Raw genomic sequence first — 144179 nt, 5'->3', positions numbered from 1 at the left:
ATTCAAATAGGATTGAGGCTTGAAAGTATGCTCCACTTAGGTGGGGGTGAAGGGAATTTACTGCCTCTATGTTGTATTTCACAGTACAATTTTATTAGCACCCTTGTAGGTTGGTGATTGCTTTCTTATCACCTCCGTATTTCAGGAGACACACCCAAAGCTCCCTCCCTCCATTCCCAGAGCAACTATTTTCATCTATAGATGTGAACATTGATTGCCACTGCTGTCCTATTCAAATTTCACCAGTTGTTCTGCCTATGTTTATGTGGTTATGTGTAAGAGGAAACCCATAGCTAAAGTCCAACAGCATTTGGTGGGGCTGCCCCCAGCAAGCAGGGTCCACTTGCCCCCAGTGTAGGTTGGTCCTAAACTATGGCAGGGCATGTGTAGGCAGGAGTGGTAAGAAGAGACACTGTACATACAGTGCATAAAATCTTATACACAGTGTACATACAGTGCAATACAAACTTATCTCTTTTAGGAACTTCATCTTTTCCTTTCAGAGACCCATAAAAAACTGGATCGAATAAGAATTCATCTTTATGGAGCTAGATGTGTACAAATGCCCATCTAACAATCTAAAAAGGAACAAAGAACTATGTCCATTTGGAGTAATTTAACTGACTTTGCAAAAGTAAGTCTTCTGAGAGCTCTCCCAGCCAATGGAACTCTGTTGTTCTTATTGTGCATACATAGCTTTCTTTTTTTTTTATTAAACATTTGTTAATTTATTTATTTTTAGTTTTCAGCATTCACTTCCACAAGATTTTGAGTTCCAAATTTTCTCCCCATCTCACCTCTCCCCCACCCAAAGACGGCATGCATTCCGAATACCCCTTCCCCTAATCTGCCATCCCTTCTATCACCCCCCTTCTTTTATCCCCTTTCCCTTCTATTTTCCTGTAGGGTAGGATAGATTTCTATGCCCCATTGCCCATTTATCTTATTTCTCAGTTGCATGTGAAAACTATTTTTGACACTTGTTTTTAATACTTTGGGTTCCAAATTTTCTCCCATCCTCCCTCCCCACCCACCCTCATTGAGGAATCAAGCAACTCAATACAGGTTATACATGTGTAGTCATGCAAAACATCTCCATAGTAGTCATGTTGTGAAAAACTAACTATATTTCCCTTCATCTATCCCACCCCCCATTTATTCTATTCTTTCCTTTAACCCTGTCCCTTCTCAGAAGAGTTTGCTTCTGGTTACCCCCTGCCCTAATATGCCCTCCCTTCTATCATCCCCACTCTCTTATCCCCTTCCCCCTATTTTCCTGTAGGATAAGATAGATTTCCATACCCAATTGAGTGTGTATGTTATTTCCTCCTTCAGCCAATTCTGATGAGAGTAAGATTCACTCATTCCCTCTCACCTTCCTCCACTTCCCCTCCACTGTAAAAGCTTTTTCTTGTCTGTTTTATGTGAGATAATTTACCCCATTTTATCTCTCTGTTTCTCCTTCTCCCAGTACAACCCTCTCTCACCCCTTAATTTTATTTTTTAGATATCACCCCTTCATCTTCAATTCACCCTGTGCCCTATATTTACCTATCTATCTATCTATCTATCTGTCTATCTATCTATCTATCTATCTGTCTGTCTGTCTGTCTGTCTGTCTGTCTGTCTATCTATCTATCTATCTATCTATCTACATGTATATATATATATATATGTATGTGTGTGTGTATTTTCCCTTCCAATACTATATTTTCCCTACCCTAATACTAGCAAAGGTCTCATGAGTTACAAATATCATCTTTCTATGTAGGAATGTAAACAATTCAACTTTAATAAGTCACTTATGATTTCTCTTTCCTGTTTACCTTTTCATGCTTCTCTTGAAAGTCAAATTTCTATTCAACTCTGGTGTTTTCATCAAGAATGCTTGAAAGTCCTTTGTGTCATTGAATATCCATTTTTTCCCCTGAAGGATTATACTCAGTTTTTCTGGGTAGGTGATTCTTGGCTGTTATCCTTGCTCCTTTGACCTCTGGAATATCATATTTCAAGCCCTCAAATCCCTTCATGTAGAAGCTGTTAAATCTTGTGTTATCTTGATTGTGTTTCCACAATACTTGAAATGTTTCTTTCTGGCTGCTTGCACTATTTTCTCCTTGACCTGGGGACTCTGGAATTTGGCTATAATATTCCTAGGAGTTTTCCTTTGGATATCTCTTTCAGGAGATGATTGGTGGATTCTTTCCATTTCTATTTTACCCTCTGGTTCTAGAATATCAGGAAAGTTTTCCTTGATAATTTCTTGAAAGAAATGCCTAGGTTCTTTTTTTTGATCATGGCTTTCAGGTAGTCCAATAATTTTTAAATTATCTCTCCTGGATCTATTTTCCAGGTCAATTGTTTTTCCAATGAGATTTTTCACAGCCTTCTATTTTTTCATTCTTTTGGTTTTGTTTTACAATTTCTTGATTTCTCATGAAGTCATGAGCTTCCATTTGCTCCCATCTGAATTTTAAGGAAGTGTTTTCTTCAGTGAGCTTTTGGACTTTCTTTTCCATTTGGCCAATTTTGCTTTTTAGGGCATTCTTCTCCTCATTGGCTTTTTGGACCTCTTTTGCCATTTGGGTTAGTCTATTTTTTAAGGTGTTATTTTCTTCAGTATTTTTTTGGATCTCCTTTAGCAAACTGTTGACTTGTTTTTCATGATTTTCTTGCATCACTCTCATTTCTCTTCCCGTTTTTTCCTTTACTTCTCTTACTTGCTTCTCAAAATCCTTTTTGAGCTCTTCTGTGGCCTAGGACTGATTCATATTTTTCTTGGAAGCTTTGGATGTAGGAGCTTTGACTTTGTTGTCTTTTTTGGTTCTATCAAAAGATTTTCTTCGTCACCAAAGTAATATTCTGTGGTCTGAGTTTTTTTTTTTTTTGCACTGTTTACTCATGATTCCAGCCAATTACTTGAGTTTTAAATTCTTTTCAGAGATACTCCTAGGGACCTGTAAATTTTTAGTTCTTCCAAGGTGGTATTTACTCCTTTCCAAGCCTGTGCTCTGATTGATGAGTGACCACAAGCACTCTTTTCTGCCTTGGAACTGTGAGGAGGATTCCCTTTCCACCACCACCACAAGCTCCACCACACTAGCACTCCTCCTCGCCCCAGGACCACCACCCAAACTGTGACCCAGATCCAAGCAAGGACAAAGCAAGAGAATCCTGCCTCAGTACCAACAGAGATCCCTGTGATCCTCCTCTGATCAGCCACTAGATTCCCCCATCATCTATGGGCCTGGAGCTCTGGAAACAGCCGCCACTCCGGAGTTGCACCAGGACTGGGGTCAGACTGAACTCCTGTCTCACCACAGTCAAACAGACCTTTCCTACTGACCTTCTAAGTTGTCTTTGGTGTTTGTGGTTGAGAAGTCTGGAAACCACCACAGCTCCCCTTGATTCAATCCCCTGAGGACTGCTCCAGGTTTGCTGAGGCCCAGTCTTTGCTGCCATGACCCATACTGAACTGCTGCACTCCTCTCCCAACCCAGTGCAATAAACCTTTCCAATCAACCATCCAGGTTGTCTTGAACTGGAAATGTGTTTCACTATTTCTTTTTGTGGGTTCTGCTGCTCTAGAATTTGTTTAGAGCCATTTTTTTTTTTTACAGATATTTGGAGGGGTTTAAGGGAGAGCTCAGGAAAGTCACTGCTTTAATCTGCCATCTTGCCTCTGCCCCCCTATACATAGCTTTCTTTAGATGACCTTTAGTAGCCAATGCTCTAGAAATGCATCAGATTTTCTGTTTAAACTTCTACAATCAATCAACCTAGTTCCTTGGTGGTGAAAGCCAATATACCATCAGCCCCCTTTGTGAAGGAAATCATACTATGGAAGATAATAAGATTTTGGTTTTCCTATCATCAATTCTCAAGGTTCCTCTGTAAACTCATTCTTAATCTCTTATCTTAATGCTCTGGTCTCAGTGGAAAGTGGTACATCTTCCAGCAAATCCTCTGGGTCAGAGACCTGTCATCTATGATTCTTATCTGTTCCACCTTCATCAGAACCACCCTATTCACTTGTGCTGTTACCATATTTGTCAGCTAACCCCTCAGTTTCTATTTGCTCATCCTAAAATGAAAGTTCTCTCTTCAGTTGCTGAATGTGCCAGACCAGTTTTCTTCAAGAATTCTTATGCTGGCATAACCCACGGTATAACTCTGGGTATCTTTACCCCAACTTCTACCTTCACTAATTAGTCAGGAGCCCAAAATTAGACTCTATTTCCTCTTGAGGACTGCTTCATTATGTCAGACAATTGTAAAGGAGGTGATAATGGCAGAAGACATTTTGGGGTGTGTGAGATGAAGAAGAATAGAGAAAAGGGAGCTCTCAGCAAATGACCTAAATTTTTTCATTAAATTATGAGACCAGGTTCTTAGCTGAGAGAGTGGGAGGAAAAAGAGCTATGAGAGGTTTGAGGAGCTATGAAAAGGTTTAGCCAAGCCACTCTGGCAAGTAGGAGAGTGAGTTAATTAAGGAGATGTAAGAAGCTTGCCTTTCAGAAGTGAAGGCCCAGTTGAGGTTATATAATGTGGACTTGGTCACCATAGTGCCATTATTTTCTCCAGCATCATTCATCACCACATGTATAAATAGTAAAGGCAGAAAATGGTGGGAGTGATCTAAAGGCCAGGAAAAGAGGCAAGGAACTTGAGAGAAGAGGACAACATAGAACTGAACTGGTTCACCAAGAAGTCAATTTGGGCAAGTCAGGAAGGTATAGCTAGTGCAGGGTAATGGCCTAAGAAAGAACTGAGGAGTCTAGGGATTAGAAGTCACATTATGGATGAAGAACAGGGTTTGGGGTTGCAAGGCAGAGGGAAAAGTAGAATAACAATGATTGTGATCAGATAAGGGAATTTCAGAGTTCATGAATATGAAAACAGATCACTTGTGGGTGATAGTAAAATCAGTGATATGGCCATCTCTGTATGTGGCTTAATTGGAGTTGAAGAACTACAAGGTCTAGGTATCCGAGGGAGTATCAATATATATGTTGAAGTCTGAGGGCAGAAGTTGAGGAGGAGAGAAAGACTATGAGCAGGGCATCAAATTCATTGAGGAAAGATGGGGAATGTCCTGGAGGTTGATTAACAATAGCAACTAGAGTTTTGATTGGGTAATAAATGTGGATTGAGTAAATCTCCAAAGTTACTGAGTGATAGTGATAGAGGGAGAACTTGCAGGTAGCAATGGGGAACAAGGAGTATTCCAATGCCCCCACCATGACCACAGACTTGGGGAGAAGGAGGAAGGATGATAAAAGTGAAAGTACAACAAAAGTTAGAAAGGGTGGCCCCTAGGGAGGATGGTCATTCAGAGGGAGCCAGGTTTCAGTGAAAAATAGATGAAAGGATGGAAAAAGGAAATTATTTAAGATGAAAGCAAGTTTGTTACTTATGGAGCAGACATTCATCAAAATGGAAAGGGTGGATAACTTTAGAATGGAATATTGGTGGGGGGGAATTGGAATTAGGGAATGGTAAGTGATTGGGCAGTGACGAACAGAGAATGTGGTTTGAATGATCACATCCTGGAGTTCAGAACCATTGGAATGGGGAGGGAACAACTAGAGGGAATTTGTTTACCATTGTGCAATTTTGAGTTCATGTAAGTTTCCACTGACCATGAGGAGTTTGGCCTCAGGGTCAAATTCTTTCAGGACCTTAGGCAGTTCAGGGAACAAGTTTTGAGAGTTGAAGGAATGGTGTTACTTTATTTCCTCCCAATGCAGGAAACCAGGCTGGAGATGTGACAGAATGGCATTTCTCCTCTTTCCTGGAAAGGACAAGTCTAATCCTTAATAGAATGAATGGGTGTTTCTTCTCTTACACCCTGAGGTAAGAAACTTGTTGTGATGGAATGGCAATTTTTTTCCCTTTCCTCACAGGCAGGAGATTGGTGAATAATAATAATAATGGTAATAATAATGATAGTAATAATAATAACAATATCTAGCATTTGTATAGTGTTTAAGTTTTACAAAATGCTTTGCAAAATATTATCTCATTTGATCCTCAAAATAACCCTTAAAGGTAGGTGCTATTATTATATCCACTTTGCAGATGAGGCTACTGAGGCAAACAGAGTTTAAGTAATATACTCAGGTTATATTATTCAGCTAGTAAGTTTCTGAAACTGGATTTGAACTCAAGTCTTTCTGATTCCAGGCCCTGCATTCTATCTATTTCACCATGAGAACTAACAGCTTGGCACAAAAGGAACAAAACTTTGCCCAAGCAACAAATTCTCTAAAAATAGAATAGACCATACTGAAGCCAGTAATTTTATGAGTCAACAAAAAATATTAAAACAAAGATGAAAGACTTTTAAAAAGATGAAAATGTAAGGTGTCTCATAGCAAAAGCAACTGACCTAGAAAACAGAGCTAAGGAGAAAAAATTTAAGAATTGTTGGAATACCTGAAAGCCATGACTAGAAAAAGACCCTAACCATCTATTTAAAGAAAAATGCCTAGCTCTCTTAGAACCAGTGGGCAAAGTGGAAATAGAATTCACCAGTCATCTCCTGAAGACAATCCCAAAATGAAAATTCCTAGCAACATCACAACAAATTCAGAGATTCCGGGTCAAAGAAAATAATACTTTAAGCAACCAAAAGAAAGAATTCAAGTAGCACACAACCATAGTCAGGATCACACATGATTAGCAACTACCACTATTAAGGAGTGAAGAACCTGTAGTATGATATTCCAGAAGGCAAGAATATAGGCTTACAGCCAAGAATAACTTGCCCAGTAAAACTGAGTAGAATGTTGTAGGGGGAGAAATGAATCTTTAATGAAATAGAAGACTTATAAGTATACTTGATGCAAAGACCAGAACTGTATAGAAATGTTGAAGTTCAAATACAGAAGTGAAGAGAAACACAAAAAGAAACTTGAATGAACAATGATAAAGGACTAAATTACATTCTAATATGGGGAAATGATATTTGTGTCCTTACTGAACTCTATCATCATCAAGGGTCAGAAAGGTAGTCTAAACAGACAAGGCCTGGGAGTGTTTCTGTTATGTGTTGATGATTTTAAGAGAAGGATGGAAAGGGAAAAAGAGGAATACCCTGGGGCGAAGGGAAGGGAAAAGAACATTAGTCAAAATTATCTCACATAATCAGAATGTTCAAGAACACATCTATACAAACAAGGAGGAAGGGATGGAAGGAGCAGTTGACATTTCAACCTCACTCTTTGGCCAGTGGAAGGAAGAATACACACAGCACCACAGAGTTGGGTACAGATACATTTAACTCCACAGGGGAAAAGAAGGTAAAAGGAGAAGGTAGAGAAGGGGATTTAGAGGGAAGGGAAATCAAGAGAGAGAATAGTCCTAAGAAAAACAAATTCTAACTAAAGACATAGAAGATTATCAATAACTCTTTTTGAGAGAGCAAAGAATGGGTATCTGAGGAAGTCCTCATTAACTGGAGAATGGCTAAACAAATTATTTTATAGGAATATTATAAAATACTATTGTGTTATAATAAATGATGATGGGGGTGCTTTCAGAGAAACCTGTATGAACTAATCTGAGTGAAATGAAAAGCACCAGAAGAACAGTTTATAAAATGACAACAATATTGTAAAGACAAGGTGTTAGAAGAATTAGGAACTCTGATCACTATAATGATCAACCAAAATTCCAGAGGACTAATGATAAAACATTTTACCCATCTTATAATAGAGAGGTGGAAGGCGCAGAGTATGTAATGGCACACACACAAGCACACACATATGTGTATTCTTTAAGGAACCAAAAGAAAGAATTCAAGTACCAGGGAACCACAGTCAAGATCACACATGCTACCACTATTAAGGAGTGGATATATATATGTGTGTGTGTGTGTATGTGTGTGTGTGTGTGTGTGTGTATAAGCATATGTGTGTTTGTGTTTGCGTGTGTGTGTGTGTGTGTGTGTGTGTGTGTGTGTGTGTATTTTGCATATACATATACATGCATTTTTTTTCTTTCGGACACATTCTTTTGGACATGGCCAAAGCAAAAATTTGTTTTGCTTGACTATACATGTTTGTAACAGTGGTTTTGCTTTTCTTTTGTTCTTAATTGGCGAGCAGGTGGAAGCAAGAGAAGGCAGATTTTTGTTAATAAAAAAATAATTAAAAAGAAAAATATTTAAAAGGAAAATTATATTATCCTTTGATCATCTAATAGTTCTCAACCTTATACCTTTGAATCAGTCCCTTATATTTTGAATATAAAACTTTTATCAGAGAAACTTGCTTCAGAGGCTTTTCCCTAGCTATTATAAAAGAATTTCAAAAAGCCTCTAATATAGTAAATCTGATAAGTCTGCATCTTTCCAATGATTTTATGTTAAAAAGAGTAATTCCTGAAGTTCCAAGTAAAATAGGATGTTTTAAACCATAAAATGTCAAACTTCATAAAGTTTTATCTTTTGTGAAGGTAGCATTGATTGGGGTTAGAAAATATAGGGAGAGTGAATTAAACTGTAAAAAAGGTGTAGTTTTAATGGGAGTTGGTGATGAAAGTCAGTTGTGAAGTCAGGAGATTAGACAAGGGTTAAAAACCATTTTCAACCAATTTTGGTATTGGAACTTGTCCTCAGTTCTTACCCCTAACTATTTTTTCCAATGTTACCTGAGTCCCAAAGTCCTTTAGTATGGATTTCTCTCTTCATTGGTGGAGGGCAATGCCCTGCACCTGTGTGAGGGGTAAAGTGGAGTTAGGGAGAGAGCAAGAGAGAGAAGTTCATTTTCTTTAAGCTCAAGAGTCTCTTTGTGCTCTGCACAAATTTCTTTATTTCCTTTTTCTTTCTTTCTTTCTTTCTTTTTTTTTTTGGTGAGGCAATTGGGATTAAGTGACTTGCCCAGGATCATACAGCTAGTGAGTGTCAAGGGTCTGGTCTAAGATCACATTTGAACTCAGGTCCTCCTGACTCCAGGGCCAGTACACTATCCACGGCACCACCTAGCTGCCCTTAAGATCTTCATTTCTTTAAGGAACACTTTGTAATTGAATCTATACAATGCTTTAGCAAGTTGAACTTCATGCATTTTGTAGTTCTTTGGAATAGGATTTCCCTTGCTATTATTGCTTCTTTAATTTTGTTATTATTATATAGTTATGCAATTTATTTTTGAGGGTTTATTTTGCAGCCTGCAACTTTGCTGAAGCTATTAATCGTCTTGATTAATATCTTTGCTGATTCTCTTGAATTTTCCAAGTATACCATCATACTATCAGCAAATAAGGATAATTACTTATCTTTATGCCTTTAATCTCTTTTTCTTGTCTTATTGCTGTTGCTAGCACTCCAGAATGGTTTCAGATAATAGTGGGTAGAGTGGACGTCTTTGCTATACTATATTAGAAAAGGTTCTAATGTATGTCAATTGCCTATGATGCATATATTTTTGTTTTATGTACTTTTATGATACATATCCTGTTATGCCTATGCTTTGTAGAGTTTTTATGAAAAATGAGTGTTATGCTTTGACAAAAGTTTTTTCTGTGTCTAGTCCTGGGCCCTTTTCTCTTCTCCCTCTATACCACTTCACTTGGTGATTTCATCAGATCCCATGGACTTAATTACCATCATTATGTTGATGATTCTCAAATCTATATTTCCTGCCCCAATCTCTTTTCTGACCCACAGTTTCACATCTCTAACTGATTTTTCAGACATCTTGAACTGGATGTCCAGTAGACATCTTAAACTTAATATGTCCAAAACAGAACTCATTATCCTTCCCCCTTAAACCCTTCCATCCTCCTACCTTCCCTATTACTATAGATAGCAACATCATTCTCCCAGTCACTCAGGCTGACAACCTAGGAGTCATTCTGAACTCCTCACTTTCTCTCACCATCCATATCAGATCTGATGTCAAGGCCCTACCAGCTTCACCTTTGCAACATCTCTCTGATACACCACCTTCTCTCCTCTGACACTGCCACTATTCTAGTGCAGGTCCTCATCACCTCACACCTTGATTATTGCAACAGTCTGCTGCTAGGTCTGCCTGCCTCAATTCTCTCCCCACTCTAATCCATCCTCCATTAAGCCACTAAAGTGATTTTCCTAAAATGAAGGTCTAATTATGTCACTTCCACCCCCCCACCCCAACACACACTCAATAGACTCTAGTGTCTTCCTATTGCCTCCACGAGCAAATAAAAAGTTTTCCATTTGGTATTTAAAGCCCTTCATAATGCAGCCCCCTCCTACCTTTCCAGTCTTCTTATACCTTACTCCCTGACAAGTAGCGTTTGATCCAGTGTAACTGGCTTCCTTCTCTAGGCTCTGGGCATTGTCTCTGGCTGTCCCTCATGCCTGGAATGCTCTCCTTCCTCCTCCCTGACTACTGGGCTCCATGGCTTCCCTTACTCCCAACTAAAATCCCACCTTCTACAGGAAACATTCCCAAACCCCTCTTAATTCCAGTGCCTTTTCTCAGCTGATTACTTCCTCCTTATTCTGTATATAGCTTGCTTTGTATATATTTGTTTGCATGTTGTCTAGCCCATTAGATTATAAACTCCTCGAGAGCAGAAACTGTCTTTTGCCTATTTTTACATCTTCTAGCACTTAGCATAGTTACTGAGCAAATTTGGGGGCTTAGAATTTAAATCTCAAAGGCACTGGAAGGAAGTGTGTATGTGTGTGTGTGTGTGTGTGTGTGTATATGTGTGTGTGGGGGGGACTGGATTGGATGGTGAGTTGTAAATCCATGTAAGAGCTACCTAACAAGCCAACAAGCCTATGCAGCCTTGCTGAAGGGAGTATGGTAAACAGTGGGGTGCTGAATGAGCACTTGTTAATGGGGTTAGAGAATACTGGCCTTCTCTGCTATTATTAAGTTTTTACTCTCTTTGGTTTCTTGGTGTCCCAGGCCATTGAGATGGATGAAATTGCTTTATCTGTGATACAAGATTACTATTTTCAAGAAGTTTGAGAGGTTATGAAAATCAGAAAAAATGTCTAGTCTTCCATTTTGTTGGTCATATGACCCAGAAGTTAGGTTTTTGTTTTATTTTGTTTTGTTTTGTGAGGCAATCGGAGTTAAGTGACTTGTCCAGGGTTACGCAGTTAGTAAATGTCAAGTGTCTGAGGCTGGATTTGAACAGAAATTAGTTTTTTAAAAGTGGCGTATGTATACTATACTTGTGTTTAGGATTATATTGTGTCAAAATGAAAGTTAATTAAATTGAAAGTTGGGCCTGTCAACTATTAGGGGGAAAAAAGGACCAGTAGGACTGTAAGCTAATGAGAAAATTCATTATTTCTTTGAATTCGGACATTTAGACAATTAAACAATTAGACAATAAAAAGGTATCACCTTCCTGATGTCATGGCCCTCTTCAAGAATGAAGGACAAACAACAACCTGTGAATAGTACGAGCTGCACCTCTGGGGATCAACTGACCAGTTCCACTTGGGCAATGCAGCTCCTTCCTCCTCTCCCTCTCCCTCTCCCTCTCCTTCTGCCTTTTCCAGTTCTCAGTTTGACTGAGGCAATTCTCATTCAGTGATTAAGACTAGGTGAGAAATGAAGAAAAGATCTGCTTTACCTAGTCAAAAAAAAAAAAAATCCGTCCAGGTTTTTGGCCAGAACAGAAACAGTTGCTATTTACATTCACTCTGAGCCATCAGGGCCCAAACAATGACCAATTGGGGCTTGGACTGGGACCTATTGTGGGCCAATCAATGAGAACCAGAGTGATTTGGGATTAAGGCATGGTCCTTAAGAAAGAAATTTAGCCTGTAAACTCCAAGATGTCTTGCAAGGTTTCAGTGATCAAAATTTACATTCCTTAGGGCAGGTAAGGGTAAGGGATGCAGGGACACTAAATTGGGGCAATCTCCCAGTTGTCCTGATCTGTATCTTGCCACTGGGCCCTTATGGTTCTGGAGAAGAAAGTGAGACTGGTGACTATGCACAGCCCTCCCTCACTTATATCCAATTTATTTGCATGTCATGTCATCATCTTCCTGATGTCATGGTCCTCTTCAAGAACAAAGGACAAACAACAAACAAAATAGGCAAACATTTTTTGGCTGCTATATTTAATTCTAATTAAAGGGTAGACAACACATAAAAGGGTGGTGACTAGAAAGATGTGTTTTGGTTTGGAAACTTACCCGGGGGTATACTAGAACCAGCCCCCACTGGCTCTGAGTCAATTGTTAAATACTCTGGGTGAGCATTTAAACCTCTAAAATTGACAATCAGGGATTGATTTTTTGTTTTGTTGATTGTCTAAACTTTCTAAAATAACATAGAAAATAATAATGTAGATTAAACTTTAAATGCCATGCATTTTCCGAGAGTCAGTTGTTAAACATTTACCAGCAAATTACTGTTTATAGGGATAGTGAGTCACAGGGGAGAAGAATGCTACACATGATTCAGCAACAGTGTTTTTTATTGTATTTGTATATTATTGATTTGACCATACTTCTAGACTTGGAGAAGACAGGAAGGGTGTTTAAAGAGGAAGAATAAATGAAAAAATAGGAGTTTGAAGATGAGATAATGGGGACAACAAAGTCAGAAGGTATTGGGAGAAAGATTTTCCTGAATTTTTGTCATTCTAAGATGTCTCCTGTGTTTGTTGATTTGAGGTAGGAGTTAGGGGTAGATCAGTGGAATGAGATAGTAGAGTCAAGGGAGAAATTTTTTTCTGAAGATACATTTCTCATATGATACTTTTTAAAAATCACTCTTCTATTCTTTGGTGCAACATTTTTGAACTCCTTGCTTGGAATATCTCAAAGTGTTCTTACCAACTACCACAGAGAGAGAGAGAAAGAGCCAGGTAGCCATCACTCTATAAGCCTTAGTTTTGGGAGCTCTCAAGCCAGAGACAGTAAGGGGATTGGTCAACTGGTCATAAAGAGATTACATAACACCCTTGTCCTAGCACTAGGTGTAGGATAGAGTACTATTTGGCAAATCTATTGTGCATATTGACTTCTGGGTCACAGTTCCAAGGCAGAGAGGAGAGCTTTCAGTTACAAGAGTGGCTGCAAATGATTAGGTAAGGGCTTTGGGTAAGGACTAAAGCTCAGTCCAGAACAGCAGTGACCACATCTTTTCCCAATTCAAAATACCTTGGAAGCACCAAGAACTTCCAATCCCCCAAAATTAGCTCTGAAAACAGCAATACAAAAAAACCCCTGAAACTCAGGACAGTGCTTAAGCCCCCACTCCCACCCCAGTTGAGCAGTGCCCAACTGTTAACATAAAGTAAAAAGTCAAGAAATAGGCTGGGAAAATGAGCAAACGATAAAAAAAAAAAAGCCTGATCCACAAAGCAACTATGGTGACAGGGAAGATCAAGACACAAACTCAGAAGACAATGATGTCAAAATAGTTACAAGTAAAACTTCAAAGAAAAATGCAAATTTGCCATAAGGCTAACAAGAATTCCTGGAAGAGCTAAAAATTATTTTCAAAATCAAATAAGACTGGTAGAGGAAAATTGGGAGCGGGGAATGAGAGTAATGCAAGAATATTATAAAAGACAACTTAGAGGAGCAAAGAAAGAGGACCAAAAAAAAAACATTGAGGAAAATCAAAACCTTAAAAACAAAATTGGTCAAATAGTAAAAGAGGTACCAAATCTCACTGAAGAAAAAAAAATCCTTTCAAAAACAGAATTGAACAAATGGTAAAAGAGGTATAAAATTTCACTGATGAAAATAACTTCTTAAACAGCAGAATTGGTCAAATGGGAAAAGCTCACTTAAGAAAATAATTCCTTAAAAAATTAGAATTGGGCAAGTAGAAGCTAATGACTCCTTAAGATATTCTCCCTGCCCCCCCCCAAAAGTTGAAAGAATGAAAAAATAGAAGAAAATATAAATATCTCATTGGAATAACAACCAACCTAGAATATAGATCGAAGAGAGATAATTTCAGAATTATTTGACTACCTTTAAGCCATGATCAAAGAAAGAGCCTAGAAACCATATTTCAAGAAATTGCAAAGGAAAACTGCCCTGATATCTTGGAACCAGAGGGTAAAATAGAAATGGAAAGAATCCACCTCCTGGAAGAGATTCCTAAAGGAAAACTCCTGGTAGCTCCCAAGTCAAGGAGAAAATACTACAAGCAACAAGAAAGAAATCATTTAAATGTTGTGGAGGCAGTCAGGATCACACAAGATTTAGCCATTACCACATTAATGGAGCAGAATATGGCTTGGAGACTTGGAATGATTGTTGTCCTTCATACTCAAAGAGGACCAAAATAACATCACTATGTTGGGGTCAAGGTGCAGTGTGTCTAACTGTGACTGATCAGACCAATACAAGCTTGGAAAGTTCTGCCACAGATTGGGCACAAATAGTCCATATGAATATTTGGAGTGAAGATGTCTCTAAATGTATGGGTTAGAATATGACATTCTGGAAGGCAAAGGAGCTAAGATTACAGCCAAGAATAACCTACCCAGCAATCCTTCAGGGGAAAAAATAGATATTTAATGAAATAGAGGACTTTCAAGTATTTCTGATAAAAAGACCAGAGCTGAATAGAAAATTTGACATTCAAACACAAGACTTTTAGAAGTATAAAAAGATAAACATGAAAGAGAAATCACAAGAGACATGATAAAGTTAAATTATTTACATTCCTATATGGTAAAATGATATATGTAGCTCCTAAAAATTTTATCATTATTAAGACAATTAGAAAGAATCATAGAGGGCATGGATGTGAGTTGAGTATGTTGGGATGATCTCCAAAAGATAAAATGGATATGTAAGAAAGAGGAATGGACTGGGAGAAGACGGAAAAGAGAAGAATGGGGAAAATTTGGAGTTTGGAGCAGAATCTATTATGCTTCAGCTGAAGTAAAAAAAAATGCAAGAGCAGCAATTATGATCTCAAATAAAGCAAAAACAAAAATAGACCTAATTAAAGAGATAATGAAGGAAATTATATATTCCTAAAAGATACCATAGACACTGAAGTAATATCAATATTAAACATATACACACCACATGGCATAACATCCAGATTATTAAAGGAAAGATTACATGAATTAGAGGAGGAAATAGATAGTGGGGGCCTCAATTTGCCCATCTCAGAACTAGATAAATCGAGCTATAAAATAAATTAGAAAGAAGTTAAGGAATTCAATAGAATTTTTGAAAAGCTAGATATGATAGATTGCTGGAGAAAAATGAATGGGAATAGAAAGGAGTAAACCTTTTTACTCCTTCACATCTTCATAACAACAAAGCATGTCTTAGGGCATTTAAACTTCACAAACACATACAGAAAAGCAGTAATATTATATGTATCTTTTTTGGACAATAATGGAATAAAAATTACATTCAATAAGGGGCCTTAGAAGCATAGATTAAAAATGAATTGGAAACTAAATAATCCAATCTTAAAGAATGAGTGGGTCAAAGAACAACTACTAGAAACTATTTTATTAAAGGTAATGACAACAATGAGATAATATACCAAAATTTGTGGAATGCAGCCAAAGTAGTACTTACGGGAAATTTTATATCTAAATGCTTACATGAATAAAATAGAGAAAAAGCAGATCAAACAAATCAACTAAAATGAGAAAAAAAATTAAGAATTCCCAATTAAATGTCAAAATGGAAATCCTGAAAATAAAAGGAAAGATTAATAAAATTCAAAGTAAAAAAAACAAAACACTGAATTAACAAAAACAACCTAGGAGGTAAAAAAGGAATAAAATATATTAAAGTTGATTAGTTTGATTTTAAAAAAGAAAGGAGAAAATCTAATCATTATCAAAAACAAAAAGTGTGAATGCATCACCAATGAAGATCAAATCAAAATAATTATTTGGGATTATTTTGCCCATTTATATGCCAGTAAAACTAACAATATAAGGGAAATGGATGAATATTTACAAAAATACAAATTGCACAGATTGAAAAGAGGAAATGAAACACTTAAATAACTGATTAAACAAGCCATCAGTGAGTAATAAGAAAAAAATCCCCCAGACCAACATGGATTCACAAGTAAATTTTACAAAACTTTTAAAAAACAGTGAATTCCAATATTATGTAAACTATCTGAAAAAATAGGTAAAGAGTCCTACCAAATTCCTTTTATGACATAACTATATGAACTGATGCAAAGTGAAGTGAGTAGAACCAAAAGAATATTGACCATAGTAACAGCAATATTATAACAATAATCAACTGTGAAAGACAGTTACTCTAATCAATAAAATGATCCAAGATAATTTCAAAGGAACCATCATGGAAAATGTTATCCACCTCTAGAGGGAGAATCGATGAACTCTTGAGTGCTGTTTGAATAGTACTTTTGTTCATTTATTTATTTATTTTGTAACAGCTTATGTGGAAATGTGTTTTGCATGACTTCACATGTATGATTGATATCATATTGCTTGCCTTCTCAACATGTGAGGAAGGGGATGAAGGGTGGAAGAGGATTTGGAACTGCAAATGTAAAAAAAAGAAGAATGTTAAAAATAAATAGATAAAATTTTCAAAAAAGATGGGGGAAAGAGGAGAGCATGGCTAGGACAGGGAAGGTGACCTGGGAGACAACTAAAGTGTCAAGGTATTGGAGGTCAGGCTGTGTAAGTTTTGGTAAAAGAAAGTAGAGGGAAAAGTGGGAATCCAATACATTATGGTCAGGTAAGGGGATTCTGGAATTAAATTTTATAGGCAGTGCATTTGTGGGCATTAAGGGTATGACCATCTGTATGTAGCTGACCATCTGTATGTAGCTGAGATGAGCTGGAGGAGTAGGTCATGGGAAGTGAGTAGGCTGAGAAAATGCAAGGTTAGGGTTTTTGTGGGAGTGTCAATATGTATTGTGAAGTCCCCTAGTATGAAGGGAGGAGTTGGGGAGGAGATGAAAATTGTCAGCCATGTATTGAACTCATTGAGGAAGAAAGAGGAGTAACTTAGAGCTCTTTAGATGTTTATTAGGATTTTGACTAAGTGGTAGAGATAAATTGCATGGGCCTCAAAAGAGGAGAGTTATTGAGGAATGAAGTTAGGAAGAGAACCAGGAAGTGGCAATGGGGAGCAAGTAGTATTCCATCTCCCCTTCCTTAACTGGCGATCAAGGGGAATGAATAAAGGTGCAGCCCATACTGGAAAAGGTAACCAGGAATGACGTATCATCAGTGGGGAGTCAGATTTCATTAAGAGCTACTAGATAGAACGAATGGAAGAAAAGATTTAAGATGAGGGGAATTTGTTGCCTACGGGGCAGGCATTGGAGAGGGCAGAGTGCAAAGGAGAAAAGGATGAGTTGGGGCTTCTTAGTGGGGAGGTTGAGGGGGATTGCAAATAAGTCAGGAAATGGGGGATAGGGAATTGGGTTTGGATGATAACCTATGGGGGTTCAGAACCACTGGGATGTGTAGGATATGACCAGGTTTAAGAATGTTCATCACTGAGTTGAAGATGCTACTCAGGCAGGTGAAGTATGGGATGGAAGGTCAGACAGTCAGAGGAGGGAGGAGGAGAGTGGAAACAGGAAGGAGAAAAAGGAGAGGAGGGGAAGAGAAGGGTAAGAGGAGAGGAAAAGACAGGGAGGAGGAAGAGGGGAACAAAAAGTGATGGAGGAGGGGGAGGAGAGTGAGAGGAAAGGGAAGAGGAAAAAAAGGAAAGGGTAGTCAGATGAGAGGAGATAGAAGCTGAACCTGAGCATCAGGAAATGGAAATCCCACTCCCCACTGACCTTTCTTTTCCTTCTCCCTCAGGGAATAGGCTCTGTAGGAGATGGAAGGCCAGAGACTGAAGGAAAGTTCACTCTTCTTCATACTAGAGGCTCCCACATTACAGGCAGGAAATCAGTCTGGCAGCAGAAGGGGGAAGTTGCCTTGAGCTGGCACAGATGGAAATCTGGCCCTGAAGCAAGGGTCTCAAGAAACACTCAAAGGAGGAACTATGTGTGGTCAGCAGAAGTTCTGGCTCCTCTTCTCACCAAAGGCTGGAAATCAGGATGGTGTATCAGGAGGTAGGGGTCTCATGAAGGGCCTTGGAGAAGATGGAAGTCAGTCTACTTTCTTAACAGTCTTTCCTCAGGGGACATGTGCAGCAAGAGACAGAAGGTATCCAAGATCAGAGGAAGGTCTTGCTCCTGTCTGCAGTAATTTGAGGAACGGCTATTTGAAGGAGTGTCCGTTTGTATGTTGAAGTCCTCTAGTATGAAGGCAGGAGTTGAAGAGGAGAGAAGGACTGACCTAGGAACTGAACTCATTGAGTAAGGAGGGGCAATGTCCTAGAGGTCTATAGGCAAAAGCTATTAAAGATAAGCATACAGTTTTAAAAGTTACATGTTGATTATTATCATGTATACTTATGATAAAAATGCTAAAAATATTTATATCATATTGTAGTTCAATCATTTCAGTCCAACTCTTCATGACCCCATCTGGGCTTTTCTTGGTCAAGATTCTGGAGTGGTTTTCCATTTCCTTCTCTGGTTTATTTTACAGATGAGGAAACTGAGGCAAATAGGATTAGGTGACTTGCCCAGGGTTACAAGCTAGTAAGTGTCTAAGGCTAGATTTGAACTCAGGGAGATGTCTTCCTGACTTCAGGTCTAGCACTTTATCCACTGCACCACCTAGCTACCCCTATGATATATTGTATCTTATGAATATGTGTGGGTGGGTGGGTGTGTACTTTAAAGAAAAGCAAGTTCTATGAACGGAGATTCACAGTTTCATATACAGTGTTCTCCTGTTCCACATTGTCTATGGAAATACTCATTTTATGTGGTGTTTAAGTTCAGAAGAAAAAATAAAATGAAAAAATGGTATTGAAGTAGAACTGTACATAATATCAATAATTGGAACTGTGAGAGATAAATATTAATCTTACCTTTGATTTCTACTATGATAATTTTAAAACGTAATTAATGTTTATGCTGCATTGATTTTTAGAATTAGTAGTATCTGCCTGAACAAACCTCCCTCAAAAATTTGATCTGTGCTAGTCTGAATTGGTTTAAAGGAATAGCTCATATTCCAACTCCATCCTATCCCCCATTTGCTTGCTAACCAGTTTAACTTAGGACTCATTTGTTGATTATAAACTAGCAACTAGTTTAGGCTGGATGCACCTACCCAAAACAGTTCTTCAGTCTTTGCCTGTCATTATAAAAAAACACCCTTGGGATGGTTTGATCTTCCCCAAAATTACTAGAGGCGAACAACTTGTAAACTTCTTCAAGCCACAAATAGGTTAGACTAAAGGCAGACTGAGGATGGTTGGTTGCCTTGAATCACGTGACAAACAGGAGAGTGTGCAGTGGCAAACCTGTTTTTTCACAAGCCCCCCCCTGAAATCCTTTGATGGGCTGCAAGGGGCCTACGTGCTATATGTTGTTCAAGCCTAACTTAGGTTCACCACAATGAACCATGGGAGGTGACATTTGTAGAGGAACAGCACTGAAGCAAATATAGGATCACTATTAAGAGAGACCTTCCTTAATAATTAAAGATAGAACAATGAGAGAGGCTATCTCCCTACATATTTAATTTCTTTTCATTGGAGCTCTTCAAGGTAATAGTGGATGACCATATGTCAGATATCATAAAAATCATTCCTGGTTCAGATCAGGGATATAATAGATGAACTCCAAGAAGCCTTCCAATTTAGAGATTCCATGACTGAAGTGTTAAAGTGGGACAAAGGAGAGGAAAATTCTCCTTTTTCCATGGGTGTTTCTTTTGCAATTAACAAGCTTATCAGGAGCTGTCTTTCTGAGGACAGAGTAAGCCTTTTAGTTCTCATTTCTACAGAGGCAGCATTAGAAAGAGCAGGTAGTTAGAAAAAGCCAATTTGCAATCAGTAGAACAGGATTTGAATTTCAAGCACTGACAAACTAACTGTGTATGCCTTGGAAAAGTCTGTAAAATGGTGCAGTGTAGATAGATAAGCCTTAGACTCAGGATGACCTAGGTTAAAGTCCTCTGACATACATTGACTCTTTGACTCTGGGCAAGTCCCTAATCTCTCTGTGGCTCAGGCTATCCTCAAAGATAAATAGTTGCAGAATAATTGTAGGTCTATTTTGGTAAGGTTTCCTTACCAGAGTTCCCTACACTGATGAAATCATAGGTGCAGAGCCCTCTGTCCCTAAAATACTTTCACTATTTCTGTCTCAGGGTTGTTAGTGAAAATGCTTGTGTAAACCTTTAAAACTAATGTAAGTGTGAGTTAATATTACCTTTTCCCTCTAAGTGAGCAGAATAAGGAGCTTTAGCCAAAAAGCTGCTACTCTAAACTTTTCCCTGTAGGTGGCTGGAAAGCCACAGGGTCCTCTTAAGTCTTAGAAAGAGCATTGGCTCAGTAGGAGCCTGGTATGATGTCAATGTTTGTAGTGGGTGAAGTGTAGGAAGCAAAAATAGATATTTAGACATTTTTCTACCTCTGCTTATTTCTAAACAGAATATCCACAGTTCTGATGGTGAACAGGCTGCCTTTGTGCAACTATCATTTCTGTCCTTTGCCATGCGTTTTGTCTGTGGCTGATTATATTTCTCAAGCTAGACAGTCTCAGTTTACTTTGACATCTCAGTCAGCAGGATCTAGATCCTCAATGAAATCATCTTAGACTTCTGTTTCAAGCCTGTTTCTATACTTTTGTAGTCACAGAATTGACTTTAATCCCAAATCAATATCAATATGGCCTGAGTGGTGTGTGTATGGAGATGGGGGGGGTAGAGTGGGAGCCGGGGTTGTGTAATGGGATCAATTTGCCCTTGTTTGAAATCATACCCTTCTGCTATAGTGTTCATTTCCCAATCTGATGGACAATCTAGGTCTAAGGACATAAAGTAGGAATAACCAAAAGTTATTTAAAATTATATTTATTTAAATAAATAAAATAAATATATAAATTTATAAAATAAATAAAATTACATTTATTTAAAATGTAATTAATGTTTATGCTGCATTGATTTTTAGAAGTTTAGTACTTTACAGACCAAAAAATACAGTATGAGTCAATAAGAGACATTAACTATCATTCAAAGTATTTGCTTATATAGTATTTTCTGGCAACAAAACGTCATTGTTCCCTCAGGGTTGAAATGGATCCCAAAAGAGTTCCCATTCTAATTACTCTAATTATGGAAAGGCATGGGCAAGAATTATACAGGATAAAAAATCAGGCTAAGAAAGTATGGGTAGGTATCACTATATATAATGTAATTTTGTGGTAGCTAGATGGTGCAGTGGATAGAGCACTGGCCCTGGAGTTAGGAGGACCTGAGTTCAAATCTGGCCTTGTACATATAACACTCACTAGCTGGGCAAGTCACTTAACCCCAATTGCCTTACCACAACAACAACAACAAAAATAATAATAATATAACGTAATTTCAAATTCAGTCCTTCATAAAACATTTTTTTCTTTTTTAAAAACCTTATTTAATATTTTATTTTTCCCTAATTACATGTAAAAACAATTTTAACATTCTTTTTTTCCCAAAATTTTGAGTTCCAAATTCTCTCTCCCTCCCCTCCCCCACTTTGAGAAAACAAACAATTTGACATAGATTATACAGGTGTAGTCATGCAAAACACATTTCCTTGTGTCATTCTGTGAACGGAAATAGTTACAAAATAAAGAAAAAGTATTTTTGATATGCATTCAGGCTCTACCACTTCTTTCTCTGGAGATGGACAGCACCTTTCATCATAAATCCTACAGATTTGTCTTGGATCATTGCATTGTTGACAATAGCTAAATTATGCATAGTAGATCATCATACAATATTGCTGTTACCATATATAATGTTTGTCTGGTTCTGTTTATTTCACTTTGCTTCAGTTCATATAAGTCTTTCCGACTCATAAACATTTATGGGAAATATTTACTGAGTACCTATTACCTGCTTACTATCAGAGAAGGAGACTTCATACATACATAAGTAATTATGAAGAATGAATGAAAAAAAATTAAGCAGTTATTATGTGTAAAACACTGTGTTAAGCCCTGGAGATACAAATAGAAAAACAAGATTGTTTCTGCTTTCAAGAAGCTCACATTCAAAGATCCATATGAGATTATTCAGCTCCAGGTAACATGGAAAGGCCCTGTGGATCTTAGGGTGCAACTGTATGGCAGATAGAAATGTCTACACACCGATAAAACTATATCCATTTCTGATATAGGACCATTTCAATGCCATGAAATTTAGTGGTGAGAGCAACTAAAGATATCTTTGAATTCATATCTTTGTGTAAGGTTATTGTATAAGATGAGAAGATTTTCCTCCACTGCATCTTCCTCTTCCTTCTCTCTTCTCCCAGTACATCCCTTTTACACAGCTTTTCATTCTTCTTTTAAGATCATTCCAATACAATAGATTCACACCCATGCCCTCTGACTAAGTAGTCTCCTTCTAACTGTTCTAATGATGATGTTTTTAGGAGTTAGTTGAATCATTTTCCCATACAAGAATGTAAACAGTTTAACCTTGTTAAATCCCTTATGATTTCTCTTTCATGTTCACCCTTTTATCCTTTTCTTGAGTCTTGCATTTGAATGTCCAATTTTCTATTCAGTTCTAGTCTTTTCATCAGGAATATTTGATAGTCCTTTAGTTCATTAAATATACATTTCTTCCTCTGAAAATACTCAGTTTTCATGAGTAGATTATTTTTGCTTGCATAGGTTATTTTTGGTTATAATCCTAGTTCCTTTGCCATATGGAATACCATATTCTAACCCCTCTTTTCTTTTAACATGGTTGCTGCTAAATCTTTTGTGATCTTGACTGTGGCTCCATGGTATTTGAATTGTTTCTTTCTGGCATCTTTCAGTATTTTCTCCTTGATCTGGGAGGTCTGGTTTTTGAATATGATGTTCCTGTGGGTTCTCACTTTGGAATCTCTTTCAGGAGGTGACTGGTGGATCCCTTCCATTCTACTTTGCCATCTAGCTCTAAGATATCCTTTACAATTTCTTGAAATTGGCTTTTAGGTAATCCAATAATTCTTAAGTGATCGCTCCTTTATCTATTTTTCCGGTCATCTGATTTTCCTATATTTCATATTTTCTTCTATTTTTTTCATTCTTTACAACTTTGTTTTATTGTTTCTTGATGTCTCATAAAGTCAAACTTCCACTTGGCCAATTCTAATTTTTAAGGAGTTATTTTCTTCAGTGAGGTTTTTATACTGCTTTTATCATTTAACCAATTCTCATTTTTAAGGAGTCATTTCTTTGGTAGTTTCTTGTGCCCCTGAATAGTTCTTTTATAGCTCTCATTTCTTTTACCAAATTTTCCTCTACCACTCTTACTTGATTTTTAAGATTTTTTTTTTGGCGACTTTTAAAAGTCTCTTTCCTCACAATTACCCTGTACAAGAGTTATCATTCCTTTTTTTCAGATGAAGACACTAAAGAAGCATTACCATCAATTATTTTCTCAATTAGCTCTTGGAGGTACTCTAGCTGCATTTCCTTGCATGGGTCAATGGAAAGGACGTAGTTTTCCATTGCTAGGGTAAATAAAATCCTTGCTGTTTGTCTTGTCCCTTATGTTTCTTAAAGATGTTAATCATGAATCTACTTGAAAGAGTGAAAAGGAAGGGACTAGTGTGGTTGCAGAAGTGGAATGACAAGACTCTTTTGGTTAAAAAAAATGTGCCCTGGTACACACACACACACACACACACTGTCCTAGCAGCTGTGAGAACATAACTCTTCTCAGCCATGACACATACAAATAAAGAGACGATCCATCCTGAAAACTTCCACTAGGCTTCCCCAGGGAAGCACATAATAGCCCAAATGTCAACTTTTCAGTTACAGTGAGCCTTATGGGTCAGAGAACAAGCTCTCAGTATTGTTAGCCTTCTGAATTCTTAGAATGGTTAAGGCTCTCTGTGGGAAGGATATGTCATGCTACTGGGAAGCCTTATTTTGGCTCCTGAATGAGTTGTTGGCTGAAATGTGAGTGAGGTGGTGTCTTTTCAGTTATACAAAAAGAATGAAACTTGACATCTCAATTCCAAAACCAGGTACCCTATGCATGTTGCACATTTTAGGTGAAAATGAACTTGTACCTGTATAACCTCCTGATGCTGAAGCTATATTTGGAAATGAGAAATTCAAAATGTTTTTGTGAATAGCAAGTGATTCCCTGCAGATGGAAAGAGTTCCAGATTTGGAATCAGAAGGCCTGGATTTTCGTTCTGGATACATAACATGTGTGACCTTGGGCAAATCATTTCACCTCTCTGGGCTCCAGCTTCCTCATCTATAAATAAGACTTTGGCTAAACATTTCCACCTTGTCACCTCCTCCAAAAATTTTCTCCTTTAACCACTGCTTCTCAACTTTTCCCTATTCTCTCAGACATGCTTATGCCAGCATTAATGGGATCTTAATTCCTGCAAAACTCAAGTTCGCAGACTGTGTTTAATTTTGTCTGAAATGCCAAAACAGTATTATCAATACTGAGGCATCACATAGATCCAAATCCAATATTCCTAACCTAACTAGATGTGTTGGGAATATCAAGGTAAATTGTGGTCCTGTGAAGTATTCAGTCTTATTTTGTAAACATATAGTCAATTAATCCGGATGGGGGTGAGGGAAGTTTCTATATCACTATATAAAAATTTTCCAGAACTTACTTAAGGAGGAGGAAAACATTTTTTTTTTCACAATTAAGAATCTTCTAGGTCAGAGAGATGTTTTAGAAGAATATACCATTAGAAGGTTAGGAAAGATCCCAGTTATATCAAGGCCATCCCGTGAACCACCTATGAGACAATTCATGTGGACATATTGTTTAGTCATTTTTTTCAGTTGTATCAGACTCTCTGTAACCTCATTTGGGGTTTTCTTGGCAAAGATACTGGAGTGGTTTGCCATTTCTCCAGCTCATTTTACAGATGAGGGAACTGAGGCAAAGTTAAGTTACTTGCTCAGGGTCACACAGCTTGTATGTGTCTGAGGCCAGATTTGAACTCAGGTCTTCCTGACTCAGGGCCCAGCGCTCTATCCACTGCACCATTTAGCTGCTCCTTCCTACATAAAGAGTAGATTTAATAATAAAATTTACCTCAAAGAACAAGGAATAACTAGGAAGCTGTTAAACAATTCACAGTCACAAAGTATAATTGAGGGAAGCTATGTAGAAAGAGGACTATATAATTGGAACCAGGAGAAATGGGTTCAAACCCCAACTCTGTGGTTTACTACCTACATGGCCCTAGGCAAGTCTTTTTCATTCCATCCTTAGCATCTTCATTTACAAAACAAAAGGGCTGAAACAAATTACTTTTAAGGTCTCTTCAACCTCTAAAACCTGTATGACATAAAGCCCCAGCCCATTTCACTAGGGATCAGGGATTGGAGATGAAGAAAAAGTGGGGAGGCTTTATAGAATTGTTTTTGATGAGATAAAAGAGAAATGAAGACTGTTGAGAGAAGAAAGGGTATGGAGTTTTAGGAATCTGTGTAATCCTCAGCTCCAAGAGCCTTGGAAAGTCTATATTTGATTACCTGAATTTCTGCCAGACACATGCCTCTGTATATTGACAGCACCAGGGGAAAGCTCCACCCACCATTCTAGGCATGGATTCTGTCTGGAGCATTCTTCCCTGGAAGTTTGTCACTGTCACCCACATTCAGCTACCTCAAAGGATAGATGTCATACTGGCAACCCACTGGAGCTATTTGTCAGCTAAAAGCACCCAGAAAACTGGTGGCTGCATAAAAAGTCTTCTGTTTAGCATAGGCTGTGACAATGGCTGCTACTGCCTACACTTTCATTATGGAGATATTTTCCCTCTACTTGTTGCCCTAGAATAAAAGCATAGAGGTACATTTTCTGCTAAACACATAGCTTAGTGGGTTATTACATTTTGTTGCCTTTTTTTTAGAGGGGAGATTCACTTTACAAAGGTATATTTCAGTATTGGATTGCATTTAGTAGCATTTTGAGCAGTTGAAATGAGAAAAGTAGTTTGGCAAAATACTGGAGAAGTATAGAGACCTAGATTCTAGTCCCAAGTCTCCCATCTGTCATACCTTGAGCAGGTTACTACTTCTCTTTGGGTTTCAGTTTCCATATTTTCAGATTGCTTGGGAGAAAAGCAAGGCTTGACTAGACAATTTATAAGGCCCTATCTAACTAATACTAGAATCTATCTATCTAGCATGGTCACAATGGGAACTAGAACAAGTTAAGTGTATATGGTTTCACTCACCCAATCTCTATTATTAGAAGAAACAATTCAAGTAACATCATCTTTGTAGATGGACAATGCATCTACAGATGGATTTTTCTCTTTATTTTTTCATAAGCCAACTACCAGTTACACTCATTAAGGGTTATGTTCTCAATGGAAATTGATGGACACCAAGCTCTACTACTTAGCTTCAGTGAGGAAGCGTTTGGAAGGAAGCCCAGAGAAGCTTCTTGCCGTCTCTGAGGAACAACAACCTGGCTAGCATAAAAACAGCACAATAGAGCAGGGAAGCAGCTCTGCTAACTTCTAAGAAATCAATATTGGTGTAAGGGAGCAAACGCATTAATTGACCCTTCCAGAAAACTCTTTCAGAAAATCCTTTAAAAAAAAAAAAAGGAAGAGATCCTTTAAGTGCTAAAAAAAATTTTAAATTCGTTTGGCCTTGAACTGTTTATGGATCTCAACACTAAAGATTTAAGAACAGACCAGGCAATGAAACAAAAAAATTGCACATTGAGCTCTTTTTTCCTTTGGTATCCAAGAAAAGAAAGTTCTCCTAGAAAAAGAGCCCTCTTCACCCCTTTCTGGTATATCCAGACTGAGGTTTCTGTGATGTACTTAGAGAGCAGAGAAATAATTGTGAGAAATTAGGCAACAATTGAAATAGTCGAAAATATAAGATGAGGTGATGAGTTGTCACAGTTACAACCAAGAAGATTCACACACACACAAACACACCATTGTAGGCAATTCCCTGAAGGTATTAGCACAAAGTGGTGTATAACTTCAGCTGGGCCTTTACAACTACTTTCTGTTCTATTTTATTCAAAATATTTTATCTTTCTTTAGAAATGCTAATTTAGAGTCAGAAAGACTTAAATTCAAATCTTGTTTGTTTTGGGGCAATGGGGTTAAGTGACTTGCCCAGGGTCACACAGCTAGTAAGTGTCAAGTGTCTGAGTTCACATTTGAACTCAGGTCCTCCTGACTCCAGGGCCATTGCTCTATCTAGTGTGCCACCTACCTGCCCCTTAAATTCATATCTGGACCCAGATATTTAGTACTTGTGTGGCCCTGAGTGAGTCACAACCACTGTGCCTCAGTATTCTTATCTGTAATATGGGCATAATAGTACCCATATTCCAGGGTTGTTGTGAAGCTAATATGAGAAATAATATTTTAAAACACTTTTCAAATCTTAAAGTACTATAAAAATGATTTTTAAATAGCCCTATTTAAATGTACCCTCTGAATTTAGAAACAGAGAACTTAAACCTTATACTACATAGAAAAGATTGAGACCATCTAGAATGAGTGTCCTTACTTTTCTCCTCTATTCCTCAAAACTTCTTGTCATCATTTCCCAAATCTACCTCACAAAGGCTAATTATTTAACTTGTATCCTATTTATTCTACCACCTTGCTCTAACAATCTTATTTCCTCTCTTTTGTGAGTTTTTAATCTCTTAGTATCATATGATCCTAGTCCTAAAACTGAAAAGAATCTTAGCATTCATCTAGTCATCCCCATTTTACAGATTAAAAAAAAAAAACTGAGGCCCAGAGATACTAAATGATTTTCCTAATCACACACTGGGAGAGTCAAAGTTAGGATTTGGATCAGATCAATTAACCAATCAAGACACAGTATAAACCAACATTCAACTACTAGTTGTTTAGGGCTAAGCACTGAAGATACAAGTACAGAGAATAAAATAATTCCTACTCATAAAAAGTTTACATTCTAATGCAGGAGACAAGAAGTAAATACAAAAATGTACACAGCAGGACTTCCAGACCTGTAATCAACAATATAGAAGTACTAGATGTTTTCTCCAGTTTCCTTTAACTCCGAAAAAAATAAAAATAATTATTCACCAGATGTAGAATAATTATGGCTATGCAAACAGACCAAGAAACCTAAGAAGGTTTTGAATTAACATTACAAATTAATAGTGGAGAAATCTAATTCCTAAAATGCTCACTCAGTAAATCTCCCACCAACACCACCCTAACTTCCAAGCTCCAAAAGAGTATACTACCCATCCCACAAGCATGTGCACTGGACAAACTCAGGAATTTCCATGTTGGTGTTACAGTCTCTGCTGGTTCACCCTGCCTTTGCCCTTACTCCTGTATTTGTTGCAAAATACAATGGACCTCAACCTTGCCCAGCCAGTGCCATAAGAGGGGAGAGATATTGAAGATATTGGGATATTGACATGGACCATAGGACTAAATCAATCAGCCAGATAACTAAAGTACTGAGTGATGATTATATCCACAGATATAGAAATAGCTTTTGACAAGATATAACACCCATCCTTTTTAAAACATTAGAAAACATAAGACTGAATGGACTTATGCCTAATATATTAATTGTGTCTATCTAACACCAAGAGCCAGCATTATATGTAGTGAGAATAAACTATAGTCCTTTCCATTAAGGTAAGGGGTAAAGCAAGGATGTCCACTATCACCACTACTATTTTTCAATTAAGAAAGTAAGCATAAGCAAAAAGGAAACAGAATTAGTGCTTTTCTGAGATGATATGATGCTGTGCCCCAGAAAGCCAACTAAAATTAATTGAAACAATAACTAGCAAAATTGCAAGATGTAAAATAAATCCCCAGCATTTCAGTATATTGCCAATAAAACATAACAAGAATAGATAGGAGAAATTTCATTTAGAATAACTACAGAATGTTTAAAATGCTTGAGAGTCTACCTACCAAAACACATACAGGAAATATATGAATAAAATTACAAAATATCTATTAGCTAAATTAATTTACTTATTTTCTGCCATACCAATCAACCAATCAAATGATTTTTTTTAGCTCTATAGAACTGGAAAAAATAGCAAAATTAATCTGGAGTAATAAAAGACAAGTATTTCAGGGGAAATAATTTTTTAAAAGTGGAAAGGAAGGGGGCCTAGTAGAACCACATTTCAAACTACATTACAAAGCATTAATTGCCATTAAAATGATTTAGTACTTATTAAGAAATAGAAAGGTCAATCAGTGGAACACATTAGGTACACAGTGTCACAAATGTACACAAGTCAACAAATACAATGGTCTAATGTTTGATAAATTCAAAGACTCCAGCTACTGGGGTAATAACTTTGACAAAAACCAGAAAAATTGGAAAGCAATATGACAAAAATTACATACAGACCAATATCTCTCACACATGTACTAAGATAAGCTTCAAATGGGTACCTGACTTAAAGATGAAGGGTAGCATAATAAATAAATAAATAAAAGGAGCAAAGAAAACAATTACCTTTCAGTTTTATGGGTAGAAGACTCCAAGACCAAATAAGGAATAGACAGAAAAACAGAAGATAAAATTGGACAGTTTCATGACAAAATTTTAAAAGGTTTTATACAGAACCAATGCAACTAGTATTAGAAGGGGAACAGATAACTTGGGGAAAACCTTTCCAGCAGATTTTTCTGATAAGGGTCTCATTTCCAAGCCCCAAAGTAATTGATTCAAATGAAAAGAACAAGAGCCATTCAATATGAATAGGCCATTTCCAAAGAAAGCAATGCAAGCTTATATATGTATGTATGTATATGAAAATATATGAAAAAAAGTGCTTTAAATCACTAGTAATTGGAAAAATGTAAATTAAAGCAACCAGTTTCTATTTCACACTCATCAGATTGGCAAAGTTGACAAAAAGGAAAATTTTAAATGTTAGAGGGGCTATAGGAAAATAGGTACGTTTGGTACACATTGAAATTTCAATAGTTCATTAAACTGAATTTTGATTCAATGATATCATTACTAGGCCCATATCTCAAAGACATCAAAAGGGCGGAGCCAAGATGGCAGAGTAAAAGCAGTGACTTGCTTGAGCTCTCCCAAACCCCTCCAAATACCTGTAAAAAATGGCTCTAAACAAATTCGAAAGCAGCAGAACCCACAAAAAGACAGAGTGAAACAAATTTACAGCCCAAGACAGCCTGGATGGTTGATCGGAAAGGTATATTGTGCTATGCGGGAAGAGGAGCATAGTTCGGCGTGGGCACGCAGGCAAAACAGGCCTCAGCGAACGTAGAGGCCTGCCTCAGAGGACTGAATCGCAGGCAGCTGTGGCGGTTTTCAGACTTCATAACCCACAAATGCCAAAGACAACTTGGAAGGTCAGTGGGAAAAGTCTGTGGTGAGAGAAGCGCAGTCCCAGCCCCAGTCCCTGAACTTGGCCCAGGGACAGCAGCTGCTTCCAGAGCTTCCAGCCCACAGACTGAGGGGGAATTGAGTGGCTGATGGGGAGGGGGTTAGGGGGTGGATTGCAGGGATCTCTCTGCTGGTGCAGGATTCTCTTACTTTGCCTGTGCTTGGAGCTGGGTCATAGTTCTAGGTGGCCGTCCTGGAGTGAGGAGGAGTGCTGGTATGGTGGAGCTTGTAGTGGTGGTGGAGAGGAAATCCTCCTCACAGTTCCAAGGCAGAAAACAGTGCTTGTGGTCACTCATAGATCAGAGCACAGTCCTGGAAAGGAGTAAACACTTCGCCCCTTATCATACCACCTTGGAAGAACTGAAAATTTACAGGTCCCTAAAAGTATCTCTGAAAACAGCTGCATAGAACCCCTGAAACTTGGGACAGTACATTCTCCACAGTGGAAGCAGACCCCTACCTTAACAAAGAGTTTAAAACTCAGGTAATTGGCTGGAATCATGAACAAAGATCCAAAAAAAAGTCAGACCATAGAATCTCACATTGGTAACAAAGAAGATCAAAACATACAACCAGAGGAAGACAACAAAGTCAAAGCTCATACACCCAAAGCCTCCAAGAAAAATATGAATCAGTCCCAGGCCATGGAAGATTTCAAAAAGAACTTTGAGAAACCAGTAACAGAAGTAGAGGAAAAACTGGGAAGAGAAATGAGAGTGATGCAAGAAAATCATGAAAAACAAGTCAACAGCTAGCTAAAGAAGACCCAAAAAAATACTGAAGAAATTAACACCTTAAAAAATAGCCTAACCCAGATGGCAAAAGAGGTCAAAAAAACCAATGAGGAGAATAATGCCTTCAAAAGCAGAATTGGCCAAATGGAAAAGGAAGTCCAAAAGCTTACTGAAGAAAATACTTCCTTAAAAATTAGAATGAAGCAATTGGAAGCTGGTGACTTTATGAGAAATCAAGACACTGTAAAACAAATCCAAAATAATGGTAAAATAGAAAACAATGTGAAATATCTCATTGGAAAAACAACTGACCTGGAAAATAGATCCAGGAGAAAGAATTTAAAAATTATTGGACTATCTGAAAGCTATTATCAAAAAAAGAGCCTAGACATCATCTTTCAAGAAATTATCAAGGAAAACTGCCCTGATATTTTAGAACAAGAGGGCAAAATAGAAATTGAAAAAATCCACCAATCACCTTCTGAAAGAGATCCCCAAAGGAAAACTCCTAGGAATATTGTAGCCAAATTCCAGAGTTCTCAGGTCAAGTAGAAAATATTGCAAGCAGCCAGAAAGAAAGAGTAGAATAAATGGGGGGCAGGATAGGGTGAAGGGAAATACACTTAGTTTTTCACAACATGACTACTGTGGAAGTGTTTTGCATGACTACACATGTATAACTTGCATCAAGTTGCTTGCCTTTTCAATGAGGGTGGGTGGGGAGGGAGGAAGGGAGAAAATTTGGAACACAAAGTTTTAAAAACACACGTTAAAAAAAATTGTTTTCACATGCAACTGGGAAATAAGAAATATGGGAAACAGGGCATAGAAATCTATCCTGCCCTACAGGAAAATAGAAGAGGAAGGGAATCAGAGAAGGGGGGAAGAGATAGAAGGGAGGGCAGATTAGAGGAAGGGGTATTCAGAATGCATCCCACCTTGGGGTGGGGGGAGGGGCAAGATGGGGTGAGAAAGTTAAACTTCAATTCATACTTAAAAGTTCATTAGTTCTTTCTCTGGAGGTGGATAGCATTTTTCATCATGAGTCCTTTGGAATTATTTTGGATCATTATATTGATCAGAGTAGCTAAATTTTTCACAGTTGATCATCATTACAATATTGTTGTCACAGTGTACAATGATCTCCTGGTTCTACCCACTTCACTTTACATCAGATCATATAGGTCTTGCCATGTTTTTTTCAGAAACTGTCCCCCTCATCATTTCTTACAATGCAATAGTACTCCACCACAATCACATATCACAGCTTGTTTAGCCATTCCCAAATGGATGGGCATCCTTTCAATTTCCAATTATTTGCCACCACAAAAAGAGTTGCTATGAATATTTTTGTACATGAAGGTTCTTTTCTTTTTCCTTTGATCTCTTTGGAGTATAGACCTAATAATGGGGTCAATGGGGATGGGTCAAAGGGGATGCACAATTTTATAGCCCTTTGAGCATAGTGTCAAATTGTTCCTCAGAATGATTGGACCAGTTCACAACTCCACTAACAATTCACCAGTGTACCTATTTCCCCTAATCCCTTCTAGCATTTGGCATTTCTGATAGATATGAGGTTGTGCCTCAGAGTTGTTTTAATTTGCATTTCTCTCATCAATAGTGATTTAAAGCATTGTTTTTATGTGACTGTGGATTGCTTTGATTTCTTCTTAAAACTGCACATTCATATCTCTTGACAATGTATCAATTGAGAAATGGCTCTTATTTTTATAAATTTGACTTAGTTCCTTATTTATTTGAGAAAAGAGGCCTTTAACAGAGAAACTTGCTATAAAAATGTTTGATATTACTTCATTGTCTGTGGTACCTTTTATCAAAATGTAGTTTCCCTGATTATCTCTTTTAATTAGGTCTGTTTCGGCTTTTGCTTTATCATGATTGCTACTCCTGCTTTTTTTAAAATTTCAGCTGAAGCATAATAGATTCTGCTCCAAACTCTTATCTTAATTCTGTGTGTATACAGGTGTGCATGTGTTTCTGTTTCAAATGTGTCTCTTATGTCTCCAACAATGTATTGTTAGATTCTGGTTTCTAATCCATTCTGTGATCTGCTTCCATTTTATGAGTGAGCTCATCCCGTTCACATTCACAATTATGATCACTAACTGTGTATTTCCCTCTATCCTATTTTCCTCTCTTTCTCTCTCTCTCTCTCTTTCTATCCTGTCTCTCTTCAAAAGTTTGTTTTACTTCTGACCACTGCCTCCCTTAATCTGCCCTCCCTTTTATCATCTATTCCTTTTCATTTCTCTCCTTTTCCTCCTATTTCCTTGTTGGGTAAAATAGATTTCTATACCCAACTGAGTGCGTGTATGTATGTGTGTGTCTGCCTATTCTCCCCTCTTGAACCAGCTCTTACGAGTGAGATTTAAGCATTGTCTGCCATCACCCCCATTTGCCCTCCACTGTAAAAGCTCTTCCTTGCATGCCTCTTTTATGTGAGATAATTTCCCTCATTCTACTCCTTTCTTCCTCCTTCTGCCAGTACATCCCTCTTTCTGACTCCATTAAAAAAAAAAATAATCCCAACTCAGACCTGCCCTCTGTCTATGTAGACTGCTTCTAACTGCTCTCATAATGATAAAGTTCTTAGAAATTACATGTAGCATCTTCTCATGTAGGAACGTAAAAGGTTTAACTTTTATCACTTATGATTACTCTTTCATGTTTACCTTTTTATGCTTCTCTTGAGTCTTCTGTTTGAATGTCAAATTTCCTATTCAGCTCTGGTCTTATCATCAGGAATGCTTGAAAGAACTCTATTTCATCAAATATCACTTTTTTTCCCCTAAAAGATTATAATCGGTTTTGTTGAGTAGATTATTCTTGATTGTAATCCTATCTCTTTGCCTTTGAGAATATCATATTCTAAGTTTTCCACTTGAGAGCAGTGACTGCTTTTACCTTTCTTTGCATCCCTAGCTCTTTGCACAGTCCCCAGTACGTGGTATCTGTTGTTGAGGCTGATCCATTCAGTTGTGTCTGACTCTGTATCATGGGATTTTCTTGGCAAAGATACTGGAGTGGTTGCCATTTCCTTCTCAAATACTCAGCAACAGCTTAATAAATGTTCATTGACTAGCCTACTGGATCCATCAGGATCAAGAGGTTTATTTTTCCCTTTTGGTAGTTTCTTTACAGATAATTCTATTTCCTTTAAGAAACTGGATTATTAAGATTATTTAAGATTTATTTTGTCTTCTATTTGGGTTTTCCTATTTTGAAGGTATTTCTCTATTTCCTTTGTATTCTCAGTTTTGTTAGCATATAACTGTGCGCAGTAGGTGCTGATAATTCCTTTATTGTGATTTTGTTGTAATATTACCTTGTTCATTTGTTACTTTGCTGGTTTTTCTGCCCTCTTCTTAATTTCAAAGAACCATCTTTTAGATTTATCATTTTGTGTATGTTTCTTTTATTTCCAGTTTATCTACTTCTTTTCTAATGTTTAATAAATCATCTTTTGTGCTTATTTTATTTGTGGGTTTTCTAAATTTTTTTTTGTTTTTTTGGTGAGGCAATTGGGGTTAAGTGACTTGCCCAGAGTCACACAGTTAGTGAGTGTTATATGTCTGAGGCCAGATTTGAACTCAGGTCCTCCTGACTCCAGGGCTGGTCCTTTATCCACTGTACCACCTAGCTGCCCCTCTAAAATTTTTAAATCAGTTCTTTAATTCCATCTTTCTCTATTTTGTTATTTGTTTTTAGGGATTTTTTTCTGCTAAGAATTGCTTTAGCTATATCCTTATATTTTGGCATGTTGTTCACCATTATCATCTTCATTCTCATATTCATTGTCTCTATATTTTCTTCTTTGTCTCTCATTATTTAGTATTTTGTTGTTGAATCTCCACTTGGGTATATGTCTTTTGTGCTCCCTGCACTGATAATTATTTTTATTGTTATGGTCTATTGTTTACTATTTCTGCCTTTTTACATTTATTTTCAATATCTCTATTCCCTAATAGATAGTCAACTTTTGTAAAACTTCCATGTAATGCTAAGAAATGTGTTTATTCTTTAGTAATCCCATTTAGAAGATGGCTCAGCTCTAGTTTCTCCAGTAGTTTATTCAATTCTATATTTTCCCTTCTATTTTTCTTTCTGTTAGATTTGGTTTAAGCTGAGAAAAAAGATATTGAAGTCACATGTTATTATTGTGTTATTATGTCTTCTTGCAATTTTGCACTCATTAATTTAGATGCTAAGGTATTTGGAGAAAATTTTAATATTGATATTGGTTTGTTTTCTATAGTTCCTTTTTAGTATAATGTAGTTTCTTTGTTTATCTCTTTTTATATCATGAATATTTACTTTTGCTTTGTCTGATATCATGCTTATAACTCCTGATTTTTCAAATTCACTTAACAAATAGCAAATTTTGCTACATTTTCTCATTTTTATTCTCTGTCATTGCTTTTTAGACTATTTTCTTATAAGTAACAGATTGTAGAGCTTTGTTTTCTTAATCTATCTATCACTCTTACATTTTATTGGATTTTTAAAATCCCATTTCAAGCTTGAGAGATAGGTTTATCTTTTCCTCTGCATGTCTGTAATATGTCTTCCCCACCCCTGAATTGTGATTATTATTCATCTTTTTCTATAATGATATAATGACTTGTTCAGTTATTTTTGTTTTATGGGAGACCTACTCCCCCTACTCCTTTTTGTTACTTCTTAGTTTTATGTAACTTTTAAATTTAATATCTTTTATATCTTCATCTTCTCTGCACAAGATGGAAGAAAGGCAAAGGTGATATCTTTTGTTTGTTGCAACAGAATGGTAGGGTTACAGCATCAGCAAGGAAATTTCTGTCAGTTAGTCAATAAACATTTAAAAGTGCCAACTTCGTGTCAGTGTCTGTGCTAAGTTTTGGGGGTTAAAAAAAAAGAGGAGAGAAGATATTCTCTGACCTCAAGGAGCTCAGGGAGACAACAAACAAAAAATATGTACAAACAAGCTATATACAGGATAAACAGGAAATAATTAAGAGAGAGAAGGCACTAGAATTAAGAGGGGTTGAGAAAGACTTCCTATAGAAAATATGATTTCGGTTGGGACTTGAAGAAAGACAGTAAAGCCAGTAGGCAGAGATGAGGAGAGAGAACATTCTAGGCATGAGAAACAGCCAGTGATAGTACCTGGAACCAAGTGATAGAATGGCTCATTCAAGGAATAGCAAAGAGGCTAGTGTCACTGGATCAGAGAGTACATTGCAGGGAGTAGGGTGCAAGAAGATTGAAAGGAAGGTGGGCTAGGTAATGTTGGACTTTGAATGCCAAACAGGGCATTTTGTCTTTGATCCCAGAGGAAATAGAGAGCCATTCAAGTTTGAGTAGAGAGGTGACATGATAGGATTTTGGTTTCAGAAAATTACTTTGATGCCTGAATGGAGGATGGATTGGAGTGGAAAGAGACTTGAAGCAGGCAGACCCACTAGCAGACTATTGCAACCGTCCAAGTGTGAGGTGATGAGGGCCTGCACCAGGTCACCCTGGTACTATTGGAAGAGAGAAGGGGGCTTATTCAAGAGATATTACAAAGGTGAAATCTACAGGCTTTGGCAATAGATTGGATATGGGAGCATGGACGTTAGTGAGTTGTTGAGAACAACACCCAGGCTGCAAACCTGAGGGCCTTGGAAGATAGTATTACCCTTGATGATATTGGTAACTTTGAAGAAAGCAGTTTCAGTTGAATGATTAATTTAAAAGCTAGATGCGAAAGGAAAGGAAATGGAGACACTGATTATAGATGGACATACTTCTCAAAGAGTTTAACTATGAAAGGAAGAAAGGATAAAGGATACTAGATAGTGGGGAATGAATGAATCAAGTATGGGTTTTTGGAGAATGAGGCTGACATGGACATGTTATATTTGTAGACAGTAGAGAATCAGCCAATTGTTAGAGAGTGAGAAAGATAGAGGATGTAATCTAGTAGAAAAAAAAATGGGATGGAATAAGATCATTTGCATGTGTAAAGGGTTTGCCTTCACAAGGAGAAAGGTCACCTCTTCATGTGAGACATATTAAGGAAGAAATAGTAGAAGAAGGCATCTGAATGATTTGAGATGAAGAGGAAGGGAGAATAAGGAGTTCTTGACAAATAGCCTCACTTTTCTCAGTGAAATATGAGGCAAGGTTCTCATATTTCAAGGTGATAGAATGGGTGAAGAAGAAGCCAAGAAAGATTTGAGCAGGGGGAAAAAGGTTTAGAAGAGCTAGTGTTGTGAGTTTAGTAACTTTTCTCAAGTAATTCTAAACTGTTTTCCAGTATAATTAGACTTGTTTGCCTGCCTTTCCACACTTTTCCAACATTGATTATTTCCATCTTTGTCAGTTTGATGGGTGTGGAGTAGTATGTGGTTTTAAATTTTTTTTCATTTATTTTAGAAGCTTTGAGCATTTTTCATATAAATCAATCAACAAGTACTTATTAAGGATTTACTATGTGCTAGGCACTGTGCTAGGCACTGGGGATACAAATTTAAGGAATAAAACAATCCCTACTACTCACAAAATGGTTGCTTTATAATGGAGGAGAAAATAAATACATGTAAAACATAAACAGAATAAAGTTCATAAATACAAATATAGTAGTTAAATACAAGATAGTTTGAAAAGGACACACCTAGTACTTGAGACATTTAAGAAATGCTTCATGCAGAACACAGTGCTTTATCTGCATCTTAAAGTAATAGAGGAACTCTGTGAGGCAGAAGTATGGAGGGAATGTGCTCCAGCATGTGGGAGGCCATGCCAGTACACAGACATGGAAGATCAAGTGTCAGATGTGAGGAACAGAGAGAAGGCCAGTTTTGCTGACTCACAGAGAAGAGGAAAGGGATTAATGTCTGAAGAGGCAGGAAAGATATGTTGAGGATGAGTAGGGCTTTGAAAGCTTGACAGAGGAGTTTATATTTTATCATAGTAGCAATAGGAAACCAATGGAGGTGATTGACTGGGCAAGTCCCATGATCTAGGTTTAAGTAAAATTAAAATTGGCAGCAGTATGTAGGATGTACTGGAGTTAGGAGAAACAAGGCAAGGAGACCAATTTTAAGAGGAACTTTTGTAATAATCTAGGTGATAGGCTATGAGACTCTTTAATTAAGGTGATAGCTGTATGAGTGGAAAGAAGGAAATAAATCTGAGAGATATGAAAGTAGAAATGTTAAAATATTGGACATGGGTTTAAATACTGCCTCTGTTGTTAATTACTTGTGGGGTCTTGGATAAGTCACTTCACTTCCCTAGGCCTTGGTTTCTCCATCTATAAAAAGTGGGATTTGGACCAGATGACATTCATTAAACATGGCAGACTCTCAAATATTTGTAAATGAATGATTTTCAAACTAAGTTTCAGAGAAGGCCAAATGAGTGTAGAGAGAAGTATATTAAGGTTTCAAGTCCATTAGTGACTCTATCCTGCTGTTACCTTGATCTTTGGTAGTAAAAATTCCTGATGTAGACTTGATCTTTAGCAGCAAAGATTTATATTCAAATGACCTTCCACACAAATTAGGGAATGACTAATTTTTTTTCTCCACCAAAACCTGGAGCTTGAAATGAGGAACACCTATATGTATTAAGGGAATTAAGGGCCATTAATCCACATGAAAACAAAAATCATTAAATGGTTCAAATAGTAGATAGAGAGCTGTCCTTAGTCAGAAAGACCTAATTCTGACCCATACTAGCTGTGTGACCCCAAGCAACTCCAAGTGCTTCAAGCAAATATCTAAGACTATGAAGAGTAGGTACATTGATATGCATGGCTGAGGGAGCTTTCCTCATCAGGGAATTACCTATACCAAAGAAATCATAAATTCAGTCCAAAAAAGTTTTTTGTTTAAATAAGGAAGACATGTTAACATAACTACAAAGTATATAAAATACCTGGGAGTTGACTTACCAAGATAACATGCAGAACTTAGAAGTATGGGTGTAAAACAATGTTTTTTAGAAATAAAAAATTAAATAATTGAGGAGATAATCATTGTTCATAGTAAGGTCATAACAATATAATTAAAATGATACTAACTATATTAACCTACATATTTAGCATTATACCAATGAAACTCCTAGGAAATACTTTTCATAACTAAACAAAATGATTACAAAATTCATTTAAGACGCACAAGGTCAAGAATTTCAAGGAAAATAATGAAAAAAAGCAGCATCTGTAGATCATCATCCAAACCCCACTCCATCCAATTCCTCATTCCCATCCCTCTCAACCATCCCACCTCAAAGTTTCATCCTAACTCTACCCAGTCCTTCCACTGTGCCCTTTGGAATGCCTGTTTTGTGGGCAAGAAACTTCCCTTCATCTTAAATCTATCTCTCTCCCATTTCTTTCATCTACTCTTTCTTATTGTAACCTGGATTCTCCCAATGACACAGTCTCCCTGGTTTCCCTTTCCATTACTGGCTTCATCTTCACTCATTCTCCTCAGCTCACTTCTCAAGGAAGAATTGGAATACTCATTGCATTCCATTGCCACTTCCAAGTTCTCCCCCTTCTTCCTTCCCTCAGTAATCTCTCTTCTTTCAAGATTCATGCCAATAATAAATAAAAATCCTGGTAGCTATTGTCTATATGTCCCCAGATCCCTTTCCTCACTCAATGAATTTGATACCTAGCTTACAATTTTTCTCTCCTCCCCAACTCCTGCCCTCATTCTAGGGTGTGCTGGTCGCGCCTTGCACTCTCCTTCTAACAGGAGCAGGCTGCCAAGGTCATACTTACCAGTCTTCGGAGCCCACCCGGATAAACACAGAGACGAGCCGATCAGGAGGTGCAAACACTCGAACTTTATTCAGAGGCCATCACAGCAAGGCCAAGCAGGAAAGCAAGAGCAAGAGAGAGCGAGCTCCGACCCCTACCGCCCCTATATACCTTCCTAGCCCCTCCTCCTCAGCCCGCCTACCAGTGAATGATTGTAGGATCAGATACTGGAAGGGGATGTCTGGGGTTAGCGCTGCACCTAGGGAGAGGACTAGACAAAGGGAGCTTGTTCTCTGCCGTCCCACTCCCACGTGGCACAGCCCCCTGCCTCAGGAGCACATGCTCTGGCTACTTCCCCATATCCTGTTCCTACCCCAGTTCACCACAACTCCACATGGCACAGCCCCCTGCCTCGGGAGCGTGAGCTCCGGTTACTTCCTAATATCTTGTCCCTGCCCCATCTTGCCACAACTCTCACGTGGCACGTAGCCAACATCAGACAATCCCTCACACTAGGGGACTTCAACATACTTTCAAATTGATTTTCCTTCAAATACCCTACCCACTTAGTTCTTTAATCTATTCACCTCCCATTAACTACTCTTCTACCCCACTTTAGCCACACGCAAAAATGGCCATACTTTTAATCTTGCCATCATCCACAAATGTACCACCTCCATTTTCAAGAATTCTGAAATCCCTTTATACAACCATAATCTATTGACTTTTCACCTCTCCCTCTGCCTTCCCCTACATAACCCCACTCTTCATCCTTGCCATGACCTGAATCCCTTGACCTCTCAATTCTCTCCCAGGCCATTTCCCCTGCACTAGCCACTCTCTCCTCTTCTCCCCAACTTGACTCCTTGGTGAACCAATTCAATTATATATTGTCCTCCTCTCTTGAATTTCTAGTTCCATTATCTTATACCCATTACGCTCAGCCAAGCAGTTTTGGATCATTCCCACCATTTGTTGCCTTCACATCTACACATGTGCTGCTAAACAAAGGTTGAGAAAAACATGCAACTATTGTGATTAGGTCCGCTACAGATTTATGTTACATAACCTCAACTGGGTCCTCATTGTTGCTGGGCAATCCTATTACACAGCCTTTATCAACTCACTATCCCACTCTCCACAACAGCTTATCCAAACCTTTTTGTCTCTCCTCAAACTTTCCATCATTCCCTCTTCCCCCACCCACTAACTTGAGAAAAAGTTGAGGCCATTTACAATGAACTCCCTCTTCTCCCCTCTTCCCCATCTCTTATCACTTTGGTGCCTTCTGCCACTTTCTCCTCCTTCACCCCTGTTTCATATGATGAAGTGGCCTTACTCCTTTCCAAGGTTAACCCCTCTACTTGTTGATGTGATCCTATTTCATCCCATCTCCTCCAACAGATTGTTTCTTCTGTTGTTTCCATTCTTTCACATATTTTCAATCTCTCTCTCTCTACTAGCTCATTTGCTACTGCCTACAAATATGCCCATGTCTCCCCTATCCTAAAACAAACAAACAAACAAAAAAAAAGCCCCTCACTTGACCCTTCCATCCCTGTCAGCCTATTTCTTTTCTGCCCTTTGTAGCTAAATTCCTAGAAAAGACTGACAATAGATGTCTCCACTTTCTGTCCTTTTACTCTTTTCTTAACTCCTTACAATCTGGCTTCTAATCTTATCATTCCACCAAAACTTCTGTCTCCAAAGTTACTAATGATCTCCTAGTTGCCAAATTCAATGGCCTTTCCTTAATCTTCATTCACCCTGACCTTTCTTCAGCCTTTGACACTGTTAATCACTCTCTCCTCCTCCATACTCTCTCTTCTCTCTAGGTCTTTGAGACACTATTGTCTACTGGTTTTCCTCCTTACCTATCTGATTGTCCCTTTTCTGACTCCTTTGCTGGATCGTCCTCCAGATCACGCCTTCAGGATTCTGTCCTGGGTCCTCTTCTCTTCTCCCTCTGTACTACTTCTCATGGTAATCTCATCAGCTCCTAGGGATTTCATTACCATCTCTATGCTGATGATTCTCAAATCTACCTTTCCTGTCCTAGGCTCTCTATTAACCTCCAATCTCATATCTCTAATTGCTTTTCAGACATCTCAAACTGGATATTAAGTTGACATCTTAAATTTAATATGTCCAAAACAGAACTCATTATCTTTCCCCCTAAACTCTCCATCCCTCCTACCCTCCCTAATCTTAAGAGAGCAGCACCACCTTCTCAGTCTCTCAGGCTCACAACCTAGGAGTCATCCTGGATTCCTCACTGTCTCTCACCCCATCACAACTCCATCCAAGCTATTGCCAAGGCCTGTCTCAAATATGTCCACTTCTCTCCTCTGACACTGCAATACTCTAGTACAGGTGCTCATCATCTCATGCCTTGATTATTGCAATAGTGTACGGGTACTGTGCCTGTCTCTTCATTTTAATCCATTCTCCATTTAGCCACTAATGTAATTTTCCTAAAACACAGGTCTGATCATGTGCCCCCTCCCCCCCATACACACATACACACTCAATAAATCCCAGTGGCTTCCTATTGCCTACAAGAGCAAATACAAAATGTTCCATTTGGCATTCAAAACCCTTCATAATCTAGTTACCTCCTATCTTTCCAGTCTGCTTACACCTTACTGTCTGACACATACTCTTTGACCCAGTGATACTGGCCTTCTGGCTATTCCATGAACAGGACACTTCATTCTTCTGTTCCAGGTATTTTTTCTGGCTGTCCTCCATGCGTGGAATGCACTCCCTCCTTTACTCAGATCACTGGCCTCCTTGCCTTTCTTTAAATCTCAACTAAAATCTCACCTTCAACAGGAAGCCTTTCCCAATCTCTTTTCCCCTCTTTTAATTATGTTTTATTCATCTTGCAAATAGCTTGAGATATATATAGTGTGCATGTGTACATGTGTGTGTGTGTATGTGTGTGTGTATATATATATATTTGTTTGCATGTTGTTTCTGTCTTTGAGGAAAGCAACAAAGTTTTTTGCTTATTTGTTTGTTTTGGCTTTTTGCCTCTTTTTGTATTCCCAGCCCTCAGCACATAGAAGGCATTTTAAAAAAACATTTATTGAATGAGTAAATAGTACAAAGAGTTATAACTGCCAGATCTCATATTATAAAATGATAATTATCAAAACTATTTGGTACTAGGTGTTTTTTAACATAAAATAAGTGGAATAGGTTTAAATGTAAGATCTCAATGTAAATGAGTACAGAAGCTTACTGTAGAGGAAATTAATATCTTTCACATCTGTGGTTAGTAGAAAATTTTATAATGAAACAAAAGACAAGATATTATACAAGACATAAAAGCTTTTGCTCAAATAAAAATCAATAATCAATATAGTGCAATAATCAATAAAAATCAAAATAGTGAAAATAGTGCAAATAAGGAAAAAAAGATTGCCAAAAAAACTTTATATCTAAATAATTATTTTTAAAAGTCTTACTTCTAACCTCTATCTATGATTTGACACAAATTTATAAATATAACAGTCATCCACCAATTAAAAAATGATGAAAAGAAATTAAAACTATGTGAAGCTATATGACTAGGTAAAGCACAAATTCATGCTATCCAACCTCAATTGGGTCCTCACTGTAGCAAGGTAGTCCCCTTATTCTTACCTAATTAATTCCTTATCCACAAGTTATTCCCAACCTTCTTTTCCCTCTCAACCCTCCCACACCCATTCTTCTCTTACTTCTCTCACAACTGTGGTCATAGCTGTAGATTGAGAAAAATGTGACCATTTGAGGTAAGCTTCCTCTTTCTCCTTTTCTCTTCATCTCAAAACCACTTGACATCATCTTCTAATCTCTTCCTTTCCTCCAGCCTCTGACAGATTAAATCTACTGTTTAAGCCACTATTCTGCATTCACAAGGAGTTTACAATATAATATGAGAAATAAGACACGCACAAAAAGAACAAGGAAACATATGATAATTACTGTAAGTTGTATTAACAATATTCTATAGAGATTCTATAGAGAGAAAGATCATTTCCAGCTTCATAGAAGAAGTGGCATTTAAGATGGGTCTTAAAGGATTTCAATCCATTAAGAGCATTCCAGGTGGAGAATGCAATGTGAACAAAGGCACAAAGCTATGAAGATTCAAAGTATATTTAGGGAATGAACAATGAGCAGTCTAGAATGGATAGGTTTAAGGGTTAGGTTGAGAAGGCAGGTTAGAATAAGATTGTATGGTTTTTAATGCCAGGCTAAGAAGTTTCAACCATAAAAGTCATGTCCCAGATAAATCCCACCCCACCCTAAGCAATCCTTTATTTCAGTGGTCTCCAAAGTTGGGGTTGCTCACCCTAAGGAGCATGTAAGATGATCACTGGGGGGTGAAGGAAGAAAATACAGCAGTGTGTGTGGAATAGTGAGATAGCCAGTTTGAATCACAGAAAGCAGCAGATTTCAGTGTCCTTAACTCTATAAGTAACTTTTACTCACAGTTTCATTTTAAAGATGGGTGGGAAATGGGATGCTGGAGCTTCATTCAGCCTAAAAAGATCTCAGGCTTCTATGTAGACTATTAGCCATCATCATCACCATCATTATCATCATCATCATCTTAGCTGATAAGCAGGCTTGCAAAGCACTTTACATATGTTACTCCAGTTAATCTTCACAATACTCCTATCAGGTAGCTGTGCTATTATCTCCATTTTAGAAATGAGGAAATTGAGACTGGAAGAGATTAAATGACTTGCCCAGGGTCAAGTATGTTAGTAAGTATGTTTTTAAGGCAGGTTTCAAACTCAGGTCTTTCTTACTCTGTTCTTTAACTCTGAGTCCTTGGTCTGAGCCCTTTAAGAACTACCTCTGTCATTTCAGTGAAACGTGTCTACTGAAATTGTAGTTATCACCTCTCTAAAACTTCCATAAATGAAATCAAAGAAAATGGAAGGTGGCAAGGGCTGGGTATGCAGACACTGATGAGATCTCTGATGCTGCCAGTTTTTCAGCGTCCACAGGTAACAATCAACTCTGGCTATATACTTCATAGAATTTTCAGAAAATTATTCCCTCATTGTAGCTAGTGGTGGACTGGTTATATGAAGAATTGTATCCACTGATACACACACACACATACATATAGATATACACATAATATACAAATATATTTACACATGAACATATGTATAATGTACATATGAATATGTACATATGCATATATTATATACTTCTATATATATTTAGCAGCAGAACAAATATATGAATATATATAATTGTTATATATGTATTATAATATGTGTATGTATGTATAGGTACACACACATGCACACATATATACATACATATATGCATATATACACACATATATATATTATATATATGTATATAATTACATCTAAAACAGCTGGCACAAGTCAGGACCCAAATCCAAGGAAGACTCTTTTTGTTTTTCTTTTAGTGTCCCTAAATGACTGTTCCTACAAGAGAAAAGTGAGATTGAGCTGCTGCAACACCATTTACCTAGGGCGATATCAAATCCTTATGGATAAATCCTTGGAAAGTAATACCTTTTTGAAGAAGACATTTTTTTATGCCTCTCTGCAGAAATCATAATTGTGAATTCCTGGCATAGTTTGACCACAGAAAGAAACATCTAGGACATCTATAGTCAATTATCTTCCCTGTGTAGTAACACCCACCGCCTGAAATTTTCTATGGGAGTATTTTGACAAAGACCATTCTGTGACAGTCCTGAGCTCAAGCACTGGCTCTGCTGGAATGCACAAATTACAGCTGGAACAAAAAATCCCCTTATATTTTCCCTAGGCCACATTGCATTGATTCTTTACAGATTCACTATCAAAACTGCCAGTGTTTCTCCTAGTAAATTCTGCATCTGGGAAAAGATGTCAATTTCTATTTTCTAGTCCTTGGGCACCGTTTGCAGGATTTGTGCTTTTGATATGCAAAAACAATACCTTCTTTCTTTACCTAGAAACTTTTGGGGAAAAGCACAGTAAGTTTGATCAAAGTAAGATGTCTCATATGTGAAAACCTGCATATAAATAAATAAATAAATATATTCCACTGGGAATAACTGGGTTGATTCTGATTGTCTAAAAAACCATTAGGGATAATGAAAAACTATTAGAACATTAGAGCTTGAGCTTAAAAGAATTAACCTACTTTCTGCCCAAATGGAAAATGATTTTAGCAATCTCTCCAGCAAAATCACCAGAGGCAAGTTCTCTAAGACTACACCTCCTTGTAAAATGTTCATCGTTGTGTTTATGCTACTTCATTCAAGTTGGAGGCACTTTAATTACTATTTCAAAGAACAATTAGAGAGCTGGCCTCAAAGCCAAGTAGACATGAGTTCACGTTCCATTCTGGCACATTCTGTCTGTGTAACCTTGGATAAATCCTCAAGATAACTCTCTAAGATTAAAAGTTGCAGAAAGGTACTGAGTTGAATTGATATACCAATGAAATCATAGGTGCAGTTGCTAACCCTGTTTCAAAGGGTGACAGTTTAGTTTGTTTTGAATTACCCTAAATAATTATCCGAACTTTGGCAGAACTGATCTGGCACAGTTATTTGCAAATGGAGAAACCTGTGCATAGGGGCTTGACATATTTTTCTCACATTGCTATGTATGATCCTAATTCCTGGAGGCAATGTGGTACAGTGAAAAAAGTATAGAATACGGAGTAAAAGGATCAGGGTTCAAATATTAACTTGGCTATTTACCACCTATGTAAATTTAGGCAAGTCATTTCACCTCTCTGAGTTTCAACTTCCTTTAAAATACTGGAATTCCAGCTCTAAATCTATGATTCTAATATTGACTTGAACTTCTTGCTATCTGGAGTTCACTTACCCCAATCTACTCTCACAATGGCAGTTCTGAGTTTCCCAGAAAAGGACCACCACCAAGTAGCTATAACTCAAACTCTTTCAGAGTCCTCAGGGTAACTTCGTTGGATGTGTGAGGGAGGTAGGAGTAAAGTGGATACATTCCTACCACCTGCCATGTAGCTCATAAGCCCTACTTGGGTGTTTTCCATTTACACAAAATCAGTCACTATTGACATTTTTAGCTTTAAAACAAAGTATTTAACAAATGATAAGGCAAAAGCAAGGATAATTATAACATTGTATTTATTCAATATAAATATATTCAGTAATACTAAAGGGGAGAGCAGAAAATTCCCCAAACCTCCCTTTATAGAGGGCTCAGAATTTCCATCCAACTATTTATCTCCCAACAGCTCATTGGTTTTGACTCCATCAGCATCATGTTTCCTCTAGGATACACTCATCACCAAGAAACTCATAATCCTGAAGATTGTTTCAGCTTTGCTAATTACACCTTATTAATATCCTTAATTCTTCGGCCTTGGCTGTAGGGCAGAGCAAAAAATCCCTCCCCAAACTTCCATTTATAGAGGTTTCAGAATTTCCAAACAGCTCTTCATCTTCCACAAGCTACTCTGCTTGGTTTTCACTCTACCAACATCATGCCCCTGCACTAGGTACCCTCTGGCAGTCTCCCTTATCCCCCCTCCCATTCTCATCTAGCTTTTGTATATTGTCTTTTCCCATTAGATTAGTAAGCTCCTTGAGGGCAGAGACTTTCTTTTTCTTATATGCATCCTTAGTGCTAAGCGCAGTTCACCATACATAGGAGGCACTTAATAAATGTTTGTTGTATTGTATATTCAGTAACTCATAGTATATACACAAACTTGGGTCTCACTTTCCTACTAATACATGTGTTTGTCTAACACAATCTCACTAACCTAGAAAGGAGTCACATGAGTAAGGAAAATCCATGTGCCCAGGGCAACTCACAACTTTGGACTACGGATTTTGATATTTTAATCTACTCAAGAAAAATCTACCCCCACGTGAAGCCACTTCTTTGTTAGTTCCTCCTTTTTTGTTCCTCACTGTTCTCATACTAGGTAAATCTCCCCCCTCCCCCAATCTACTCTCAAACTCACAAGTTCTTTTTACACACAATCACCCTTAAAAGGGCTCTGAACAAGTACTATAACATCATAGTGACAAGCAATTTCCTTAAGCCAGAGAAACTTCAAAACTTTACAAGCTGGCTCTCTGGGCAATACAGACAAACCCAGAGAACTCCTCACTCACTCATTTGAATTATATATCAGCTTAGTGTCCTGTTACAGCAAAACTGAGTTCACAGTAAAACTCCTAAATCAGCTCTCAGTCTATATAACTAATAGCAAAACTGCTGCAGAACTTTTCTTCCTCTTCTATTTTTCCTTCTCAAATAAGAGGAACACAACAGAGAGCAGTCATCTCTGAGAAGATTTTGTTGCTGTTTTCAGTCATGTCCAACTCTTCATGCCCTCATCTAGGGTTTTCTTGGCAAAGATACTGGAATGGATTGCCATGCAGATGAGAAAATTGAGATAAACAGGGTTAAGCGACTTGTCCACGGTCATACAGCTAGTAAGTATCTGAGGCCAAATTTGAACTCAAATCTTCCTAACTCCAGGCCTGGCACTCTATCCATTGTATTACCTACCTGCCCTCTTTCAATCTACAGATAGTGTTGAAAAGCAGTAACTGCAACAACAACAAAGCTCATCTCTCCTACACCAGCAGGCTTCCAGGTTTTTCTATAGCCACTCTGCAAAGCAATATTTCTTTTCTTATCAGCTGACTCCTAAATATAGCACTGAAGCTTTACTGTCACCTGAAAGCATCTACTGGCATCTCTATACTTTCTTTCCTTCTATATTCTTAATGCTTCTGCTCTTGCTAGGTTTTTCTCTCTATCTAATGACTTATCTATGGGTGGTGAGTGACATATCTTTCCCTTATAAGCAAAACTCATGAAATCCAGCCCATTAAACTGTGAGCTCTTCTTAGTCTATTCATCTGTGGGGATAGTTCTCTCTCAGGTTCTACTCATAAGGTTCTCTTCATATCTTAGTGAAAAACATGTATTTTTTCACCCATGAATTTTATTAGTTTTTCATTTCTTTTTCTCCCCTCAACCAGTAAGCCAATTCATATGTCAAAGGAGCAGAACTTTATATCCTTCACACATTGATTTAATCCTTTTTCTTTATACAAAAGTTTTTCTTCTCTTTCAAAAACCAAATTACTCACATATGAATAATATGAGTAATTACTTACTTTCTATGTAAGCCATCTTACACTGGTGAATTCTATACATATTCTCATCCCTTTTCTTGAATTGGATTGTTGATAATGAAATTCTTGCTTCACTCCCAATCTTGTTATTGATATAACCTATTATGTTGTTTTCCTAATATTGAACCAAACTAAAACCACTGATATAAATTCTTTGCTAGTATTTTTGTAATAAGGATTTGAGAACTGACTAACATTTTGGGATTTGGAATTCAGAGTTACAAGCATTCCCATTCAGCTTTGAGAGTGGTTTGGATTACCATGATCTTTAAGGCAAAAGGTGGATTGGATTTATGCCTAGTACTTTTGAAAAAGATTCAGTCTTTGAGAGAACAGCTGAATGGAAAAGCTGGAGCTACATGAGTTGAACAGCAGTGGCCTCAAACCCCTTGGTCAGTTGGGGGTGTCTATCCCAAGCATGTGAGTGGATGAGAACAATTTGTTCCAACCACCTTTTGAAGCTGGCACTGTGGAGCACTTAGAGCTTAGTCAGACATTGAAGACACCAAGGTCATCCACTGCATTTTGGGCCAGTGCCAATCAGCCTGCCACTGGACTTCAGTGACTCTGGAAGACAGAATGAGGCTGATAACTTTGTGCAACTCTACCTCACTTAAATCCAATTCACAGGAATCAAGACATCATTCTGTGGTGTCACTGGTCCTCTTCGAAAATGAAGGATAAACAATAACAATAACGTTTTGTCTGATATAAACCCCATAAAATACCAGAGACAAGCACCACATGGACCTGAGGCTCCTTATATCATCCCCAGGCTAGAAGTGAGCTAATTATTGTTTAGCCTTTTACCTAAAAAAAGGAAGGGCAGGGACCAAAGAAGTCATACCCTAAATAGTGATTTCCCCAGGGAAGAGATTAACAAGGCCTGCTGAAAATTTAGTTCTTCCCTGTTTTAGGAGGAACAAAGTAATAGAAAGGATTGAGTGCTATGTGGTTAACTATGCCTCCACTGTGATGCCTACTACTATTGCATTTTAGTAAGTAATTTTGAGTAAATATCCATTAGGAATAGTGGTCTGTAGTTTTCTTTATTTTATCTCTCCCTCATTTAGATATAAAAACCATATTTTTTCTCATAGAAAGAATTTGATGTGATTCCTTTTATGATTTTTGCAAATAACTTATTTAATATTAGAAATGATTATTCTTTCAATGTTTGACAGAATTCACTTGTATAGATAGAATTCACTATATGATTTGATTTTTTTTTCCCCCTTTGGAATTTCCTTTACAGCTTGATTAGCATTTTTTCTGAAATAGGATTATTTAAATTTATTCCTCCCTATCCCTACTTATTTCCCTGTCAAAATCAATGTAGACGGCAGCTAGGTGGTGCAATGGATAGAGCACCTGAGTTCAAATCCGGCCTCAGACACGTAATACCCACTAGCTGTGTGACTCTGGGCAAGTCACTTAATCCCAATTTCCTCACCAAAAACAAAAAATCCAATGCAATTTTCTTTTCCTTGTTCTCTTAATCTGGATGTCTCATTTTTTGCAACCATCATTTAATTTAAGCTATCATTTTGTTGGCATTTAATTAGATAAAATCCTTTCTAATATCCCCTTAATTTTCTTTTCATTTATTGAGTTCCTTTTTTCAGTTTTGATATAGGTAATTTGATTTTCTTTTCTCTTCTTAAATCATCTTAATTAATATTTCATTTTGTTAGTTTTTCCACCCAAACTCAGTTCCTAGTTTTATTTAAATCAGTTTTTTCTTTGAGTTTTGTTCATCTCTTCTTTGATTTTCAAAGTATCTATTTTGTTTTTAGTTAGGTTTAGTTTATATATAGTTTAGTTAGGACTTTTTATTTATTATCTTTCTAGATTTTTTTTTTTGTTTAATGCCCAATTTATTATTGTTCTTTCTTTTGTTAATGAAATTGTTTAGTGAATAGTTTAGTGAACTCTCCTCTCCGGAGTTTTTGTTTTATGAGGAGGGAGAAAGCATTAACCACCCTGGGCACCACGGGAATATTCCTACAGAAAGTAGTACCTGAGCTGAGCCCTGAAAGAAACTAAAAGTTCTAAGAGGAAGAAGTGCTTTCCAGGTACTGAGAAACATCCTATCTCAAGGCGTGGAGATTGGAAATGGAAGGCTAAACTGGGGAACATCAAGTAATTACAAAAGTAACATTTTGGCTGGAAGTATGCTGTGGCTATACTCTGAAGGGTTTTATATCCTATTCTAGAGAAGGGAAGTGACATTGTAATCAGACTATATTTTAAGAAGAAATTTGGGCATTTATATGGAAGACAGATGGAAAAAAAAGACTGAACGGGGTGGGGGTAGGGAGTGGTATATTATAATAATCCAGATGAGAGGACTTGAACTGAGGAAATGACTGAGTGGAGCAGAAGACTGATACGAGGGATGTTGTTGTGAAGATACAAATAATAAAACCCATTAGTTCAGATATAACAGTTCCTAGAAAAGATTGTGTTGTTGTAATGGTGGCTAGAGGAAACTAAACTCATTTACATCCTCATTTACATCCTTATTGATCCCATTACTTTTCGGCGTACTTCTCAACGGGGGGCTTCCTTTGCTACCACGGCAATTTTCCTAGCCCAGAATTTTCGCCCCGCCCTCTCCGCCCTCCTTTCTCACTTGACCAATCAGCCCCATTCGAGCGCTGCGCGTGACAGGCAGTGAATGCCCCGCAGAGCCTGAGGTCACAAAGGAGGAGACTGGGCGAAGTAGGTGCGTCCCAGCTCAAGGGAGTGGGGAGGCATCCCTGAGAAAGGGCGTTGTGATCCCCGGTATAGGGGGGTGGGTGACTGTGTCTTTTTCCTTTTCTTGGTCACACCTCATAGGTGAAACTACTGATAGGTGAGTGACCCCAAATGACACCAGCTCCCCGCAGACCCTCCACAGTTACCTTCCCGGGACCAGGAGTGTCAGGAATCACATTACACGGCTCTCCTGGAAGACCTGGTAGAGCAGCTCCTTACGTTCTAAATTCGTGGCAAAGGGCAGTGCATTCCTTTCCCCCATAGCCCCAACCCACACAGACTTGACCCCGCCTTGGACAGAGCCAGAATTGTACATGAAAAACACAACAAAAGCGACTTGATGTTTGGATTTGGAGTCAGGGATCTTAGATTTTAGAAGGGACGTCGGCGGCTAGTGGTGGACTAGATAGGCCACCCTCCTCATTTTGCAGATGAAGAAACTGAGGCATAGAGAGGTTCAGTGACAAGTGCCCAGTCACCTAACTAATAAGGTCTGAAGGGGGTTTGAATTCAGGTCTTCTTCCTTCCAGGTCCAGTGTTCCATCCATGCCATTTCTCAAAACTGGGCCTTAGCTCGGCCACTGACTGCCTATGGAATCTTGGGCATTATTTCATCATTGGTTTCAGTTTCTTCATCTGTAAAATGATCTAACTGAATCTCCTGATAATCTATGATACCGTTTTCCTCCCTTCCCCCCACCCAAAGTCTTCCTCTTTCCTTTGCCAAACAAAAACTAGTAGGGTCCAGGAAACCAGGCCCCTTACTTTAAATCCAGTGCTTTTTCTGTTACCTCACTGTTCCTATTTGAAATTTGTATACAACATACTTTGATAAGAGGTTTTCCAGTCATCGATTATTTATTTTTTAAACAAACAAGGAGAGTAAATCAGAGAATGATATCTTTTAGCCTCCAACTCAGCATGTTTCAAAAAAACAACTAGCAGCATTAGTTTTCTTTTCCCCTATTGGTTATGATGGAAAGGGATGGGATGTAATGTCTATATGTTCCGCAGTTTTCCTTTTCCTAATGTCATTGTATGTTGGCAGTTGGGATTGCTGAAAGAAAGATTGAAGGACAGTGAGACGTGATTCCTCCTCCCTGCCCCCAAATAGCTGGGGGTTTTTTGGCAACTGTTTATTTGCTATCTGCGCCTTTAAAATGTCTTTTGTCCCCAGGTAAAGATAAACCCACATTTATTGCATCCCAAATGTGTATTTTCTATAGAGGAGTGGGTAAGAAGGGGAAATGAGGAGGTGGGAGTAAGGGGAATTTTCTTATTTTCATTATTCTCTGTATAGGGAGAAGGAGGATAAAAGTGGACCCATGAGACCAATTCCTCTGGACTTTAAACAAACAAAAAAAATCTATATTAAGCTTTCTGTAGGATACAGGAAGGGAGAGGTTAATAACTAAATTATATATAGTATATCATAGGGATATACTGAGGTAATCAAAGTGTTATATGCATTTTAAAATAAAATTTCTTTTGAAATGTTATCTCAGAGCTATTCATACAAACACATTGTTCTTGTTTATACATGAAACCTTCCTGGGGGTGGGAGTGGGGGTAGTGAAGGGAAGGAAAGGGGGGGAGGGCGACAGACAAAAGAAGTAGAGACAGAGACAGAGACAGACAGACAAGAGAAAGGGAAGGAGAGAGAGAGGAAAAGGACTTCAGTGTAGGTGACATCTCGTGTTATTGCTCTAAGCCTAAGGCATTAGTGCCAAACTCAAATAGAAAGTGGGGCCACTAAAGCATACTTCAGGATCCTTGCTGCCACTAATTGGTTAAGTAGAAAACCACATGACATTATGAATATTCTCTTATATTTTTATTTACTTTGTTAATTATTTCCCAATTACATTTTCCCATACCTATCGTCTCTTTGTCCTCCATACTGTGTTCCATTCCTTTATAGCAAACACTTGCTCAGTATAGCTTATATTTATCTGGAGACAAACCCATTATGAAAGTGCAGATAGCAAATAACAAAATGCTAGAGAACAGGAAACTCTCTAGGATACACAGTTCCAGTTTGTCAGTCCAGTTTGTAAGACGGAAGAATAGGGAGGAATAATCAGATCCCGATGGGGAAGCAAATTCTATCCAAGTAGAGCACAGGTTCCAGATTGCTTATGATTATGTTCAATTCAGGTTAGCAGTGTCATGTCCTTGCAAAGGAGATAGGAGCTGCTGGTTCCAGGTTTCTGCCCTCTGTGATCTTTAGTTCTTCCATCTTGGGAAAAAAAACTACACTTCTCATCAGCCACCTCACAGATAAAAGGATACATAAATAATTATTTTAATAAATTTTGGCAAAATATGTCATAAATTTTGATCTTTCAAATAAAATTTCCTTTCTTTTTACATTTCTTTCCCAACTAAAGCAAAGAGAAGGGCTACACTACTATATGACAATTAAGATGTTAAGATAGCCTATCCAGATATTTCAGGTAAAAACTTTTTTTTAATGTAGCAGTCTTATTTCCACATTTGTTTTAGCAGCATAGACCAAGCCTATCTCTACTTTATCTTTAAGTGATTGTAGATTTTTAAATAAGTAATTTAGCAGTAGTTAATGTAATTTTTTTTTCTTTTAAGAAAGCATATAATTTTCTGAAGAGGCAAGGTTTCTGCCAATACCTTTAATTTTCATTTAGTATGCAAATAGTAGAGCAGCTTTGAATGCTAGCATTTTAAAGATATAATAAGGAAGGAAAATACCATTTATCAAGCACGTACTATATGCCAGGGACTTTGTTAAACACTTTACAAATATTATCTCATTTTATTCTCACAACAACCCTGGGAGGAAGGTGCTATTATTATCTCCATTTTACAGTTAAGGAAACTGAGGCAGACAGAGGTTAAATTACCAACCCCAGGTCTCACAGCTACTAAGTGTCTGAGGCCATACTTGAACTCAGATCTTCTTGACTCCAAGGACCAGTTCTCTATCCACTGCACCATCAGCCTGAGGACTAAGGCAAGGCCTAGGAGTAACTATTGCTGTACAGTAGGATTTGAACAAGTGACTTAACTTTTCTGTATTTATCTTCTTTTTGAGGAAGTGTTAATCCATGGCTTTTATCAATTGAAAAATTGGTGGTCAGAATGAGAATTGCCAAAATATTTTTGTTAAACTTAAGATTCCTTTTTACGGTTGTATGTACAATTCGACCTTTCTGTTGACTTCGTAGGACTTATAAAGATTATGTGTAACTTTTTATTATGATAATTATTTTTTATTAGAAAAAATTTATTAGAATGAATAGAATGTAAATTCCTTGAGGGCAGAGACCTTTAGAAATCATCTAGCCCACTCCATTTTGCATGATGTAACTGACCTACAGTGGTAAAAGTGACTTTTCCTAGGTCAAAGCTGGAATTAGGATCTACTTTTCCTAACTCCTAAATATGGTAGTTATCTTCAAATATTTGACAGCTTATTGTATTCGAAAGTTGTTACATGAGTGGTATAGTATGGCATAGTGGATGGAGAGCTGATTCCAAAACCAAGATCTAGGTTTAAGTCCTGTGTCTGATACTGCTGATTGTGTCACCCTCAGCAAGTCACTTAACCTCTTAGTGCTCATGGCAACTCTCTAAAACTACAGATTGCAAAGAAGGTATTGACTTACATTGGTAAAAAGAGTTACCTCACCTGCAAGTTTGCCTATATCACTGACACCACAGGGTCCAGTATTGTCATTATTATATTGCCACAGCCCAACTATGGACACTGAACATTTTCCAGTTATTTTAGTTGTTCTTTATTTCTTTGAGGAACACTTTGTAATTAAATCTATACAGGTATGTTGTGTGCTTTGGTAGACTGATCCCCAAATAACTGACTCATTTTACAGAGATTTGGAATATAATTTCCCCTTCTATTATTGCTTTGATTTTGGTATTGATATACAGAAATGCTTTTGATTTTCAGTAGTTTATTTTGAAGCCTAAAACTTATTAAAGCTATTAATTATCTTAATTAGTATTCTCGCTGACTCCCTAGGATTTTCCAAGTAAGCCATCATATCATCAGCAAATATAGTTTTACCTCCTGTTTACCTAACTTTTACATCTTTAGTTTCTTTCTCTTGTCTTATCCCTAATTGCTAACATTTCCAGAACAATATCAAATCATAGTGGGAAAAGTGGATGTCCTTTCTTTACTCTTCAACATTTATTGGGAAAGGAAGTGTATCTCCCATCCTGTAGAAAGTGAGATTTAAGCTGAGTCCTGGAGAAAGCCAGGGAAGCAGATTCAAAGGTGAGGAGGGATAGAGTTCTAGGTATGAGGGATAGCCAGTGCAAATACACAGAGGTGGGAGATGGAGTGTTATATATAAGGAACAGCAAGTAGGCCAGTGTAGCTAAATTATAAAATGTGTAAAGGGAGCAAAATGTAAGAAATTGACCCACCTTTAAGTTTTTGAATTGTCAAGGTTGTACTGAACATTCTATATTTTTACTCAGTTTACCCAATTATTAAAATAAGTTTACCTAATTATTAAAAGGGATTAATAATGACCAAAGATTAATGGCTGCAAAGTAAAGGTCAGAATTAAGGTTTCAGTATGGAAGTTTTTTGTTTTGTTTTGACACTCACTTTTCTGTAAAGGGATCAGTCAACCCTGTGATTATGACCTTATTAAGACTGTAATCTAATCATCTGAGCCAATGAAACTACTACACTATGATTATAACTTAGGTGTTTTGAAAAAAATTTACTAACTCCTTGACCTTGAGCTATACTTGCCTTCTTTGCCATCTCATGCCACCCCTTTCTTCCTTCTCAGCTTAATTTGACTTTCTCTTTGCTAACTCACAGAATCAGAGAATTTGAGAGTTAGAAGGGATCTCAGCCACCATCTAGTATAACCTACTTAGTTATTCATCCTCTACTTGAAGACTTCCAAGGAGGGAAAACCCACCACCTTTTGAGGCAGCCCACTTCATTTTGTGAGAGCTTTGATTGTTAGGACTAACCAACTATAAGTTGTTGAGATAGCATTTGTATTAGCAGTAGCCTGAGATTGCTCAATGGAAAGAAGTCTTTTTTTTTTTTTTCTGGCCCTATCATCATGTTTGAATCTCACAAACTGTCAGAGTGGGAAGACACCTCAGTGACTGTCTAGTCTACTTCATGTACAACTTGACCCAATTCAACTCCAGGTTCCCTTTTGGATAATGATTGGATTTTCCCCTTAGATTTAAAGTGAAGTTGGACATTGATTATATCAGGGCTTCAAGTGACTTTTAGTCATTTGACACAAAGCTGGATGACAGTCAAGACCCAGAAATATCAATATTAGTCTGAATTTAATTAGAGTGAACTTAATAGGGCTAAATTTAAAGTGCTATACTTGGGTTAAAGAAAGGGTTTTTTTCAAGAACAAGGTAGGGAGGCATGGCTAGATTGCAGTTTGGAAAAGATATAAGGGTTTTTAGTAGCCCATACTAAATGAGTCAACTAAATATGAGTCAACACTGTTATAGAAAAGCCCCAAAGGTTAATTATAATTTTTGATTGCCTTAAGAGAGGTTAGTATCCAAAGCTAAGAAGGTGATAGTGGGAGGAGGGAGGAGAAAAGAAAGGGAGAAGGGGGAGGAAGGAGGGAGAAGGGAAATAGAGATAGAGACACAGAGAAAGAGAGAGACAGAGACAGAGAAACAGAGAAACCTTTATTAAATGCCTACTATGAACCTGGCACATATACAAGTAAGATAGTCCCGTTCCTTAGGAGTTTACATTTTAATAGGAGCATGAAAGGGAGCTGGAAAGGGGTGTGTGTGTATGTGATTCTCTGCAAGATAAGGTGAAATCTCACCCATTTATAATAGCGTGAGGCGGGGAGGGAGAGGCACAGAGTGTGCGGCATTTCAGAGTTCAAGGTTTCTGTGAGAAGGTAGGGATAAAGGATCATTAGAACAGGGCTTCTTGAACTTTTTCACTCATGACCCCTTTTCACCTGAGAAATTTTTACATGACCCCAAGTATATAGGTATAATCAAACATTTACTGATAATAAATCATAAATTTATTTTAAAACAATTCTTTGGTATACATATAATTTTACCACTTATTAAAGACAAAAGCAAATTTGCATACTAATTAGATGGATGTGCTTGTTAATTTTTACATAAAGAATTAAATCTTGGCAGAATATTTGATACTGTAGGATGTAGAGAATCTTCAACATTTTTCAGAGTTGATTGATATTTCACTTTTATAATCGTCAATGCTGAGAACGCCACTCTACATAAATTCGTAGTACAAAATGGCAGAAGTATGTTTAGGGCCATTTCAGAAATTGTTGGAAATTTTGTCCTAATCCCAAGCCAAAATTCATTTAATGATTTTGTACATACAGTAAAAACACTGCAATTCGTGACATAAAATAGTCTCAAATCGGCCAAGGTGTTTCTGGCAGTGTTGGAGTTGCATGGCAGGAGGGCATGCGCAGTGTAAAGTGTTCAGAACCAAGGCCGCAGTGAAGTTGCCCGATGCAACACAGGCAAGCACTGCCAAAACACCTCGGATTCATTATGTGTTCGATTTTGAATTAATTTTTGGTCTTTGCACATTCAGAAACCTTTTACTGTTGCCAAATTTTTCTCAACTCCCACACTGAGTTATGTGACCCACAGTTTAAGGAGCACTGTACTAGAGTGCAGGCTTCGTGGTTTGGAGTTATTGTTCTCTACTCAGGTCAGACCTCATCTGAGTATTGTGTTCAATTCTGAGTGCTTCGTTTTGAGGAAAATGTCAATAAACTAGAGAGCACGTAGAAGAGAATAACTAAGATGTTGGAGAGCCCAAAGATCATGACAAACAAGGATAGGTTGAAGGAACTGAGGATATTTAGGTGTCTGAGGGCTGTTATATGAGAGAGTAATTAAACATCTTTATCTCAGCTTGACCCAGAGGACAGACCTTGGAAAATGCATGGAGGTTATAGACAGGCAGATTGGTAAGGGAAAACTTCATAACAATTAGAAATATCCAAAAGTGGAATTGGGCTCCCTTTGTAGAGGTCTTTAACTCTGGTTAACCTATCCTCAGAGATGGTGGTTCTTGTTCAAATAGCGTTGGTCTAGATAATTCCTAAGTTCTTTCCCAGGCTCTGAAATTTTGTGATCTCTGGTACAAAAGCTAATGATTCAATCTTAAATTTCTGAAATAAAGTTGACTGGTTTAGAGAGGCACTTTAGCCATCGACACAATTCAAAACTTGTCAAAATAGAGGATGTCTTGTAGTTTCTTGAGGGCAAGGACTGTTGTAAATTTTTGTCTTTGTATCTCATAGTGCCTTACACATAGTAGGGAGTTAATTACTATTTTTAAAATTAAACTGAAGAAAGTATTTAGGGTCATCAAATCAGGGAAGGACTAGTGGAACATGACACTAGTAAAAGTAGTACAGTACTTTTGTTTCCTATATTCTGCATGACTTTTGGTTAAAGCACATTTCAAGAGTATTATTGTAAATGTGGTTTAAATATTGTTTATGGTCTTCATCTTTCACCAAATAAATGGAATTATTCTTATCAGGTTGTAGGATTGGACATTATATTTAAGTAACTAACCACAGTTATTATTATTACAGAAATAAAGTATTAACATATGCTGTAAAGAAAATAAAAGCATATGATATACTTATGTTTAATTCAATAGAATATTTTTTCTAATGATGCTGGAAAGTAAATGTTATTTTCATATTTGAGGTATATAAAAATTCAAAGTTTACATTTAACACCTGGTTACAAATGAGCTGTCAGGAAGAAAACTTCTTTTTCTAACCTAGATTTAGCTTTATATAACCTCTATAATAGTAATAATAATAATAATAATAATGATAGGAATTACATGCATCATAAAGATAAATATGTTAGTTTTTAACCAGAGGTTATTGTTACTTAAGTAATATTCTTTCTGTTTTGATTTATACAGGATAGACTTAAGTATCTATTTTTCCGGCATGGAGCTTTTAGGATCTACCTTAACAGCAACTTATGCCCATCCTAGCCCCATGCCTCCCAATTTTCTACCAGCTATCAGTACCATGGCATCAAGTTATAAGAATCGATTTCCTCACTACTCCTTGACTCATAGCTTGAGCCTTCCATGGAGACCAAGCACATATTATAAAGTAGCTTCCTATTCACCTACCTTAGCTCCATTATCCAGAGGAACTGAGGGACCATGTGGGAACAGGATGCTTCCCTTTATTTCTAATAGAACAACACTTTTCACAAGATATACACCAGATGATTGGTATAGATCCAACCTAACAAATTACAAAGAGTCTGAAAGTTCCAGACATAATGCAGAAAAACTAAGAGTAGATACATCTCGGATGATTCAAGACAAAGATCAACAAACAAGAAATACCCAATCAGATACCACCAAAAACTTAGGAGAAAGAGTCAATGACATTGGATTTTGGAAATCAGAACTCATTCATGAGTTGGATGAGATGATTGGAGAAACAAATGCTCTTACAGATGTTAAGAAAAGGTTGGAGAGAGCTTTGGCTGAAACAGAAGCACCTCTTCAGGTAAATATTACCTCTTGTGGTGAAACTTACTCTGTTATGTACTATAATCTAGTAGACACCTTCTTGTAGCTATTGAAATACTTCAACTAAACATATGTGATAGCATATATCTTTTATAAATAAATTTTAATCATAACTTACCATAATTAAAAATTACTGTCATCTAATGAATTTTATATAGTATACATTTTGTAGATTAGGATACAGAAGAATTACTCAAATGGGGGTTTGAGTGTGGAGAAAAGACTAAGATTCATTGTTGCATCATACAATGAGGCAAAATTAGCACAATCCTACTAACAGGATATGGAAGAAAAATATAATCTGCTTCATGAGATGTATATGCACACTATGTATTGATGTCCTATTGTAGCACACTATAAAAACATTAGGTAATCAAATCAAATCCCATCTAAAAAATGAACAATTTAAGTAGACGTAAAACCACTTGCTACAGTTACCAGGGAATCAAGTCAATAAGTGTTCTCAGTCTTAAGTATTCATTCTTTCTCTTGTGCTCAGGTCAATTTTAATTTGTGTCTTCATTATTGATCAAATTATATGTATGATTTTAAGGATCATTCCTATTGCTTGGTGCTAGATGATAAAAATCTCACAAATATAAGCCAGAATTCAAGGAAAGATCTCTCTCTCTCTCTCTCTCTCTCTCTCTCTCTCTCTCTCCCCCCCTCCCCCTCTCTGTATATATGTGTGTGTGTATGTGTGTGTGTGTGTGTGTGTGCATATATATGTATACACATATGTATATACACATATTTTTGGAGAACAGGATATTCCTATTTTTGAAAAATTTAAAGTTAGAATATAATTTAGATACAGGGTATATTTTTTGCAAGAAACATACTCATCAATTATTTTTGTTTATTTACTTAATATCTACTTGAAACCATGAATATATACATATATTTATGCAGTATAGTTTTAAAATAAAACCAGAAGAGACCTCCAGAGCTTTTCAAGGCATTTAAGTGATTTAAGCATCATTTCTATTAAACCACCTATCCTACTCTCTATTGCTTGCCACCAGACAATAAAAATCCCATTAAATACAAGCAGAATTCTAAGAAAGAATGATGTTCCTTTTGCTGGAACAAAAATACCTTTTAAAAATTATTAAATACCGTGCATTACTAATATATGTTGCTATAGACAACTAGTGTAGTCTTCCAGCCTCATATTGAGAACCATTGACCTAGTGCATCTTCACAATCTGCCAGAGGATTTATTGACCAAAAAAAAAAAGTTCCAGAAAGATAGCCTGCTCTGGCATTTACTTGCTGTGTAACCATTGACAAATCCCATAATGAAATGCCTTTTTTTACTTTATTTCCAGAGAAGTATACTCAATATTTTCCTTTAGTAACTTTTATCAGTGTCAAATATTTCTTATTGGTTCTCATAGTCAGCTTGGTGATATAGTGCAGTGGTGTCAAACACCAATAGAAACCAGAGCCCCTAATCCTCATATAAAGATTGCTAGAGACTGCATATTTACTTAGTTTTAAAATGTAACATTGTCTGTGTTTTGTTGCATTTTTAGTTTGTTAAATATGTCCCAATCACATTTTAATCTGGTTCAGGGAGTATTGTAGGCTTAAGGAAGCCTACAGGCCTCATTTTGACATCCCTTGTGTAGTGGATGGGCCTGCAGTTAGGAAGACCTGTGTTCAAATACAGCCTCAGACACTTAACTAGCTGTGAGACCCTATGGCAAGTCACTTACCCTCTGTTTGCCACAATTTCTTCAACTGTAAAATGGGATAATAATAGCACCTTCCTCTCTCAGGATTGTCGTGAAGATCGAATGAGATAATATTTGTAAAGTGCTTAGCACAGTACCTGATACTTACTGGGTACTAGGCACTTTATATAAATGCTTTCATTTCCCATTGAATTCCATCATTATAAAGGAAATTATCCTAACATCTAACCTGAGATCTTTCTTTAGTTTATATCTATATTTTCTCATTGTTCCAAAAATTTAATCAACCATATCCACATGACATCATTTGGATAAAAAGTTTAAAAATCAATTTCTTAGATTTTTTTTCTGCAAAAAAAGTTTTGGTGTATGTAAATACAATCATTAATTTATCTTTTCCATTCTTAGAATATGTATTTAGCAACTGATATTTCAGTTGTGCATGTCAGGTTATTGAATGTTTTTTTCTGAAAGGAAGTAAAATTCAAATAATGTTCTCAAATACTACTAAACAATCATCAACTATATATCTATTTTCAACTATATCTGAGTTCACCCAACTTTCCAATTTTGAGATTTTGTTAAGGGTCCTTTTGTACTTCACCTAAAATTACAAGGTGTGGAAGACAATTTCACTCAGCCCACTGGATTGCCATTCATTGTTCGTTGGTAGTGAAAGAGATGGTTTGTTTGCACTTTGCACCCCCCCCAAAAAAAGACAACCTTAAACCTTCTTTTCTCTATGTAACTGAGGCATGCCCCTCCCACAACTATTCCATCTTTAGGCTCAGGAGCCAGATTCATCCTAAGGGGAGCCTAATGGCAAAGAGGTGGTATCAGGTTTCTTTCTTCTCTCTTGCTTGTTATACCCCCACCAAGAAGTAGAACTACAGGGAAAATCTATCTCTCAAATAAGTATGGGTCATTCCTATGGTATCCCCAAAAGGCTTCATAGGGTATCCATTAGGAGACTCAGAATACAATATAGCTATCAGGAATAGCACAGCTATTTATCTCCTCCATCAAAAAAGTGCCTAAAAGTGCACATGTACATTAATTCTTCAGACATGAAACAAAAACTCATCATACCTATTATACTTTTCTAGAAGGTAAATTAAACTTTATGAGACTGTTGAACAGATACTTCACATTTATTTCACATCTCTACTGTTAAGAGCAACACTCAAGGTCTCTAGATCTTCTGGTCATCCAGGTGTGGCCCTTCATTCTTTTCTGGTTCAGAATGATCCTGTTGGCAGTCATCTTATCATCTAAGAAGTGGTTTAGTAGCAGGAGACATCTCTTATGGAGATGTTGGCACCAACTCAGGAATTCCTGGCCTCTCAAACTCATAAGGTTACTTCCTAGGAAGGGAATCCATTTCTCAGAATTGTGCTTTGGTGGTCTGAAGTAGAGAAAGACATTTAAAAAGAGAACAGGCAGTCATAGACTTGAGGTCCAACGTTATGTTCTTGCTGCTCTGTGCTTGTATCCACTTTCTACCTGGGAGAGGAAGGGTATGGCATAAAATCCCATCGCCCCCTCCCTTTCTGGAAGTCCAGTGGAAAGCTGACAGAATCCCAAAGTGAAGGGACTCATTTCAAATATAGGAAGGGCAAAGAGTCAGTTACTATCAATTCAATTGGTAGCTAAATTTTTATAGAATTACTTTATCACAAGATATTTTGTATTATTAAATCTAAAGAAGATTGATCATGGGAGTCTCTGATGAGGGGGTGAGTGTCTCACCCTCTGCAGAAAATGTATAAGATTCAAAGACGCCACAGAAACCTACAAACAAATGCAGAAACATAAAACACTCAAGCAGTCCGTTAGACTATTTCCAGAAAGTAAAGACATTTTGGGGAGACTACTAAACCAGTTCTCCCCATTCACCTTAGGCCTATTGCACTGAGCGACTTTCAACAATAGCATGATTACCATGCTTCCATGGCATGATTTTAGTCTCTTAGCTGTGGAGTGATCTTCCATTGAGGATCGTCTTCTCCCTTTAGGAGGCATGTACCTGAAATCAGAATGATTCTCTGATAATGATCTCATAAAAGGAAACGGAAGGCAGAAAGTGACCAGTACCTCAAAGTCTAAGAACTCCTCTCTCAGGCTCCGAGCAGATCACTATGAGCTTTTCCTTTCAGTTGCCATTTTCACCAGGGAGAGAAGAAATCACCTCTCCTTCACTCAAGGGAGATAGAACACAAAAGGCAGAGCTGGCATCTCAGCTCATCTTTATTTACCATCAAGGTAAAAATAGATACTTTTGGCTAGAGCTTTTTGACTTAGTCACCAATCATTTTGCAGTCAGGATGCTAAGACAGGGTGCTAAGGTTCATGTCTACCTCTATGGAAAGTAACCGTCCAGGACTGGTGCATACCTTCTAATCTTACCATGTTTATTGGGGAGTGTGTGTGTGTATGTGTGTGTGTGTGTGTGTGTGCGCGCGTGTGTGTGTGTGTGTGTAGGATTGTCATCAAATTGATTAGAGATTGATCAGGACTTATATAACTAAAGTTTGAAAATTTAATCCTGATAGTTCCTATAAAGAGGAATGTTTTTTTTAAAATTAAAGTAAAATGACTGCTTTTCATTTATTCTATTGGAATAGTTAATCATGTTCTTCAGTGGTTCCTTTTATATTTATAGGTAGCTCAAGAATGTTTATTTCATAGAGAGAAAAGGATGGGCATTGATCTTGTTCATGATGATGTGGAAAAACAACTCTTGACAGTAAGTTTTGTTTACTCTTCTAGGCAACAAAGTGCTTACTTATAAATAAATAAGAGTGCATTTACTATGGAAAAATAGAGAACAATATCAATAAAAGATACTGAGTCATTATAATAAAGATTTAAAACTTTAAGCAATCAACCATACCGCCATAATAAGGCACTTAGATAGTTGTCAGTTTTTTATTAGTATCTAACAATATAAATAGAAAAATTCAGTATGCATACCTATTTAAAATCGTATCATACAGCATTCTTATATAAATAACTTGCTGCCTAAATTATATGATTTCAAGGTTTGAGAGAAGAATGCCATGTCCCAAAACTACCTCTCCCACTGCAATCCTACAATTAGCAATTCATTTATGTGAATTTATCTTCTGTGAAATGCAAACATCCTTGTGAAAGGTAATAGAATAAACTTTATTGATCATTTACCTTTTCAGTATAAATATGATTTCAAGATCCCTTTCAGAAAGCAGGTATAAAAAGAGAAAAAGATCATGACAACTTAAAGCAATGTTAGGGAAGGTGGGGAGTGAGAGGGCAGTGGGAAGAAAAAGGATTGAAGGATAAATCCAAAGACTCCACCTTCTGGGATAAGAACTCACTATTTAACAAAAACTGCTGGGAAAACTAGAAAATAGCATGGCAGAAACTAGGCATAGACTAACATCTTACACCCTATACCAAGATAAAGTCAAAATGGGGTACATGATTTAGATATAAAGACTGATACTAGCAAACTAGGAGAGCAAGGAATAGTTTACTTATCAGATCTAATTTATGACCAAGCAAAAGATAGAGAACATTATGAAATGCAAAATGGATGACTTTAATTACATTGAATTGAAAAGTTTTTGCACAAACAAAGCCAATGCAACCAAAATTAGAAGGGGAGCAGAAAGCTGGGAAACAATTTTTACAGCCAGTGTCTCTGATAAAGTCCTCATTTCTAAAATATATAGAGAACTGAGTCAAATTTGTAAGAATACAAATCATTTCCCAATTGATGAATGGTCAAAGGATATGAATAGGCAGTTTTCAGATGGTAAAATTAAAGCTATCTCTGGTCATGTGAAAAAATGCTCTAAATCACTATTGACTAGAGAAATGCAAATCAAAACGACTCTGAGGTAGCACATCATACCTATCAGATTGGCTAAACATGACAAAATAGGAAAATGATAAATGTTGGAGAAGATGTGGGAGAATTGGAACACTATCATTGTTCGCAGAGGTGTGAAATGATCCTACCGTTTTGGAGAGCAATTTGGAACTATGTCCAAAGGGCTATAAAACTGTGCATACCCTTTGACCCAGCAATACCACTTCTAGGTCTGTATCCCAAAGAGATCATACAAATGGGAAAAGGACCCACATGTATAAAAATATTTATAGCAGCTCTTGTGTTGGCCAAGAATTGGAAATTGAAGGGATGCCCATCACTTGGGAAATGGCTGAACAAGTTGTGGTATACGAATGTAATGGAATGCCATTGTGATATAAAAAAGGATGAGTAGGCAGACTTCAGAAAAACCTGGGAAGACTTATATGAACTGATGCTGAATGAAATGAGTAGAACCAGCAGAACATTGTACACAGCAACAGCCACATTGTGCAATGACTGACTTTGATAGACTTAGCTTTTCCCAGCAGTTCAAGGATCTAAGACAACTCCAAAAGACTCACAATGGAACATGCTATCCACATCCAGAGAAAGAACTATAGAGTCTGAATACAGATGGAAGCATACTATTTGGTCTTTTTTTTTCTTCTGTTTTATTTTGTTTCTTCTTTCTTGTGGTTCTTCCCATTAGTTCTAATTCTTCTGTACATCATGACTAATGTGAAAATATGCTTAATATGAATGTATAAGTAGAGCCTATATTAGATTGTGCACTGTCTTGGTGTAAGAGAAGGAAGGGAGAAAATTTAAAACTCAAAATCTTACGGAAGTGAATATTGAAAACTGAAAATAAATTTTTTTTAAAAAAAAAGGATTGAAGGCACAGAAAGAGAAAGTTGGCACTATTGAAGACAAGAAAAATAAATGAAAGGTCTACTAATCATTATCTGAAATGTAATTGTACTCACAATATGAATGAAAAAAAACACTTACTAAGCATTTATTATGTGCCAGTTCCTGTACTAAGCCTAAGAATGCAAATTCAAAAAATAGTTCCTGCCCTCCAGGAGCTTACATTCTAGTAGAAGATTGTATTTGTATGTTTATAGATATACATATACATCATATGCATGTGCATACAGCTATAAATACACGTGTACATGTCTTATATAGATGCAGGTGTATGCATGTAAATATTCACATAAAGGAATAGGTATGCATGTGTGTATATACATGCATATCCATGCATATGTGCAGCATACATGTGCATATATGCACACATGCATACATTGATTTGATTACTGTGCTAAGAGCAAGAGGTAGAAAGCAAGAGGAAAAGTTAAATGGCAAGGGGAGTGATAGATGTAGCAGCAGGCAGATAACAAGATGGTCTGATTGGGTGGCTAGACAGGATATGAAGGTATAACATGCTCTGAGGCCAAATACATATATTTTGAGCTAAGTTGTCTAGTTTGCTCTCAGTCATCAGTAAAGAAAACTGGGCCTAGGCAAGGAACTTCAAAAATGGATTAATTAACTTCCCCAGAATCTTGGGGACATAGATTCTGGATAATCTAGAGTACAGAGGCTCAAGTGGGGAGAAATAAGGCAGTGGTGGCAGCTGATGGAAAGATGGCCTGGGTGGACAGCTCTTTTCTATTTCAAGTATTCTAAATGTAATCCATGAATTTCCTTTTTAAGAACATATTTGTACTTTATATTAATTGAGTTTTGCCTACTGTTCTTTCGACTTATCTTTCTAGTGTTTTATTACAATCCAGCAAATGGATTTATGACTAGATATGAATATTCCCATCAGCAATATAGATCACAACCCATCTGGGTCTGCCCTTCCTGTGTGAATCTTATCCAGGTACTCCCATAAATTCACTAAAGGGAGTGCCATCCAACCTGCTGCAGACATTCCTTGTTTAATTTTTGTATGGTAGCAACAGGCTGTACAATGGTAATTCCTTGCCCTTGCTACACAAGAACCATCTTTTTCAACAATATATTTCTTTGACAGTATTCTTTAATCTGTTTCTCATTCATATTGCCTTATTTATAATATATTGTGTCTATTTTCCATTGCCTTCATGATGATGCTCATTTTCAGTCAGAGACGGTGGTTATTTTATGTTGTAAAATCATATAAAATTGCAGAGGAATATTGGTATTAAAAATGTGGGCTTTTCAGGGAGAAGCTTAGTATCATTAAAATCTTATAATTTCCCAAAGGTGATCCATCCCACTTTCATATTTAAACATGTGTATGTGTTAGTATGTGTGTGATACGGACACACACACACAACACACACATATAAACACACACACACACACACATATATATCTATATCTTTGTTCATTCATTCATTTACTGGAGTAGATCTATAGATTGTCTATCCAACCTGCACATCATAGTTTAAATAATAGGCATTCTTCATCTACTTGGTTTTTTCCGAGGGAGATGATTGAGTCCAGACTCTTTTGAATAATTTTTATTTTACCCACAAGCTTCTGCAGTATTCTGGGGCTCAATGTAATCAGTACAGTGTGTTTTATAAATAGCAGCTTCTAGAGGACCTCATCAAGAAATTCCTCCTCAACTTGGAATCTACTTTGGATTTCCTCTATGACAGTGGTGAACCCCTTTGGAGAGCATATAGCTTTGTGTTTTATCCCTTGACTGGAATTAATAATGAAAAACTGGTTACAAAATGAGGTTATCTCTGGTGCAAAATCTTTCAAGGAACTTTCTATGACTTTGACATATGCATAGAAGACAGTTTGTTGGAGAAAAGTTATTAAGGCATTGTTCTGTTCTACTTAGTCCAGTCTCTCACCACTCCAGTCCATTCCAACACACTGCTGCCAAAGTAAATGTGACTTCCCTCTTCAACCAACTCCAGTGACTTCCTATTTCTTCTAGAATAAAATAGAAACTTTTCTGTTACGTTTTAAAACCCTTCATGCCCTGGCCCAACCAGGAGTATGCTGGTACTAGTCTAAACTGGCTCCTGAGAGTTGATTGTTCTACTTTGAATGTGACCATTTAAACCTTGGAAATCAGTAAATGGTACTAATAAGGGTTTGATTTGATGTTTTGTTGAATTTCTAGACTTAATAAATGTTAAACATTTGCCAGCATACCTTAGGTCCCAACCCCTTTCCAGCCTCATTGGACATTACTCCCCACACATATACTTTGCAGTTGACCAAACTGACCACAGCTCTGTTCCTCATGAGAAGTACTCACATTACTCCAGCTCTTGTTTCTGTACCTTTGTAATAGTCATCCCTCATATTTGGACTACAGTACCTCCTTAACTCATAGAGTCCCTTTCTTCCTTTAAAATTCAGCTCAGAGATCCTCTTCAGCATTGAAGGCTTTCCTGATCCCCCAAGTGCTAGTTTTCTCCTTCTCATAGCACCTTGTAACTACTTTGGAGATATTCATGCATGCATATTTGTGCATATGTGTATGTGTTTGTATTTATTAACTTTATATTTATGCTATATATGTTTATTATGTACTTGTTCTCTTCCCCATTAGAATTTTTGTGTAAATGAACTATATCATTTTTTGTACTTGTATCCTCAGTCCCTAGCACAGTGCCTAGGCACTTAACACTTTTTCACTGATTGATACTGAATCAATGCAGTTTCATAATCAACAATCAATAAACAATGTGATTTGGCATTCTCTATCTCTCTCAGTCAGTTGTGTTATCATGTGGTCAGGACATGCCTTCAGTGCGTGTAGATTGTTCTCTCCATTCTCTTATTTTGGTACTAATAAGGTCCTTTTTTTTTTAAACAACATTTTTGGATCTTCTTTCAGATACTTTGAGAACTGACCCTTCAATGCCCTCACAATTTTGCCAGCATGGGCTTCCTCTACATACACTTGATTTAGTCTAGCTGCTTGTCCTATCTTTGCTCTCCAGGAATGTGATGTTGGAGTTCAAGTGGCTCCATTGTTTTTTATGGTGATAAGAATTTATTACAGAAATCTTTACTGATAATTTGTCATTTTTGCTAATCCTTCTCTTAATTTCAAATGAAAAATTCCCTTGGGATGAGTTTACTTAGTTGGGTGGATTTTAAGCTTTCTTTAAACTAGTTTTACTACTTACTAATTCTATTTTCTGTTTATAATAATCTTATACTATATTTTTACAAATAAATTTATATTCTTAACTGGTTTTCCCCTTGGCTGTCATTCTTCTCTGTCTAGTCTAGTGTTTGATGAATAAGGAGATTTTTAAGCTCTTTTTTTTCTTGTTATGGCAATTAACTTGTTAGTAAAATTTCTTTTAAAATTATTATAATTGACATCTATATTCTTTTGTTTCTCCATGTCCCATTTTCAGCATCAATAAATTGTTTAAATAAGTGTAGCTTAAATTGTTTTAATTGCATACTATGTCTTTTCCTCAATTTTATTTTCTCCTTTAGCTTTATATTAGTTTTAATTTTGCTCCAACTAGTTGTGGTCTAACTGTACTTAGAAAGCTGATTCAGGATTGATTCCCATGAAAGTAACAAGTCATTTACTGCCTAATAGAATGTAATCAATTTAAATTTTTGTAATGTGGTGCTTCCCATGCCTAGTAACTTCTGATTCTTATTTCAAAGAAAGTATTCAAAATATATAAGTATCAGGCTTCTATATAGACTATAGGTCTTTGGACTCTCTCTTTCCTTATTCCTGACCAGAATTTTATATTTTCACCATCTTTTCCTATTATCACCTTTGTATTGAAGTATGAATTGATTTAATTTGGAGTTCTTCATAGAATTTCTCTATGTTTTTATCCTCAAGAAATATTGGTGTATAAACTGTATTTGTTTTTTGGTGGACTTTTTATAAAAACTTATCATGAGCTATGTAATGTGAGATGACTGCATGTTCCATGAAGTGATATAGCTGTATCATTTTGTGGCATTTCAATTGTGATATACAATTAAAACAATTCCTTTGGGGACATAATAAAATTAACTGCCAATTTCTTTATGGGCCTCTCTGTGAAGAACTTGTGAGCCATCTTTCTATTTAGCTGCAACCTTTGCTTTCTATTTTTCTTTTAATTAACAAACATTTACTAAAAGCTTTCTATGTACCATGTACTATGCTAGGTTCAAGGGGTACAAAGGTAAAAAAAAATGAAAGAATCCATGTTCTCTCAGGGAACTTAAATTCTGTTGCAGAAGAGAGCATGTAGCATCACAGTCCTGAATGCATAAAGGGTAGCACTGTGTCACTTGTGGAACCCAAGCATATTTCTGCTCCTTTCATTTACCCCTCTCAGCTAAGTGGCTGAGTTGGAAACCCTCACATTCCAAGCCTCCTAGGATAGATAAGAAGTAGTACTTTCTCCTCAGATTCCCCATACTCCTCTTTCCTTTTGGTTTGTCTGGATTGCAGAGTGTGGGAGGGAGTATAATGTCCAACAAGTGTGGAAAAATAGGCTGGCTCAGGTTGTTCAGGGTTTTAAAAACTCAACAGAAGATTCTATATTTGATCCTACAGGCAATAAGAAACTACTGGAGTTGGTTAAATAGGTGAGTCACATGCTCAGGTCTGTGTTTAAGGGAAATTGTTTTGGCCATATTTAGTATGGATTGGAGTAGAGAGAGAATAAGATGATAGCTGTGTGAATAAGAGTTTGGATGTGAGAGATATTGTGAAGGTAGAAACAGCAAGATTTGGAACCTGCTTTAATATGTGGGATGAGAGAGAATGAAGAGTTACAGATAATGCCAAGGAGACTGGGAAGAAGGTGCTGCCTTCAAAAATAAGGAAGCTTTCTTTCACAGTGTTCCAAAAATGGGTTTTCTTTTTCTTTCTGAAAAAGTGAAAATTCAGCATTTAATCTAAACAAATGCTTCAGCATGTCCTTTTAAATTTCTGCATTGTAGAGAACTTTATATTCTGCCTCAATTTCTTGAAAAAATCTTAAAATGTTATGATTCAGAAACCTGCTTTTGTTAAAGTTGATGACTTTTGTGGCTTCTTTCAGGATTTTTGGAAAGGCCATTGCACATCTGTGTAGAAAGCCATGAATGATAAAGGCGTGAGAAACTTCTTTTAATAAAGTAACAAATCAGATCTATTATCAAGCATTACTCCATCTATACAAAGAGTATGAATTTTTCTTTCCTGTCAAAGTTTTATTTTGGCATACTTTCTTTAAATGTTTTTTTAACTAATTAATTTAGTTTTAGTTTTCAACATTCACTTCCATAAGCTTTTGAATTTTAAATTTTCTCCCTCTCCCTCTTCCTCTTCCCCCTCCATAAGACAGCATGCAATCTGATACAGGTTCTACATATACATTAACATATTTTCACATTAGTCATGTTGTAAAGAAGAATTAGAGCCAATGGGAGGAACCACAAGAAAGAAGAAACAAAACAAAACAACAACAAAAAGAGCAAATAGTATGCTTCGATCTGCATTCAGACTCCATAGTTCTTTATCTGGATGTGGACAGCATTTTCCATCATGAGTCTTTTGGAATTGTCTTAGATCCTTACATTGCTGCATTGCTGAGAAGAGCTAAGTCATCGAATGTGGCTGTTACTATGTATAATGTTCTCCTAGCTCTGCTCACTTCACTCAGCATCAGTTCATATAAGTCTTTCCAGGTTTTTCTGAAGTCTGCCTGCTCATCATTTTTTATGTCACAATAGTATTCCATTACATTCACATACCACACTTGTTCAGCCATTCCCCAATTGATGGGCATCCCTACAACTTCCAACTCTTGGCCACCCCAAAAAAGAGCTTCTGTAAATATTTTTATACATGTGGGTCCTTTTCCCATTTGTATGATCGCTTTGGAATACAGAACTATAAGTGGTATTGCTGGGCCAAAGGGTACGCACAGTTTCATAGCCCTTTGGCCATAGTTCCAAATTGCTCTCCAGAATGGTTGGATCAGTTTACAACTCCACCAACAATGCATTAGTATTCCAATTTTCCCACATCTCCAATATTTATCATTTTCCTGTTTTGTCATGTTAACCAATTTGATAGGTGTGATGTGCTATCTCAAAGTTGTTTTGATTTGCATTTCTCTAATCAACAGTGATTTAGAGCATTTTTTCTTATGACTATTGATAGCTTTAATTTCTTCCCCTGAAAACTGCCTATTCATATCCTTTGACCATTTATCAATTGGGAAATGATTTGTATTCTTATAAATTTGACTCAGTTCTCTATATATTTTAGAAATGAGGCCTTTATCAGAGACACTGGCTGTAAAAATTGTTTCCCAGCTTTCTGTTTCCCTTCTAATCTCAGTTGCATTGGCTTTGTTTATGCAAAAATTTTTCAATTGAATGTAATCCAAGTCATCCATTTTGCATTTCATAATGTTCTCTGTCTCTTGTTTGGTCAAAATTCTTACTTTCTCCATTGATCTGACAGGTACACTATTCTTGCTTTCTTAGTTTGCTTACAGTGTCAGACTTTATATCTAAATCATGTGCCCATTTTGACTTTGTCTTAGTATAGGGTGTAAGATGTTGGTCTATACCTAGTTTCCCAGCAGTTTTGTTAAATAGTGAGTTCTTATCCCAGAAGCTTGTAGTCTTTGGATTTATCAAACAGTAGGTTAATTGTCTACTGTGTCTTGTGTACCTAATCTATTCTGCTGATTCACCACTCTATTTATTAGTCAGTACCAAGTAATTTTGATGATTGCTGCTTTATAAATGAATTTAAGATCTGGTATGGCTAGGCCATCTTCCCTTGCATTTCTTTTAAGTAATTCCCTTGATATTCTGGACTTTTTGCTCTTCCAGATGAATTTTGTTGTTGTTTTTTTCTAGCTCTATAAAATAAGTTTTGGTAATTTGTTTGGCATGAAACTGAATAAGTAAATTAATTTAGGTAGAATTCTCATTTTTGATAATCAGCCTACTGATGAGCAACTGTTATTTTTCCAGTTATTTAGATCTAACTTTATTTGTGTGAAAAGTGTTTTGTAATTGTGTTCAGATAGTTCCTGGGTTTGTTTTGGTTGGTAGACTCCCAAATATTTTATAATATCTATACTAACTTTAAATGGAATTTCTCTTTCTATATCTTGCTGTTGAGCTTTGTTGGTAATACATAGAAACACCAATGACTTACGTGGGTTTATTTTATATCCTGCAACTTCGATCATTTGTTTATTATCTCAAGTAATTTTTTACTTGATTCTCTGGGATTCTCTAAATATGCCATCATATTATCTGTAAAGAGTGATAGCTTTGTTTCTTCTTTGTCTATTCTAATTCTTCCAATTTCTTTTTCTTCTCTAATTGCTGCAACTAATGTTTCTAGTGCCATATTGAATAGCAATTGTGATAATGGACATCCTTGTTTCACCCTCGATCTTATCGGAAATGCTTGTAGCTTATCTCCATTACATATAATGCTTGCTGATGGTGTTAGGTAGATGCTATCTATCATTTTAAGGAAGATTCCATTTATTCCTATGCTCTCTAGTGTTTTTAATGGGAATGGGTGTTGTATTTTGTCAAAAGTTTTTTTTTCTGCATCTATTGAGATAATCATATGATTTCTGTTTGTTTTGTTGTTGATATGGTCAGTTATACTGATAGTTTTCCTAATGTTGAACCAGCCTTTCATTCCTGGTATAAATCTTACCTAGTCATAGTGTATTATCCTCGAGATAAGTTGCTGTAATCTCTTTGCTAGTATTTTATTTAAAAGTTTTGCATCTACATTCATTAGGAAAATTGGTCTATAATTTTCTTTCCCTCTTTTGGCTTTTCCTGGTGTAGGTATCAGTACCATATTTGTATCACAAAAAGAATTTGGTAGGACTCCTTCTTTGCCTATTTTCTCAAATAGTCCATATAGTCTATATATGTTTAGTAATAATATTACTTCATCTTCTATGGTACCTTTCAGCAGGACGTGGTTTCCTTCCTTATCTCTTTTAATTAGATCTGTTTTTGCTTTTGCTTTGTCTGGGATAAGGATTGCTACCCCTGCTTTTTTTTTTACTTCACCTGAAGTATAATATATTCTGCACCAGTCTTTTGTATTTACTCTGTGTATATTCCTCTGCTTCAAATGTGTTTCTTGTAAACAACATATTGTAGGATTATCATTTTTAATCCACTCTGCTATCTGCTTCCATTTTATGAGAGAGTTCATCCCATTCACATGCACAGTTATGATTACTCTCTATGTCTTTCTCTCCATTCTATTTTGCCCATTTATGCTTTTCTCTCTCTTTTCTCCCTTTCCCTCCTCAATAGAGTTTGCTTTTGGCCACCTCCTCCCTCAATCTGCCTTCCCTTCCATCATCTCCCCTCCCTTTTCTTCCCCTTTTCTCTTACTACTTCTTCCCTCCCTTCTATCAACCCCCTCTCTTTTCCCTTTCCCCTCCTACTTCCTATACCTAACTGATTATGTTATTCACTCTTTGAGCCAAATCTGATGAGAGTAAGGTTCAAACAATGCTCACCTGCCTCCCTCCTTTCCCTCTACTGTAATAGGTCTTTGTGCCTCTTCATGTGGTGTAATTTACCCTTATCTGCCTCCTCCTTTCCTCTTCTCCCAGTAAAATCCCTTTTCACCACTTAATTAGATTTTTTATAATCACATCAAGGTCAACTTATACCCACACCTTCTGTCTATGTATACTCCTTCTAAATGTCATAATAAAGATACAGTTCTCAAGAGTTACAAGTATCATCTTCCCATGTAGGGATGCAAACAGTTTGCCCTCATTAATAACATGTTGTTGTTGTTGTGTTTTTTCTTTCCTGTTTACCTTTTTATGCCTATCTTGAGTCTTGTATTTGAAGATCAAGTTTTCTGTTAAGCCCTGGTCTTTTCATCAGGAAGTTTTGGAAGTCCACTATTTCATTGAATGTCCATCTCCTCCATGAAAGATTATGATCAGTTTTGCTGGGTAGTTGATCCTTGGTTGTAATCCCAGCTCCTTTGCCTTACGGAATATCATATTCTAGGCCCAGATCTTTTAATGTAGAAGCTGCAAGGTCCTGTGTAATTCTGACTGTGGTTCCATGATATTTAAATTGTTTCTTTCTGGCTACTTGTAGTATTTTTTCTTTGACCTCATAATTTTGGAATTTGGCTATAATATTACTAGGCGTTTTTAATTTGGGATCTCTTTCAGGAGGTGGTCAGTGGATTCTTTTGATGACTACTTTACTCTCTAGTTCTAGGATCTCAGGGCAGTTTTCCTTCATGATTTCTTGAAAGATGCTGTCCACAATCTTTGTCCCAGCAGCTTGATTTGTACTAGAGCTACTTTTAGTTGTTCTTTACTCTTCTCCAGTAGTGTGTTGGACACCACCCAACCTGAGGGACTCATATTCTAGCATTATATCTTTTATCATTTTAATACTGTCCATAGGGTTTTCTTGGCAAAGATACTAGCGTGCTTTGCCAATTCTTTCTCCAGTGGATCATCTTTTGTCAGAACTCTCTGCTATGACCTGTCCATCTTGGGTAACCTTACACAGCACAGCTCATAGTTTTGTTGTGCTACACAAGTGCCTCCAACATGACAAGGCAGTAATCCAGGAGGGGCAAAGCTCTTTTGTGCCAGTTAAAAATAGAAAAGTTCATCAGTAGGCACATAGCATAAGTTAGCAAATGCATTTAGTTTAGTGTCTGACAAACCTGAAGACTCAAAATTCTAAGGTAAGTACTATAGAATAAAAACTGTTGACAAATGGAAAGTAGTCTGACAGAAATTAGGCTTAGATAAATAACAATCATATCATATGCCACAATAATCTCAAGATAGATGTATAATACAGATATAAAAGCTTCTATCATAAGCAAATTAGAATATCAGGGAAAGAAATATATCTGGGTGGGGGAGAACTCTTGGCCAAATGAGAAATAAGGAGAATCACAGACTCAATCAAAGATTTAGAACTGGAAAGGAACTTAGACAATATCAAGTCCAACTTCCACATTTTAGAGATGAGGATACTGAAACAGAGAGAAGTGACTTGAACAGTATCATTCATCCATTAACTGTATAAGGGAGAATTTGAACCCAAGTCTTCAACTATAAGTGTATTGCTAAATGCATTATACCATGCTGCCTCTCTAAAATATAGTTTTTGATAAGAAAGGAAAAGAAAAAATATGTTTCAATCTGTACTCTAAGGCCATCAGTTCTCTATCTAGATGTGGACAGCATTTTTCATCGAGTCTTTTGGAATTGTGGTGGGCCACTGTGTTGATTAGAGTTATTAAGTCTTCCATAATTTATTATCTTTACAATATTGTTATGTAAATTGTTCTCCTAATTCTGCTCACTTCACTTTGCATAATGTTCATATGAGTCTTCCCAAGTTTTTTTCTGAAATCATCTCCCTTCATCATATCTTACAGCACAGTAGTATTTCGGCATATTCATATATCACAACTTGTTCAGTCATCGTTCAATTGATGGCCATTCCCTTAGTTTCCAAGTCCTTTGCCATTCCAAAATATCTGCTATAAATATTTTTGTAATATGGGTTCTTTTCCTTTTGATCTCTTTGGGGCTAGTAGCAATATTGTTAGGTCAAAGGGTATGCACAGTTTAATAGATTTGGTGGCATTGTTCCAAATCGCTTTCCAGAATGGCTGGACAAGTTCACACACCAGTAGTGCATTAGTGTACCTATTTTCCCAAATCTCCTGTAGCATTTGTTATTTTCCTTTTATATCATCTTTTCCAATCTGATGAATGTGAGGTAGTACCTCAGAGTTCTTTTAATTTTTATTTCTCTAATTAGTAATTTAGAGCACTTTTTCATATGATAATTGATGGCTTTCATTTCTTTCCTTTGAAAACTGCCTGTTGTTTTCAGATGAAGAAATTAAAGCTATCTATAGTCATATGAAAAAATGCTCTAAATCACTCTTGATTAGAGAAATATAAATTAAAACAACTCTGAAGTACCACCTCACACCTATCAGATTGGCTGATGTGACAAAACAGAAAAACAATAAATGTTGGAGACGATGTGGGAAAATTGGAACCCTAATGCATTATTGGTGGAATTGTGAACTGATCCAAATATTCTGGAGAACAAATTGGAACTATGCCCAAAGGGCTATAAAACTCTGCATACCCTTTGACCCAGAATACCACTTCTAGGTCTGTATCCCAAAGTGATCATACAAATGGGAAAAGGACCCACATGGACAAAAATATTTATAGCAGCTCTTTTTTGTGGTGGCAAAGAATTGGAAATTGAGGGGATGCCCATCAGTTGGGGAATGGTTGAACAAGTTGTGGTATATGAATGTAATGGAATACATTATATTGTTCCATAAGAAATGATGAGCAGACAGACTTCAGAAAAATCTGGAAAGACTTATGTGAGTGATGACTGATGCTGAGTGAAAGACTGATGCTGAGTGAAGTGAGCAGAAGCAAGAAAACATTGTACACAGTAACAGCCACATTGTGTGATGAACAACTTTGATAGACAACTCTTCTCAGCAATACAAGGATCTAAGACAATTCCAAAATATCCATGACAGAAAATGCTATCCACATCCAAAGAAACAACTATGGAGTCTGAATGCAGATCAAAGCATACTCTTCTCTCTCTCTCTATCTCTCTTTCTCTTTCTTTCTCTCATTTCTTCTTGCTTATGGTTTTCCCCTTTGGTTCTAATTCTTCTTTACAACATGACTAATGTGGAAATATGTTTAATATTATTGTTCATGTATAGCCTATATTAGATTGTTTGCCAGCTTGGGGAAGGGGAAGCGGGGGGGGGGGGGGAGAAAACTTAAACCTAAAAATCTTATAGAAGTAAATAAATAATTTTTTAACGCCTGTTCATATCCTTTGTCAATTCTTCACCTGAGAGTTCTGGATTTTGGCTATAATATTTCTGGGAGTTTTCATTTTGTGATTTCTTTCAAGAAGTGGCCAGTGGATTCTTTCACTTTCTACTTTGTCCTTGGATTCCAAGATATCTGGGCAGTTTTCCTGCATAATTTCTTGAAATATGATGTTGAAGCTCTTTTTTTTTTCACATGACTTTCAAGTAGTCCAAAAATTCTTAAATTATCTTCTTGATCTATTTTCCAGGTCATTTGCTTCTTCTATGAGATATTTCACATTTTCATCTTTTTTTTCATGCTTTTTGCTTTGTTTTAGTTTCTTGAGGTCTCATGGAGGCATTAGCTTCCATTTGGCCAATTCTTATTTTCAAGGAGTTATTTTCTCTAATAAGGTTTTGTACCTCTTTTACCATTTGGTCAATTCTAATTTTTAAGGAGTTACTTTCTTCAGAATTTTTTGTACCTCATTCTCTTTTCATGATTTTCTTTCATAGCTCTCACTTCTTTTCCCAATTTGTCTTTACCATTCTTATTTTTAGTCATTTTTGCTCTTTAAAAATCTCTATAATATGCAATTAAATTCATACTGAAAATAAAAAATACATTTCTATTTTTCCAGAAATTTTTTCTTTGGCTTTTCTATCCAATCTTTTTTCAGATGTTTTGAAGTCATTATCTTCTTTATTTGTGTCTTGAACTTCCCTGTGACCATAGTAGCTACTTATGGTCATGTTCTTTTTTCATTGTTTTCTAATTTTTCCAGCCTACTTATTGACTTTAGGCTTTTAGTTATATTGAGCTCTTCTCACCTCTGGTGGGGATGTCTGGTCTGAACTTCTCTCATGAGTCTTTCTACTACTTTCACAACACAATCTGGGGGCTTATAAATTTTTTGGTGCTCATAAAGTGGTGTGATGCAGGAAGAGATCTATTCACTGCCCTGCTGGTTTGCTCTCTGCAAATTTCTAAGTTTGAGTTTGTTAGTTTGTGTGTCATTGACTTTCCATAGACTGCTGCTGGACTCAGTCATAGTTATCCCACTGGGAGATTCTATAGGTTTCAAGTGACTGTGCTGGCTCCCTCGTGGCCTCCTCCCTCATTTATTCCACTGTCGGAATACAGGACTAAAGGTTAGGCCTAAGGCCTCACTCAATTTTTGGGCTCAAGGCCACATAACTATGTTCCTGGCACTTGTTCCCTGCTCCTTACACAGGTGGGGCTCCTGATTTGTCAAGACTGTGACTGTCCTGGAACTGAAAATGGGTGACAGAAGTGCCAGATAGCACTTGTTCCTTTGCCTAGTGCTAATACAGGTGTCTCTCAATAGAGAGAGAGAGAAAGAGAAAGAGAGATAGAGAGAGAGAGAAGAGTATGCTTTGATCTGCATTCAGACTCCATAGTTGTTTCTTTGGATGTGGATAGCATTTTCTATCATGGGTATTTTGGAATTGTCTTAGATCCTTGTATTGCTGAGAAGAGTTGTCTATCAAAGTTGTTCATCACACAGTGTTGCTGTTACTGTGTACAATGTTCTCTTGGTTCTGCTCACATTCTGCTCACATTCAAAGAGAAAAATAATTCCAAAATTATGCAAACTATTTGCAATAATAAGAAAAGAAGCCACCTTTCTAATCTCTTTTTACAATGCAAATATGGTCTTCATCTCTAAACCAGGAAAACATAAAGCAGAGAAAGAAAACTATAGACCAATACCAATATTATATATTATACAATAAAATATTATACAATATTATACATTATAACCAGGTTGGGTTTATACCAGGAATGCTCCTGGGTCAACACAGAGAAGACTATAAGATATGATAAACCACATCAATAATATTGATAATAAAAGCTATTAGATTATATCAACAGGTGCTAATGAGGCTTTTGATGAAATCTAATACCTGTTTCTGTTAAACACTATACACATCACCAGAATAAATGGACTTTTCTTTAAAATAATAAATAATTTGTCTTAAATTCCAGAGCGAACATTATGTAGAATGGAGAAAAGTTAGAAGAATTTCCAATAAGATGAGGAGATGTCCATTATCACCCACTGCTATTTAATATAGTGGTAGAAATGCAAGTTACAGCAATAAGATAAGAAAAAAAATTGAGGGAATAAGCATAGGCACAAAGGAAACTTGCAGATAATATGATAGTATAACTAGAGAACCTTAACCTGAATTAAATTAATTGAAAACTAAAATTAATTGAAATAATTAAAAACTAGCAAATATGTAGGACATGAAATAAGTCTACATAAATCATTAGCATTCCTTTATTTAATCAACACCATCTTCCCTGTCCCCCACGATCTCTTGCTCCCTGTATCCAATCTATTGCCAAGACCTGTCAATTTCATTTTTGCAACATTTCTCAAATATATCACCTTCTCTCCTCTGACATTGTCACCACTCTAGAACAAGCCCTTGTTCTAGATAAACCTTACACCTGGACTATTGTAATAGCCTGCTGGATGGTCTGCCTGCCTTATGTCTCTCCCTCTACGATTCATTCAGCCACTAAAGTGATTTTCCTAAAGCACAAGTCTTGTCATGTCACCACCACCAGCAGCCCCCTCAATAAACTCTAGAGCTCCCTATTGCCACCAGGATCAAATGCTCTTTTTGGCATTCAAAGCCCTTCATAACCTAACCACTTCCTACCCAGTAGGATTTACCTTACTTCCTGCCACATACTTTTTGATCCAGTGACACTAGCTTCCTGACTGTTCCACAAACAAGACACTCTATCTCTTGGCTCTGGGCATTTTCTCTGTCTGTCCCCCAATCCTGGAATCTTTTCCCTTCTCCATTCTACCTTCTGACCTCTCTTGCTTCCTAAAAATCTCTTCTTTTACTAGAAGCTTTCCCCATCCTCTCTTAAATCTAGTGCTTTACCTCTATTAATCATTTCCTATTTATAGTGTATATATAACTTGCTTTGTATGTATATATTTACATGCTGTCTTCCCCTTGAGACTGTACATTCCTTAAGGGCAAGAATGGTCTTTAGCCTCTTTTTGTATTTCCAGTGCTTAGCACAGTGCTTGGCACATAGCAGGCACTTAATAATTATTGATTGATTGATTGATTTCAGACATGATGAAATTTGTTTTGCCACAATACATAGCCACATATCGAGTGATTTGTTTGGATTTATTTTAGTTTTGTCAGTTGAGAGGTGGGGTGGGGTACAGTAGTGGGAAGAATGGATAAATTTTTTAAAATTTGCTACTTGAAAAATAAAAATAATAAGCTATTTAAATGAGGGAAAAAAACTGTGGATACCCTTTGACCTATACCACAAGTTGACTTGAAAAGAGCAAAATGCATAAGAATATAACAGCACATTTTATTGTAGCAAAGGATTAGAAACTAAGTGAGTCCCCATAAACTAGGGCAATGAGTAAACAGAAATCCTTTCATTGCTAAGAGCAAAGCCAAAAGTGGCAGCTGGCTTTAGCAATTTCATAGCCAAGCAGCCTTAGTCCTCAAACAACAGTTGTAGCACCAGTACCTTAGGATAAAATAGTAGAAAGCCCCAGCAGTTTCAATGCCCCAGGCTTTACCTTGACTAGTCACCCTGTGGCTCATTTTTCCTTAATGGGTTTCTGAGTTTGGGTCTACAATGATAATGATGACATACATACTTCTACTTCTCCCTCTCACTCCCTCTTTCTACTTCTCACCACCTTCTGTGGGGATTCAAAACCCTCTTCCCATCTCAGCTTCCACTAAAGAATAAAATTTGCCCCCCCCCCCATTTTTAAGGACAAAAGCTCTTCCTTCTGTGCCAGGAATTAGAAGCATATTAGCTAAATCAGAATTTGGTGATCACCAGGTTTTTTTTTTTCTTTTATAGCAATGTGGATAAATTTCTTAGAAATGAAAGAACAGTAAACAACTGAGGAATGAATTGTTTGGAATGCCAGCTGTTTGGCCCTGTAGCCAGTAGAGAACAGATTAGGCTTCTTCCTCTTAATTTCTCATGGGATGGAGGGAGGCAGGCAGGAAGTGAATCATTTATGCAGTTAGTAGAGCCTTCCCTACAGGGACAGAGGAGAGAGGGGAAGGAAATTATTGGGGTCTTGGTGTGTGTGGCTCAGAAACTTGTGTCTTAACCTCATCAGCCCTACCACACCAGCTCTAGGCAGATTCTTTGGACCAATACCTCAACTCAGATCACCATCACCAGTGACAACCTGTCCTCTAACAAGTCCTGGAGGCAGGAATGGAATACTTGAGGAGAGCAGTATCAGACTGCCTTCCTAAACCCGACCCCAGTCTGCCTTGGTGCTCTGTGTGGTTTTATCAAAATGGATTCTTTGCATTCTTATTCCCACAGTTCTTAATACCAAGTTCAAAATGTCACAGTTGCTGTGGATTCTGGGTAAAATTCTACTCCGTTGCCATAGATACATTTGGCACCAGTGAATCTCACTGGCAACCTTCCCAGACAGAAGACTACATTAGCAAAGCATTGGATAAAATATCTCATACTATTCTTGTCAAGAAGATGAAGAGATGTAGAATTGATGATCATACAATTAAATGGATTAAGAATTGGTTGTGCTATCAGACTTAAAGAAGAGTAGTTAATGGTTCAATGTCAACATGGCAGGAAGTCTTCAATCAAATGCTCCAAGGATATGCACTTGGCTGTATGTTATTTGACATTTTTATTGTATGAAGAAATAAATGGCATGATCATCAAATTTGCAGGTGTTACCAAACTAGGAGAAATAGTTAGAACCCAGGATCCAAAATGATCTTGCCATACCAGAGCAAGGTTTCTGTTTTTTTAAATATTTTAATAATTCTATTTTAATATAATTCCTTTGTAATCCTATGTGTTTTATTCTGAGATGGGGTCCAAAGACTTCATGGATTGCCAAAGGAGTCTCCATGACACTTAAAAGGATAAGAACCCCTAGTGTAAAGTATTGAGATGAATTTGATAAGATGAAATTCAACAGAAATAAATGTAAAAACTTACACTTGCATTCAAAAAAATTTACTTCATAAATAAAGAATGGGGAAGGCATTGTTTGACTGCAGTTTGAAAGAGATCTGGGCATTTTAGTGAATGGCAAGCTCAATATAAGTTATTAGTGTTATGTAGCAGCCAAAAAAGCTTATGAGATTTGGGCATTGCATTAAGAGAGTCATAGTTTCCAGGAATAAGGAGGTGACAGTTCCTCAATACTCCAACCTCTTTGGATGTTTTCAGAATATCGTGTTCAATTCTGACTATTATGGTTTCAAGAAGGATATTGATAAGCTAGAGATGTTCAGGAGAAGACAACCAGGATGGTGAAAAGCCTTGAGATCATGTTCTATGATGATTGGTTGAAGGAATTGTTTAGGTTGGAGAAGTTAGGGGAAATAGCATGTGGAAAAGGAGGTAGATTTTGAGCTAGAAATAAATCAGTTTGAATCCTGCCTCTGGTATTTACTTTGTTGTTTGATCCTAGGAGTAAGTCCTTTTACCCACTATAGCTTCATTTCTCATCTATAAGATGAAGAAATTAACAGCACCTACCTCACAGGAGTGTTATAAGGATCAAATGAGAAAATATATAAAAAATGCTTTGCAAACCTTAAAATACTATTTGAATGTTAGCTATGAGAGTAAAAAAGGACTTGATAAATATCTTCAAGGACTGTCGTGTAAAAATGATTAGGTTTGTTTTTTTAAGTCCCAGAAGGCAGAATTAGCAGCAATTGGAAGTTGCAAATAGGGCAAACGTAGGCCTGATGTCAGGAAAAACTTTTGAATAATTAGAGCTGTCCAGAAATAGAATAGGCTGCCCTGAGCGGTTCCTCCTTCTTGGAGGTCTCCATAGAGAGGTTTGATAACCACTTGCTTGATGTAATAATAGAGATTCTTTTGGATATAGATTGAATTAATAGCTACTGAGGTCTCTTCCACATCTCAAATTCTGTGCTTCTGGGGAGAAAGATGGTGATGATTCAGAAAAGGAAACTGAGAAGAAATTATCAGAGAGGGTGGAGTCAAGATGGTGGAGTGAAAGATCACAACTTCCAAACCTCCTCAAAAGCTGTTCTACAATGACCACAGAAAATGTGCCAAACTGAATTCTGAATGGGAAAGTCAAGAAAAAATCACAGCATATCCAGTGCAGCTTAGGAAGACAGAAAGAGAGGTCTGTGGACACTAGTGTGAGGGCTGGCCAAGAGCACAACACAGCAGAAGTGGTACCTTTCTGTGGCAGGCAACACTGGGCTGTGATGAAAGTAGTGGCAGGGCATATACCAGCACCCAGAGATGGTAAGGGGACTAACAATATAGGCAGAAAGAGCTCCTAGAATACCCTTGTTCTAGTACTGGGAACAGAAATGGGTGCCATTTGGCAAATCCGTTACCAATTACCCAGTTCTGGGTTACAGTTCCAGGGTGGAGAAAACCAATCCCAGTCACAAGGAAGCAGGGGTCCTCCCTCTATAAAGACCAGAAAGTAAACCAGGAGGGCAGTGAATGGACTTCTTCCCAGACCACATCTCATTGTAAGCATATAACACTTACACACCTCTAGAATTATCTGTGAAAGCAGCAGATAGAATCTCAGGATACTCATACCTCCACCCACAGATGTAAGAAGAACCCAAGTCTAGAATAAAACCCAAAGCCAAGAAGTAGGCTGGAAAAATGAGTGAATAACAACAACAAAAAAGAACCTGACCTTCTAAAGCTTCTATGATGACAGGGAAACTCAAGAAAAGAAAATAACTTGAAAACATCTACAAGCAAAGCCTCAGAGAAAAGATTGATGGATATAAGTACAACAAGAATTGCTGCAAGAGCTAAAGAAGATAAAAATAACAAAAGAATGATTTTTAAATCAATTAAGAGAGGTAGAGGATAAGATAGGAAAAGAAATGAGAGCTATGAAAGAAAATTATGAAAAGAGAACTAATAGCTTGGTAAAAAGAGATACGAACAATGCTGAAGAAAAAAAATCCTTAAACATCAAAATTGACCAAATGGTAAAAGGGGCACAAAATCTCACTGAAGAAATGCCTCCCTGAAAATTAGAATTAGGCAAGTGGAAGCTAATGACTCCATGAGATATCAAGAAACTATAAAACAAAATAAAAAAGAATGGAAAATAGAAGAAAATGTAAAATATCTCATAGCGAAAAAACTGACCTGGAAAAATAGATCAAGAACAGATAATTTAATAATTATTGGGCTGTCCAAAAGCCATGAACAAAAAAGAGCCTTGACATCATATTTCAAGAAATCATAAAGGAAAATTGCCCAGAGCCCAGATATCTTAGAACAAAATAGAAAGTGAAATAACCCACTGGCTACCTTCTGAAAGAAATCACAAAATGAAAACTCCCAGAAATATTATAGCCAAAATCTAGAACTCTCAGGTGAAGGAGAAAATACTAAAATTTGCTAGAAAGAAAGAATTCAGATGCCATGGAACCACAGTCAGGATGACACAAGATTTAGTAGCCACTAATAAAGGAATGGAAAGCTTGGAATATGATGGTCTGGAGGCAAAGGATCTAGGATTACAAACAAGAATCACCTACCCAGCAAAACTGAGTATAATCCTATAGGAGTAAAAAAAATGAATATTTAATCAAAGAGATGATTTTTAAGCATTTCTGATGAAAAGTTCAAATTTGACAAAAGAAAATTTGACAAACACAAGATTCAAGAGAAACACAAAAAGGTAATGAGTCACAAATCATAAGGAAGGAAATATGGTTAAGTTGTTTACATTCCTATTTGGGAAGATGATAGATCTAACCTCTCATAACTTTATCATTAGTAGGGTTATTAGAGGGAGTCTACTTACACAGAGGGCATAAATTAAACAAGAAGTTAGGGAGATCAATAGAATTTTAGGAAAGTGACATATGATAGACCACTAGAAAATATTGAATGAGAATTGAAAGAAGTATACCTATTCTTAGCTGTACATGGCACCTCCACAGAAATTGACCATATATTAGGGCATAAAAATCTCAGAAGCAATTACAGAAAAGCAAACGTATTAAATATATTCTTTTTGGCCCATAATGCAACAAAAAAATGTTCAATTTAGAGTTTTTGAAGCATAGAATAAATATTAATGGGAAACTAAATAATCTAATCCTAAAGAATGAGCAAGTAAAAGAACAAATCATGTAAAAATGATAATTTCATGAAAGATAATGGCAACAATGAGACAGCTTAAAATCTGTGGGATGTAACCTAAGTAGTACCTTGGGGAAAATCTTTATCTCTAAATATTTACCTCAATAAAAAAGAGAAAGAGCAGATCAATGAATTTGACATGTAATTAATATCACTAGAAAAACAATTAAAACATCTCAATTACACACCAAAGTAAAACTTCTAAAATACAAAAGAAAGATTAATTAATAAAATTGTAAAAAAAAAAAATTATTGAACTAATAAATGAAACTCAGAGCTCATAAAAAAAAACTAACATAGATAAACCATTGGCTAATTTTAAAAAGAAAGAAAAAAATCAAATTACAGTATCAAACATGAAAAAGGTAGGTGCACAATCAACGACTATGAAATAAAAGCAATTATTAGGAGGTATTTTGCCCAACTGTATGCCAACAAAACCACCAATCTAAATTAAATGGATAAATATTTATAAAAATGAAAATTGCCCAGATTAGGAGAAGAAATAGAATTCTAGAGAAAGAAATTGAACATGCCATAAAAGAACTCCCTAAGAAAAAAATCCCAGAAATATATGGATTTACAAGTAAATTCTAATAAATACTTAAAGAACAATTAATTAAAATACTATGTAAACTATTTTTTTAAATAGGTAAAGAAGGAGTCCTACCAAATTCCTCCTATGACACAAATATGCTTTTGATACCTAAATCAGGAAAAGCTAAAACAGAGGAAAGAAAAATTTAGACCTATTTCCCAAATGAATGTTAATGCAAAATTTTTAAATAAAATTCCAGCAAGGCAATTATAACAGTATATCACAAAGACCATACATCAGGATTTTACCAGGAATACAAGGCTAGTTTCTTATTAGGAAAACAATAAACATATCATTAACAAAGACAATAAAAATCACATGATTATCTCAACAGAGGCAGAAAAAGATTTTGATAAAATACAACACCCATTTGTGTTTAAAAAAAAACATTAACATGCATAGCAACAAATGGAGTTTTTCTTCAAATAATAAGTACTATCTATCCAAAAACAAGAGCAAGTTTTGTATATAATGGGAATAAGGTAGAGGCCTTTTCAGTACAATTAGGAGTGAAACAAGGATGTCCATTATCACTATCATTATTTAATACTGTACTAGAAATGCTAGCTACAGTGATGACAAGAAAAAGAAGTAGAAGGAATAAGCAGAGGCAATAAGGAAATAAAACTATCACTTTTTACAGATGAAATGATGGTATAGTTATAGAACGTTAGAGAGTCAACTAAAAAAACTAGTCAAAACAATTTACAATTTTAGCAAAATTGTAAAATAAACCCACACAAATAATCATTATTTTTTATATTACTGACAAAATCTAGCAGAAAGATGTAGAGAGAGAAATTCCATTTAAAATAACTACAGACAGAATAAAATATTTGGAAGTCCTCTAACATGTGTATAAACACATACAAACACAAATTATATGAATTACAATCCATATAGCAAGACACAATTACAAAACTCTTCCCACACATAAAGACAGACATAAATAATTGGAGAAATATTATTTTGTCATAGGTAGGCCAAGCCAATATAATAAAAATGACAATACTACCTAGATTAATTTACTTATTCTATAACATACTGATCAAACTACCAACAGATTACTTTTTAGAGCTGGAAAAAATAATAACAAAATCCATCTGGAGAAATAAAAGGTCAAGAATATCAAGGTGTAATCAATGAAAAAACTGGGGGGAAAAAAAGGGACCTAGAAATACCACCTCTGAAACTATACTACAGAATAATGATCATCAAAACGATTTGGTACTGGATAAGAAATAGAGTAGTTGGTCAGTGAAATGGATTGCACAATATACGGAAGTAAAGGAGCACAGTAACCTAGGGTTCAATAAACCCAAAGATTCTAGCTACTGGGGCAAGGACTCATTGTTTGTCAAAAACTACTGGGAAAACTGAAAGTTGTATGGCAGAAATTGGGCACAGACCAACATTTCACATCATATAACAAGATAAGATCCAAATGGGCATATGATTTAACTATAAAGGATGATATCATAAGCAAATTATGGGAGCATGGAAGAAATTACTTGTCACATTTATGGATATGGGAAGAGTTTATGACCAAATAAGAGAAAGGTTTACAGGAGGTTAAATGGATAATGTTGACTACATTAAATTAAAAAGGTTTCACATAAACAAAACCAATGTAACCAAAATGAGAAAAAGAGCAGAAACCTGGGGAGGAGGTAGGGAATCTCTGGATCAGGTTTCTCTGATAAATATTTCATTTCTCAAATATATAAAGGATAGAGACATTTATAAGAATAAGAGTCATTCTCCAATTGATGGTCAAAGGATATGAACAGGCAGTTTTCAGAGGAAAAAATCAAAGCCATCAATCATCATATGGAAAAAAATGCCCTAAATCATTAATATTAGAGAAATACAAATTAATACAACTCTGAGATACCACCTCACACCCTAAGAGGTGATCAAAAAATGACAAAAAAAGAAAATGACAAATACTGGTGGAGATGTAGGAAAATAGGTACATAGTGATGCACACTGCTGGTGGGTTAGTCCAGCCATTCTAGAAAGCAATTCAGAACAATGCCTAAAATGTTATTAATATCTTTTGACCCTGAAACATTGCTACCAAGTCTATATCTCAAATAGATTAAAGAAAAAGGAAAGATAGTTATAGCATATCTTTTTGTGGTGGCAAAGAATTGGAAACTGAGGGAATACCCATCAATTGGGCTAAACAAGTTATGGTATGTGAAAATAATGAATTACTATTCTGCTGTAAGAAATAATGAAGGGGACAGTTTCAGAAAAACTTAGCAAGACTTATGTAAATGGATGTAAAGCAAAGTGAACAGAACCAGGAGAAAAATCTATATAGTAACTTAAAACATACCTCACTAAAGTAGAGGAATCCCTAAAGTGAATCAAACAAATCAATGACTCTAGGAGGAAACAATAAATATTAGAACAAAATAAAAAGATAAAAAAGAATGAAATGTTAAAATCTACTGCTTTAAAAAAAACCACAACCTGGAAAAACATATTAGAAGGCAGAATTTGCAAAATCATCCTACTTCCTGAAAACCACAACAAACACAAAAGCCTGGATACCACATTTTCAGAAATCGTAAATGAAAAACTGCCTAGATCTATAAGAACCAAAGGACAAAGTGAAAATAGAAGGAATCTCCTATTCACCTCTTGAAAGAAATCCCCAAAATCAAAACTTCCAGGGATTTCATAACCAAAATCCAGAGCTACCATGTAAAAGAAAAATATTGGAAGCAGCCAAAAAGGAAAGTTTAAGTACCAAAGAACTAAAGTCAGGATCACAAAAGAGTTTGCATCAACTCCAGTAAAGGAGATAAAAATCTTTTTTTATTGGATTTTACTACTAATTCATTTTATTGGTTTTTCTTTCATTTATTGTGAGAGAATAACAGAGAATGAGCAACTGAGGGGTGGTAGAAAATGTGACATAGTAGAGTAATAGATAAGCACAAAAGATTCTCTTTGTACAAACTGGATCATAGACAACAATCCTCACAACAGCCCAAGAAGTAATGCTATTATTATAGAAGAGAAAATCTTTGAATAATAAATTAAGGTATAATTTAATGTGCAAGTAATAATACTATGCAGTTCTTGGCTCAAAGGACCACTATATCATGGGACTCTCCCATCATTGGTAGAAATTGTTTATAAAATGCCTCATGCCTGCATGAGGGAGAGGCAGAGTTGATGAGAAGGGAAAAGGAGAGAGATCTGTATCTTCTGACTTCCAGCTTTGAGAAAGAAGATGCATTATTCCAAACTCTACAGATCACTGGAGGGAAAGACTCTAGGAAGAAACTGACATGAAAAAGAACTAGCAAGCTCTGTGATGTCCCTATTCCCAGCTTGCTACACTAGAGACATTAGGGAATTTCTTCCAGGTGAGATCTGGGACCCTCTCTTTTTTGAGTTGTTATCTTGCTCCCAAAGGAGCTTGTTCAATCCGTATTGTCTGGTACATACTCTCATATGCATACTTGCTCTTATTTCTGGTTTTTAACTGCTTGGATAAATGAGTTTACTTGCTAAAAGTTCCTGCCCTATTTAACTCAACACAAAAAGAATGAAAAAGGGAGAGTCTCATCGTAAGCAAAACAAACTGAAACTTAAGAGAGTAGATCATGAAAAGTAATTTTAAAAGGAAAAAAATTAAAATCTGCAATTGGGATCTAGAAAAATAGCAGGGGAGCAGAAGGAGACTTCATCACTCAAAGATCACTAATACTGGGCATACTTTCGTCTCACCACTCTTCTTTGTGAAGGGGATGAGAAAGCAGAGAAAAAAATAGGATGACATATGACATATGACATAGACAGTGATCCTAAAGGTGAATGCAAATGGTATGAATTCACCAATAAGATAGAAAAGGATAGCAGAATCCAACAATGCTTTTTTTAAAATAAGAAACACATTTGAAACAAAAATTCACAGTTAAAATAAGACTGGAAAAAATCTATCATGCTTCAGCTGAACTCAAAAGATCAGGGTTAGCAATATCTCAGACAAGGCAACAGCAAAAATAGACTTGATTTAAAAAGTGATTAAACAGCAAAGTTAACAGGCTAAAAGATACCATAGACAATGAATTAATATTAATACTTAATATGTATGGACCAAATAGTATGCAAATACTTATAGGAAAAACTACATGAGTTACAGAGAGAAATAGAAAGTAACACTATAAAAAATGCGGACTCCAGTGCACTCCTTTCAAACCAAGATAACTCTAACAAAAACAACAGCAACCCAACATTATATGTAATGAGGACAAATTAAAGGATTTTTCAATAACATCAAGGATATAGCAAGGATGTCTGTTATCACCACTACTGCTTCAATACAGTGCTTAAAATGCTAGTTATAGCGGTGACAAGAAAGAGAAATTGAGAGAATAAACTTAGACAAAGACAAAACTAAATTACCACTTTTGGCAGGTGATATAATTCTTGGAGAAACCTAGAAAGTCAACTAAAAATTAGTTGAAATAGTGACTTTAGGGGCAGCTAGGTGGCGCCATGGATAGAGCACTGGCCCTGGAGTCAGGAGGACCTGAGTTCCCATCTCTCTTCAGACACATCACACTCACTAGCTTTGTGACTCTGGGCAAGTCACTTAACCCAAATTGCTTTACCAAAAAAAAAATGACTTTGGTAAAGTTGTAAAATTAACTTAATCAACATATCTGTTTATTACAAAAGAAGGGAGGTAGAAAGAGTAATTCCATTTAAAATAACTACAGAATGTTTACATAATTTACAGAATGTTTACAAAACACTTTACAGAAATCTAAATAATTGGAGAAATATTAATTGATCATGGGTAGGCTGAGTCAGAATAATAAAAATGGCATTACTACCTACATTAATTTACTTATTTACTGCCACACCAACCAATCTACCAAATGATTGCTTTATAGATCTAAAAAAAATTCTAGAGGATCCAAAGCTCAAGAATCTGAAGAGAAATAATCCCGGAGGGAGGTAGTGAAAAGAAAGGTGGCTTTAGCAGTAGGAGACCCTAAAAGAAGCAATCATTTTCTTTTGAAAAGTTGTAATCTGATGGGTGAAAGAAGTAGCCAATTAAGACATACATCTATCAGAGTATCAGACTAAGTATGTTTTCATCGTCATAATAATTTGTTTTAGTCCTTTATCACTTTCATCTGGATTGTTGCATTGGATTTCTAATTGGTCTTTTTTTTTCAACATTCAGTTTTATAAGATTTTGAGTTCCAATTTTTTGTCTCCCTCTCCTATCCCCTCCCCAAGAAGGCAAGCAATCTGATATAAGCTATACATGTACAATCACATTAAAACATAGTTCCACGTTATTCATGTTGTGAAGAAGAATCATAACAAAAGGGAAAAGCTATAAGAAAGGGAAAAAAAAACAGAAAATAGTATGCTTCAATCTGCATTCAGACTCCATAGTTCTTTCCCTGGATATGGATAGCATTTTCCATCATCAGTCTTTTGGAATTGTCTTTGATCACTGTATTGCTGAGAAGAGCTAAGTCTATCAAAGTTGGTCATCACACCATGTTGCCGTTGCTGTGTACAATATTCTCCTGGTTCTGCCCACTTCACTCAGCATCAGTTTATTAAGTCTTTCCAGGTTTTTCTGAAGTCTGCCTGCTCATCATTTCTCATAGCACAGTAGTATTCCGTTACATTCATATACCACAACCATCCCCCAACTGATGGGTATTCCTTTGATTTGCAATTCTTTGCCACCACAAAAAGAGCTGCTATAAGTATTTTTGCACATGTGAGTCCTTTTTACTTTTTTATGATCTCTTTGGGATACAGACATAGTAGTGGTATTGCTGGATAAAGGATATGCACAGTTTTATGGCATAGTTCCAAATTGTTCTCCAGAATGGTTAGATCAGTTCACAACTCCAGCAATAATGTATTAGTGTTCCAATTTTCCCACATCTTTTCCAACATTTATCATTTTCCTTTTTTATCATATTAGCCAATCTGATAGGTATGATGTGGTACCTCAGAATTGTTTTAATTTGCATTTCTCTGATCAATAATGATTTAGAGTATTTTTCATATGCGTATAGATAGCTTTAATTTATTCATCTGAAAACAAAGCAATCATTTTTTTAAAAATCACTTTATATTGGTTAAATAAGTTAATCAGTGGAAAAAATTACACAACACAAAGAGGAAATTAATCTAGTAGCCTAGTGTTTAATAAACTCAAAGACTCCAGCTATTGGGGTAAGAACTCACTATTAAAAAAAAAACTAGATGGGAAAATTTCGAAGTAAACTGGCAGAAATTAGGTTTAGACCAATATTTCCAGATAAGCCTCAAATATATACATGATGATATATAAAAGGTCACATCATTAACAAATAGGAGGAAGGTAATTTCCTCCTGGATTTATGGATATGGAAAGAGTTCCTGACCAAACAATGGGAAAAATAATCACACAAAATAAAATGTACAATTTTGATTATATAAAATTTAAAAGTTTTGTTTTGTTTTGTTCTGTTTTTAACAAACAAAACCAATTCAGCTAAAATCAGAGGGGAAACAGTTAACTGGGGGAAAAATATTTTTAGAGCAAATTTCACTGATAACGGTCTCAATGCCAGGATATGTAAGGAACTGATTCCAATTTATAAAAATAAAATAAATTACCCAGTTGATAAATTGTTGAACACATGACTAGTCAGTTCTCAAAGGAAGAAATTCAAGCTATGAACAGCCATATGCTCTAAACCACTAATAACTAAAAGAAATTCACATTAAAGCAACTCTGATGTCCTACTTCACAACCATTAAATTGTCAAAGTTGACAAAAAAGGAAAAATGACTAATGTTGGAGAGGCCATGTGAAACCAGACACACTAATATACATATGAATGGTTCTTTCTTCTCTCCATGTGTGTATCTCTATTTCTGTCTCTGTCTCTTGTCTGTCTCTCTGTCTCTCTCTCACACACACACACACACACACACACACATATTTACTAGCTATGTGACCCTGAGCATGTCATTTAACCTGTGTTTGCCTCAGTTTTCACAGTGCTAAAATGGGGATAATAACATCTACTTCCCAGGGATGTTGTAAGGATCAAATGAGATAATATTTGTAAAGCACTTAGCAAAATGCTGGTACATAGTATGCAGTGAATAAATGCAGGTTTCCTTCCCAGCAATGCACCCTTTAAATATTAGTGCTCAGTTAACATTCACTGTTACTCTTCTACATCCATAGAACCCTACCATCTTCCAGTATTCTCAGAAGCAGTTTTGTATAGTGGGTATGATGCAGTTTGGGATTGATGGGAACCCTGAAATGTCAAGGTACATGATGGCATCAGCCTGGAATGAATTCACACACTCAAGCCTTATTGCAGTCAGAGGGCAAATTTTATTGTAATGCCAATAGAAGAGGGCAGGGTTCCTAATGAACCTCGAACTTCATGGGGGTGAGATTGATGCTTATATACAAAAGGAACAATGAAAAGATCTAAATGGAATTAAGGAGAGGTAGATGAAATAGTGAAAGGAATATCAAGTAGGCTAATTAGATGATCTAGGTGGGATTAAGGAGTGATCCTAAATGCAAGTAGTCTGGGGTGGGCTGAGTATGACAATGAAAAGAATGTCAAGTAAACTAATTAGGTGATCAAGTAGTCTGGGGTGGACCAGTGATCTGGACTGCTAGAATGTATGGGAAAATTTAGGGACTGGGTTGCTTTCAAAAACATGGTCTTTTCCTTTTAGAGGTCCAGGTCTCATCATCCCTTCAGGGTACTAGACTTAGAATTAGAAGTCCTAAATTTAAGCCCCAACTCTACAACTTATTAACCATGTGACTTTATTGACTGGGTGATTCATTTAACTTCTCTGTGAGCCTCAGCTTCTTCATTATAAAATAGGGATAATAATGTTTTCATTACCTACTTCACAAGGTTGTAACAAGGAAGACATTTTGCGAATCGTGAAGCCAGCTTCCACGTTAAGAAGACCTAAGTTAAAGGCCTACTTCTGACATACACACACTGGCTATGTTACACTTACTTAACTTTGCAACTCTCTACAGAGGTGCTTAACCTTTTTTTGTGTGTGTCATAAGTTTCTTTGGCAGTCCAATAAAGCCTAGATACCCTATCGTTTTTATAATAATCTTTTTAAATGCATAAAATAAAATACATAAGATTGCAAAGAAAACCAATTGAAATGCAGTCATTAAAATATTTTTAAAACAAGGTTAATAATGACTGCTCTCAGAATCTAAATTGCAGAGCCGGTGTTAATCTACGTTAGTAATGGGAGTATCATAATTGGGAGTTCCCATTCTAATGAAATTACAGGTTCATCCCACCCTGCCTAAATGTAAATATTAGCTATTATCTTCCTTTTTTCTTTATTACTCTTACCAAATGCAAGCATTTAACAGCAAGTCTTTTGGTAATGGTCCTGTTCCAACTACGGAACATATTCTCACATTTCAATACCACCACCACTCCTTTCCACCCCTGAGACATCTTTGGATGCTTCTTCAGTCAAGAGGCTACCTGGATATATATTACTTCTGCCCTGTAGATATACAAATGATTTGCAAAGTGATGTAACAAAAACAACAACAATAACAATAACAGTTGCTAGTAATTATATAGCACTTTAAGGTTTGCAAATGTGTCATTTTATCCTTGGAAAACAATTATAGGAGGTCTGTGCTCTTATTATGTGCATTTTACATATAAGGAAACTGAAATAGACAGGTTAAGTGACTTGCCCAGTGTCTAAGGCTGGATTTGAATTCAAGTCTTTCTAACTCCAAGTTCAGTGCTCTATCCATTATACAATCTAAATAATTTCCATACATCACTAATTTAGAGTGCCAATTCTTTCATTGTAACTGAGCCTCTATATTCAAGTGACTAGTACAGAGGAAAAATTAGAATAATATATACCTATCTCAAAACTTTGGGTTTAAACTTTTCCCATTTCCACTAACTTCACTGGTCCTAAATATCTGTAGTTATTAATAATTATTGATAATTTTGTTCACTCCAAAAGCCTCATTAAAGTCTTATTTCTGTAAGATAATCAGGAGTTCTCAATATGTGCCATATGCACACACTACAATCCAAATAAAAACCAGACTAACATAAACAAAAATTATACTGTAGGATACACAAATCACATCAGAATCGGACAATCATAAACTGAGTCACAAGAAAGTCTGTGGTTATAAATTACAACTGTCCTTCTAAGAGTTAGGGCTAGGAGAAAGGAATCAACAACACCTTTAGTTCAGTATTGATGGGGAGGAGGGAGAATTTTCCTGAAGTTTAGCCCTTATGTATTGAAATGTAATATTGGTGTGTGCTATATGTTAAATATTGTGGTACCCATCACATCAACATCCTTAAAAGGCCCCCATCACTGCTCTTAGGCTACTTGTTGGAGCTTTGTATGGAAATGAAAGAGGTCAAAAATGGTTGAATGAATTTAAACTTCGTTTACTTTTTCACATTATTTTCTCAACTTGTTCCTGGTCTACCCACCAACCAAAATTCAGATCCACATCTTTTGTCTGAAAACACCAGGTTTTTTTTTCTTTTTTGAGTTAAGGGGACAATTCCAGAAAAATATGGATGAAGGAAAAGAAGAGGTTATGAATTAAACTTAGCTATACTTAACATAACATAGCTAAACATAGCTATACTGAGCTATACTTAGTAGAACTATCATTTTCATCTTCTAGCTATTTGGAATAATAGGCATAATAATGTTCCCTGCTCCTGCTTAGTTCCAGCCATAGTAGCAGGACTCAGAAAAGAGGACAGCAGTGGATTATGTGACTTTTACCATGGTTTCTTTTCAGGCCAAGGGGACTATTTCAGAAGAGTATGAATAGATAAAAAGAGAAGGTTATAAACTAAACTTTTGACATTATAACTATTTGAATTTATTTGCTGAAGTCAAATAAATTTGTTCTTTTTTATCATTGATGTTTCATTAAGTAAATAATTTTGAATGATATCTAAATTGAGAATAGAAAGCATTAATGAAATTTTTCTTTCAATTGAGTAGGAAGTTGATGTTATTAAATCTTGTCAAGAAAGAATGAGGCAACATCTGGACAAGGCCATTGCTCAACTTGCGTAAGAAAAAATTTTACCTTTTTTTTATTGGTGGGTTTTTAAATTTCTAATCTATATATTTTTTATAACCTTCCATCCTACTTTCTTTTAAATTTTAATACAAAAATATAATAAAATCCTACAAGAAGCTAAGATGCCCACTATAGTTGTAAGTAGCTTGTTGCTTTCAAACAAATTAGAATCGACTTCATAAGAAGACACTGTCAGGGATGCTATATGAAGGATTTATGCACTGTGTGGAAGGTTACGGTAGAAGATCTCTAAGGATTCCTTCAACCTTAAATTCTCGGATTCTATAACATAAAACTGAGTTGTGTATGTTATAGGTGAAAACCAGAAATGCTCTAGAATGAAGAAAAAGAATTTAAACAAGGTCATCTTATCCTTTGATACAAGTATTTATTAGTATATAAAGTTTTATTGGCAAAGCCTAAGGAGGCTTACTTTAAGTGTAAAATCCAAATGCATTTTCATTTCTTTTTTGGATACAGAGGTAATTAAGGCTGAATATCAAGTAGAAGTACAGATAGAAACCAAATTAACAAATTTAGGCTTTTGCCTTTCCTGATGTGCACATTAGAATTTTTTCAGTCTTTGACTCTATGTGCTTGTGTCTATATTCATAGGTATAGTTCTATAGATATTTACCATATACAAACTTTACCATTGTCTTAAAATTCTAGAAAGCTATAACAGTCACTCTCTAAGACAAAAACTAACTTCTCCCAGATTTGGCTATCACAGGAACTCGGAGTGCAAGGGACCTCAGAAACCATCTATTTAAACTATACAAGAAGCCATTCTAAAACCTATCTCAGAGTGGTCAGCCAATCTTTGCTGAAAAACTATTAGTGAGAAGAGAACCTACTTCCCACTTCCTACTTCCTACTGAAGCAGCTCATTCCAATTTTGGATTCTTCTGTTAAGAAGCTCTTCCTTATATCACATTTATATCTCCCTCTTTACAACTGCCACCTGATGTTTCTAGCTCTGCCCTGTGAAATGAATAAATCTAATCCCTTTTCCACAAGATAGACTTGACTTGAACACACCTCTCTTAAATTTTTTCTTTTCCAGACTAAACTTACCCAGTTCTTTCAACTGATCCTCACATGACATGGTCTTTAGGCCATTTTCTACCTTCTTGATTGCTACTCTCTGAATATTCTCCAATTTATTAGTATCCTTCCTAAAATGTGGTCTGACCAGAAACAGAGTATAAGAGGACTATCATGTCCCTTGGTCTTAATTATTATGCCTCTCTTAATGCAGCCTAAGGTTTCATAAGCTTTTTTGTTGTTGTTGTTGTTCACATGTAACACCATTGATTTATTATGAGCTTGTATTACATTAAAGTCTTCAGAGCTTTTTCAGTTGAACTACTATTCAGCCCACTGTCTTGTACTTATGAAATTAATTATTTTTAATTCAAGTGTAAAATGTAACATTTATCATTATTAAATTCAGCCCAGAGTTCAAATCAGAGATTTCTTTGGCTCCTAACTGTATCACCTAACATGTTAGCTATCCCTGCTAGCAATGATCCATGTGAGTTTACCAAATCATGTGTATGACTTCTAAGTTGAATTAGTACATTTATTATCATTGACATAATTTTTCAAAGAAAGTTCCTCAATTTTCAGAATTTCCTGGGTTATTCATGTAGAGCATTTAAAAACATAAGCTCTAGGATTCATTCATAATGGACCAATACTCAATTGTGGAAAACACATTTCTTTATTAAAGGAAAGTTCAGGCCATAAACAACTTAATAGCTTCTGACCTTCAAATGTGCTCCTCCTTCACCCTCTACTTTTCATTTTCTCCATTTCAATCATTTGGCTTTATCTCAGGAATGAGCCTTTCAAGGAAAAGTTCCCATTGTCTGATATTTAGCTTCTTCTCTCCCGTTTTTCTTCTGTACCAGGACTATAGTCTTTAAGGTACCTGGGAATTCGTTTTGCAAACACATTACCCCCTCCTCCTCAAAACCCACCCCTCAGCTGTCTGAACTTAAGAACTCTGGAAACAATTTAAGAGTTTCTGCTGATATAAAATACATTGAATTGACGGCTGAGCAGCATGAGAAACTGAAGAAATGGTTATTTTGTATCTTTCCCCGGTTGAGTGATATTATAGAAAAAGCACTAAATATTCAATCAGATGGCTTGTGATGGAGGCCTGAATGGAATACTAGTTTTTATACTTACATGACCTTGGGCAAGTCACTTAATCTCTTTCACCCTCCATTTATTCACATGCAAAATAAAGACACCAGCAACTTGTACAACTTATCCTCATAAGGCTGTTGTGAAAAAAGTGATTTTAAAATTTTGAAGCTCTACATAAATTTGTCCTATTATTATAAAATTAATTACCAAATCCTTCAAATACTTCTCTTATCTCTTACATCTGTCCTATCCTTTCTATTCCCATTGGAACCAACCTAAATCCACATAGGGTCTCCTAACTCCGGTATCTCTCCCCTTTAATATATTCTACATATCACTTCCAGACTGATTTCTTTAAAACAGCAATTCTCAGAGGTTATTCCATTGCTCAGGAACCACCAGTTCTCTCTTCATATAGTACAAAGTCTGGACTACTTAATCTGGCATTCAAGTGTCTCCTTAATCTTGGCCCACCGTATCTAACCCTCTAGCCCCCAATATGAACCCTTTGTTGGATCCAGACCAGTTTCCTTATTGTGCCAGAATGTTACTACCTCTAAGCCTTTGCTCATGTTCTTCTCCTCATCTAAGATGCTCTTCACTCTCCTCTCTATCTTTCCAAATCCTACCCATCCTTCAGTGAATAAACAAGCATTTATTAAGCTCTGACTATAGGCTATAAGCATAGGGAATACAAAGACAAAAATGAAAAAGGGCCTGCCATTAAGGAGTTTATAATCTATATGCAGAAAGAAATATATATAAAACTTAGATTAGATATCTATAGTATATATACTATTACACATAGTACATATAGAATATATAGGAGATGTATATATACATACCTATATGTGCATATATGTATATACCTACATATACATATATAAACATACATATATATACACATACATACATATAGTAGTCGCTAAATCTTGGGTCATCCTGACTGTGGCTCCACAATACTTGAATTGTTTCTTTCTGGCTGCTTCCAGTATTTTCTCCTTGAAATACACACACACACACACACACACGCACACACACACATACACACACACACACACACATAGATATTTGTGTATATATACATGCATACATGGGTGTGGGTGGGTGTATTCTACCTCTGAGAGGTTCCTAGACTACCAAATCCTATGTTGATCTCCATTTCTTAATTCTATTTTATTTATCTATTTCATATCTTTAGGACTTGTTTCCCCAATTGAATTGTAAAATTCTGGAAGGCAGGATTCTCTTACATCTCTTTTGTGTCCTTTGTGCCTAGTATTGAGTCAGTGCATAGATGGTTTTATCTGTTTGGTTCTAAGAAGATTTTAAAGGATACGTACACACATACACACATATACATGCACGCATACATAGATACACACATATAGATATATATATGTAAATAGTTTAGACCTTAATTACCATTTCGAATCATGTAATGAACACATATTGATTACTGATCCCATATGTGTAGAAAAATATAGTAGTAGAAGCAGAGGAAAATATAAAACAATATGGGAGGCTCTTATAGGGATAGTGAGCATCATCCCAACTAAGTAATCATGCGGGACAGGGGGAAAGCAATTTTGTCACCTCTCACTATTTTCTCTTGACTCTCCAAGTAAGTTGGCAGGAACCACTAGGATCTTCATAAATTAACTAGAACCACTACTAAGTATTAGTGTTATGTATAGACTTAAAGTGCCATGAGAATTCAGAGGAAGGAGTATTCAAGTAGACTAGAGTGGCTAGAAAAAGCTTCATGGAAATAGAAGTAGTAAAAAAACAAGATTGAATTGTTGAGGTGGCCTCTATGGTAGAACACTAAACTTGAAGTAAAATGATATAAAATAGCTTTTATAATATTATATAAAAAGTAGACTTGGACCTAAGAGAACTGACTTCTAATCCTGGATTTGGCATAATCTTAATGATGTTGGTCAAGTCACTTAAACTCTCTGAGCTTTCTGTATCCTCATCTATAGAATAGAAAAAAATCATATCTACCCTTTCTATATCACAGAAGTGCTGTGAAGAAATATTTTAATGCATTTTGGAAAAAAGTATAAAATGCTTATGAATGTAATATATTCATGATTTTATATGATTAACTTTCTATTCTATTCTGTGTATTTTCTAATTATGTGAATTGCAATATTATTTTTTATTTTTTAAATTTATTTGATTTATTTTAATTTTCCCAGTTACATGTTAAAACAATTTTTAACATTTGTTTTTAAAACTTTTGAGTTCTAAATTCTTTCCCATCCTACCTCTCCACCCTCCCTCATTGAGAAGGCAAGCAATTTGATATAGGTTATACATGTGTAGCCATGCAAAACACATCCATAATACTCATGCTGTAAAAAAAAAAAAAAAAAAAAGACAAAAAAAACACTTAAGAAAAATAAAGAATGTAAAAAAAAAGTATACTTCAATCTGTATTCAGGCACCATCAGTTCTTTCTCTGGGAAAGGATAGCATTTTTCATCCTAAGTCCTTCAAAGTTGTCTTGGAAATTGTCTTGCAAGAATACCTAAGCCATTCACAGCTGATCATCTTACAATATTACTGTTACTTTGTACACAGTACATGTCACTTTGCATCAGCCCATGCAAGTCTTTCACAGTATCCTGTTTACCTTTTTATGCTTCTCTTGAGTCTGGTATTTGAAAGTCAAATTTTCTACTTAGCTCTGGTCTTTTCATTAAGAATGCTTGAAAGTTCTCCATCTCACTTAATATTCATTTCTTCCCCTGAAAGAGTATACTCAGCTTTGCTGGGTAAGTGATTCTTGGTTGTAATCCTAGCTCCTTTGACCTCCAGAATATCATATTCCAGGTCCTCCGGTCCTTTAACATAGAAACTGCTAAATCCTGACTGTGGCTCCACAGTACTTGTATTGTTTTTTTCTGACTTCTTGCAATATTTTCTCCTTGACCTGGAAATTCTGGAATTTGGCTATAATATTCCTGGCAGTTTTCGTTTTGGGATCTCTTTCAGGAGATGATCAGTATACTCTTTCAATTTCTATTTTACCCTCTGGTTCTAGAATATCAGGGCAGTTTTCCTGGATAATTTCTTGAAAGTTAATGTCTGGAGTCTTTTTTTGATCATGGATTTCAGGTAGTTGAATAATTTTTAAATGATCTCTCCTGGATCTATTTTCTAGGTAAGTTGTTTTTCCAATAAGACATTTCACATTGTCTTCTATTTTTTAATTTTTTGGTTTGTTTTATTGCTTTTTGATTTCTTATAAAGTCATTAGCTTCCATTTGCTCCATTCTAATTTTTAAGGAACTATTTTCTTCAGTGAGTTTTTGGACCTCCTTTTCCATTTTTGGCCAATTCTGCTTTTTAAGGCATTCTTCTCCTCATTGGCTTTTTTGGACCTCTTTTGCCATTTGGCCTAGTCTGTTTTGTAAGTTATTTTCTTCTAGGTAGGTGTCTTTTGTGTGTGTGTGTGTGTGTGTGTGTGTGTGTCTTTTACCAAGCTGTTGACTCTTTTCTCATGATTTTCTTATATCGCTTTCATTTCTCTTCCCAATTTTTCCTCTGTATCTCTTACTTGATTTTCAAAATCCTTTTTGAACTCTTACATGGCCTGAGACCAATTCATATTTTTCTTGGAGGCTTTGGATATAGGAGCTCTGACTTTGCTATCTTCTTCTGAGGGTGTTTTTTTTATAAATTAATAAATTTATTTATTTATTTTTAGTTTTCAACAATCACTTCCATAAAATTTTTAGTTCCAAGTTTTCTCCCCATCTCTCTCCTCCCCTCAACCCAAGACAGTGTGAAAATTGATACAGGCTCAACATATATATTCACATTAAACCTATTTTCACATTAGTCATGTTGTAAAGAAGAATTCGAACCCATGGGAAAAACCACGAGAAAGAAGAAACAAAAAGAGAGGGAGAGAGCAAGTAATATGCTCTGATCTGCATTCATGACTCCATAGTTCTTCTGGATGTGGACAGTATTTTCCATCATGAGTTTTTTGGAGTTGTCTTAGATCCTTGCATTGCTGAAAAGAGCTAAGTCTATCAAAGTTAGTCATCACACAATGTGGCTGTTACTGTGTACAATGTTCTTCTGGTTCTGCTCACTTCATGCAGCATCAGTTCATGTAAGTCCAGGTTTTTCTAAAGTCTGCCTGCTCATCATTTCTTACAGCACAATAGTATTCCATTACATTCATATACCACAACTTGGTCAGGCATTCCCCGACTGATGGGCATCCCCTCAATTTCCAATTTTTTGCCATCACAAAAATAGCTGCTATAAATATTTTTGTACCTGTGGGTCCTTTTCCCATTTGTATCATCTCTTTGGGATACAGACCTAGAAGTGGTATTGCTGGGTCAACTGAATGTGTGTTTTGATCTTCCTTATCACCATAATAACTTTCTATAGCCAGAGTTTGTTTTTTTTTTCATTGTTTGCTCATTTCCTCAGCCTACTACTTGACTTTTAACTGTTTGTTAAAGTAGGGCTCTGCTTCCAGGGTGGCGGGCACACTGTCCCAAGCTTCAGGGGTTTTATGGAGCTGTTTTCAGAGATACTTCTAGGAACTGTAAATTTTCAGTTCTTCCGAAGTGGTATGATCTGAGGAGAGGTGTTTACTCCTTTCCTGGCCTGTGCTCTGGTCTGTGAATGACCACAAACACTCTTTTCTGCCCTGGAACTGTGAGGAGGGTCCCCCCTTCACTGTGGCTACAAATTCTGCCATGCTAGTGCTGCTTCTTGCCCTGGGACTGCCACCCAGGACTGCAAACTGGATCTGAGTATGGGCAAAGCAACAGAGTCCTGAATCAGTGCTAGCAAAAAGACCCCTGTAGTCTCCTACTGACCAGTTGTTTCATTCCCTTACCCTCTGTGGGCTGAGAGCTCTGAAAGCAGCTGCTGCTGCCGCTCCTGCTGATTCAGTCACTCCCAAGGCCTGCTCCTGGTCTGCTGGGGCTAGGGCTGTGCTGGATGCACTCCACTGTTACCCAGGTGTGACAGACCTTTCCTGCTGACCTTCTAAGTTGTCTTTGGCATCTGTGAGCTAAGAAAGCTGGATCCCACCACTGCTGACAGTGATTCAGTCACCCTGAGGCCTGCTCCGGGTTTGCTGGGACCTGGTCTGCACTGGTGTGGCTCTTCTCTCACTTTGGTGCAGGAGACCTTTCCTGCTGACCTTTCAAGTTGTCTTGGGCTGGAAATTTGTTTCACTTCATCTTTTAGTAGGTTCTGCTGGTCTAGAATTTGTTTAGAATCATTTTTTAAAGGTATTTGGAGGGGTTTAGCGGAGAGCTCAGGTGAGTCCTGCCTTTATTCCTCCATCTTTGCAATATTAATTATTACCAATTATTATCTTGAAAATCAGAAGAATCACAAAATCCAGAGTTAGAAAGGACCTTAGAGATCACATAGCCCCACCTCCTACTTAGTACGGAAATTCCTTCTATAACATTTCTTATATTCAACTGATTCTGACTCATAGTAGAAATATGGAGCTTTTCAAATTGATCTTGCCTTCTAACTTTGGCCCAATTCTGAACTCAGAGGAATAAGGTATTAGAGATAAAAAGTGAACTATATTCAAGTATCGGAGGGCGAAAGGGGACAAGGAGTAAGGAAAGGAGAACAAAACAAGGAAGAAGAATGAAGAGAATGCATAATATTCTGTTTTTAATTACTATGTCTTATGGAACAGGGCAAATTGTGGGAAGGTGCTTCTCTACTTTAGCATTTTGCCAAAGCAGGTGGAGGAGGTAGGAGGTAGAATTGGTAGGAGATAAATAGACTATGTATGTATGTATGTATGTAAATATTTGAGTTCCAAATAGGGTTACTAAAAGGCAAATTACATTTGAGTAGTGAGATCATATGACAGCAAATTTCATTATAAGGAAGTTTTTATAATCACATTTAGTTTATCAATGTTAACATAAATCTTAAAGTTTTTCCCCTTTTGCTTCAGAGCTGACAGAGCGGTCCAACATGAGCTTGAGAAGGATCTCAGTGATAAACAGACAGCCTTTCGGATTGATGATAAGTGTCACCACTTGCGAAATACCTCAGATGGTATTAGTTACTATAAAGGTGTGGAACGAGTTGATGCTACGTAAGTCAAATATATTTTTGAAGTGTCTATGCTTAACTTTTAAACAAAGGTTTTGTGTGGCTACTGCTTTAGTAGTCTTTAGAAATTGCATTAATTATCACAGCCAAATGATTTATAGAACAATCTCCATTTCCAGTAAAATGGTCAAATTATGTTGTCTTACATACACCATTTCCATAAACCTGATTTTTAAAAAGATTTAATGTCACCTTACCTTAATATAAACCCAGAACTATAAGAATGTTGGTCTAGTAGTATGATGATTCTATTACCCAGACTGTTTGGAGAATAATCAATGATTAGGTAGCAACTAGGTGTCATAGTGGAGAGCGTAGTGGACCTGGAGTCAGGAAGACCTGAGTTCAAATGCAACCTCAAATACTTACTAGTTGTGTGACCATGGGCAAGTTACTTAACCTTTCTCAGCCTGTTTTCTCATCTGTAAAATAGAGATAATAATAGTACCTCACAGGAGTGTTGTGAGGATAAAATGAAATCATAATTTGTATGATGCTTTATAAATGATAAAGTGCCATGTAAATGCTAGCTATTATTATTGCTACCACTGATAATGTAAATACTCTTCATGTATAATTTTGTGTCTGCCCTTTTCTCTGATCCTACACTTCCCACTCCAGCCAGGTTGAACCCAATTACCATCTTCCTTAGAACTAGCTCACCTCTTTCTCCTCCTGCCATCTCTGGTTTGATTGAGTCCTGGTGCTGGCACGTTTTCCAGTCTAATCGCCTTATTTTCAAGGTCTTTTTTTTATGGTTTGCCTGATTTTTTACTAGTTCTTTTGCCTTGATCTCCAGCATCCACATGCCCTCTATCTCTTAAGTACTTGCCTGATCACCACCACACTATCTTACTTAAAATTTTATTTTTTTACTATTCCTTAGCTCATGACTGCTTCCTTGATTTACAACCCACTGCCTGGCCTTGACCTAATTTTCACTGATAGCTCATGTTTGTTGCACAAAGCAACCTCAGAGGCCCTTTATTCCAACTCTTATTTTACAGATGAGAAAACTGAGACCCAGAGAGATTAAGTGACCTGCCCAAAGGGTCACAAAGATAGTAAGCGTCAGAGATAGGATTTGAACCCAGATCCTCTCATTATAGAGCAAATAGTCTTCTCTAGAAGCTTTGATGTCATTTTCAAATACCTTATATGTGTTGTCTTAACTACTCTTGTTCCTAAACCTTTAACTGACTCTGACCTCATGTGCTTATGTGTCCCGTGGCCTGTGACAGTTTGTTGGTTTGTTTGTTTTCCCTGTCTTCTTTGCCTTAGCCTTTCAGTACATGTATGTTCCCTGGATTATAACAGTTTGTTTAGTTTCTGTTCTCTAGTTTTATCTTAACCATGGGCTTTCAGGAACTCCCCAGTGCCCACTCCTATGTTTGCCCCTTACTCTTCATTTCCAGCCTGACTTCAGCTATCCTAGTTCTGCTCAAAAATTATTTAAGATAAATCATATTAAGATATAATTAATAATAACAATAATATTAAGATCAATTATAACTTTAATCTGAATTCCTAATTAATCCAACATATAATTGTCTGTAGCCTGTCTAGACTTTCATTATTGATTTTGCTTCATTTTCTTAGGATCTCAGTGCCTGAATCATGGGCCAAGTTTACTGATGACAACATTCTTCGTTCTCAGAGTGAAAGGGCAGCTTCTGCCAAACTGAGAAATGATATTGAAAACCTATTGGTTGTGACTGCAAATGAAATGTGGAATCAGTTCAATACAGTCAATGTTGCTTTGACCAATCGCATTTCTGAGACAGGAGATGCCAAAAATAAGATTCAGGTGCATTTAGCAAAGGTAAATCAGCTCTTTTTAGTATTTCATTACTCATTTGGCCATGACATGAAATAACAAAACCAAGATCTTGGGTTTTGTCATCATACGGATCAATTATCTTCACTCTATCCAGACTGTAGCCTAACCAAAGCCAGCCCTCCTAGAAATACATGCTACTTTTCACAGAGGTTTATGAATTAGTACAAATCTATCCTGGATGGGAAACACACACACACACACACACACACACACACACACACACACTTGTCCACTGATGGTATGAGCAAGAAAGACAGAAAATGACAGTTAAGTAGATCAAAATACCTCAAAATTATAAATACTATAATCATTCATTATAACTAGGAAGTATATGAAAGAAATACTTTTGCACCTGCCTTCTATACGGCAGGCTTTACAGAATACAGCAGCAGAATCTGCCGTGACCTGGAAGAAGGACCTGAAACAGCCTAATCTTCTGCCTCCCAGAACAGAACTCTCAAGAGAACTCTTTCCTAACTGGTGATACTCTATTGGGATTTATTTCTGAGTAGTTAGCATACTCTGCATTATTCTCTCCCAATCCCAGTGACTCTTAATATCTCAACTGCCAATGTACAAACCATGTTCCCCATCCTCAGTCGCCCTCTTCCTTTAATACCATCCCCGTCCACCTTATGCTCCTTCAATTGCGGTTCCTGGAACACTTGCTCCATAATTAAAAAACTTCCTTTGCTCCTAAATCTTTTCCACTTTCTCTCCTTCCACCTTCTAGAACTCACTGAGGCCTGGATTTCTCCTAAAAATTCTGCATCCCTGGATAACCTTTCTATTACTGGTTGCACTTTCACTCATGCATCTCCCTGCCTCACTGGTGGTGGTGGACGACTCAGAATACTCCTTGCCACTTTCATACTCTCTACCACCATTATTCAGCAACACTCCCTCCTTTGGAATTCATGCTATATAAATTTATCATCCTATCCAGGTCCTAGGGGTCATTCTTGATTGACCTCCAGGATATTATCTTTCCTAACTCACAGTCCTTGTTTCCACCCCGACTCCTGCCTTCATACTAAAGGGATTCAGCATACAAATTGACCAGCCCTCAAATACTAGAACTTCCTAGTTCCTCATTCTACTCAGTTCCTATGATTCCTACCAGTTCCTACCACTCCACCTCAGCTACTAAGAGATAATCATACCCTATATATTTGTAAATGCCCAGATTCCTATATCTGATCAGAATCTTTTGTCATTTCATTTTTCCCTATGTCTTATGATCCCTAATCTTGTTCTTCAACCTCACTGTGGCTTCTATTCCCTCAAGCCCTCTGGTGTTTTTTTAAGTTTCATGAAATTTTTATTTTTTCACATAAATCTATTTTCTTTCCTCACTAGCTCCCATCCCCCATTGAAAAAAAAATAAAAATAAAAACCTGTAACAAATATCCATAGTCAAGTAAAACAAATTCCCACATTGGGAATATAAATATGATGTTGGCCATGATATATGTGTGTGTGTGTATATGTATGTATATGTGTATGTATATATATGTATATACATACACATATACATATACGTTTGTGTATATGTTTCTCAATCAGCATTCTGAATCTATCAACTGTCAAGAGGCAGGTAGTAATTTGTAATCATCTGTCCTCTGGAGTCATGATTGGTTATTGTGTTGATCCCAGTTCTTAAGTCTTTCAAAGTTATTTGTCTTTACAATGTTGTTTCAATCACATAAAATTATTCTCCTGCTTCTGCTCATTTCACTCTGCATCAGTTCATACAAATTTTCCCAGGTTCCTCTAAAATTATCTCCATCATTTCTTACAGCACAATATTATTTCATTAGATTCACTTATGTGCCAATTGTTTAGCCATTCCCCAATTGATGGGCATCCCCTTAGTTTCCAGTTCTTTGCCACTACGAAAAGATTTGCTATAAACATTTTTACACATATGGGTCATTTTCTTCTTTCTTTTGTCTCTTTAATAGGTATCTAATAGTGGTATTGCTGGACCAAAGGGTATGTACTTATTCAGGAACTTTTTGGGCATGGTTCTAAATTGCTTTTTAGAATGGATTGCCCAATTGACAGCTCCATCAGGAGTAAATTAAAGTACCTATTTTCCCACCACCCTTTGTTCTTTGTCAGTCCATAACTCCTGCTTTGCCTCTATGATCTTTTCCATATCTCAGACCCTTGGTGAACCAGTTCAGCTCTAAACTATGATCTATTCTTGAATCCCTTGCCCCCTTATTATATCACCAATCACACCTGACCAAATCCCAACCCTGGCTTACTCTCAACCATCTACCTCTTTAACTCCCATTTATATGCAATTGAACTGAGATGAAAAAAATCACAAAACTTTATTGATTGAGTCACCGAAAATTTTGCATTACATAAACTCAATTGGGACCTCACTGGAGCAAGACAATCCTTTTACACCTCCCTAACTGATTCACTGTCCCATTGATTGTCCCACTTTTTCCCTTCCTCCACCCTCTCAGCTGAGGTCCCCATCTCATACTTGTCTCAAAAAAAAAAAGAAGGGGAGGGACATTTGACAAGAGCTCCTTTTCCCCCTTTTTCCTCATTTTATATTACTCAGGCATCCCCAACTATCTCCTCCTTCACTCCTGTCTCTAATGAAATAGTGACCTTTCTCCATGCCAAGGCAAATCACCATACATGCATTTCTTGTCCCATTACCTCCAATCTTCTTATGTCTCCATTATCTTCCCCACCCTCTCCAATCTGACATATCTCCTTATCTACTGGCTCCTTAAAGTCCTGTTGCTTAAAAATCAGCCTTGTCTTTTGCCATCCTTAAAAATTCTCATTTGATCTGACCATTCCTAGTAAGTATGATCCTCTAACTCTCCTTCCCTTCTCAACCAAACTCCTTGAGAAAGCCATCAAAACTAGGCATCTCCATTTCCTCTCCTCCCACTTGCTTTTAAACACTCTGCAGTCCAGCTTCAGATGTTGTTATTCAACTGAAACTACCCTCTCCAGAGTTACCAATGATGACTTAATTGCCAGATCTAATAGACTTTTCTCACTGCATCACTTGATACTGTTGATCACCATCTCCACTTGGATACTGTACTCTTTAGGTTTTCATGACACTATCCTCTTAAAATTCTCCTCCTATCTAGCTGACTGATCTTTTTCAATGTCTTTTGCTTGACATTTATCCATGTTCTGCCCACTAATCATGGGTGTCACCAAGGCTCAGTCCTAGGCCCTCTTATCCCTCTTAATTCTCTTTTATCATTTATACACAGATGATTCCCAGATCTATATATCCAACCCTATAGTCCCATTATCACCAGCTGCCTTTTGAACATTTCAAGCTGAATGTTTGAGGCATCTCAAGTCTAACACATATAAAATAGATCTCGTTGTCCTTTCTTTTAACCTGTAATTTAAATACATTTCTCTAGTGATGATATTATTGTCTTCACCAAGAAATGGATTAATTTATTCACTTATTTATTCATTCAATATTTAAATAGTTTTTATAATAATGAAAATAGGCACTATTTCATAGAGTTGATTAAACAAGTAATTGCCGCTCGTGCCTTAAGTGATCCCTTATTGTTGCATGGAGGTAACCCTAGGATCATGAAGACGATGTCAACAGATTTCAAGTTCTAACAAACCCTACCAAGTGGGAAAGATTCTGATTAAGAAGAGTAACGGTAACAGACATAGCACGTCTGTCAATTAAAGAGCAACTGAGCTGAATTTGGAAAGGCCCATCAAGTTAGCTACAGGGTAATGGATTTTTTTCTTGAAAGCAAGACCTCACTATCTTCTCCCCCTCACCCCAACCCTCCTCCCTTCTTCCCTGCTTCCCTATTACTGTTGAAGATACTGCCTTCCTCTCAGTCACACAGATTTGCAACCTCAGTATGATACTTGACTTCTCATTCATCCTGCATATCCATTCTACTGCTAAATCTTGTCATTTCTACCTTCACAACTCTCATATACATTTCCTTCTCTCCATTATTACAGGCACTATCTTAGTTTGGGCCCTCATCCTATCTCATCTAGAAAAACCTGAAATAGCTTTCTAATTAGCCTCTGTACCTCAAGTCTGTTCCCTTTTTAATCCATTCTCCACTCAGCTGCCAGAATGATTTTTCTAAAGCCTAGCCATACCCATGGTACTTCTTTGCTTAATGAACTCCAATTATTCCCTATTACCTACAATAAAATCTTCTGTTTGACATTTAAAATACTTCATAATCTAGATCTTTTTTACTTTTTCAGCCTTATTACACTTATTACACTGCCCTCCACACAGTCTGTGATCTAGCTTCAGTAGCCTACTGTTCTTTTCACAGGATACTCCATCTCCCAATCTCTTGTATGGATACTGGTTGTCCCCCATGCCCCAAACTCTTTCCTCCAACTTACCTCCAACTTCTTGCTTCCCTGGCTCCCTTCAAGACTCATATAAAATCCCACATTCTGCAAGAGAACTTTCCTGTTCCCTTTCCTTTCTCTTTACTCCTCCCTCCCCTCCTTCATGTTCCTTTCCCCCTACTGCTAGTATCTTCTCTCAAATTACCCACCATATTCTTTGCCCATATCTTATATGCACCTAGTTATTTACATCTTGTCTCCCTCATTAGAATATGAGCTCTTTAGGGCAGGTAGATGGCACAATGGTTAGAGCTCCAGCCTTGGAGTCAGGAGGACCTGAATTCAAACCTGGCCTCAGACACCTGACACTTACGAGCTGTGTGGCCCCAGGGTCACTTAACCTTGATTGCCCTGCCCCCCCCCAAAAAAAGGAATGTGAGATCTTTGAAGGCAGGTACTGTTTTTGCCGTTCTGTATCAGTATGCTTAATATGGTGCCTGGCATATATAGTAAGCACTCAGTCAACTACCATTAATTAAGTGCCTGTGCTAAATTCTTGGAATTCAAAGAAAAGCAAAAGATAGTCTCTACTCTCAAGAAACTTACAGTGTAGTGGAAGAGATAGCATTAGAACAACTATGTACAAACAAGACACATACAGGATAAATTGAAGATAGTCAAATGATCAACATAAAACAAAAAACAAAAACAGCAAGACAACAAAAAAGAAAATAAATAATGCAATGACCTCTTATAGGAAGGATCAAATGTGAAGAATAAAGAACAGAAATACAGGCTTCTCCTGTCTGCTTCAAAAGAATCAGCTCTTAATGATCTAGTTCACATGATAAATGATACCAAATCTATTCAGTTCATAGTGAGTATCCCAAGGTAAATCAGTGACAACGAGCAGGAGAAGCACCAGGATCATCAGGGTTGCAGTGCAGATGATAGTCATAGATCCTTAACATTGTTTAGGGTCATTTGTTTAAGGTAGCTAAGAGGTCATTACCTTCTTGCAGATTTTCCTCAGTGTCAGAGTCTATACTGAGACTTACCTTGTATTACATCCATTCTATGTTCCTTGGCCGTCATGCCAAGATTGTCACCTTCTTAGGTGCCCCATGGATGGAGGGAAAGAAGGATATCAAATATTTGCCCCTTCAGAGTTCTTTGCTGAGTGACTTCTCCCTTCTTTTGTGGTACCTGGAGAATAATGCAGAACTAGTCTCTTCATTCCCCTCTTATTAGAAAACAAGGTACTTCCCACCTATGCCACTTCTTGATGCTCCAAACCTTCCCTGTGAAAGAGTTGTCTGTTGACCACTAGGTATTATGCTGATAGCATTGTGGAGTGACCATATCAGTTCTAGATAAAAGTAAGCAAACACTGTGATGCAGGCTTGCCAGCACTGTTGCTAGTACCGAGCACTGTCTCCTTGGTAAGATCTCAAGCTCTGCTTCCTCTGCCACAGCCAAACTCCTCTGAAATGCTACCTTCTTTGCCAAGGCTGAGCAATTCCTTAGGCTTCTACTATTGCCCCCCTCCTCCAGGTCTTGGGCATAAATTCTGTTTGGGGCTCTGCTGCTAATCCCTGTGTGAAGCACTGCTGCTGCCTGAAAGCAAACATGTTACTCCCCTTGCCTAGTCTACCCAACTGATGAGGTCAGAAATGACTACAAAGGCAACTTCATAGGTTGTGGACAGCATGGCCATCCTTTCCAATTTAGAACTGACCTCATTCAACTGAAACTACCCTCTGCAATTACTAATGATCTCTTAATCTCCAAATCTAATGAATTTTAATGAACCTCCCCCTCTCCTCCTCCCTTTACTCACTCACTCTCTCTCTCTCTGTCTCTCTGTCTCTGTCTCTCTCTCCCCATCTCCAATGAGTGGTAGTTGGAGGGCCCTTGTGGACCACAGACTCAAAGCACCCTCCTCAATATTGCAAAAATGATGACTGCTTACATATAACAACTACGATATATATTGTAGCCTAAAGGAGTCTTCTTTTGCTTTATGTGTTTCCCTGAGTATAGGTCAGTCAGTCAATCAAAAAGAATTTATTTAGCACTTACAATGTGCCAGTAACTGTGTTAAGTGCTGGAGATAGTGGCAAAAACATGATTGCTACCCTCAAGGAACTCATACTCTAATGGATGCTGAATTGGATATTCCTAGCCTTTGTAACAGGTGTGTGAGTTCAGGATGTCAAGAACTCTTCAGTCAGGGCTTTTTGGCAGTAGAAGGAATTTTCTGGTGAACCTAGATCTAGACTGAGAAAATTCTGGAAGGTCTGGACTTAGGTCTGACTTAATTCAGTAAATACATGGGAAAAAGCAAATACTATGGAAAGGCAAAAGCAATTTCAAATGCTGGTAGTAAGATACAGGTGAAAGAGTATTGGACTGGGGTAGAGGGTCAAAAAAAATGGATTTCTCACCAGTCAAATGAAGACAACAATGGATTAGGCTGTCTAACTCACTTATTTTTAAAGTCAGTTGAAATAACATATATGAATGTACTTTGTAAAACTTTATGTACTATACAATATAAGCTATTTTATTATAATTACTCACCTTTACAAATTGCGTTTCTTACAACAGACTTGTCAGGTAAGTATTTTTTATTCCTATTCTACATATGAGGAATTGAAGTTCGGAGTAGTTCAATAACTTGTTAATTGTCACACACCAGTAGTTATGTGTCAATTAAGTTATTATTTTGCTGACACCTAATGAAAAGGATTTGCCCATTTCTTTTTACATTAACCTTCCCACATTCAGTGGAATAGCAATGGAAGACAGCAGAGCTAAATATCTAAAAGGTGACAGATTTCTTAGACAGTGAGAGTAAAATGGGATTCTGTCACACAGAATGGCCATAGAATGGTATCTTAGCTCTTTCTCAAATGAGATGGAGGAGCAGTTTTGGAGTGAGGATTATGGTGAAGAGGAAAAACACTGGTAGCACTCGACATAAAGAAACAGCAGTTGATAAGAAGAAAAGATCAGCTGGGAGAAAACTCCACGTAGAATTTAATACTTATTTATATTTTATACTCTTTTAGACACTACAAGAAATTTTCCAAACTGAAATGGCCATAGAAGCTATCCGAAAAGCCATTCGGGACAGAGGAGCACCTTTGAAGGTGGCACACACTAGACTGGATGAGCGTACAAGAAGACCAAATGTAGAACTGTGCCGAGATACAGCCCAATTACGGTAAGGCAGGTTAATGGTGCAAAGAAGTGACTACTTATGAATGAAGAAAGTGCTTGTCATACTCTTCATTCATATTTGACTTCACCAGCCATTGTTGATTGTAGTTTTGTGCATATATTTATATGTTTATGATGTTTATTTTTTTTCCAAAGAAGAATTAATCATTTGGAAGGAGTTTGAAATGTTAAGTTTGAAACTTTTTATAAGATAAAAATGGTTTGACTTCATTTGATGAGGTTTTGATGATATTGAAATGACTTAATCATAAATCTCAGTTGGAGTTTTTAGAATTATTATAGGATTTCCCTAGAAGGAAATTAAATTTGATTGTTTTACGTGCATTTTACAGTGTCATAAACTTTATGGTAGTTCCGTGCAGACAAGCATTCATTTCTATGACATACTAAGCATTTCAGAATGATTTACAAAACTATCCTCCCTTATCAGTTTTATAATGCTTAGCAAGTTTTACAGTCTTTTAGTTCTTCCTCATATCTAACTTGAATTCATTTGCACTTTAAACCTATTTCAATTTACCCTGTCCTCAATAGAAACATAAAATAGTGAATAATTAATATATGTGACTCATATTTATTCTCTCTCCCACATTTCCCTCCCTGGAAAAAAATCCTTGTACCCAATATTCAGTCAAGCAAAACTAATTCAAGCAAAACTAATTACTGCATTAGTCATGTCCATGTGTCATTAACACTTTCGAATCTATTACCTCTGCTTCATAATCAGTTCCCTGGACCATGGTTCCAAAGATCAGAGTTCTTAAGTCTTTCTAACTTGTTTGTCTTTATAACATTGTAATAACAGTTGTATAAATTGCTTTGGTTTTAGTTTATACAAGTGTTCCCAGGTTTCTCTGATACTGTTTCTTTATTGTTGTTGCTCAGTCATTCAGTCATGTTCAACTCTTTGTAATCCCACAACCATAGCACACCACCGAAGTCTGTCCAAGGTCATGTTCATTGCTTCCATGACGTTATCTATCCATCTAATCCTCTGCCATACCCTTTTTGCTTTCAATCTTTCCCAATATCAGAATCTTTTCGAATGAATCCTGTCTTCCTATTATGTGACCAAAGCATTTAAGCTTCAGCTTCAATATTTGTCCTTCCAGGGAACTTTCATCCCTTCATCCTTTTCATCCTGTTCATCATTTTAAAAAATTATGTAATCAAAAGTGTCCATTAATCTTTTGTGATCTTCCCTATCCCTATCATGTACTATTATGAACTATTCCCCTATCCATAGATATGAAAGGAAATTTCTTCCTTGCTCCTCTAATTTGTTTATAATGTTACTCTTTTAGTCCAAGTCATATATACATTTGAAGCTGTTCATGGCAAATGGTATGAGATGCCTAGTTTCTGCCAGACTGTTTTTTAATTTTCCCAGCAGTTTTTACTGAAGAGTGAATTCTTACCCCAGTAGCTTGAGTATTTATAAATATCAAACACTGGGCTCCCGTATTCATTTGATTTTATACATTGTGTACACAGTCTATTTTTCCATCACTCTCTTTATATCTTAATCAGAGCCAAATTAATTTGCTGTTTGCTGTATTGTAATATAGTTTGATATCTGGTACTGCTAGACCTCCTTTCTCAATTTTTTTTATTTTTTCCCTTGAAATTTATGACCTTTTAGTCTTTCATATGAAGTAATCCTTTCATAGTTCAATAAGTTTAGCACAAATAAATAAATTAATTCAAAGAGTATAGCAATTTTATTTTATTGGCTCAGCCTACTCAATTAATATTTCTCTATTTATGCCTATTTCCATAAAGAGTGTTCTAGAATTGTATTCATATCATTCCTGTGTATGTCTTGGTAGGTATATTCCTAAGCAAGTTATACATGAAATTTCTCTTTCCATCCATTCTGCTGGATTTGTTGGGAAAATATAGAAATGATGACTTTTACGTGAATTTATTTTACATCATTGAACTTTGGTGAGGTTTTTTTTTAAATTACATTTCCTTAACTCTCTAGAACTCGCTAAGTAAAACCAGTAAAAATCAATACTTTTGTTTCCTTTTTAGCCTGTGATTATTCCCTTATTTTCTCTTGTCATTGCTATAGCTTGTGTTTCTAGCACCACATCAAGTAGTAGTGTTGATAATGGACATAATTGCTTTATCCTTGATCTTAATTGGGAAGACTTCTACTTTATCCCTATTACATATAATGCTGGTTCTTCACTTTAGATAGATAATACATACTGTATTAAGTTCCATTTATTTCTGTTGGTGGGTATAACACCAGCATCCTGTTAGTTCAGGTTCAATATTAGGATGAAATGAGGTACTTGAAAGTCATTGAACAGTTAAGAAAAGGAAATTAATTTTGCCCTAATATGACCAAGGATATGTATAACAAGGATACCATGGCACTTAAAGGGGTACCAAATTCCTCTGGATGGGATTTTTTATGCCCTAAAATGACCTAGAAACTGTATCAAGGGAGACCTGGGACAACCATGTTCCAGAGACAGTTCAGTCTTTTGGGAAAACTAATTCCTGTGGTGGAGAAATGGGGGAACCTTGATGTAATTTTTTTTAAACAGTAAGAGGTATTGCATCTTTTCAAAAGCTTTATCCTTCATCCATTGGAATAATTGTATGATTTTTGTTATTCTTGTTCTTAATGTGTTCTGTTGAGAGTTTTTCTAATATTGAACAAACCCTGAATTCCTGGTACAAATTCAATATGGGTATAATATGCAATATTTGTTATATGTTGCTGTAGTCTCTATGCTAATATTTTATTTAAATTTTTGTGTTAATATTCATTAGAGTCATTGGTCTATGGTTTTATTTCTCTGATTTGACCCTCCCTGGTTTAACTATATATAAAGACTATATTTATACCATGTAAGGGGTTTGGTTTTTCCTATGGTTTTTTTTTTTGATAGCTTACATAATATTGGAATTAATTGGTCTCTGAGTGGTTGATAGAATTCATTTGTAAAGCTATCTGGACCTACCTTTTTTTCAGAGCTCATTATAGCTTGTTCAATGTATTTTTCCAAAATTAGGATATTTGATTTCTCTATTTATTGCTTTGTTAATCTGGACATTTTATGTTTTTGTAAATATTCATCCATTTCACTTACATTATCAGTCTTATTGACATGTAATTGGGCAAAATAGTTTCTAATAATTTATTTTTCTGAAATTTCTTCACTTTTAATGATAATTTGGTTTGCCTCTTTTAAAAATCAAATTATGTAAATGTTTATTTTGTTTTTTTAAAAAGTTCCTAGTTTTATTTGTTAATTCAATAGTTTTTTAAATTTTTTGTTTTTGCTTTTTAACCTCTTCTGTAATTTTCAGAATTTCTATTTTGTATTTTATTACGGTTTTTTTTCTTTCTGGTGTTCTAGTTTGTTTTTTTGTTGTGGTTGTTGTTGTTGTTGTTGTTGTTGTATGCTCAATTCATTTATTTGTTCCTTCTTTCTTTTGTTGATGAAATTCTTTAGAGATATAAATTGCTCCCTAAATTTTTGGTATGTGGTATCATGATTTTCGTTATTTTTATTTATCTCTTGCTGCTGTGATTGGTTCTTTGGCAAACCAGTTCTTTAGAATTAAATGATTTAATTTAATTAATTTAAAATCTTTTATTCTGCAGTTTTTTCTTGAATATAATTGTTGTTGTATTGTGGTCTTTAAAAGATTTAATATTTGTTTTTCTGCATTTGTAACATTTTTATACCTTAATGAATGGTCAGTTTCTATGAAGGTACCATGCACAACTGAGAAATAAATATACTCCTTTCTATTCCTGTTCACTAATTGCCAGAGATCTATCATATCTAACCTTTAAAAAAATTTATTCAGGTCATTATTTCTCATTTTTGTTGTTGTTGCTGTTGTGAGATTTCTGCAGGTCTACAAGAGATTTCTGTAGGTCTACCTCCAACTTTTATAGTTTTATTGTCTTTTTCTCCTTGTAATTCATTTAGCTTTGCTTTTTTTTTTGCATTTAGATACTGTGCTATTTGGGTGCATATTTGTTAAGTGTTGATATTCATTCATTATATATGGTGCCTGAATTTAAATGTAATGCAATTTCCATTTTTATCATTTTTTTTTCTTTTTGATGAGGCAATTGGCATTAAGTGACTTGCCCAGGGTCACACAGATAGTAAGTGTCAAGTGTCTGGTCTGAGGCTAGATTTGAACTCAGGTCCTCCTGACTCCAGGCCTGGTGCTCTATCCACTGCGCCATCTAGCTGCCCCCCCCTTTTATCATTTTTAGTCAAATTTATTTTTTCTGTTGCTTTATCTGAGATATCTTAATGGCCACCCTTGCTTTTTTGAGTTCAGCTGAAGCATAATGAATTTGATTCCTACCTCTTGTAAATTGTATTCCTACCTCTTTGCAGATATTTATGTTTCAAGTGTGTTTCTTATGAACAATATTTGTTGTATTGTCCTTTATAATCTAATATTCTATCCTCTTCCATTTTATGGATGAGTTAATCCCGTTCCTATTCACAATTTTGATGGTTAATATGATTTCCTCTCTTTGCATCCAGCCCCTTCTTTACAAAGACAAGAGAGGTTGTAGGGAAGGAGCATGATCTATGTTAGATATAATTTTTTTCTCCTCCCTTTCCTTCTTCCTCTCACCCAAACCTCAATCTTAGGATCTCACTCTTTTTTTTTTCTTGGAAACCTCTCTTCATAATCTACCTTCTGTGGTTAGAATTTATTTTGTTTATGACCAATACCTCCCTAAATCAACCTTTCTCTCATTTCTCTCTCTCCTCTCCCAGTTTCCTCCTTTTCCCATTTGGTCACATGTATTTCTATAATAAATTCTGTATCTGTTCTACCCTATTCTGATTGGTTCATATGAAAGTGAGGTTTAAGGGACACTCAGTGCCCCACCCTTTCCTCTGTGTGTGTGTGTGTATGTGTGTGTGCGCGCGCTTTACTTGTTCATACTGATTAAATAAGATAATAAATTCCCCTATAGTTTGTCCTTCTTTCTTTCTTGATGTATCCCTTTTCCCTTCCCTTTCCTATTTTAAGATTATATAAACATAATTAAACTACTCCAAAGGTCTCTATTTTAATATAACTCATTCCATAAATCCTGCTGACATTTTGCTTCTCAGAGGAAACTTGTTTCTTTCTCCCTATTAGAATGCAAACATTTCCTCCTTTGTTCCTCCAATCCCTTCTGATTGCTCACTTTTATTTTCAGTTTTTATGTTTCTCTTGACTCTTTTGTTTGTATTTCTAAATTTCTACTCAGTTCTGTTTTATTTTTCATTTTTTCATGTTTAAAAGTCCTTATATTATCAAAGGTCCATTTTTTCTCCTATAGGATCATATATTCAATTTTTCTGGGTAAATTATTCTTGGTATTATCCATCTCTTCAGCATCTTGGAAAATTACATTACAAGCTCTTTGTCCTTCATAGGGATGACCATTAAATTTTCTATAGTCCTGACTGTGACTTCTCGATTCTTGAACTTTCTTTCTGGGTGCTTACATCTTTTCTTTGACCTTAAAGCCCTGGATTTTGGCTATGATTCCTATGATATTTTTTCCCCAACAGGCCAGCACTTGTCAGCATGTATTTGATTTATTATTACCGCAGATGTCCAAGGGAGGGTGTATTATCAAATAAACTATAACTGATGAATGAACCATTCACATTTTCATTGTACTAGCCACTTGTATTTTAGAAATGCATCATGCAGACTTTGAGACGAACCCTTATGGGATCAACCAGAAAGGACCAACGATCTTTGAATCTTTTCACTGGTCAGTCTTCTCACTAAACAATATGGGCTTTTGTCTAGAGTCTGTAAATAGAAAGAGGGCACTTATATGATAAAGAAAGGGCTACAGAACCTCTGAAACGAGTACTCAACCTGGATCTATGAACTTTTTTTCCCTTAATAACTATATTTCATTATAATTAGTTTCCTTTGTAATCCTACAAGTTCTGTTTTATGCATTTAAAACATTATTCTGAGAAGGGGTCAATAGGGTTTTACCAAACTGCCAAAAGGGTCCATGACACAAAAAGGTAAAGAACCTCTGATCTAAAAGCTCCAGGAGGGTGGGTGACATGTCAATGGTTGATGCTTCCCAATTTTTCTGGAAGACATACCATCCAAAATCCTTGATGGAAACTCCTAAATGGTAAAACTGAGGCACTGAATTTTAAAGAAACAATCTTTTAGGTGCCCTTCTTGGGGTAGTTTTTGGTGAAAGCCATCATGGTATAGTACAAACAACACAAGATATGAAGTCAGTATTCCTGCATTCAAATCCCAGCCCTGCCACTTATTTTCTCTGTGCTCTAGTTTCTTCAACTTGTGGGGAATTAGATGATCTCTAAAGTCTCTTCTTTAAGTAATATAAACCTATCATCTTGAGATGATAAGGAGCAGGATGTCTGCAGGTAATCACGATGGGCATTTAGGAAAGCATTAACAGAAAAAAATCAGAAAATAGAACAACTCTGCCAAATCCCAGTGGTATTAGTCATGATGTTTAATTCAGCCCAGGGAAGCTAAATATAATGCAGTACTCAAAACCATAGGAAAAGGTAATCAGAGAATTTTTTGAGCAGAGCCAAGAATACCATGTCAGAATAGTATTTTTGATTTGAGTCAGAGACTTAGAACTTGAACTCATAAGACTTCATGTCCAGTGTTCTTTCTACCATACCACATTATCTGCCCATCTTCCTATGACTCAATATTTATTTGTACTTATGTGATTCAACATTCTATGAAATACTGTTTTATACACATACATACAACAACAATGGTAACTATATATTCTATGAGCATTCATTAAATAACATATGAATTAAATTTAACTGGAAACCAGCCATGGGATCATGGAGCTTCTGTTTATTATTATTTTGCAGCCTTGTTAATGAAGTTCATGAAATTGATGACACAATCCAGAGCCTGCAGCAGCGACTGAGAGATGCTGAGGACACCCTGCAAGGACTGGTCCATGCCAAAGCTACGTTGGAACATGACCTGGCTGTCAAATCAAACTCTCTCTTTATTGACCAGGAAAAATGCATGGGAATGCGTAAAAGCTATCCTAGCACTCTCAGGCTGATGGGATACTCATAAATGTTTTTACCTGAGCATTTAATGCCATTAAACAAAAGTAAGACTCCGAGGGTTCTGTTACAAGATTATAAAAACAGTGTGAGAATATTTTAATTCATTAAAGAATACTCTTAATACAAATTAAATGATTCTGGTTTTTATTACCTTTTCCTTGTTGTTTCCAAGAAAAATGCATTCATAAAATTTTTTTTAGTGACTTCTATAGTCTTCAAGGGCTCTTGGAACTGTGTGGAAACCAACTCTCCATTCATAGAATTTATAATCTAGCCGGAAGACGAGTCATAGACATGTGAAGATGCTTTACAATATAAGGCAATAAATGATGCTAAATAAGTGCTATAGGTGGTAAATAGAGTTGGGGAAAATGAAAGGTGAGGGGTGGAGGTGAATAGGAAAGACTTGGAATTTTGAGTGGGACCTTGAAAAGAATGGGTAGAATCTATATAAGTGGAAAGAAAAAGTAAAGGACCAATCCAGGTAGAGGGAAAACTTTGAACAGAAGTGCAAAGATGGAAAATTAAAACTCTTCAAGGAACAGTGGTTAGACCAATTTGACTAGACCCCTATTCAATAAACTCCATTTCCTCCCTTTTAGCTCCAGGGTTAAATAAAAATCAGCTGTTTGGTTTTTAAAAGCCCCTTATAACATGGTTCTTTCTACCTTTCCAATGTTCTTATTAGACCTTACTCCCCTCCATAGATTCTATAATCCAGTGACACTGACCTCTTTGCTGTTTCTCACACACAAGTCTCTGTATCTCCCAATCATGAGTTTTTACTGGTTGTCTCCCATGCCTAGGATTTTTTCCCTCCTCATCTCCTATTCCTGGACTGCCTGGCTTCAAGTCTCAGCTAAAAATCCCACTTTCTGTAAAAATGCTAGTGTTTCACCTCAGAGATTATCTTCATATTATCCTGTATTTATTTGTTCATGGTTGGTTGCATATTGTCTCCACATTAGACTCCAAACTTTTTGAAAATAGGGATTGTTTTGCCTTTGTATACCTGGTACTTAGCACAGTATCTAGCACACAGCAGGCACTTAAATGTTTATTGACAAGTCAAGACTTGTTCAGGACAATATTGGAAGATATGTTTGGAAAGTTAAATTGGGACCAAATTATGGAGAGCCTTGAATGCCAAATTGAGTTATTTGGACTTGATTCTGTAGAATTTTTTAAAAATATAGCATTGGTTCTTATTCAGTGGTTCATGAACCCCTTGAGGACTAGTGAAGATCCAAGGGATTTATGCTAAAAATATTTAATGGAACCATAAGCAACAAATAATTGTTCAACTATGTTACAAATATATGACAACATACATGTACATGTTTGAGACATTATATGTTTGCTTCTGCAGTTATTTGAAACCAATATAATTATGTGCACAATGATTTTTATGTTCATTGAAAGATTACATCAAACCCTGACTGTTTATAACTAAGTATAAATATGTTCTTGCAGTTTTTCAACTTGTCATCAAATTGTTTCCAAACCACCACAGAGGTTCAACATTTAAGTACAAAGTGATTCCCAGTGAGTGATCAGAGACATGTGCACACCCTCAGTTGCATACTGCATATTGCAATAGAATAGCTCCCTCATTTCCTTGTTACCCTGTAATCATACCTCATCAGCTGTGATTATGATGTTACAAACATTTTCATTTTTTCAGCACAAATGTCAGACTGTTTGAAAACCATGATTGCTTGGCATGCACATTATAGCTTCTTGAAACCAACACAAATATTCTGCAAAACAAACTTTTATATTGCCTTTCTTTGCAGTTTAAGGTTGTATTCCCATTTAAACTTATTCTTTATTTATGTTATTATGTTTCTACCTAGTAGATTTTCAAAAGAGCTGGATGGCAATATTGGTCAGTTATTCAGTAGAGTTTCTGAGGGAATGTAGCTGGTGTGCCAGCGGTAAAGGAAAAAAGTCATGTTTGAAGAGATTCTTCCTTATAAAGATTAGTTTATATATAAACATTGATAAAAATAAAGCAACATATGAAATTGAACTTTACAATTACAATTTAATATAACACTTGTTGTTAACCAGTAGAAAAGCAAATATTTTATACTGCAACTATCCATTTTCATTAATTAATTAGGTACCCATGTCTTGTGGAGTCCATATACATCAGTAATGGCAGCATTTAGCTGAGATTGGGGGACAGGACAGAGAGAGAGGAGGAAATGTCCCAATAAAATAGTCTATTGTTATGAAACAAAACCATCTGGAAAAATACACATCTTCATCAATTGTACTAATACAAGATTATTACATACTTAATAAGTATTGAATGTAAAAAAGAATTTTTGTAGAAATCTATTTTTAAAAAAAATTATGGCAGCCCTAATGGATTATTCAATATATTGTAAGTGTTAAAAAAATAATAAAAGATGTATTAATGAGAAATTTCAAAATATTAGTTTAGACTTAACACACTGCAATCAAGAAAATAGTAAAAATTACTTAATAGGTCACCATTCTGAAATAACATACAAAAATATTTGAGATACTTTTGTATTGTAATGTAAGAAGTATGGGAAAGGTTATAATGAAGGATACATTAAATTTGCTTTTTAATTTCTTAGAGATAATGTCTATAACCACAATGTTTAATTTCTGGAGAAATTCTTGCAAATAATGGCTTAAACCCTTCTCTTTTGTCTCAATGTTTATGATCAAAACATGAAAACTGTTGATAAATCTTTTGATTTTTTTAGATGGACAGAACAAGATTGGAAAACACACAATATTGATTTCTCTATTTCTGTAAATAAGTAAGAAAGTAGAAAAGTGATTGAATTTTCATATCTAGTAAATTATCAAATTGCAGAAATATGGGGAAGTTCCTACTATGTCATAAAAATTAATTTTTCCATGTGCCAAAACAATTGTCAAGTTTATGTTTGGAGATGATTCCTGTAACATGTTTAAGATGCTACACATTTCTCAGACTACAGTGTCTCATCAGATATATGATATATCCAATGATGTTAGATCAGTGGTTGTAGAAAGAGTTAAAAAAAAAGTGACAATTTGATGAGAAAACAGATGTGTGTAACCTAGCAATTTTAATTGCATTCATAAGATATCTGCATTATGGAACAAAACTATCACTTTTTGCAGACTTAGAAGATAAAATAAATGTACTATATTAATAAAAAATAATATTAATTAGCATTGTAAATAATATCAATCACATAAATCATCAGTATTTCTATATATTACCAACAAAGCCAACAAAGAGAAATTATACTTAATATATGCTACATGTATGATTTGTATTATGTCTAGCATATCCTATATATAGTATATACTTCATATATATATATAGATCTACCTTCTATATTTACATATATGTGCGTATATATAATAAAAATCATCATAACATCTGCAAAAAGTGATAGTTTTGTTGCCTCCTTTCCTATACATATTTCTTCAATTTATTTTTCTTGTCTTATTGCTGTAGCTAGCATTCCTAGTACAATGTTGATAGAAATGGTGACAATGGACATCCTTGCGCATTCTTATTAGAAAAGACTTCTAGCTTATTCTCATTACAGTTAATGCTGCCTCTTGGTTTTAGATAAATTCAACGTATTTTAAAGAAAGCTTTGTTTATTCCTATGCTTTATAATTTTTTAATAGGAATGGGTTTGTATTTTGTCAAAAGTTTTTTTGGCATCTATAAAATAATCTTTTGATTTTTGTTGGTTTTGTCACTAATGTGGTCAATTATTGCTTTCCTAATATTGAACCATCCTGGAACTCCTAGTAAAAATATAGCCTGGTCACAGTCTATGATGTTTTTGACATATAGTTGCAGTCTCCTTGCTAGTGTTATTTAAAATTCATTAGGGATTTTGGCCTATAGTTTTCTTTTAGTTTTGACTCTCCCTGATTTAGGTGTCAAGACCATATTTATGTCATAGAAGAAATTTATTAAGACCCCTTCTTTTCTTTGCCTATTTTTAAAAATAGTTTATGTAATATTAGAATGAATTGTTCTTTAAATGTCTGATAGAATTCACTTGTAAATACATCTGGTCCTGTGCTGTTGTTGTTTTTTTTTCCCTTTGGGAGTTCCTATATGGCTTGTTCAATTTCTTTTAAAGATAGGATTATTTAAATACTCTCTTAATCTGGGCAATTTGTAGTTTTAAAAATATTCATTAATATCAGTTAGTTTGTAATTTTTATTTGCATATGCTCAGGTGAAATATCTCCTAGTACCTTCTTTTATTTCTTCTCTATTGCTTATGAATTCACTCTTTTCATTTTTGTTACTGTTAATTCTTTTTTTTCATCAGATTAACTAGTGCCTTTTTTACTTTATTGGATTTTTTTAAAAAAAACAAACCTAGTTTTATTTATTATTTCAATGGGACTTTTTTTTTTTTACGATTTTGTTAAACTTTCCTTTGGCTTTTATGATTTCTATTTGGTTGTTTAATTAGGGTTATTAAATTTGTTGGTTTTTCCTTTTTTTAGCTAAATGCTCAATTTATTGATCTATTCTTTCTCTTTTCTAATGATTTAGTTTTAAATTTTCCCCTGAAAATTTTTTTGGCTGCTTCCCAAAAATTTTGGTATGTCTTAGTATTGTCTTTATCTTTAATTAAATTGATTATCGTGTCTTTGATTTTTTTTCCTAATCCATACATCCGTTCATAAGTCATTTGTTTCCAATTAATTTTTAGTCTTTTCTTCAAAGGCCATTTATTAAATGCAATTTTTGTTGTATTGAAACATGCATTTAATATTTCTGTTTTTCAACATTTGTGAGGTTTTTATGCCCTAATGTGTGTGTCTCTCTCTCCCTCTCCTGCCCCTTGGTTCAGCCTCCCACATCCCCACTTTAAAACAAAAACCTAAATAACACTCCAAGTGAATACAGAAGAATGGATAAGTGGAGAGACTGCCACCTCCTCTGGATCAGGACGTGGCTTAAGACCTCAGAGAGGAGAACTTTGTTCACCTGCCCACCCATCCATCTGCATTAAGTATCATGTGTCTGTTCCCAGTCCCTTGTGTCATCCATCCTTTCCTGTCTATGTCTGTGTCTGGCCCTGGCCTCATGTCCCTGAAATGTGTGCAAGCCCCCTCCATCCATGGGTGGATGGAGTCTCTTTCCTGCCTCCATCCATCCCTCCCTTCCCCACATCTGTGGACAAATTTGCATTATATAAAAATTGCTTTATGTAGAGGTCTGTGAAATGGTCCACTTACATAAAGTGAGAAATGTCTATAATCTTGCCCCTTTTGACCAGTTAAGGTGAGATTGTGGTTCATTTGTTACCTGCTCCTCCCCCAAATGACTCCTCTTTGTTATATACTTGTGTACCACATTTATATAAAATAATTTCCCCCATTGTTCCTCTCCTTTTTTCTCTCTCCCAATGTGTTCCTGTGCCTACCTTTTCCATTCTTTGATATTTTAATATCAAAACACAAAAGAATCACACACACTCCAGCTCTCTCTCTAGTTATACTCCCTCTGTAATCCATTTTGAGGGACTATGTGATCCCCATATAAAAATGTAAGCAGTTTAATTTTGTTTAGTCCCTTATGATTGCTTGCTCATGTTTACCTTTGTATGTTTCTCTTTACTTCTGTGTTTGTATGTCAAATTTTCTATTCATCTTTGTTCTTTTCATAAGGAATTATTGGAAATACTCTGTTTCATTATCAGTTTAGAATCAGTTTTTTTGGGGGGGCGGGTGGGGTAAGTAATTCTTGGTTTTAAGCCTAGATCCTTTGCTTCCTGGAAGAGCATATTCCAAGTTCTCCTATAAAGGTGCCTTGGCCATGAAGTGACATAGCAGCAGACCTTTAGGAGCAACAGTTTATCAGGGGCCATAACCCCATAGTACCAGCAGAGAGGATGCTAAGGCAGTAACCCCAAGGTACCAGTGCTATGAAGCTCCAAACTACCAGTGCTGGGCCAAAGAATTAAGCAGCAGATGGAATTGGGCAGCACACCAGGAAAGAACACTGTGTATGGGGGTGCTATGTAGCACTCCACTAAACCTGAGGGGAAAGAGCGCAGCAACCAGCTGGGGTTAGTTGTAACCACTCAAATGTCACTCGGTGCAGAGACCTGTATTGGTGAACCATGAATTGCTTCCATGTGAGAGGATTTAAGGTGTTTTAAGATCCAGCCCCAAAGGAAGTAACCATCACAGGGGAGGGAATCAGAAAATGAACAAGAGGGGAAAGTAAGGGGTGGGGGGGAAGAGGATGGAAATTACCAAATATCTCAGGAAGAAGAAAACTCAAAAACCTTGAACATAAACATATAAACAGAGGAAACAGTAACAATAGAAGGAAATATGGCCTCCAAATCTAGTAAATGTGTTCAGACATAACATGATGTTCTTAGGTGGTTCAAAGATACATAAGAATTATGAGAGCAGAATTTATAGCCTACATAGCAAAAATAATGGACAGAACAGAAAAACTGGAATTGGTTGATAACAAGCCTTACTGAAGAAACAAAAGAGAAAAAAATAGATTGGAAATGCAAATAGAGAAGTGAAGGATAATCTAGAAGGTAAGAAGCAACAAAACAACATTAAAAGAATCAACTAATCAATAAACATTTAATAAGTGCCTATAGTCAATGTGATAAGCCCTGGGGATACAAAAAGAAGCAAAAGATAGTCCCTGCACTCAAGGAGATTACAATCCAATGGGGGAGACAACCTGCAAATAAATTTATACAAAGCGAGCTCTGTACAGGATAAATACAAAATAATTAGTAGAAGGAAGGAACTAGAATTAAGAAGGGTTGGGAAAATCTCCTGTAAGGGATGGGATTTTTAGTTGGGACTTAAAGAAAGCCAGGAAAGTCTGTAGCCAGAGGTGAGGAGAGAGAGTGTTCCAGACATGGAGGGAAATCAGAGAAAATGTTCAAAGCCAAGAGATGGTGTTGTTCATGGAACAGCCAGGAGTCCAGTGTCACTGGATCAAAGAGTATGTGGCAGAGAGTAAGGTGTAAGAAGACTGGAAAGGTAAGAGGGGGCTAGGTTATGAAGGGCTTTGATGATCAAACAGAGCATTTGGTATTTGATTTTGGCAATGGTAGGGAGCCATTGGAGTTTATTGAGTAGTGTGGGGGCCAAAACTGTCCAATAAAAGAAACTGGGGCAGAGTTCTGATCCAATAGCACTTTATTAAAGAATCCATGACCTCCTCTAATTAAGTGGACTTCAAATCTTCCTCATGATCCGAGATGCCCCCTTCCTCCAGAGCCTTAGTTTTATAGTGCTTGATACTCAAATGATACAGAAGAGTCACAATAAAATACAGTCTTAATGATTGATAGATCTTGGCCTTGATCCTCCAGGAAAGTCTACACAATATACAGAATCTCACTGGTTGACAAATGAGCTGACAAGCAGACCTTGACAGACCTAGATTGATCTTTCAGGAGGTCCTTCTGAGCCAACAAGCAGACCCATGGGGTGGGTTGATAAATAGATGTCCAAACATCTACATGAGCTGATGGGCCAGTTGAAAGGCAGGCCACAGGCTGGCAAGCAGGGCCACTTATTGGCTAAATGCTCACAGCCATCTCCCCATGTTGGGCAACAGAGGGTTGACAAGGGACGGAGGGGCAACAAAAATAGCTAGGGAGCTTTCCATGTCATTAAGTGACCTCCACCACACTGGGCTTGGTCACCATAACTAGGGAAAAACAAAGGTGGAGGTCCTCTAATTAGATTCCTATGGTTAAGCAATTGAACTTAAAAATCTGCAGTTCACAGCTCTGAGGCCTAATATACAATTAATATACAATGGAAGGATCTAGGACAACTTCAAAAGACTCATGAGAGAAAATATTATGCACATCCAGAAAAAGAACTGTGGAGTCTGAATGCAGATTGAAACAAATTATTTGCTTTCTCTCTCTCTCTCACTCTATCTCTGTTTCTCTCTCTCTCTGTCTCTCTTTGTCTCTCTCTGTCTCTCTCTCTCTCTTTTTGTCTCTTCCTTTTGTGGTTTCTTCCATTGGTTTTAATTCTTCTTTATAACATGACTAATGTGAAAATAGGTTTAATATGAATGTGTATGTATAGCGTATATCAAATTGGATGCCGTCTTCGGTGGGGTAAGGGGAGGTTTGGGGAGAAAATATGGAACTTAAAATTTTATGGAAGTGAATATTGAAAACTTAAAATAAATAAATAAATTTTAAAAATAAAAGAAGGCATTTTTTCAATCCCTTTCACAAATCTGACTCTGATATCTAAACCTGGAAGAGAAAAAAACACAGAGAAAGAAAACTCTAGACGAATATTCCTAACGAACATTGATGTAAACATTTTAAGTAAAATATTAGCAAATATTTATAACAACATATTATAGCAACATAATTACATATTAGAATATTGACACTATGACTAGGTTTGACTTAAATCAAGAATGCAGGGTTTGTTCAACATAAGGAAGATTATAAATATAAAATAATGTTAATAGTAAAAATTATGTAAACCACATGCTTATATCAACAGATGACAAAAAAGCATCTGACAAAATCCTATGCCTGCTTCTGTTAAAAACATTAGAAATCATAGAAATACATGAACCATTCTTTGACATAGTAAATAATATCTCTCTAAAACCAAGAGCAAACTTTATATTTAATGCACAAAATTTAGAGGTGTGTGGGCAATAAAAATTAGTGATTTTTTACTTGATTCTCTAGGATTCTCTAAGTATACCATCATATCATCTGCAAAGAGTGATAGCTTTGTTTCTTCTTTGTGCATTCTAATTCTTTCACTTTCTTTTTCTTCTCTTACTGCTAAAGCTAATGTTTCTAGTACCATATTGAAAAACAGTGGTGATAATGGACCTCCTTGTTTCACCCCTGATCTTATTGGAAATGCTTCTAGCTTATCCCCATTACATATTAATGTTTGCTGATGGCTTTAGATAGATGCTACTTATCATTTTAAGGAAGACTCCATTTATTTCTATTCTCTCTAGTGTTTTTAATAGAAATGGGTGTTGTATTTTGTCAAAAGCTTTTTGTTATATCTATTGAGATAATCATATGATTTCTGTTAGTTTTGTTGTTGATATGATCAATTATGCTGATAGTTTTCCTAATATTGAACCAGCCCTGCCTTCCTGGTATAAATCCTACCTCATCATAATGTATTATCCTCATGATAAGTTAATGCAATCTCGTTGCTAATAGTTTATTTAAAAGTTTTGCATCTATATTAATTAGGGAAATTGGTCTATAATTTTCATTCTCTGTTTTGATTCTTCCTAGTTTAGGTACCAGCACCATATTTGTATCATAAAAACAATTTGGTAGGACTCTTTCTTCACCTATTTTCCCAAATAGTCTATATGGTATTGGCATTAATTGTTCTTTAAATGTTTGATAGAATTTACTTGTAAATTCATCTGGCCCTGGAGATTTTTCCTAGGTAGTTCATTGATGGCTTGTTCAATTTCTTTTTCTGAAATGGGGTTATTTAAGTATTTTATTTCAGTTTCCATTAACCTGGACAATTTGTATTTTTGTAAATATTCATCCATTTCACTAAGATTGTCAAATTTATTAGCATACATTTGGGCAAAATAGCTCCTAATTATTGTTTTAATTTCCTCTTTTTTTATACTGGGAGTTGGGTTCTCTTCTTTCTTTTTTTTAAATCAAATTAATCAAAGGTTTATCTATTTTGTTATGTAGGGATATAAACAGTTTGCCCTTATTGAATAACATGTTTTTTCTTTCCTGTTTACCTTTTTCTACCTCTCTTGAGTCTTGTATTTGAAGATCAAATTTTCCATTGAGCTCTGGCCTTTTCATCAGGAAGGTTGGGAAGTCCCCTCTTTCATCCCCATCTCTTCCCGTGAAAGATTAGGCTCAATTTTGTTTTTTGTTGGATTTTTGGTTGTAATCCAAGCTCCTTTGCCTTATGGAATATCATATTCCAGGCCCTCTGATTTTTTAATGTAGAAGTTGTAAGGTCCTGTGTAATCCTGACTGTGGTTCCATATTTAAATTGTTTCTTTCTGGCTGCTTGCATTATTTTATCCTTGACCTGATAATTCAGGAATTTGGCTACAATATTCCTTGGCGTTTTTAATTTGGGATCTCTTTCAGATGGTAGTCAGTGGATTTTTTCAATGACTATTCTACCTTCTGGTTCTAGGATCTCAGGGCAGTTTTCCTTGATGATTTCTTGAAAGATACTGTCCAGGATCTCTTTTTGATCATGGTTTTCAGGTAGACCAATAATTCTTAAATTATCTCTCCTGGATCTATTTTCCAGGTCAGTTGTTTTTCCAATGAGGTATTTTACATTTTCATCTTTTTTTTTTCATTCTTTTGATTTTGTTTGACTGATTCTTGATGTCTTATAGAGTCATTAGCTTCCTTTTGCCCAATTCTAATTTTTAACCAATTGTTTTCTTCAGATAGCTTTTGTGCCTCCTTTTCCATTTGACCAATTCTACTTTTTAAGGAGCTGTTTTCTTCAGTGCACTTTTTTTCCCATTTTGCCAATTGCATTTTTAAAGGAATTGTTTTCTACAGCCAATTTTTGTTCTCCTTTCCAAGTTGTTGACTCTCTTTTGCATACCTTTATTTCTTTTCCCAATTTTTCTTCTATCTCTCTTATTTGACTTTTAAAATCCTTCTTGAGCTCATCCAAGAAGGCTTTTTGGGCTTGAGAGCAATTCATATTTCCCTTTGAGGTTTTGGTTGTGGATATATTGACAATCTTGTCCTCTTCTGAGTTTTGATCTTTCCTGTCACCATAAGAATTTCCTCTAGTCGAGGTTCTTTTTTGCTTCTTGCTCATTTTTTGCCTATTTCATGGCTTTTAAAGTTGAGCTCTGCTCCTGGGGCACAGGGGGCACTGCCCCAAGCTTCTTGTGCTGGGGACCAGGGGCCTGGTCACTGGCTTTGTGCCCTGGGGCCTCAGGTACTCATGGCTTGCTCACTACACTGGGGTGGCCAGGCCTACTCATGCCCTATTGCTGCCTGGTTTCTGGGGCTGGCAACTTGCTTTCTTCACTTGGGCTGGAAGCCTCACAACTGACCTGCTGTGCCACTGGCCTGCCAAGCCAGGAGTGAGGGGGCCTCGGTTGCTGATCTGTGCTGTTTCTAAGGACCTCCCACTGACTTGCTCAGACATCATCTGGAGACACTTTTCTTGAAGTCTTTCTAAGTTATCTTAAAATGGAAAATTGTTTCACTCCATCTTTTTGTGAGTTCTGTTGCTCCAGAATCTGTTTAGAGGTTTGATTTAAAGCTGTTTCTGAGGGAAACTGGGGAGAGTTCAGGCAACTTCCTGGCTTCTCTCTGCCGTCTTAGCTCCACCTCCCAAGTAGTCAAAGCATTTGATTTTCTTCAATCTTATGGCACCTCTCCTGTTCTTAACAGTCTTTCAAATATCACCGACAGTGTGGCTCAGCAATCCCCATCTGTCAGTTCCTTCAGGATCCAAAATTTAGTTTATCTGGGCCAGTTGATTTGAATTCATAAAGGACAGATAATATCTCTCTTACTATATACTTGCTTATCTTGGATATTAACTCCTTGTTTGTCTTCAAATCTATCCCCATCATTTCCAGTGCAAAAGTCTCCTTGATACAGAAATAAAATAAAAAATTGAGTATCTCTGCCTTCTTTCTTTTGCCAGTTGTCATGATCCCATTCACACCAACTAAAAGTCTCATCCCCTCTTTGATTCTCCTCTTTCTTCCATTATAACTTTAAAAAAACCCTTTTTGTGGTCTTTAGCTCTCTTGTTGCTGTTGTTCAGTTGCGTCTAACTTTTCATGACTCTATTTGGGGTTTTCTTGACAAAAATACTGGAGTGGTTTGCCATTTCTTTCTCCAGTTCATTTTACAGATGAGAAACCTGAGGCAAACAAGTGAAGTGACTTGCCCAGGGTCACATAGCTAGTAAATGTCTGAGTCCAAATTTGACCTCAGATCTTCCTGACTCCAGATCGAGCACTCTATCCATGGCTGCCTCCTTTAGCTCCTTTATCCAACTTCAACTCATTACAAGGTTTAGCATTATTCAATCCATTTTTATAGGACTGTGCCACATGCATATTTATCTTCTATTACCTGGCTTTGCTTTCATCTTCTTTATATTCCTTTTTATTTTATCTAAGTTGTTTAGTGAGATCCCTATGATGTTCTACATCAGTCTCTGCAGACAAACCCCATCCTGCTCCCCTGATGGAATTATTTTCCTTTATGTCTTCACAATTTCATTCACTATCATCTCCCACATCACCTGGGCTTTCCCTATTTTAGTCCACAGGACCTACCCATCTTTCCTCTGGGCCGACTGAAATATGCTTTTCCAAAATCTAAGGTGCATGTCACATCATTCTTAGTTTTCCTCTCCTCTTTTATCATAAACTATGGGATATAGTAATAACTTGCCCCTAAAATCCATACAATTTCTACCAGCTTCTTCCTGTTAGTGAGATTCAGTCTTTTCTTCTTCAGGCTAAAGATTCCCAGTTCCTTAACTTAATCATGTCATGAACCCAAAGCCCTCTGAAATCCTCATTCCCATCCTCTGAACAATCTCCAGCTTATCAGTGTCTTTATTAAACATATCTACTCAACTACTCTTATGTATGTGAGTGTGTGTTTAGCCTTCTACTAAGATCAAGAATTGACATTTATAGTTTCAAAAATCCTATATGACAAAAGTTTCCTTATACATGATTGGATGAATGATAATAATAACTAGAAGCTATATAGCACTTTAAGGTTTGCAAAGTGTTTTATATATGGTACTTCATTTGATCCTTATAACAACTTTGTGAGGTAGGTGCTAAAAAAAATTATCCCCATTTTACAAATGAGGAAGCTGAGGCTGAGAGGTTAAGTGACTTGCCCAGGGTCACATAGCTAAAAATTGTCTGAGGTAGGATTTGAAATCAAGTCTTTCTCATTCTAAATCCCATATTCCATCCATTATATGACCTAGTTGCCTCTAAATAAGTCACAGCCACTATAAACTAGCTAACTAAAAAAGTGTTTTAAAGTAGGAACTATTTATTTTTAATTTTTGGTATGTTCAGAATTTAGTATTACAAATAGAAAAAAAAGTGTTTTTTGAATGAAAACATCCTGTTCAGAGTATCATAATAATTTCTCAAGGAAATAATATTGGAGAGTTTTGCATTAGGACCATAGACTAAATATTTGGAATTACCTTTTGTTCTATAAGAAAGAAATCTTTCATTTTAAGCCAAAGGAGCTTAGTCAAGTCATTTAACCTCTGGGCCTATTTTTTTATCTGTAGGAAATTTAGATTAGATGAGCTCTAAAGGTCTAAAGTGATCATCCTGCAATTTTTTATTTATTGTAAAACTGCAAGAGGTTTTAGCAAAGAGAATTCAAAAAGTTTATAGCAGCACTTTTCCCAGACAAAAGATACTCTTTAATGTCACTCCTCCTCTCCATGTTTTTCAGTTTTATCTATCTTACAAGTCCCACTGGTCCCCACTGATGGGAACCTCAACTGCAGGGGGTGATACCTTGTACCCCAGTTCTGTTTAGCCATTAATAGTGAGATTAGCTTTTGCACAGAAATATTTACTTTGAAAGGTATCATCATAAATATACAGTTGTACTCCTCCAACACATGAGACATAATCTTCCTCCCTCTCCCTGCACCACCTCAATCTCTGGGCAGGGAAAAGGGATTAGGTTCATAGCTTAGCTTGGTTTTTATAGAGTATATTCCAATTCCAAGTTCAAAACTCACCTCGGGCTCCAGTCCCAGGCACCATCCCACTAGCAATCCTGGCTCCAAAGCTGCCATAGCTCAAACTCCTGGTCAGTGAAGATCACCTCCAGCACCTGAAACTGAGGAAAACAACATTTAACAGGAAAAACACCCACAGGCCCATTTCTCAGAGCTAGGGTAAAAGAGGAAGAATAGGAGAAGAAAGTCTTTACCCTCTCACCAATTCATTTCATGGCAACTGTGCTGTGGTTGAACTATGAGCTTCACCCTCTGGACTTGGCAGATAAAAGTGGCCCAAAAGAGCACAGCAGAAATAAAGGGGTGGAAAGAGAGTGAGTGGCTCAGTCTCACCAATTTTAAAGATTTAGACAGCCATCCCTCACCCACATGGTAGGGGACATAGAGGCCACCATATGAAGCAAACCTGGCATACCCAGAAAAGCCCAAGTTACATCTAGAAAAGATACTGTTAGGACTATATACTACAAGACAAATTTAATTGACATGATTTCAAGGAAATGTTCCTGTATGGAACATAATGATTATTCCGGGTTGTTGGATACTGGATCCAGTCAAGATAAACACTGTTACAATACTTCAAAAAAGACAGCAATTGATCCACTTTGCACAGGACTTGAATTGAGGAAGAAAGGTTTAGAGAAATGCCCATATGTCCCCCACCTTTAAAAAAAACACTTTATTTGACCCCATCACCTTATCAGTCTATAACTCTACCCACTTTCACAGTTAAATTCCTAGGGGAAAAAAAAGTGTCTGTCACTCTCTCACATTCCAGTCTCTGATAATCAGGCTTCTGTCTGTACTACCCAACTGTCTCTCCAAGGTCACAAATCATCTTTTTATTGATAAATCCAATGGCCTTTTCTTAGTCCTCGACCTTTTTAGCATCTCAGAAGTTTTTAACACTGTTGACGAGCATCTCCTTCTGGATCTCCTCTCCTCTTCAGGCCTTTCATCAATCTCTTCCTACTTGTCTGACTGCTCTTTCTTACAAGATCATTTCCTGCATCCTTTTCCTGTGCATGGGTATACACTCTAGGACTTTGTCCTAGACACTCTGTTTTTTCTCTTTATACCCTCTTTCTTTTAATGATCTCAGCTCCCATAAATTCAGCTCTATACATGACTAAGTCAGTTTTTCAATGAAGAAATCAAAACTATACATAGTTAAATTTAAAAATGCTCTAAATCATTATTGATTAGAGAAATGCAAATTAAAACAACTTTGAGAAATCATCTTATACCTATCAGATTGGCTAAAATGATGGATGCCCTTCAATTGGGAAATGTCTAACTAAGTTGTGGTATATGATAGTGATGAAATACTACTGTGCTATAAGAAATGAGAAGCTGATTGATTTTAGAAAAACATGGAAAGACTTGCATGAAATAATGAAAAGTGAAATGAGCAGTACCAAGAGAACATTGTACAAAGTAACAGAAATATTGTCTTAAGAATAACTTTGAATAATTAATTCATCTTGACTATCATAAATACTCAAACCAACTTCAAAGGATCTATGAAGAAAGATGCTATCCACCTCCAGAGAAAGAACTAATAAAGAGAAGTATGTACAGTATGGTTTTTACATTATGTATGTATGTATATACACACATATACTCATATATGTGTACACACACATATATATTTGTGTTTAATTATAGCCTTCTCTACAGGAGGGTGAGGGAGGGAGAAATAAAATGCAAAGCAGAGAATAAAAGAAAACAGAAGGAAGCACAGAAAAGCAGGGTAGCTTTGCAAACAACGAATAGTATTTATTGCATAGGTTTTTTTTAAATAAACAGATTAAAATGGAAATTCATGGTTTTATATTCAATCCTTTCTTTATATTGTGCTATGTGCATGGAAATGTTCTTTTTTTTTTCTTTTTGTATTTAAGCTCAACATGAATAATTTTTTTTTAAATGACTGAGTCACCTGAACTACTTGCTTGGTCATTCTATTTGCTTGTAGCTTCACAGCCCTGAACAAAAATAAGAATGCTTTGTAATTTAATTTTAATGGCTCTCCTGGTAATACAGAAAACTATAGGGAAACTAGGTAGTACAGTTAATAGAGCACTGGGCCAGAAGTCAGGAAAATTTGAGTCCAAATCTGGCTTTACTATGTGACCCAAGGCAAGTTACTTAGGGTCTTTTTGCTTCAGTTTCCTCATCTGTAAAATGGGGTTAATAATAGCACTAACCTTGCAGGGTTGTTATGTGGATCACATGAGGTAATACTTTCCCTGTTGCAGGGGTTAAGGACATGGGGCCCCTGGAATCTAGAAAATCTGCATAAAAATTTTTAACCCTCCCTTTATACCAGAGAAGAAGTCTGAATTATTATGGTACTAAAAGATAAATTGTATTAATTTAATGTAATAAATGTATTAAATTTAATGTAATAAATTGTATTAAATTTAATACAATTAACTTAAATTGTATTAAATTTAACATAATAAATTTAATTAATTTAATGTAATAAATTGTATTAAAAGATAAATATGGTGTTAAAGATAAATATGTTGATATTATATAATACTATCCATATATTTTATACATTTCTGAGTTTATAAACTTTTTCTGTGTCATCTGCTGGCCTTCACGTATCATCTGTGACTTCCACAGAACTCCTCCAAAATTCCCATTTAATTTCTTATGCCAACCCACAATATATTGAAACCACAATGGGGAAAATCATGATTTGGAAGGGACAGCTTCCAAAAAAACCCTTAGTACAGTGTCTGGCATATAGTAGTAACATATATAAATGTTAGTTATTATAATAATTATTGTTAATGCACTGCTTCAATTCCAAGTTTTTTTCAGGGACACACAAATTTCAATTTTTCTATTTAAAGTAATTTGTCACAATATCAGGACTCATGGTTAAATGAGGTTAATTGATCTTCCCTCCCCAGAATTGCACCTGAATCCACTATTTAAATGCAAATATATTTCAGCAGTTAAGCCAAGTAGTTTTTGCATTTTTGTTTTTACATCACCTATATTTCCCAATATATTTCATCTTCCCCATGCCAGATTTTTTTTGTTTATAATAGTGATAGTAACTAGACCTTTGCTTCCATTGGTATAGAGAACTTTCAGGTAAGTACACTCTCTCCCAATCCAAGTTGACATCTTCTTTGCAATTTAGAGTCTCAGAGATTTGCATAGGGCCCAGAGAAGTTAATTGATATACTCCTTGGGTATACTCCTAGTAATGGAACCTCTGGTTCAAAGGGTATGAACATTTTAGTCATTTTATCTATATAATTCCAAATTGTTTCCAAAATGGTTGTACAAATTTACAATTCCACCAACAATGTATTAATGAGCCTACTTTCCATGACCCCCTACACCATCAAATATTGCACTCTTTTGTCATTTTCTGAGTGTGAGCGAAAACCTCAGAGATTTGTTATTTGTATTTCTCTTTTTATTAATGATTTGGGGAATTCTTTTATAGTAATACTTTGTAATCCTTTTGAAGAGAGTTTATTCACTTATCTCTTTGGTAATTAGCTTTTCATCATATGTTTCTGTTAGTTATTTATATATCTTAAATATCAGACCAATGTCAGGGATATTTGATGCAAACATTTTACCCAATCAACCATTTTCCCTTCCTGGTTGTATTAATTTTGTTCATGCAATAGATTCTGATATGCACTAGATTTTGGGAATCTCATTTCTTATGACTTTAAGCTCAGTGCTCTATCCACTAAGCCACCTAACTGCTTGAAATTCACAATATTATATTTGAAGTTTGCTCAGTTGAAAATCCTCTCCCCTTCCCATCTCTCTTCATCATTATGCACCTCAGTTACTCCTCCATAGTCCATATTGTACTCTAGTCATCTGCTTCATTGATCCCTATCAAGCCCTCACTTTAATGTTAATAAACTCTCCTTTTTTAGATCTCTTCACATCTTCTTGTACTAAGAACTATTAATATAGTACATGTTATAATAAGTATATTCATATCAGTTATATCATAAGCTCTTATAAAATAAGGATTAACAAGAATTAACATTTATATAGCACTTTTAAAGTTTGAGAAGCACTCAATTGATATAAATAGGAGTTACAAAGTTTTTGTATTTTTCTTCTAAATATAGCAGTCAATAAATGCTTGAGATATATTCAGAAAACAGCAGAATGCCACTAAGAGTATAGACTCCTCAAATTCATCTTTCTCAGTGATACTATAGTTAAAGCAGAGAGAACACAACCAAGAAGCTCTATAGCAATTCATAAAATTGGATTACAGTTTTGTTTCTAGTTTGTAACCTAAAATGTGACATTAAATAGGTCACAAAAATTCTCCCACATCTTATTTATTTGTTTATTTATTTATTTTTAGTTTTCAACATTCACTTCCATAAGATTTTGAGTTCTAAATTTTCTCCCTCTCCTTCTCCCTTCCCTCCCCCCTCCCCAAGATGGCATGCAATCTGATATAGGCTATGCATATATATTCATATTAAACCTATTTTCACATTAGTCATGTTGTAAAGAAGAATTAGAACCAATTGGAGAAACCACAAAAAAGAAGAAACAACAAAAGAGAGCAAATATTATACTTCATTCTGCATTCAGACTCCATAGATCTTTTTCTGGATGTGGATAACATTTTTCATCATGAGTCTTTTGGAGTTGTCTTAGATCCTTGCACTGCTGAGAAGGGATAAGTCTATCGAAATTAGTCATCACAGAATGTTGCTGTCACTGTGTACAATGTTAACCTGGTTCTGCTCACTTTACTCAGCATCAGTTCATGTAAGTCTTTTCAGGTTTCTCTGAAATCTACCTGCTCATCATTTCTTATAGCACAATAGCATTCCATTACATTCATAAAACACGACTTGTTCAGCCATTCTCCAATTGATGAGCATCCCCTCAATTTCCAATTCCTGGCCACCACAAAAAAAAGCTACTATAAATATTTTTGTACATGTGGGTCCTTTTCTCATTTGTATGATCTCTTTGGGATACAGACCTTAGAAGTGGTATTGCTGGGTCAAAGTGTATGCACATTTTTATAGCCCTTTGAGCAAACTTTCAAATTGCTCTCCAAAATGGTTGGATCATTTCACAACTCCACCAACAATGCATTAATATTCCAATTTTCCCACATCTTCTCCAAACATTTATCATTTTCTTGTTTTGTCATGTTGGCCAATCTGATAGGTGTGATGTGGTACCTCAGAGTTGTTTTGATTTGCATTTCTCTAATCAATGGTGATTTAGAGCATTTTTTCATATGACTACAGATGGCTTTAATTTCTTCATCTGAGAACTACCTGTTCATATCCTTTGACCATTTATCAATTGGGGAACGACTTGTATTCTTATAAATTTGACTTAATTCTCTATATATTTTAGAAATGAGGCCCTGATCAGAGAGACTGGTTGTAAAAATTCTTTCCCAATTTTCTACTTTCCTCCTAATCTTGGTTGCATTGGTTTTGTTCGCCTTGCATTTCTTTTCATTAATTCCCTTGATATTCTGAATGTTTTGTTCTTCTAGATGAATTTTGTTATTATTTTTTCTAGCTCTATAAAATAATTTTTAGTAGTTTGATTGGTATGGCATTGAATAAGTAAATTTATTTAGGTAGAATTGTCATCTTTATTATAGTAGTTTGGCCTACCCATGACCACCTGATATTTTTCCAGTTATTTAGATCTGACTTTATTTATGTGAAAAGTGTTTTGTAATTGTGTTCATGTAGTTCCTGGGTTTGTCTTGGCAGGCAGACTCCCAAATATTTTATATCATCTACAGTAACTTTAAATGGACTTTCTCTTCCTCTTGCTGTTGGGCTTTGTTAGTAATATATAGAAATGCCGATGATTTATGCGGGTTTATTTTATATCCTGCAACTTTGCTAAATTTTTATTTCAAGTATTTTTTTACTTGATTCTCTAGGATTCTCTAAGTATACCACCATATCATCTGAAAAGAGTGATAGCTTTGTTTCTTCTTTGCCTGTTCTAATTCTTTCAATTTCTTTTTCTTCTCTTATTGCTAAAGCTAACATATCTAGGACAAGATTGAATAATAGTGGTGATAATGGACATCCTTGTTTCACCCCTGATTTTATTGGAAATGCTTCTAGCTTATTCCTATTACATATTAATGTTTGCTGGTGGTTTTAGATAGGTACTACTTATCATTTTAAGGAAGACTCCATTCATTCCTATGCTGTCTTATGTTTTTAATAGGAATGGGTGTTGTATTTTGTCAAAAGCTTTTTCTACATCTTTTGAGATAATCATATGTTTTCTGTTAATTTTGTTGTTGATAATCATGCTGATAGTTTTCCTAATATTGAACCAGCCCTGAATTCCTGGTATAAATCCTACCTGGTCATAATGTATTATCCTCATGATAAGTTGCTGTATTCTCTTTGCTAATATTTTATTTAAAAGTTTTGCATCTATATTCATTAGGGAAATTGGTCTATAATTTTCTTTCTCTGTTTTGGCTCTTTTCAGTTTAGATATCAGCATCATATTTGTATCATAAAAAGAATTTTCCAAAATAGTTTATATGCTATTGGCATTAATTGTTCTTTAAATGTTTGATAGAATTCACTTGTAAATCCATCTGGCCCTGGAGATTTTTTCTTACAATGTCTTTAATAATCCCGCCTCTACCCACCTCAAACAATAGTATGGAATGCTGTATGTAAAGTGTTTGAGTTCAATAAATGAAGAGTGTTTATGTAACACATTACACAAATATTTAATAAACTTTGTTCAGCTTGGATATTGGGTATGGGAACTCCCTCCACCAATGCAGAACATAATCTTATCTCAGGATTATAGAATCACAGATCTAGAGTTTAAAGGGACTCAGAAGACATATAATCCAACTCTTTCATTTTGCAGATTAGGAAAATGAAATCTAATAAGGTTGTTACTTGCCCAAAGTCATATTGATATGTGGATTAATAGAGAAATCCCAGAGAGTTTCTTGATGAAGATAGAAATTAAGTTCAATCACACAGCTAAAAAGCCTCAAGACAGTATTAGAACCCAGGTCTTTCTGACTCCATGCTCATTCTATCCATTATGTCAAATTGCCTCTCTTAATCATAAGAACATATATCATTCTACCATAACCTTATAGTTTTTATAGTACATTTTATAGTGAATTATATATATATATATTTTCACTACCCAGGTATATCATGTACTTAAATCCTTTTTGCTATTACCCAGGCTGACAGCTTTCATAAAATGTTTTATCTAGATTGTCTGGCTATCATATTTTTAGTGTATTATTGAAATTGCAATTATGCCACCCAAATCACTCCCTATTAATTCAGTATTAAATACATACCCCAGCATTGGACCAGAGGCTGAATAAACTGGGAAATCATAAGATCTGGGGGTTCTAGCAACAAGAAGGAATCACCAAAGGAACCCTTTTCCAAGAGGGACTTTGAAGAGGGATCTACCAACCTTGGGATATTTGTTACTACTGTTGTCAGCTGGAAATTCTTACCACTTTTTGGACTTAAAGGAAATAGACTTTGAGGAAAGGATTGTACTGCTTTAGTTTGGTAAGTTTTGTTGACAAGCACACACATATATATTCAATATATTCTATTATTTTGGGGAATTGTTGAGTATGTGAAAAAAAAAGAATTAGACTCTTGGAGTAGTCCTAATTGTTTAGGTTAGGAA

The 144179-nt window shown here is 36.2% G+C and overlaps 1 protein-coding gene across 1 annotated transcript; it reads left to right on the top strand.

Annotated features, from left to right (window-relative positions):
* The first annotated feature begins 59855 nt into the window (after nucleotides 1–59855).
* Nucleotides 59856–122682, top strand: TEKT3 (tektin 3). Its single transcript, XM_027840673.1, has 7 exons — nucleotides 59856–60434; nucleotides 64820–64903; nucleotides 97751–97821; nucleotides 105967–106110; nucleotides 107727–107949; nucleotides 115395–115549; nucleotides 122466–122682. The coding sequence occupies exons 1-7, from the start codon at nucleotides 59856–59858 to the stop codon at nucleotides 122680–122682; spliced, it is 1473 nt and encodes a 490-aa protein (XP_027696474.1).
* The last annotated feature ends 21497 nt before the right edge of the window (nucleotides 122683–144179 follow it).

Source organism: Vombatus ursinus, unplaced genomic scaffold, assembly GCF_900497805.2.
Source record: "Vombatus ursinus unplaced genomic scaffold, bare-nosed wombat genome assembly UNPS02004704.1, whole genome shotgun sequence".
Taxonomy (NCBI): Eukaryota; Metazoa; Chordata; class Mammalia; order Diprotodontia; family Vombatidae; genus Vombatus; species Vombatus ursinus.
This window is presented reverse-complemented; position numbering and strand designations above follow the sequence as displayed.

Excerpts from the sequence above, each read along its gene's own strand:
- TEKT3 (XM_027840673.1), top strand. The coding sequence starts at position 59,856 with ATGGAGCTTTTAGGATCTACCTTAACAGCAACTTATGCCCATCCTAGC. Across the intron at positions 106,111-107,726 it reads GTGGAACGAGTTGATGCTAC|GATCTCAGTGCCTGAATCAT; the intron begins GTAAGTCAAATA and ends TCATTTTCTTAG. Across the intron at positions 115,550-122,465 it reads CGAGATACAGCCCAATTACG|CCTTGTTAATGAAGTTCATG; the intron begins GTAAGGCAGGTT and ends ATTATTTTGCAG.